This window comes from Strigops habroptila, chromosome 2, assembly GCF_004027225.2.
Source record: "Strigops habroptila isolate Jane chromosome 2, bStrHab1.2.pri, whole genome shotgun sequence".
Classification (NCBI taxonomy): Eukaryota; Metazoa; Chordata; class Aves; order Psittaciformes; family Psittacidae; genus Strigops; species Strigops habroptila.
In genome coordinates this window covers 60,349,405-60,493,583 of record NC_044278.2, presented here as the reverse complement: position 1 = coordinate 60,493,583, position 144,179 = coordinate 60,349,405, and the positions used below count along the sequence as shown (strand labels likewise).

General features: G+C 40.8%; 1 protein-coding gene and 1 long non-coding RNA gene across 4 annotated transcripts; one reads left to right on the top strand and one right to left on the bottom strand.

The window, feature by feature from the left end:
* Positions 1-37,023: 37,023 nt before the first annotated feature.
* NCK2 (NCK adaptor protein 2) lies at positions 37,024-127,561 on the bottom strand. Of its 2 annotated transcripts, XM_030475781.1 has the most exons (6): positions 127,202-127,561; positions 125,055-125,143; positions 94,688-94,759; positions 70,805-71,046; positions 48,123-48,844; positions 37,024-38,398 (listed from the first exon to the last, which is right to left on the bottom strand). In XM_030475781.1, the coding sequence occupies exons 4-6, from the start codon at positions 71,028-71,030 to the stop codon at positions 38,204-38,206; spliced, it is 1,143 nt and encodes a 380-aa protein (XP_030331641.1). In that variant the 5' UTR covers positions 71,031-71,046; positions 94,688-94,759; positions 125,055-125,143; positions 127,202-127,561; the 3' UTR covers positions 37,024-38,203. The 2 variants fall into 2 exon arrangements, with proteins under 2 accessions (XP_030331641.1, XP_030331640.1); XM_030475780.1 differs by lacking the exon at positions 125,055-125,143 and having other exon boundaries at positions 127,202-127,523.
* Positions 127,562-127,639: 78 nt separating this feature from the next.
* Positions 127,640-138,468, top strand: LOC115603677. Of its 2 annotated transcripts, XR_003989959.1 has the most exons (6): positions 127,640-127,752; positions 129,780-129,818; positions 133,593-133,650; positions 134,842-134,941; positions 136,656-136,745; positions 138,203-138,468. It is a non-coding gene; the product is annotated as an uncharacterized LOC115603677 (long non-coding RNA). The 2 variants fall into 2 exon arrangements; XR_003989958.1 differs by lacking the exon at positions 129,780-129,818.
* The last annotated feature ends 5,711 nt before the right edge of the window (positions 138,469-144,179 follow it).

The window sequence follows — 144,179 nt, the reverse complement described above, 5'->3', positions numbered from 1 at the left end:
AAACAAAAAATAAAAATCAGGGCACCTTTAAAAGTTTTTCAGCTCCTGCTGTTATTTTTGATGGATGATGTCATGTCCTTCTATTTTTCAGATGGTAAACAATTCCACAGCAACTATTTTGATTTCACAAACAGAAAATAATGATTCCGGGACAGAGAGAGAGAGGAATCAGGAGCAGATGACCTCTTTAAAATTAATCATAATAGTAATAATCTTCTTTTTCTGCAAACACCCTTGGTGACAAAATCTAGAAGAAGAGAAATACAAAAATGAAGTGATATACAAGTCCCAGAACTGTCACTGAAGTCTACAGATTGTTTTAAAACCTCCAAACAAGACAGAAGTGGATCTTTTACCCTCTAGCTATTGTCGCCCCCAGAAAAGGCAAAACAAAACAAAAATGCTTCTCTTTCTACTGTGGAATTCTGAGCAGAACATGGTCTTAAGGACCACATCAGTGCAGTTCCCACAGCAGAAAAGGTCAGAGTTTGACCCTTCACTTTATTTTTAAACACACTTTTTTGCATTTGAGCATGTAAGAAGTAGTAGTTTAAGAAAAAACAAAAAGGTCCAAATTCTTAATGAAATGTCAGCAAGGAATCAGTTGATTCTGTTTCCAGTTCATGCATTTAATGTCCTCACTGCAAGGGTAGACAACCACAGTTCACTTTCAGAGGGATGAGCATACCCCAGTAGATACATAATTTCATGAGGGTGGAATAAATGTCTTAGAAAATGTCGGAATTGAAAGAAAAGGGAAAAGAAAACCAACAGATCATAAATTAGGGCAAATTCATGATCTGCCTCTACTCAAGAGAATACATAGGCTAAATCAGGGGTGATAGAAGGATAGTACATGCAGTTCTGAAGGTGGGCAAGAGAAGACTTTCGTTGAAGTGCATCGAAAAAGAAAAGGAGACTTTGGAAAGAAAAGCTTCTTAAACATCAAAAGATAAAGGACACCAATCAAGCTTAGCGAGTTAGTCTTTGAAATGCGGTACCAACTTCTAAGTCAGCAAAACACGTATAGATTTAAGTATAACAGCACATTGTTCTCTTGTACTTCTGAAGTTACTTTTGCAAACGAGACTGCATGCCTCTATTAACAGAATTCCTTTCTTCTGCAGTCTGAGTGTCCAAAAATAAACCAGTAAAGCAGAAAATCCTCATGTTGAGAGAAATCGAGACTAAGCTGCCTATTGAAAATCTTTCCCAAAGTTGGATGCATCCCCTTGCTTACATATGCCAGTGCACATCTAATTGCTGCAGATAGCAACCCAATTGCAGTATGTAAGTCAGACACTTCTGCAGCCCAGATTGAGTACATCGGGTTGAACATGGAGCACCTTCCCACCATTGCTTTCAGCCTCCACTTGGGAGGATATTTTAGCACTAAAATGGCAGAGTGCAGTTCGAGGAGCAAGGGGAGAACAGCTGCAGTGCTGGTTTTCTTGCTCAGCTGCTGAGTCTATAATAACCAAACAGGTGACACATTTAAAACAACCACACCTATCCAGGTACACACACGTCTGTATTACTGGCTTCTAGGAGATAAAAGGAGAGATAAAAAGTATGGTTTCACTTCCAGCCTGCAGGAGATGATTGCAGACAACTCGGAGAACAGGACTGCTGAAGAGATTAAGCACATTTTCCAAAGGCGCTGCCATGCAGGCAGCAGAAAGAAAACCACACTGAACTTTGTAAGAGGAGCTGGAGGAGCATATATTGTACCATATCACTGTATAAATGCAGTCTCTGAAAGACTTCACTTTACTTTAGCAGGGAAAGTTGCCAACAGCCCTATGCTGCATACGAGGCGATGGAGAGCGGTGCTTCTTCAAGCTGCCCCATGGGATGGGACAAGCATGGCTGCCTTCCCCTTTTGGGAAAATTTCTCGAAGAAAAAACTCCACAAATCCAAGGGTGCAGGACACAGAGGCCTGTTCTCTATTTAAAAAAATAAATTAAAGAAAGCAAATTATCATTTTGTTCTGGGGTAGCTATGAAGCCTAAATAAGGGATAGACAGAAGGAAGATATTTACCTATTAAAAATAAATGATTCAGACATGAATTTTTGAGACTTGCACCATATGGCTGGAAAACTTCTCGGGGAAAAAGAAAAATCCTCCTGAGACTGAATTTCCTTTTGATAGGAACTGGAGCAAGGGTGTGCTTGCTGGGAGCCTTTGAACACTCCTTGTTTAAGCAGATGCCTGGCTGCTTACCTGTGGCAACGACACATGGCTCTTCCTTTCATCAGAGATTTGGTTTATGTTTATGTGGCCAAGTTTATAGCTCTTCAAGGACTTTAAAAGGCATGACTTGTTGATTCTCTTCCTATGCACTGCTCTTTCAAGCAAAGACTAGACAGCACGCAAACCACATGCTAAGTAATATTTAAACATGTGTTGTCTTTAGCACCCTGTTTTTGGGAGGCAGCTTGTTGCCAGGGTGACCTCCCCAGGGTGCTTTGGGAGGAAAGAGGGAAAGAAAGGCTGCAGGCACCACACTGCTGGCACCCCAGGATTCAGGATCAGATAGGGAGAGCATTGACTGTCTCTCTCACTGAGACTGTCATCTCTCCCCGAAACTGGGTATCAGGCACTACATTGACTGCAAAGGGCTCCTTTTACTCCATCCTTTGGCTTGCATTTTGGATGTGGAGGGCTGCAGCAGGGTGCACCAAGGGAGCTGGGAAGAACAAAATCTCAGACTTGCATGGGGTTTTGGCTCAGATGTCACATTGGTGTTTTATCAGCTCCATGACGAGATGGAGAGTGGAGAAGGGAGGCTCCTGGGAGACAAGAGATGATACTTGCTGAGGAGAGAGGGGTTCTGCCATCCCATCTTGCAAAGAATGAGTTAAAAGCATGTGACAAAGTCACATATGCTTTTTAATTATGTGTCATTTACTGCTTGAGTCCTGAATTGTCAGGGTCCTGCTCAGGCAAAGGGACTGCAGAATAACAGAGGGAGAAAGCTGTAGGACTTAGCTGGGGCGAGTGCTGGGGAAGAGGCTACAGCCCCTGTGTGTCAATGATACACGGGGTGTGGGGGGCGGGATGTAATGCAGCTGGTGCAGGTCTGGAAGTTGATGGAGAGACCAGCTACCGAGCAGTAGCTGCTTCGACCTCTGGAGGGGCTGTACACATCCCCTGAAGTGCTCTTTGGCCTTCTGGCTGTCAGTCCTACAGAGGCTCATGGAGCTGAGAGCAAGCTAATGGGTTTTCAAAGACAGCTAAGCCTGGGGTGGAGAAGGGCAGCATGAAGCTCTCTGGCCACACAATGTGGTTATACCCTGATTCTTTAAAAAGCAAAGATAGATGAGAGGTCTTAGCCCAGGTCAAACTATCCTAACACAGTCTCTTGGGGATGGCAATTAATCAGTGATTGGCACAAACACACACAAAAATAGAGGCGATAGGAGGTGGGGGATGGGAGATCATCCCTGTGGATTCAGATCTATCCCTGTTTCATGTTCCCCTCCCCGGATGCAGGACTTGCAGCCGTGCCAGATCCCCCACCACTGCACAAGCCCCGGACAAGCTATGGGCTGCACAGCCTTTGTTCACAGGAGCAGCCCCCCCTGCTCGCTGCAGGAGCCTGGGGGATTTCAGTGTGGTGTTACATCTCTTGGCTGCTTTCCCTGCCCCCAGCTTGCTGCTGCTGCTGCTTTTTAAGGCAGTTTCTGAAAGGAGGGTCTGTCCCCCGGGGATGGCCGGAGCATTCCCAGGAGTGGTATTACTGCTTGGATGGCAAGATGCCATGTCCTGGGGGTATGGGCACAGCGCCACAGCACAAGGACACGTGGAAAGCTGTGGGACCTGGGTTTTTTTCTTTTGTTTGGTGTTTTTCTATGTCTTACACAAAGCTGTATATACAGCATGGGTGGACATATCCCGTCGTGCGATGCTTAGCTCTCTCCTGCTGCCCCAAAAGCCCAATCTTGCTGCTATTTCCAGTAACAGGACAACAGGGCCTTTTGTCTGGGTTTGCTTTGGGCAGCTGGGCCTCTGAAATATGAATGCATGTATTTTCCCCTCTTCCTTCTCCCCTTCTCAGTAGGCTTAGCTGAATTGCTCTTGTAACAGATTGCACCTCTGGAAGTCAGGCATTTATGCCCCTTTCTCTGCTTTTCTCCCAAGACGACTTCATTCCTCCCCCCGTGCTGAGATGCCTCTGCTTTGCCATCACAGAGCTGCAGGCAGAACCGGGCTCTCTGAGACAGTGATTGTGGGTTACGAAGTAATATCTGCATCTCATCATCGTTTTATTTGACATGTGGTGATCGGGTAGCTGTCACCACCTCTCTTGCTCTCCCTGCAGCAGATGATAGATGTGTGTCCACAGTGCCAGCAGGCCCTGCCAGTGCCTGTATCTGCCACTGAGTCCCTCAGGTGACACTTTCCATTTTCTTCTGCTTCTGTCAGCAAAAACATTAACATTTCTTTTGCTGCTCCTTCCCTTCACTCGCTCTGCCTTTCTGCCAATGTGTATTTGCCACACGGGTCTCCCCTTGCTCCCCCAAATGACAAACTATGTTAGTAAAGATTCAGCTGCAAACAAACCCCAGTGCTGTGGAACCTGTAACGGGGCCTTTTGCACTTACCCAGATTATTACAGGCTATTAGTCAAGTACCTGAATGAATGTATTGGGCTATGCAGAAAGATCATGGCTTTGTTTTCTATTTGCCTTTTCTCTTGTGCAAGCTTTCTTGTCAGCAGTCAGATGCCAAACTCTTACCCATGCACTTAGTTTTCAATATAGATGCCTAGCAAGCAAGAAGCTAGATTGGAAACCCTTCTTCACTGCCTCATCTGGTAAACATTATCAGCTAGGGGTCTGCGAGCTTTGATTCAGGTCAGCTGGCATCAAAGGAGGCTCAGGAGTGTTTGCTTTCAATTCCAAGGGTGAACAAAATAATCTCTTCTAAAGCTCAGGCCTCCACCTGCCCTTCATCAGGGGTCACTTTGCACAGGGGGAACAGGAGAGAGGAGAAATGGTGTGCTGAGTAAAAGCCTTCACTTTGCTCTTTTGTGTGAAGGGAGGTCTCAGCAGACCTCTGAAGGAGGGAGGTAACCACGCTGCCTCTTGTGCAAATATTTTGAATAATAAAGGTGTTAGTTTAATAAATCTCCTAAAGCAGGAGGAGTTGCCCTAGTTCAGCATTCTTCCCTTTGAGCCTGGAGTAGCTGTGACCAGTGGTTAGTGATCTGAGAGTGGGGACAAAGGGGAGATGGGGATGAAGATTTAGCTCTTGTAAGAGGTTTCTTTCGGTTTTGCTTTTGGACATGACAGTCACTACTGCCATTTCTTCCCCATCTGCTGCCTCCTTAAATACTGAGCAGCAATGTGCAAAGCTGGAAAAAATTCACTTTCCCAGCTCAGACTCCACTTTGTCCCAGCCATTTACCTTCCTGATTAGGCAAATTCTGCATCTGCAAATGCTAATAATTTTCAGCACATTTGCATATTCTTTCCTTCTGGTCATTTCTCTACATTTTAAATTTATTTTGTGCAAAGGGCATTATTCACCCTGATTTCTGAGCATCAGCTTTTTTATCTCCCAGGAAGAGCTGAACAGGCTGTAACCCTTCATTCCTGGTTCTGACGGAGAGGAAGAAGAAGGTTCTTGCAGGGGTAGCAGTCTATGACTCTGGTTATCCAGGTTTCCTTCCTCAGTGTCCTTCTGCCTCACTTGTGGAGAGCAGGGCCAGCAGATCTCCTGCCCTCTGAGAGGTGCAAGAGGAAAAACTGATCAGAAAAGTCAGATCCCAATGTGATCCATGCAGCTATCAACAGTAAATGCTTCCTCTTCTTCTTCTTCCTTTTCTCCATCTTCTTCTTCTTCTTCTTATTATTATTATTACCTTATGTTTGCTCTTTTTTTTCTCTAAGCAAGTGACTACTGAAGCAAAGTGGAGCAGCTTCAACAGGAAGCTGTGAGAGACGCACCCAGGGAGCCCAAGGGAGAGAGGAGGAAGCTAACCCATATCTTCCATATTCTGCATTAATGCTGGTGCTTTCTGAAGGGACGAGGCCCTCTGCTTCTTCGTGCTGTACTTTTTGAGAAAGTAATGCTTAGTAAATGCATTTCATCCAATGCATCCCCCTTAGGCAAAGGGACTCCGAGCTGCAGAACAGGAAATGCAACAAGGCTCTACCTCGACACTGAATGCAAACCCTACTGGGAGAAATCAGGGGAAACAATGGCCACTTATTCCTGGAACGATAAAATCTACCTCCATGCAGCCAGCCATTTCCAGGCTCACGAGATTTCCTTGGGCTTTCTGAATGTCATCCAAGCGCTCTAACCAGAGAGGGCCACCATTTACAAGCAGGTTTTCAACTTGTTAACGCAAGTGGCATAGATGTCCTTCATGACTCCTGCTGAAAGTGCACTTCAGAAGCTTGCTAACAATTAAATGTAATGCAGCAGGACAAAAGGACCTCTAGACATACACCTGATTTCTGTACTGAGAATGGGCATGTTGCTTTTTGTGGATATATAGTCCAATAAACTCAGCCTCTTTTCTAGTCTAGAAAAAAATGTTCCTCAGCTTAATTCAGTCCTGTGAGCAGGTTGTGATCTTTTGTAAGCTTTTGCAAATGCTGTTAGACAAAATACATCACAATAACAATTGGCAAACTGTTACTTCTGCAGCTTCCTCATCTATTTCTCTCTGCTTTGCACAACTACAGGTTTGACAACATCGTGGTAAGGCCATCTGAAGCCCTCACCCCAACCTGCCCATTCACACCACCTCAAGACCCATTAAAAAAATACATTTTTAAATTTTTTATTTTTCCCCTTAGTTGCTTCTTTTAAGTTCTGATCTGGTGGCACAGCCCCATCCCCAGGGACAGGGGAACTCTGTCCTGTAGCACTGCTGCTCCATCAGATCACAGCCTACTTGTTAATTCATTTACATCACATGAAAAAGTGAAAGGATCAGGAACAAATAATATATCTTGCTCCAAAGTGTTATTTCTCTAAAACGCAGCACATTTCAGGATACAACAGTTTGATGAATAAGCCTTCTGTCTCCAACCTAGCAAGCAAATGAAATGGTCAGGGCTGAAGATTTACGGCTTTCCAATACGCTGCCAACTGCTTCACCCGTGCGTTCACTCCACCATTCATTCCTCCCCTCAGCACACTCCCCGTTGCCATCTCCTACAGCTGGAGAGCCCTTTGGCAACTCTGGCCTCATCAAACCCTTCCTTAGACCCTGCTGCTTTTGTGCTGCCTCTTAAACTGCATGACAACAGCTCCACAGTATGCACAGCTCGGCCTTGGTGTACTGTGCCAAGAGCAGCTCTTCCACCTTTAGCTCACACTGCCTTTCCCCTCTTCTGCTACCCAAGGATCCATGTATCCCTCTGTCTCTTGGCTTCAAGGAGCTGGAAAGATGAACATACAGTGAAACAAAGCTTGTCTTTTTAAAATTACGATGCATGGATGGATTTGGGGTTTTTAGTTATTTACTCTACCCTTAGGTAGAGAGTTGTGATTTACTGCCAGTGTCATCACAATGGTATCAACCTTTGTGTGGGTCATGGCGGTATCAGCTTGGAGCTGTTCTCATCCATGTAGCCTTCTCTGCTGATGTGTGGGAATCAGGTCCCATTTGTATAACTGTACCCATGCCAGAGGGCTGTCCTGATTTAATTGTTACAGATGGAGCTAAAGCGCTGCCAAAAACATTTAGGTAAGTCCTTCCTGAATGTACAGCAGGGCTCTTCCTGTTGAATGAGGATGTTCAATGTAATCTATTACTTTCCGCGCTGCAATAAACCATGAGTAAGGCTTGGGCAGTCACCATTCATCAGAACTTGACCTTGAATTCACCTATGAAAATCCTTAATAGAGCAATTTTCTTTCATATCAGTGACTCCATTTTCCCTCCAACTTTCACTCACCTTCCCATTGTGGTCTCACACCCTCAAGCTTTCTGAAAAAGCAATTGCGTGTGCTGCAGGTTTACCTTACTTTCCATTGCAATAGTCTAAATTTGATCCTAAACTTTGGATTGTGGTTCAGATTAGGGACTCACAGCCTTAGATGCAGCTGGGCTGACCTCAAGAAGCAGGTTTCCTTGCTTTGCTAAGGATCTGAGAAGGTACAGGAGATAACCCTCATAATCCTCAAGGTCAAGGGGCCATGTGAAATACACACCACAGGGTGAGGATCTGTTAACATTCACTGTTCCATTTTCTGAACACATGGCTCATTCCTTTTCCTGATGGAAAATGTTTCTCTTGCTGCTTACTTTCTCCTACTGGCTACCCAACACCATCTCCCTGTGTCTCTTTATTCAGGATGATAGGTATCGCCTCACAGCCCCAGAGTTTCAGCCTGGGAATATATGACACTGCTCGCAGAGGTGCACAAGATTTTGCAATTTGCTTGTACAGGAAAAGAGCTCTCTGCTTGTGGGGGACAGTGTGTAGGAAAGCAGCAGTCTCAGGACAAGGGGCAATGGTTTTAAACTAAAAGAGGGGATATTCAGGCTGGACGTGAACAAAGAATTCTTTACAACGAGCTTGGTACAATACTGGAACAGGTTGCCCAGACATTCAAAGCCAGGTTGGATGGGGCTCTGAGCAACTTGATGTAGGTGAAGATGTCCCTGCCTATTGCAGGGGGATTGGACTAGATGACCTTCGAATGTCCCTTCCAAACCAAACTGTTCTGTGATTCTATGATTCTGTGAAGTCATAAGCAGACCTGCTGGGGCTGACAGCTCCTGCCTACCAGTGTGCTCCACCTCAGAAAGGCCCAAACTCCTCCACTGCACGGATGTCTCTATGGGCACAGAGGTGATTTTGGTGTGTGTTTGAGAATGTCACGTGCTATAAGCTCTCCCATGTGGATGTGATGGCTATAGTTTTGGGGCAGATGGGTGCTAAGGTTTCTGTACATGCCCAGGGGGTGGATGCCCCAGCTTTCCTGGCTTTAAAGCACAACAGAGGAGACCTAGAGGCTGCCAGCTGGACTTCTGTGACGAGCATATTGGAACATGTACTAGGAGCTACAGAAAATAATCTCTCCTAATATGAGAAGCCTTTTATTTTATTATTATTATTATTAAGTTACTTTCCAACATGGGCATATAGAGGTGGAGAGGGAGAAAGGGAAATTGCTTGCAGGATTCAGATGGTGTGGATCCATGGCTTGCTCCAGCTGATGGGTGGGAGACACTACATGACAATAAGTACGCAGTCTTCCTCTCAGCTCCGTTGGCAGGAACAGCAAGAGCCGGATGCAAAAGAACAGGGAGCTGGTTCGATCCTTCTGTTCTGCCCAGCTGGATGCCAGGGAAGAGTCTTCGGGGGGGGGGGGGTGTGGTGTGTGGGAAAAGGCGCTTGGTCTGCACCAGAACAGGCAGGAAGATATTGATGTCTGGAGTCCATGTTATTGCCACTTCATCACACAGCCGTACCACTCCACATCGGTTAGTGGACAAATGCACCCATTTCACAAAGGTTCATCTGGTCTTCCATCCTCCCCGCGTTAATCACAGGCACAACAGTGCAATCTGGAAGAGGATTGTTATTTTAATTAGAGAGGAAAACCCTAAATAGTGCTTACAAATACACCAGCAACACGTGGCTTTGTTAATAATTGTGCTATGCCTAGCTGTGGCATGAAAAAAGAGTCAAAAGGAACACAGGCCTTAAAGAATAAAAGTCAGTCACTACAGCTAGAAGGAAGACTGGAGACTGCCAACATCTTTGCACTGGAATAACCCAGTTAACCCTTGAATAGTCCAGTTTAGGGATATGGTTAAAGTTTAAAACTCATGTTACAGTAACATTAATGGTTGAAGAAAAGCCTAAAGCTCCAGCTGGCGCTGGACTGCCAAAGCAATGTGTAGGCTGAAAAAAAATGTATCCCCTGACAACGTTTTTCTCTGGGCCACAGATGCAGACCTTTGGCTGTAGATGAGCTGAGGACAGAGCCTGGGGAAGGGTTGGGTTGGGACAGGAACAGGGAGAGAGCTGAAAGAGGAGCTCTGGTTGGCATAGGACTGCCAAGGGGCTTCCAAAGTAAGGAGGGAGCAGCAAAAACATTTCTTCTGAGTAACTTTTTCATTTAAATGATGGCCCAGGGCTCATTCCACACTTCATGTTAAGGTTAAGGAATGGGTTACCTGGAAGTTTGTTCCTCTGACATCTTCGCTGAGACCATGGCTGGTTGTCCCTAGCTATAGTTAGCTCAAGGTCAGGCTTTTGCTTTAGGCAGGTGAGAAGCCCCAAAGCTCCAGTCAATTTTGCATTTCCCACAGGCTGCCAAAAGAAGTAGCAGTCTCCTAAAAGATCATTCCCTTCATAACTCCTAGATTTGGGCTTTGGGTCCTTGGCAAAGGGTTCATCATATGCAGAGTGTTAGAGTTGGGTTTAGTGTTGGGAAGGGACAAAGCCTAAAACTCCAGTTAACACTGCACTGCTGAGGGGCTTCCGAAGGAAGGTGTGGGCCACAGAAAGATTTACCCTGTGACCGCTTTTTCATCTGGATTATTGCTCTGGGTTCCTGGCTAAGGATCAGTGCTCAGACCTCAGCGCTAGGGATGGAAGAGGGACAAAGCCTAGAGCTCCAGCTGGCATAAGCCTGCGAAAGGTTTGGAAAAGGCTGGAATGAAAAGCAACAAAATTATCCCCCTGCTAATTTTTTTATCTCAGCCATGGCTGAGTGTTCTTATCTATGGAGCAGCCCTAACCCTACAGCTTAGGGTTACAGTAAGGACACTTACAGGTCCTATAGCTGCAGCTGGCATTGGGCTGTTAATGCATTGCCAGAGGAAAAGAGAGGTTGCAAAGAATTTCCTCTCCTCACAACTACTTTATTTTGGCCATGGCTTGATCTCTTTTGCAAATACTCAGCTCATACACAGGGTTTAAGGTTAGGTTCAGGAGAACATGAAAGCCTAGAGCTATATGTGATGTGGCCCTGCCAAGTTGCTCCCTCAGAGGAAGGGACCGGCTTCATTAGGATTTTACCTCTGGAAACTTCATCATTGGTGTGTCTTGTGCTATGTGGTGATAGTCCAGCCAAGGCCAGTGCTCAGCGTTAGGGTTAGGAGAGGGAAAATTGGAAACTCCAGTTAGATTCTGGCTGAAAAGGAAGGGTGCAAAAATATTTCTTCCCTGATAGCTTTTTGATTTCTTCTACAGCTGGTAGTCTTTGAAAAAGGGCTTAGCCCATGCATACGACTAGGGTTTGGGTTGGGAGAGGAACAAAGTTTAGAGCTTCCATCATCAGCTTGGGGCTGCAAGAGGGAGGGACAGGCTGCAAAACGACCTCTCTGGGAACTTCTTCATCTGGGCCCATGGCTTAGTGTCCTTGGTTATGCCTCACTCCAGTCCATTTGTTAAGGAATGTCAGTAGATGCTTTTCTCTCTAAGTTAGTGGGAGTTGGATCATGCCCTTTTGTTGTATTTTCCTCCTCAGGGTTCGAAGCCTACCTTATTTAGATGTTACATAGAAGTCCTTTGAAATAAAATCACTCAAATCTCACAAACTTGGCTGTATCCAGCTATTGCTCACAGTGCTCCGAAGGAGGAAAGTATCATTGATGTGAAGTAGATACCATAAATCATGGACTGATGCTTCTTGGCTGTGCAAACCAGAGGATAAGACCTTCAGACAAATCCATCTTTTTCTTAAGGTGGACAGAAGTCTACCGGAACTTGCTCATGAGCAGATTCTGTTCATAACTTCACACTTGCAAGGCTGTTGACATTTCCACTTAAGCAGCACCAAGTAAGTCCCTCCTGGGACATGGCCAGTTCAATACTGTATTGCCACAATTGAGCTTTTCAGTGGCCAGTCGTGCACACAAGAGGTTCAGCCAAATGGGTTACAAATATGCATGCTTGGGCAGGACAAGAAAATTTCTAGCCTTCAATTTTTCTCATTCACTCGACAGAATCAGTGAGAGGGTTGGCTCACCCCCAAACCTGGACAATACCTACTAAGTGAGTTTCTTCAACAATTGAGTGGAAGGAAGTAAAGTAATGGTATACTTTTACAACCTGGCTCTGCTAAGAAGGTAATGGGGAGGGACAGGGCTCACTTTGAGGTGCTGTGATTTGAGTACAACGATAAATCAAAAAAACACTTCAAGATAAATACATTCTTAATGGCACAAAAATTTGCATTAAGGAGAATGGGGGAATAATAGGGAGGGTGAAATTATGTGGAAAGGTATCAGTGGGGAAAGAGAAGGCCAAGGGGTCCTGCTAAGGGGAAAGGGTAGTGATCAGAGCTTGTGTGAGATGCAGGAGACCCTTCAGAGTTACCTCTTGCCTACATCTGCAGCAGTAAAGGGGTCAAGGAGCAAGATTCTCAAGCTGATGGTCAATGAGTCAGGAGCATGAGTGGCCTAGTGGGATGACAAAGGACGCTCATATACTGGCACTTATCTGAGGCAGGATGGAGGCAGAAAATAGACTTGAAATCTCACATAGGTTTGAAGGTATCGAAGCCACCAGCTAATAGCCATGCCTATTTAGCAGGGAAAAATGGGATTCATAGGAAACTCTGTGGAAAACTTTTCACCCCCCTCCAGTGTGTCATGGATGGCAATCTCCAGGACACCAGCACCTGCCACTGACAACTTGCACAGTGCGGATCACTGACGGTGCAAGTGTTGCAGGTGGCCTTGTGTGACCAGCCAGTCTGTGCTCAGACAACTATGTTCATGGAGCGAAGAGACCCAGGAACAGCCTGCTGCGCTGCTCAGCTGCCACACCGAGCACCCAGCAAAACCACTCTCATGGATAAAGTGCCACAGGTAATTCCCAGCAGCTATACCCATCTTTGGAGGTCAGAGAGAGCGATGCAGGGACTTGCACCTTAATTTGGTATTTCCTGGTTTGCCATCATGAGCTTGGTGCTCTAGAAAGATGTTTGTACTCCGCACTAACGACTGGGCTGGCAGGGGCAGGTGAGCACAGAGGCTGTCTTGTACTTGATTTTCCATTGAAAATGCAGTTTAGCACACAGCAAGTAGGTTACATCAGGTGCTTGCACCTGCAGGCAGTTAAACGGCTTGCTGGATCAAGGCCACAAGGAAAACATTTGCTGGGATGGGAGAAGAACAAAAACTACAGGATCAAAGCAATGCACTTGACACTAGTATCAAGAACCTGTTTTGGTGCCACAAGGATCCCAGAGGCATACAGGGCTCAGGGCACAACCCATTTCAGATCACACTGCAATCTCAGCCACGTTACAGGTCTGCAAGCGCCAGAGCAAGCTTCAGTGTTTAGAAGCATGGATGCAAAGCTAACATGAACTGAAAGTAAGTTGTTTATGCCCTCGCTCGAAAACATGACATTCAAATCCTATTCAGAATTAGCCCTGCAAAAATGAAGCAAACTTAACAGCTTATATCAAAGTTGGCCTCACTTCAGGAAAATTTCTGTTGCCTTTGTAAACACAGCTGAGTCTCCATTTTTCCCCTTCCTATTGGCAACGTACTTCACTTGCTAAATAAAGTTATCTAAACAATCTCTCTTTGTACAATAATTTTCATGCTTTCCCCATCAGTCTATTTCAGTCAGCTGCCCCTACTCTGCACAGTACAGTGCAAAGCAGCACTCAAAGTATGCATGAAAATGTTTGGGGTTTTGGTCAAGATACTAACAGGAAAAACCAAAATTTTCTGGGTGTAAGTGCAGGGTGAAAGAAAGCCCATCTTTCAGCATGTCTCTCTATGAGAAAATGTCCTGCTACTCTTTCCATTACAAAAATCTCGTTTTTCTGGAGAGAACTAATGGTACAAATTTACTCCAGCAAAAAATCTAGTATTCAGAATCTACCAAAAATCTTTTCCATGCGTAAAATATTTCTATATTTTATATCCTAAAATCACTACTGCTCAAAACCCATCAGTTATTTCTGCAACACAAACACTCACTTGATAATGAAATCGCTTTAATTTTTGCCTTCGCTTGGAACTCCCTGTAATGAATTTCCATTCATCCCCACCCCAAGAGGGGAGTTATCCTGGGCAGAAACATCTGCTCAGGGAGAACTGGAAACTGACAGCTTTTTCTGTCCAGCTATTTCAGACTACGCCAATGAGCAGAAATCACTGTTCAGCAGACTGACTAAAAACTTTATCAGGTTTTTGGGCTGAGGGCAATCCCAGCAGCAGTTACTCAGTTATCTGATGCAATTCACCAGCTTCTCCAGCAACCCAACAGCCAATGATGGTGTATAACGATGGTATGTTGTTAGGAAAAAAAATGTTAGAAAATATTAGGGCTAATAGGCAGAAGTTCTTCCTTATGAGGGTGGTGAGGCGCTGGCACAGGTTGCCCAGAGAAGCTGTGGCTGCCCCATCCCTGGCAGTGTTCAAGACCAGGTTGGACAGGGCTTGGAGCAACATGGTCTAGTGGAAGGTATCCCTGCCCATGGCAGGGGTTTGGAACTAAATGATCTTTAATGTCCCTTCCAACCCAAACCATTCTGTGATTCTATGATACCTAACAAATTATGAAACCTCTCCCTGCACCTCCAGCTGCAAAGAGCAGCGTTGCTGCACCCAGCCTGGATTTCTGCCAGATACTATCCTAAAAAGCAAGAGCAGCATTAGCTCTGAATGCGAATGGGCTAGGTCAGATCCTCCATACAGTCCAACCTTAATCTAGTCATTTCCTATGGGTCAATCCAACCCCAGCTTTTCCCTAAAGATCATCCTTAGATGAGGAGAAACTCCCGTGAAACAAATTGTTATGCTGTTGGTGCAGCCTGGTCGCTATTAAAATGAAATGAGGGATGATGGTGAGAGGGCACACACATTGCTAGATCAAGAGGGAAGAAAACTGTGTGCTTATTAGTGATACCATCTGAACAGCAGCATGGGCTCTGTAATTGATACATGACATTTTCAGCATGTGTGAGTTCTTTTCACATGCTGCAGAGGAAAAGCAACTCCCCTGAGACTTGGGAAGAAGGGTTTACTCGCCTCCCTACGCCGTGGCTTACGAGTGAGTTCCATTAACTTGGTTTTAAATGACTGAAGACAGAGCACAGTTACCATCCAATCTACACAAATAAATGATTTGGTTAAAAACCCCCAAGCCATTGTCATTTCTATCTGAGAACGAGCATTACTCACTTCACCAGCTGCACAGGCAGACCTTTGTTCCATAAACCCTACGCTCATTTCCAGTGGCCAGCACAGAGGGACAGATTGTGCCTGGCAGAGAGAAGATGGATGTGGAGACCATCCCACTGGCTAACCTAACCACGGTCAGGATTTGAGGGCAGAGGAACTGTGCAGGTCTGTGTGATCTGCCAGATTTCCTTAAAGGAGGGGTTTTTTCCTACTCCCTAAGTCTAGACCAAGTTTTGGCCCCCTGTGAATGTGCTGTGTTGGCAGTCATTACCCAGCTGTTGCAGGGCTTGTAATTCAGCTCCATGCCGCAATCATTGTGAAAGAGGTGAGAGAGAAGAGCCACCTACAGAGGAACATTGATTTTTAAATGGAATTTTGTTTCACAGTAATACTCAATTAGAAAAGGTTTGAACATCTCCCATTAGGCTTTTGGAAAAGCAACCTCCCCTGGGTTTGATAGCATTGGGCACAGGCAAGGGCTGTTCACCCCGGCACTGCATGTCACCTCAATGTGAGGGGCAGCCCACACCAGCTCCCACCAGGGACTGGTATGAGATGGGGATATCCCCCCAGAAACTGCTCATTCCACAGGCTGGGGCTGGGATGAGCTCCTTCTCAGGGTCCTGCACAGAAGAGATGGCTGTGCTGTCTCCAGCCCTGCACACAGTAGTCTCTATCCATATGCTAGACACATGCCACTGTCCCCATGTTTCAACAGAGAAGATCATGAGCATCAGGATAGAGGAAGATGAAAGGTCTGCCTGAATTTTTGCATTATGCTCAGTTTCGAAAGGACATCAGAAAGACTATTTTCCCCCATGAGAAGACAGAAAGAGCCTAGAAATAAGCACCAGTTATTGGCTCCATCTGCACTCACATTGCTAGAAATAATTTTGAATTACAAATGTACTAAGGGCACCTTGTGCTTTTACAGAAGCAGCACCACCCATGGAGTCATTCAAAAGGAAAAGGTTTTGGTTTAGCCTTCAAGTTGCACTCACTGCTTAAATAGCCTCTGTTAGGATTCAAGCCTCCCCTTCCCTCCCCCTTTTTTTCTAATACAAATAGCAAGAAAAATACATAAAAATGTATTTTCTTGTCACAAGGTTTAAGATCACGGCACAAGGTTTAAGGTTAGACAACAGGAATTTTCCTCAGCAGACATTTCATTGAAGCCCAGCAGATCCAGAAAGTAGGAAACCCGCTATGAACAGGGGGGAAAAAGGCAGGGTTTTATAACCAGTGAGGACAGGGACAGAAGAACAGTGATACCACCAGTCAGTTCACTTCAGTCAGCTGCATAACTTCTGCATCATGGAAGTTCATGCTTGTACTGAAAACACAATTGCTAACTCCCTCCACTGGCATGAAGGTTTCTTTATGGTCAAGATCAGTGGAACTCAAGTAAAATTAAACTAGCAATTTAATAGTGCTACTGTACCGTGCCTGCTTTATCAGCAGAGAGCATCTACATCTGGAACTGTCAACCCCAAACTTCTAATTTACTCAGAACTGAAAGTTTAAAATTCTATAAAGAAGGGGAATAAAAAGGGGATGTAAAAAGGCACATGGCAATGCCTCACATTACAAACACGTATCTGCAAAATTATAATAAGAATGTCTCAATTACAATGCTGATTTTACACAAAAGTAGAATGGCTCCAGAAATGAAACAGAACAACCTCATTCTTATTTTTTTGGTCTTTTTCTGGCTCTTCTACTTGCATTAGACATGCAAATTGCACACATTTGCTTTTCCAAACAAACGCATGGGAGACAGTGAAGCAATCCTGTCCACAGCAGATGCTGGGTGCCTATTAACACGTTTTACTGAGTTTCCCCAGTCAGCCTTTCAGCCGAGCCAGAAGACATGGTACCAGGCCAGGGTGCGTGAACTATGGCTGATGCCACCATGCTAGATGCTCCATGACACCAGGACCTGGGTGCTTGCTGTTCACCTCTCTTCTCAGCAGAGCAGGGATGATACCAAGCGCTGACAACTGTCTGCTCATGTGGAAGCAGTGGGTGGCTGCCAGCAGAGGCAGTTCCTTCAGTTCTTGCCGTGCCTCCAGTACAGAAACTCGGGGCACGCAGAGCGAGATGTGCTTTTGCAGCACACCGTGAGAAGGGCTTTTAGCTGCAGCCTTGCTTAAAGGTTTAAAGACTACAGAGCAAGATAAAAGACAGAGATTGAAGCTGACTTTGCAGCCTGGGGAGGAGCTGGAGTCGAGGAAGAGAAGGAAGAAGATCTCAGACTTCCCAAAACATCTGAGACCCCGAACTACCGAAAGAAGAGACAACCATTGAAAGGAAATTGATATAAGCACATCAGCAATTTCTGCCTCAGATTGTTTTGGGTGCTCACCAAGTAACAAAAAAGAGCTGTTTTTAGAAACCCTTCCGAAGTGGCTGGTCAATAACTTGACTAACAACCCTACATTCATGAGGTCGCCCTGGCTGTGCACGGAGCAGCTCCACACACGGCTATGAGAAAGCCCTGAGCTTTCAGCAAATGCGCTCTCAAAGGAGATGCTCTCCCTTGCCTCCCTCTCCAAAAGCTTTTCCAAAGCTCTTCAGAGTCATAACATAGCACCCTGTTAAGAGACACCAAACGGATTATGCTTGGTTTTACTTCCAAAATGTCCTCACAGAATGACTCAATTCCTGTTATTAGTACTTGACGTGGTGGACTGGTTTTCTGAACACAACTGCAGCTCCACACAGGGCTCGGGCAACTCCCCAAAGAGAAATCCTGAGATGTTCCTGCAGCTCAGCCACACCTGGGCAGGCTGTGTCTCACCTCTGGATCTGGATCACTACCACATCTGTCTATCGATCTGGAAGGATCAATTCCAGTGACTGGAAGATGTATGGTGCTCTTAGTTGAACAGGTACCACTTAGCAACCCTGACACAACCAGCTCCCACAATTGTTGGCGCCTATCTGCTCACCCATCACGTGTATTAGCTTTCTCACTGCTGGCTGCTGGGATGATCCAGATCTAAAAGGCTCCACTGCTGCATTGTACATCTTAAATTATACATGCAATGCTCTGCCATAGGAGAAGAGCAATCAAAGTGATTAATTTCTGGGTGAGCAGAAAGCATCCCCTTTGTCTCAAAACAGTAATTACTGCAGGCCACATTCCAATGCTAGCCTTAATCAGGGCAGAAGTTACTAGAGCAGAGATTATTTGCGGAGTAAGGTATTCCTCAGCAGGTATCAGGATGTTGGTTTTCAGCCCCAAAGCATCTACATGAAATACCACATTTTTAATTATTTCAATTTATCTTTAATCAAACGATGCGTAGCTGCAGTGCTTCCCCTTCTCTTTGCTGATAGTTGCTCCCACAGATACACAGAGAAGCAATTAATTAGTGCAAATTTTAGAACAGAAATAGCTAGGCAGATATCTGTGAAGATGCTAAAAATGTCAGGAGAAAAGCAAGATAAATGTCAATGTTATTAAAAATAAATGTTTACATAATGCAACATTTACCTAAATGTTTGCCAGGAAAACAGTAAATACAGAATATAAAGCCTGATGTAGCACAATTACATACAGAGGCTCAGAGGGTAAACTCCACCCCTGCACTGAATGGCAGACCGAGATGAAAATCTCATTCCAAGCCTTGATATCATCTGGGCTAGCCCTCTGCACAAAAGTGGATTTTATCCAACATACAGTGACTTCGTAAACAACCCACTTCCTTTTACCAATACTGAGCTTAGTTTTCTGATGTTTCCTTCCACATCCACAACGGTGCCTTATCAAACCCCACACTCTGGCAGAGTGTCAGGATTCAGACTCCCTTTCGTATGCATTGGCGCCTTGCTGTTGCTGCTCCCCAGGCCCCTGCAAGACCTGAGCTCTAAACACAAGCCCCTGTACAGGGCAAATAATAAATGAACGTTTCTTATATTCTCCCAGTTTATCAAATAATGCAGGGGACTCTTCCAGTGAGCTGAGTTATCCATCACCACAGCAGTCTCCAGCCTGCGTGTGTATCTACTAACATTATCAGTAATGATTTTATGTTTCTAGCAAGCTACTGATACAAGTGTTAAACAGTGAAAGGCCAGCAAACGATCCCTGAGGAACCTTGCTATACACACACCAGCTCAGAGATTATTCCCTCCATCCATCTCCATTTGGAGAGCTGTCAGTGTCAAAACCATTTTGTGCTGGACGTTGTTCATTTTGTCTCTGGATCAAGACGTGAAGGAGACCCACTCAGAAGACTGCTTCATCTTTTATCAGGCACGCTTGTAATGTTGGTAAAGTAAAACATATCAAACTGATTTGACAAGATCCATTTTCCTTACACTCAGGTAGATGAATACTAACAAAGTGGTCCTCCCTTAATTTGTTATGAAAGGAGCCCTATTTCAGTTGTCCCATTGTTTTGCTTTGGATCGATGTCAAGCTGACAGACCTACCACTAGCACTCGATTTTCAAAACATGTTAGCAATATGCTTTTTTCCACTCACTGACTAAAAAGCAACATTCAAGGGTCAACAGAGCTCCTCTTTCCAGGTCTTTAAAAATTCTCAGGTACGAATTTCTTGGATTTAATGATTCTGAAATGCTCAGAGTCAGCAGCTGTCCTGCAAAACCTTCTCTAGCTGATGTCTCACTGGAAAATACTTCAATTTCATCTTCCATGATAGTGCCACATCTTCTATATGCCAGGCTGTGCAAAACTCTGTGCATCAGCGATGGCTTGAACACCAATCTCAGTAAAAAACAGCAAAATTGAGCCAGTGTCCAGGTTGAACGTTCAAAGCTTGCACCTGAAAAACTCCTGAAATCCAGTTTCAGCTCTGCATAAGCTCATCCTCTCAGCTCTGTGAGAAGTTATTTTTTAGTACATCTTTAAGCATTTCTGGTTGAACTATAATAATTTCTTTGACGCTTGTGTGATGGACTAGAAGGGAGCATAGAGGGCTTCATGCCAGAGTTAAACTTCTTCTAAACTAGAATAACATAAAAGCTTTGTTCTACCTAATTTGAGTTATGAACGAGACCTTGGATCACCTCCTAATTTAACCAGCCTGCTTTATTCCCCCCAGGAAGCCGTGCTGGAAGCAATCATCGTAACACCAGGGTAACGCTCAACTTCACATGCATTGGAAGAACAGTGACAGAAACCAGCAAATGTCCTCACATGCACTGGCAGCTCTTAAACCTGCAGGGGTTGGACTGCCTGACAGGGAGAGAGCTGGGACCCTGACACTGTTCAGACTAATAAGCACATGCTTGACTGCAGTTTGAACAGCAGCTGTAATTGCCACCTGCATTATTTTCCTCCACTGTGTAAAAACAGTGGCAGGCCCACATTTCAGGGAGGAGAATATTCAAGGAGGAAATTCAAGATGTTGATATTGCTCCCCTCGCAGGCTGGGGATCAGGGTACCCTGTTAACCCGTGTTACCCATTCTTTTTCACATGCCAAACCACCCTTGTTGCATCACTTCTGACAAAGTAATGCTCCAGCTTGATCTTCTGTGAAGTTTTCAGCAGTTGTGAAAACTTATCGTCCTTGTGGAAGGCAGGAGGAGGTATATGCAGACCATAAAGATTGCATTTGCATAGCCTAGATATTATCAGCTAATATAGAAACATAATACCTCTTCTTAGTATCCCAGTAGTATCTAACCCATTCTAATTTCCCGTTGTTTCTTTTAGGAGATGGCGCATCAGAACAGCTGTGGCAGCAAATTCAGCCTTCAACAAGCTGGAGATGTTGCATGGAGCGCTCCTGCACTCACATCACAGGATTTTTCAGGGAATGGCCCCCGTTAGATGCCTGTTAGCACTCCATCCCTTTCCATTGCTTCAGCTTACTCCAGCTGCTTGATGCAGAGCAACAGCAACGGTCTATAGCCAGACAGATTTAACTAAACAACATAGTTCTGCTTAAGGAGAAGTTTGCATTGTCAGAGATACAGCTCTTTATCCCTTTCACAGAAAAGCCACCAACATTTTAAAAATCCATTGCAGAATTTACAGGGAGCACTACCACTGACAGAAACCACGCTGTCAGTATGAAAGATGAAGCTGCAACGTAACAGAGAATGAATACCCACTTTTGTGCAAAAACACAGTCCTAGAAAGCTACAAAAACATTTGGAAACAACAGCTCTTTTATTTGGCTGTAATACTGCCCTCGTGTTCAATCCAGTTCACCAAATAAAGAAGACAACCCCGTATCATTAAAGATGATCTCATCGAAAAGCAGCTCCTAGGAAGTTTTCTTGCATAGGAGGCTTTAGCCGCCAGCCCCGATGCAGCCTGACTAGGAGCGGTGTTTGCTCAGCACATTCTGGTGGTTTCGGAGACAAAGCCAGCATTCCCAAGGCTCGAGGTAATCAAGCAGATGAAGTCATGCGCTTCGGATGCTCCAGAAAGAGAAATGGATTTGAGGGGGGAAGGGGACAGGATGGACACACGCACCACGTTTAGCATTACCGCATGGAAAAGGAGACAGGAAGAATGCTCCCCTTTTAATGATTCTCTATGTGCTACACTGGCATTACCAACAAAATAGTATTTGAAGGGATGAACCATTTAACCCCAGGAGAAGTCAGACTCAAAGGCAGCCCGTCTAAACACAGGCACTGTAATGGAGCACCTAGGCCTACATGCTCTTCCCAGGATCTTTGGCAGCTACTGAGGGAACCTAAAGCCAGTGACTTATTTTGGGGATCTCAAGTGTCACCTTGTTACCATCCCCATCTCTTTCTAGGAAAGGTGCTGCTAGTCAACGACACTTAGAAATAAAAGGTGAATCACATGCTTGCAACAAACCCTTCTATTTTGAAGCCTGTTTAAGGAGCCGACTAGGGCAGAGGAGGAGCACAGAGCAGCTCTCGGTAGCGATACTTCAAAGGCAGCCCAAGGTTGGGAAGCAGGCCAGGATTAGATATTGATAACCACAAGCATTTCTGAAAGCAACTGGGGTTTTAAGACCCCTTTGGGTTTCGGAGTTCAACTCCAACTGCTTAAGGGAAATAGACTTTCAATCCTTTCTAGAAAATCCTGTACTAGTTGCTTAAAAACTGAAATCATTGTATTGACCTATCCCTGAACTCCTGTGCCTTCTTTTTATATTCATCTCTGCCTGCAGGCCCTCCAGGGAGGGATCTGGCCTCATACTGCAGCATATTTCTGGGGCTTACATTGCAATTATTATAATGGACAGCTTTTCTTTTCAGATTGGGGCAGAGTTTGGTGAAAATCCTTTCCATTCGCATGTGTTTTCAATCATTTTTTCCTCCTCTTTACGCACACACACACACATATCTCTTTCCAATTGAAAAACACATCATTTCCCTGCAGATAGCTCAGCTGGATGGGTAAAAGCTCATTACTTTCTTAGAAGCTTCTTTTCTTCCAAATGCCTTCTTTTTATTTTAACTCTTGCTTTTTGCTTTCTTCTACCTGGGTATGGATTATGGGCATAGTCTCTGCTGCTGGATGGAAGTGTACCGTATTCCAGTGATCTGCTGCATATTAGATACAGCCACCTCTCGGTAAACTGGGAAACTCCCAAGGGATTGTTTATGGAAGGAAAACTCATGCCAGGTGCCATGCCAGAATTCCTCCTCCATATGAGACAGACAGCTGCAGTCAGGCTCAATTCACTCCTATTGCCACTGAAATGGCAGCATGAAACCTCAACAGTGAAAATAGTTCACGCTTCGGCATTCCAGCCGTGGATAAAACATAGCTGGCATCTCTGTTGTCAAACATCCCACCGTTTCTCACCACATTGATTTCACTTCATGCTGAGTCTAGTGGCAAAATCCCAGCGCTAATGAAGTTAATGTTTCACCATTGGATTCAAGAGGGTTGGGATTTCACACAGACTCTTCAGTCATAAAATTCTTTCTACTCACCCCTGAGCTTAAAGACTGTGCCCGTTACGCCCTGCACAGAGGATCTGGGGCTGATCCAATATCCTTTTAAGTTAATGGAAAGACTCCCACTAACTTTAATGAGGACTGAGATAGACGGTTAGTGGATGAGAACATTTTATTTGAGAGAGGAAGATGTCGTTCTACAGCCACTTACATTGGCTTTTTAACCCCTCACGCACTTCTTTTGTGCTTCTCTTATCTTCCACCATGTTAATGTCAGTTGTTGCCAATAATGAATTTGCAAGAGTCAGGGAAAGGATCCTCCCATCATAATCATTCAGGTTTTTATTCCTCCCTTCTCCTCCCATTTAATGTGAGAAGCAACAGTTGAGGAAGTCTGAGTATCAACAGAAGCATTCAGGAGTGAAAAACATAAAGATGTAAAAATGCGCTAGGAAAAATAAAATAGACTGGATAACCGTGGCTGAGAATATGGCATGGCCTTAGTCATGCCTGCAGCTTACAGCAACCCCTCTGCATTTAGGTAATGTAAAAGGGAGGAGACTTCAGTAACCAAACAGCTGTGACAGCAGAGTTGTACTTAAGGGAAATCTATTGCTTTTGTACCTGTGCCAATCAACAGATCTGAGTTAATGTTCTTCCCTTTCTGTGTGACTATCAGTGGAGACTCATTCCTCCTCCTGATCTTTCCTGTCACCCCCTCCTCTATCCTTCTTACTGCATCAAACCTCACACTTGGGTACCTTGGCTTTCTCTTGTTCTACCCCAAGCTCAGTTTTTCAAATATCATTCTACAGGGCACCTCCTTAACAACGGCTTACTCACATCTCTGACTACTGGCTGTTTGTTTTAAATGGCAGGCAGTTTCTTTTACTCTGGATGAAGAAAGGCATGAGAAAAAAAGTTGTGCTGATAATCCAGGTAAACTACTTCTGATCCAAGTCTCTGAGCCTGTGGGAGAATTCTGAGTGTCAGTGAGAGCTGGATGACACTGAAGCCCACGTGAACATTGTGCAAACCTTCACTGTGTTTTACCCCAAACGCTGGCATGAAATAGGGCTTTTATTAGTACTTCACACCTCTATTTTTACTGCTCTCTTTAAGTCCTATCCTTGCTAGTACGCCATGCTTGAATACTGAGCAGTAAGTCGCTGGGCCACGTGCAGGGCTGAAATGACAGTCACAGTTACCTGAAGCACCAGCCATGGGGTTTTAGTTCCAGGCCACTGGAGGAAAACATTCCAGTCCTGGCCTTCCCACCCTCAAGCTCCCACATTCCCATTTTTTAATGTTTTTTTGGATCCCAAGTGTATTCTCAGAGCAATGTATTCAAATGGAAATGAATAATCACCAGCTTAACAAAAGTCATTAATCCCCCGTAAGCACGCTTCTGCATGAATCTATTAATTCTCATTTCCAAGTTTTCAGAATTAAAGCAAGTGTTTGATATACGTGCTACCTCATCTCTTTAATTAAACAACCTCCCACTGGTGAAGTGGGTGAAGTATTTAATCAGTCAACAGCATGCACAGCCCTCATGGAAAAAGTTTCCGGGCTCGCCTGACATACAATAAAACACTGAACATCAGCTCAAGTTTCTCAGCTCACATTAAATCCTATTTGTGGCAGAAGCAGCAAGGGAATTAATTCCCTGGCATCGTTATAACATGTACCTTAAGAGAGAATTCCACAGTTCAGATTTATATTGAATAGACTCTGCACCCTTCTTCACAGGCTGAAGTGTGGCTCAGATCAACACCAAAAAAAGATGATGAATAACATCCCTAAGCACCTGAATGACAGCAAATCAGTGACCTGTAAGAAACAGGTTTGCAGCACCAATGCAGTTTCAAGTGAATGAATGTCCATTCACTTGTGTGATTCGCCACTTGGCAACTCTGGCAGGGAATTTGATCAACAGAGTGATATGCTGTCTAAGCAGTGCTGAAAAAGGAGGCAACTAGCTGTGTTTATACTTCTCGGTGCTGCAAAGCATGTGGAAGAAATGGGAGCTCTAACAAGCTGGAGCAGAAAATACACAGTACCATTTATTTTAATTCCTTTTATAATACCCTCTTTTTTTTTGGAGGGAGAAGTAGGGGTTGTCTACAAAGAGTGCATACAGCATACAGTAACCTTGGGATAGTTTGTGGTTTGTTATCATTCTCATAAACAGAAAATGAAAACAGACCTCTCTGTCAAGAGAGTTGACTTCTACACATCTGAGACAAGCAGAAGTCTCTAGAGGCTTTTCAACGGTGTCTCATAAGCAGGCCCCAAGGTTGTGCTTTTAGTTCTATGCGTGATCGAGAAATCTCACATCCTAAGCAAGGTACAAGAGAAAGGCACAACAATGAAAGCATCGGGGCAGTACAGACATTGGGGCTCCATGTGGGACTGTGACCCGCTTGCACAGGGGAGTTTAGGACTAGAGGAGAGGAGAGCAAGAGAGCTGAGCATGGAGCAAGCAAGACCCACCCAAAAGACCTTGGGCATGTCAGTAGCTCATGTCTTGGGGCCCAGAACTGAAAACTGGTGATTGCTTCTTCAAAGCGACTTTTAAGGTCGCTTTGAACAAGCTTCACTTAAGTGTGCGCAATGTAAGCCATTCCCAAAAGTCCCAGAGGCCTAACACCATCCCATACCCTTGATGGAATCAGATTACAAGGAAAACTTCGGTCATCCAAGAAACATCATCTCATAACAAAGTCATCTCTGGCAGTCCCAGTGGACCGCAGAGTAGGAGGCTGTGAATCACTGAAGACGTGGGAAAATGGCAGCAAAAGAAAGAAAAAGAGACCGGCTTTCAGCAGATAAACAGGTGTAACCTCGCTAAATGCTTCTGCAAGCAGTTGTCAGAACCTGATCCCTGCCTGGAAACTTGCTCCTCTCTTCTTTAAGTAGCCAAGCTCTGATACTCAACATCATATAATGAGTTCCAGAGTAATTGCTGCAATATTGAGCTTGTGAATTCAACCAGCTCCAGCCAGTAGAGCAGAAAGAAACATCACTAAGCAGCAAGGACTGAGAAGCTGAAACAAACAGAACTAGAGAGGAACAAACTGCCAAACTTTAGCTAAGGTTTGTGTGATACCACTATGCCATGGCACAGATAAACATCAAAAACCATGAGATGAACAAATTGAAACCAACCATTCATAATCTACCCTTTGAGCCCATTCACATATTGATAAAGTTTTTGCTACAATGATGCAATGTTTATCTCAAAAGCAAGTCCTAAAACCAGGAATATGAAGGGGGACTGCTATGTAATTCCAGAAGGCAAAGGGAAAGTATGTTTCCATAGCCAGAGTTTATTTTTTAATACTGACTTACTATAGACGAACAAAATGCACAAAATCCCTATGGGATGGAAACTAAGGTCCAAGAGCACAAGCACAGTAATACCACAGTGTGCCTTGGAGAGCTGGAACATTATTCAAAAGGTGTAATAAACCAAACAAGAAAGGAATAGCATCCTTTTCTTCTCCAGCCTGAGGTTTCTAAGTCCAGAAAAAGCATAATATTATTTAAATTTCTAACAGTCAGAAGGTTTTGTCCATTAAAAATATATCTAGCACTTTAACCACTTTCCTCTAGCTAGGGTAAAATAACATTAGGAAAGGGAGTTCTGGCACTGGAGCTGAATTTTAATAACCAGAAAATCCGGGGAAAGCCAGAGTGATTCTATACCAGAAAACCTAGGAAATCAAGTTCAGTTAAAGAACAGTGCAATAGTTGATACCAAAGTAAGCAGGAAATCCTCTTTCATATGACATTTTCTTTGCAGATTTGGCACCATGTCCACTTTTTATCTTTTTTGCAAGATTGGTAAAGTAAATAAGCTTTGCCTATGACAGTTTAGAAAACACAGATGTATAATTCATTCAGCTACTCTGGAACAGAAGTTACCATTTCTGATCCCCTCTATCCTCTAAAATTAGGTCTCTTAAAATCATAAGGGTAAGTGCCTTAATGCTTTCTGTTATCAAACAAAAGTCAATAAGAAATAAATTGTATTAGAGTTTGATCCAAAGCCAAGTCTAGTCACTTTGATCTTTCCATTAAATTTCAGCCTGCCTTGGTAATAGGCCTTAGAAAACACCCAAAGTAAATGTTGATGCTCTTTGTGGTTATTGTGTAATGTTGCAACGGTCTTTGCAAATTATCTTCTCTTTCCATGTCTCAGGTCATGGCCACTGGCCATTAAAAACCGAAGCATTATCAAAGTAACAATCAGGGTGCCAAATAAAGAATATGAATCTGCAAGCAGTATCTTGTTATGGAAAGCAGCCATGTACGCAAAGGACCAGCTAGAAGTCTACAAGAAGATGCAAAAAATTGAGTAAGCACTAGTACGTTCCAACACCTACAAGAAAAATGTTAAATGTGTATATATGTATATATATGTGTATGTATATACAGAGCTACATGTGCCTTTACTTGGCAGCATCACTGAGGGTCAGCAATTTTGTGTCTGTGCTTGCATAATTAGACAAGAATCTTGTTGAAGTATGTTGACAAGTCTGTATATTCCACAGAAGTGACGGGTGTAAGTTTTAAGCATTTACCAGAAGACAGTACCAAGACCGCCCAGTTTCCTGAGCTCAAGGGCAAGAAATTAGGAGGGAAGTACTGTCAAACTTCCCTATGCACTGGGAAGGCCAAGGCTTACAGAAGGGTGAATGACGTTAAGAAGCAGCATCTTCATTAACTCTTCCTACTTCTTCAGTATCTGGCTATTTGTCATCTTAGATGAGCATGAAAATCTCTAGCTGTCTAGGTTCACAATTTATCATAGCTTAATTTCAGAAGACTGTTCTTAATTTCTGCTGACACAGATCCAAGCTTTTGGGAAAATATCTCTGCTTTCTTTTTCAGGCCAGCAAATGATGGATGTGGTTTTCATCACTAGCAAGAACAGCAGTCCAAAGTGCAGGGAAGGCTTACTTCAGAGCCCAGCTAAAAGTTCCTAAATCACTTCTACCCATCTCACCTGGGAGGAGATGGGTCCCATCCAGAAGTCAGAAGGCTCCACAAGAACTGATGGGGATCTAGCAAAGAGCTTGGGTCAGTCAATAGTGTTAACAACAGTGCATTTTACTCCAGATCACTGCTTTTGCAACAATTACATTCTCCTGCTTCAGAAACAGAAGCACCCCTGTGGATTTCAGTGCTTTTCAGGCTTTGCATCACCCTAAAGTGTTTACTGGTAAGTCTGCTATTTCATCTGTACAGTTATAGGAGGGCCAGCACAGCCATTAAGACCTCTGCATTGAAAAAAGCCAGTTCGGAACTGACATGCACCATATTTTACCTCTTGACCTTAAGTTTTACACATCATCAGCTCCTGATCCAACTCATATCCATATGGAATGACATAGGCTCAACATAGAGCCTCATACTGCTCTTCTGCTGGTGACGGAGCATTTCTGCATTCCTGTTATTTTCTGGATGCTGCTGGTGGGCAACATGTTTATCTGGTTATGGCACTGGACAACCAGCTTCCTGACTGGCAGGTGTACAACTACACAAGTGTGGCCATTTTTCATATTCAGTGGGAAAGTCTGGTGTGAGGAGAAGCAGGCTTAAGAGGTTTTTTTTCCAGTTATCAGACTTAAAGTTGAGATAAAAATCTGAAGAAGTATCAGGACTGCAAAAAAGATTGCAGAAGCCAGAGGGATATGTGTACCCAAGCAGTCAGCACAGTGAGGAAGGTGGAAGAGTAAAGACTTTTAATGCAATCATGGGCACAACTAAAAGGTTCAAACATTGGCTTTCCCTTCAGAGACCACTGAGCTCATCAAGGATTAGTCACCCATGGGCAGTCCAGGGCAAGTCTGCACTTGTGTTCAAACGTCATTAAACCTTTCCCTAGCGATCACCCTGCTGCAGAAAGGTGTGCACTGATTCTGAAAGGATAAGGGAGTTAGTTCTGGAACAAATCAAATTTGAAGAAATCTTTTAAATGGAAAGTAAATATGTGCACACACACATCTATCGGGCACAAAAGGGATTCCTTAGATGTCTTCATTTCCTGCTGCAGAAGCAGAGGCTGACGGCTTATTCAAGCTCACTGCTATTTATACCCAGTCTCTGCATCTCGAGAGAAAAAGCAAGAACTGCTTCAGAACAAAACTGAAGTTCCTCCAGCCTGGGCTTGCCAATCCCAGTCCCTTAGCAAACGCCTTGTGCAATCATTCTGAACTTCCCTACTGCTCACTGGTGTCAACGTATGTATCATTGCATTTATGTGGGTGAGCACGCTCCTAATAGCATTATCTGTCACCAGTCCTTTTATGATGCCTCATTTCCATGGCTCCTCAGTGTATGCTCTTTGTCTGCTCTCCATCATCACTGTACAGCACACAGCAATTATTCTGGCTGTTCTCTTCAGTTTGAGCTGTTCCTTCCTTTTGTACGTGGGCTGGGGGTATTCTTTTTCTTTCTTTAATTAAAAAGACATTGTTTACAGTATCAGCTTTTTGAATGAAGATTTATAGCAAAGCCCATAATTATAATAGTCCCAATAAACAGTCTGAACTGTCACTTACAGCTACAACACAGAGTTATAGTTATATTCAGCAGCAACATCTCCACTACATCAGCCTAACTATGTATTAATACACTTCAAGCAAATCACATCTTACAAAACAGCTACTGCTGAATTGCAACTCTCTTAGAGGAATCCTTGGTATTCTCTCTCTTCAGTACTGGAAAATACCATCCAGGAGGTCAGGGAGAAGAAATTTCAGCAAGGAGAAAAGGAGGGGTGGGTAATCCACTCCAAATACCAAAATAAGAATATCACTGCCTCTGTTTTTATGAGCATGCTGTGCGACATTCGGGGTAGATACATGGAAATATTGACGATATATTTTTTCCCCTCCCCATTCAGAGCTGCAGCTGCTTAGTCTGAGCACCAAGCCTTCAACAGTAAGAATACGTGCACTGAAGCCCTAAAGTCAAGCTGCTGGCTGAGGCTGGGATTATATCATCCAACAAACCACCTCCGTGAACGATAAGAGCAGTTCCTTGCTGTGCTCATGGCACAAATACAGATCCACCTGAGGAAGTGGAATGCTTCTCTGCAAACTGGATGTATAAAGGATAAATAGGGAGCACAGCAATTTCTCCTGTTCATTAGATGGGCTTTGAATATTAAAGATTGAAAAAGGAGGGAGAGTAGAGACAACTGAAGAAAAGAAGAAGGAACTGAAAAACCTGAGAAGCTTTAGGGCACAAGAGAAAACAGGAGGGAAGGAGAAAAGGCAGAGTAGAAAACCCAGTGCAAATGGGGCAGGAAGGCACTGCAGAACAAAGCACAGGACAAGCAGGATTCCTGGAAACTCAACAAGCTCAAATGGAAGCAATGCCAGACCACATGCAATTGCACTAGAAAACACACAAGAAAAAATTGATTCATCAGTCATCAGAAAGCAAAATCATTGCCGTTAACAGAAAAATAATAAAAATTCAAGCTAGATGACTGCGCAGTGCCCTATCCTCAAAGGTCCATAATTGTATTTGTTATGCACAGCTTGGTTTTGGGTATGTTTCTGAAGGTGGTTTGGTTTGTTTTTCAAAAATTCAATGAGTATTGCAGATTTAACATTCTGCTAATGCTGAGGAAAGCAGTCTCCTCCTCCCATCGGTAACTAAAGTAGTTCCTGGCATTGCATTATATAACGAACTTCTGCCTTCTTACAGCTTTAAAATGATTCGCAAGCATTTACGGAATGATTTTATTTGAACCAGAACTGTAACCTGTTCTCTTTGTTTCTTTTTAAAGAACAGCCAGAGTTCATTCCATTAGCACAAAGTGCTTCCAAGAATCATCATAACATTGGAAAGCACCTTCAGTTCTTATGTCCCCCCGCACAGGATAATACAATTCATCAAGAATGGTATTATTTCCTACTAAGCCAACACTGGATGGAAAAACTGGTGTTCCAAATGGTCCACAAAGTTTCAGAATGGCAGCCAAAGAGACTTTCTGAGAAGTAACAGGACTGCCAAAGACAGATACATGCGCATTTCTGAGGAAAAGGTGGAGAGTGGAAAAAAATGACCAAAAAAAAAAAAAAAAAAAAGACTAAGAAAAAGAACAAAAGAAAAAAAAAGAAACAGTGAAGAAAAAAGAAAAGACAAATCTGACATTAATTTAGGGAGACAAGTTTCAAAGACCACCATTAAAAACTATGAGATATTGCCATCACAGGGCTCATGACTGGTAATCTAACACTCACCACATGAGATTGCTAACTTCTGAAACATGCTCAGACGTCTTATTTTTGCAGAACAGGTTACACCAAAGAGCTTCAGAAGGCTGACAACATAGATATGCTATATACTGTATCAGAAATGCCAGCTAAAAAGAAATGACATCGTTTCTCTTAAACTATCCTGAATTTCACAGCAGAATGATTTCAGAGAGACAAGCCAGAGAAGTGGCACATCTGATCAAAGTTACCTGTTAGTACAAGAAACATCTTTGTGCCTTATTAACACAGAACATCAAACACTGATAATGTCAGCACCCACTGCTGAATTAGTAAAGGCAAAGGACAAAAATAACTGCATTAAAAGAGTTCTTTGTAGCACTCATCCGTTACTGGTGCATACTCATTCAACAACTTGCTCTTCTCTTCACCTTGAACTCTTGTGCTTAGCCCAAGCCAGCTGCACAAGAGCCTTGACTATGTTATGGAAATGTCTTCTAACATAATCACAGTCACCCTGTCTTCAGTGGAGACAGGTTATGCCAGCACAAAGTCAGGCTGACGTCAGTGCAAAACCAAGTAATGCAGAGGAATAACCCACTTTTTACTGGCATAGAAACTTGGGATGATTTTCAACAGGAAAGCTACCAACAAACACCAGCACCCTTCATTTTTCTTAGCGACTCAACATCCATTTTCCCTCCTGCAGTGCTAATTCCTGGAATTTACTTTGCACTAAACAGACTGTACACAAAAAAAGGGCTAAGTTTCACTTTCACAAATCAGCTATGCATATTCAAATGAAAACAAACACCCTAATTGTCCAAAGAGAAACCATTGGATACTTGCTTCATGATCCCAGGAGCCTGTTCTCTCTGCCTGTCTGCTGGTGCCCTTACCCACGATTCTTTGTGGCTGTATTATCATCATCATCTATGGGCTTAGTATTCCAAACATACCAGCCTCCCACAACTGAAGGGCTTCTTTGCATTACCAGTTATAATTGCACTGAATGCGCTACTGGTTCTGCGACATAAAAAGGAGCAAAAAAATAAAATAAAAATAAAAATCATCAGGCTTATTTTAACTTGCTAGATTTGAACCCAGGTGAAAACCTTAATCAGTAACCCACGGAACCCACTAATTAATTACCATAGAGATGTATGTATCCAACTTAATGAAGATCAAAATTAATGAAAAAAAATGTAACCCATTATTCACCGCCACAGTTTCAATTACAGCTGGGAGAATAATTCCTGTTAATGTATTCTCTGTGGCCTGGCTCACACCCAAAGAGATGCTTCTCAGCAAGAAGCTCAGAAGTGAGATTTGGCTTGGAAACTGGAGAAAAACACCTCTTTTGAAGTCTCACAACAAAAAAAATCCCACTACCAAAAAGGTCCCCCAAATCACAGTTCTTCCCTTTGAAGAATACTATTTCCTAGAGCAGGACACTGGGATTAATGATTTTATCCATCCACTCCTTCATTAAGCTGGACCAAGTCAGCATGATTTGTTAACCTTTGTAATACTTCACGCACTAGTGCTGTATGATGCCAAGCTAAATTCCAAACTAAATCCACTTAAGGAAATAGAAAAGAACATTTCTTACCTGTTACTTTTTCCTTGCAACTGTGAACTCCCACTGCTGAAGATAATCTGTCAAGTTAAATTGTCTTCTTTTTTTTTAACCTCCCACTCCTAAAACATTTAATATTACCACATATGAAAGAAAATGCAAGGAAAAACTTGTCTAATCTGTCAATGGTTACATGCCACTTCTGTTAGTCAGCTTCCGTATGAGCTTGGGAGCTCAGGGGAGATAATCTATTTTGTAACAAGAAAAGAAACACAGAGAATATGCCAGAAAAACTTGATTTTAAAATACAAAAGTAGCATAGGGTTCCAGAGGCATGCAAAGGACCAGAAAATATAGCTTTAAGTATATTATATAGAGGTTATAGTTCACGTTAAGTCAATATAGGTCAAAAAATATTCTGTGTATTGGTTTTTTCAACAAACTATCACTATGCCCAACATCTATAGATAGAAATACCCCCCTAAAATAGAGAAGATACTAAGCTATTGCTTTTGCAAGACACCAGCACAAGAACATACACCTATTAGGTATTAAACTCATTTACTTGTTACTTCAAAGCCTATTCCACCTAGGATCAAGTAGCAAATGAACAGCAGCATTTACCTGCATCCCCCTTTTACTCTGAAACCTTTCACTAATGTGGTCCAGGTGATCTGTAACACTATTCAGGACTGCGCGCCCTGTACTCTTGCTGGTTTATACTTTTCCACTTCTTAAAACAAAAGGCACTGAATTTTGGATGTACTGAAGAGAAAGGAGTTGAAAGATCCACAGTTCCTGGTGCGTTTTAAGAGCTGAGAGTTAGTTTAGCAATACACCTTTCACAGCTTATCAGTATAAATACGTTAACAAGTTTCCATTTAAAAATGAGTCATCCCATCCCATCGGAGTAAGAAAACAGAACTTGTCAGATTCAGATTTTGGAGATTGCACAGGTTTCATTTACCTCTAAGTCACTGAATCAAACTAGCTTAAGACCAAGAAGGAACAAAAGCCCTTAGTTATTTAGTAGCTTTTGCCATGGGAATTGCCAGACCTAATCCAAAAGAAGTGTGATCCCTTTTCTAGTTTTTTATTTATAATTTAGGCAAAATATGACTTATAAGTAAAATTGTACACTGGTATTTTAAAAGTACTTCAACTTTGTGTTGTAACAAGAGTTATTGTTCTAAGTGTGGAAGATCTCTATTTCCCCTTAGTGAAACCATTAAACCAGGCAGCAAACTTTACAGTATAGAAAAGCTACAAGAAAGGCTTGGAAGAACAGCTGTAAACTCTAAGGATTTCATACAAATTCATGAGAAAAATACCTGAATAGAGAACACTAAACAGAATCATTCAACAGTGGGACTTTACAGTCCATTCATATAGTCACCTGCATTAATCACCCAACTGTCCATCTTTATTGCCTCTTCTCTCCTCTCCCCAAAGCAAAGACTAAGCAAACCCTTTGCTTTCATAACAGAGTAGATCCATGTGAGTTTACCTGGCATGCTCTCAGTTCACTCTTAAGATTAACCCTTTAATAATTTGTCCCCACCTAATACATGACTATCTTCAATACTAAATCAGGTCAGCTGTGGCTACCTGGTACCCAGCTGTGCAGTATTTTGCTGACAGATGCTCCAAGCCAGCTGAACACTGCACAGCTGCACTGAGTGTTTTTGCTGTACTTCTCTCCAAGACTCAGGCTGAGACTCAGCATTATGCCATGGGTTCATGGGTTCATGGCTAGCAGCTGCCTGGCTTGGGACCTGTGAAGAAGCTTGAGTGCATTTATCTGTGAATCAGTGTAAACCTTGAAACTCTCTGAATGTTTTTGGCCAAACACCACCATCAGTAACAGCAGTGTGGCAGTGCAGGCACTCGTGCAAAGAGCAGCACTTCCCAGTTGGTGTTGAGCTATACATCACTCTGGAGCGGCTGGTGTAACACTAACTCCCCACTCCTTGGAAAATGCCTCATACACATATGCTTCCATACGACTGAACAGCATAAAAGCTGGGAACAAGGACTACACTATAGATATTTATGAATAACAGCTACCACTGCACCCTTTAAATAAAACATCTTCAGAAGAGGAGTGCTACAGAACAGATGTGCTGTGATGTCTAAGTTCAGAATTGACAGGTTTTTGACAAGGTAGGGCTATTCAGTGATACTACAAATGGTTGAGATAACTGGAAGAGGGAGCTCGTCAATAAGCTCTCGGAACTAGAAGTGAAAACATGAATCTCAAATTCCTGCCACTGCATGGGAAGTACAGCAACTGCTATAGGTTCAGACGACTCTTTCACATTCCTATATAAACACCCGCAAGATAAGAAAACATTAACAACTGTGCAGGAATAATTCTTACAAGTACAACTTATGCACGTATACGAACCAGGTATGATGGGAAAACTGAGACTGAATACCATAAAGAAAAATCACCACTTCTACTACATCAGAAATTATTTGAGCCTTTAATTAAAACTGCAGGTGAAGAAACTCAGGTCACCACAATTCCTCTCATCTTAAAAAAAAACCCCACAGCCCCCCAACCCCAAACTTTGACAAAGAGGCTTTAACTAGTCAAAAAACAGGGGTGAGTTTTCAACAATAAAAACGTACATATAAAATAGGAAAATAAAAATAAAATCCATGTCTATTCTCCCTTTATTAAGCAGTTAGTACTGGATACTGTTAATGCTTAGGCCTAATCCAGCAAATAAGGTCAAAAAGGCAGCAAAACTTCCAGAATCTTATCTCAGTAAAGATGAGAACAACTGAAGAACTATTAATGAGCTTGTTGAATGGAGAGCATGTTGATTAAATATAGCATGCGCAAAACCAAGATGAGACTTGCTGGGTCATAAATTCATTAACTGCTTCCAAAACAAAATACATTTAGCAACCCACATCTCAATACTCTGAAGCTGTTTGCAGAGGATGAGGTAACAAAAGAATAAATAAATAAAAAGGCACACGGTAAAAACTTCACTTATCCGTCTATTTGATTTAGTTCTAAGCTACTAAAACTGGAAAGAGGTTAGGGACTTAGAGAGCTTGTAAAAAGGGACTATAAAGAAAAAAAGTGAAAAAAAGGATAGCAAGAGCATAGGAAGGTTCCTGGAACAGGAAACAGGGAACATTTCAGAAAAATGAACAAGGGGCATGAAAGAGTAATTGCAGTAATGAGTTTACTGAAAAGGAAAACCATTCCCATATATTTGTTCCAAATACTACAAAGAGCCAATGAGACTGAAAAGCAATTCACTCAAATCTGAAAACACTCAAACATATAGCTGATTTTCTTAATGTCATTGCCATTCTTGGTACATGCTTAGGTTCACCTAAAGAAAGAACTAAGGTATTAGAAGGCAAAAACCTACATTCTCTGCAGAATTCACTTATGAAGTTTAAGAAGCAGCCCCCTGTGGAGTCCTGTAGGTAGATTGTAAACAATTGGTACTTCTCACCAATTTCCTAGGGAAAGCTTCTATATTCTTAGAAGACAGTCATGGGTAGGTGCTCTTCAGGCTAATGCATGACCGTTCTGGATTGCTCTGTATCACTGCTTTTCTTCATTAAGCTGGACCGAGCAGAAGTGCCATTGCCCAATTTGTAGTTAATGCAAATACAGAAAAATACAGTTCTTCATTGAAATACAGCTGTCAATTCAGATAATCTTACAGAAATAAGATTTTGAGAGTGGTGAGAAAATAGCATGTGCGTAGAACTTCAAAAATTGTACTTGCATCTCAGGTCTGAGCAAGACTGCAATTCATTCACAGATGTAACAATGCAGTCTTCTGGCAGTGGTATAATTTACACCAGAGCAAGTCAGACAGCACTGGTGTCTGCTTAACCCATACTGGAATTACACACAGAGGTAGTTGTACTACCACTGGCTGAAATACAGAACAGGTAGGGAACATGTTTTAATAGCAAAAAGGTACCAGGAAACAGCTCCATCTTGCAGTTTTCATTAAAGCTATGAACGGACTTACTTATCACAGAAACAAGTAACATGGAGCTCATTAGTCACTGCCTCATATCAAACTGTCCTTTGCAGTCACAGAAGTTTTCTCTTTAGGCCACACAAATTCCAAGACAAACAAATTCATTATTTACTCTATTTTACCTTGCTACAGCAACACCAGGACTACCACCCAAGGATAAATCCAGTACTCCATCGTGACATAATACCTTTTTTATTACAATATCCAAAAAACTGAGTATGCAAGATTTTGAGATCTCATGATCCCTTCTTCAATCTCAGGAATGTGCCATCTAAAGACTGTATATTTAAACCATAAAGGAGTTTAAATGTAAAGAAAAGAGAAAAATGCATTTTCTTCATAAACATTCTGTGTGTCTCTTCCTACCAACCACACCATCCTCTGTAAAACCCGAAGATTTCTTTCTGTAAAGCAAATATATATATAGTGTTGGTAGCCCGCCCCACCCTGTCCCAAGATCAGTTTTTATTAATCTTCTGTATTAGTGTCAACAATCAGCTACAGATACATATTACTTTGAGAATTAAATACATAATTGTTTAATTCAAACAAGCAGAAGGGCAAGAGGAAAAAGCATTATGTGGATGGCACATTTGGTTGTAGATTACCAAAACATTCAGCCTTTACAATTCAATGATTCTTTCTCTAGTAATCAACTTTCACATAAAATTTCTCTTTGTTGCAATTACAGACCAAAATACACTAGATAGTTTTCTTTTACTACAATCTTACCATAGTAGTTTAAGAAGTACTATTACAAAATGCTTTTAATTAGTGTACTCTTTACAAAGAGTCAGAGAGGCAATGTAATAGCAGAGTACAGTGTAAAGAGTGCTTCTAGGAACTAGGAGGTTTTGTAATATACTACTCGGTAAGCGATATAGCTACAGAACTCACAGCCACAGCTGTTAGGTCTACTCTCTCTCACTTAAGTAGCTGCAGCTTCAGTGCATTCAAACTGTGCCCGATGTCTCTGAACGGAGAGTTCTGCCTGTGTGAGCAATCTGAACAGATTAACACTGGTTTGAATTGAAAACGCCCCTCCTTGATCTGAGCTAACTATGTAAACGTACAGTGGAGAGGGGAGTTTTGAACTCAGCCGGGAAGGTGAGTGCTCGCCACGGCCACCCAAGGGAAACTCTCAACCTGAAGAGAGGTGGTCGGAGATTAACAGAACTGGAACACAAAAAAGAGGCAAACAAAAAAAAGGACAAACAGCAACCAACAGAGCAAACACTTTAGAAAGAGCCTATTCCTTAAGCCTGCTTCAGATATTGCTCTGCTCTATAAAAGTGAATTTAGGACCTAAGGCTTGTAAGTTATAAGAGGCCCAGGTGGCCAAGTCCATCTTCAACGTCACTGAAGTGCTTTCACAAGATATAGCTTTTCCCCGTGTTCACTGGTGAAGATGGGAGCCTTTTTGTAGTGTTCCACCAACTCATCCATAGTATTAAAGCGACGCTGCCCAATACAATAGACATTGTCCACGAGCTGCACCTTGAAATGTTTGTTCTTCCCCGATGCCTTTAGAGAGACTGAGAAGTCACTGGGCTGTTGAGAAGAATTCAAAAAGAAAAAAAAAAAGAATTACATAAAAGTGAACAAAACGAAGGCGTAATTTTGTGGTTTCAGGAACAAACTGTGTCATACAGCTTATGGTAATTTATGCTAGGCTTTGTTCCACAGCTTGGTGCTTTAGCTACTTAAGAAACCCAATAGTCTATTATTCAATAAATAATTGCCACCATTATTAACGTGCACAGTTAAGTCAGTTAAGTGAAAGCTCCCCAGATGCACAGTCTGAAGCTGCCAATTACATGACTAAATTGCAAATATTATCTTAGCTACTCAATCTAGAAGCAGGAGAATATCAAGGAGAAGGGGAAAACTTCCACCACATATGATTTCCTTCCTAGAAAGTCCTGCAGAAAGCAATTATTGCAATATTACTAGAGTGAGATGAAGAAAATTCCACATACTGCTTTTTTCAGAGCCGTGACCACTAGAGGGCCGTTCTTGCTTTGCATTGCAAAAGACAAAACCACATTCACCTTTTATCTTCATTACAACATGTATGGGGAATAATTTCTCCTATTGAGTACACCTTTTTTGTAAAAAAAGGATAAAGCTGTAGAATAAAAACACAGTATGGCTCTCACCATCAAACCACCACCCACAAAAGACAAAATGTAAGCACTAATTAAGTTATTCAGGACAGAACAATTTCATGTGATAAATCTCTTCGTTTTGGCAATCAGTTGCTTTAATGAAGACAGCACTGTCATCCCAACAGCTGGGATGAGACCATTCTGCTTTCTGCACCACATGCTGCCAGGGGAGGGTAGAAAGGGCACACCATCCCTTGCTTTCAGCTGAACTTCTTCTCTAGCCATCGACGGCTGCTGGCTGGCCCTAGAGACAGGAGCATGGGCCCTGCCCTGCGCGACGTGGCTGGAGCTGGTGTCACCAGCCAGGGGAAGAAATGGAATAATGAAAAATAAAAAGTACACACTAGTTTGTAGCAAGCACTTAATGGAGGTAAGTAATGCCAGATGTGACTCTGGAGGTACTGCCGCAGGGTCTCTGCCCACTGAAGGCACAGCTTCACGCAGAAACTGTTGAATGCACGTGTCAGACTTCAGATGCAGCCTTCCTGCAGTCCCTGGTCAGGCAAGTACTGTGAACCTGAACTTTCCCAGGCTAAACAAACCCCACAAGGGGCGGTCTGGTTCACAGCATCACCTTATGAACCACCCCGATGCAGCTGCGGCACAGCAGAGGACCAAGTGGGGGGAAGTAGGAGCCCTCGGACGTTACTGCTGTCACCAGACTCCGGTTCATATAACCACAGCCTCTGGGGTCCTCTGTACTGTGTTTGGACAGTCTGATACGACACTGAGTATGTACCCAAGTAAGCTGAAAGACAGCATTTTCTCAGGCACACTTTTTTCCCCCGCAGTGGTGCTGGTATCTGTCCCACACATCCCCACATTCTGTCTATCCCAAAATCTTGCCCCTTGCATCTCCCCGTCACCTGTTTTTTCAGTACCAATGCCTTCCTCTGCCTTCACTTCCAACTCTGTTTGCCCTGCCCACAGCAAACAAAGCTCCTGCCATGCCTGTTGATCTGGCTCTGGCCCAACTCCCCAGGCTCACACCTTGACTTTGGGCAGCAGCTTCTTTCCTCTTGCACTGCTCAAGCCAGCAGCTGCCCACACCTCTGGACTAACCCACTTCTACCTCAAGCCACTACATTCCAGATCTACAAGCATGATTTCTTTAAAAACTATTTTACGTAACACTCATAAGAGAATTACTTCTTCCATCTATGGTCCAGTGTCACTGGGCCTTGGCCAGGTCAGTGCAGGCTCCATCAGGAAAGCTGCCTCAGGCACTGAGCAGCTCCAAAGACAAATACATGTAACACCCCCTGTGACTGCCAAGACAAGAGAACTGGGGAGGGTGGGGGAAGAGGATGGAAAGAAATGTGCATAAAAGCACATCTCTGGGGTTCCGAATGCTCCACCCAACATACGTTTTGTGGCCTGTCATCCACCCCTAACTCCAAGTTTGAAAACTGCTATTTTAAGCCATCTAGCTCTGATATTAAACCCCTGCCTCTGGAGCACCATAAACAAGGCTGCACAGAGCCCACACCAAGCCTGACTTATTTTCAACACTTACCCTACCGGGTTAAAGCTAACCCGGTTGGCACCAACACTGTGCTGTAGTTAACACCCCAAATGCAGTGTGGACAACCCCCCAGCAGCAATACCACACAGGCCTAGGACCTGTTTCAATGCACACCTCTATAGCCATAAGCAGCAGCCGCCATTTAAATAGCAACAAAGCACAGTCCTGCACAAACAAAACTCTGGGACTATGGGCTCATGAAGAACAAATTTAGGGCACGGGCTCTGGGCAGTGTGCTGATGGCTGTGTTTGAAACACAGAGTACCAGGCAGGTCTATAGGGTCTCTTCAAGAACAGACTTCAGCAGAGCACATATGAACTACCTGCTTATGATTCCAAAAAACAAGATCAAGTCTTGCTAACTTAAGTTATGCTGCTTCCATGGGTGATGCCTAAGCCAAACAAAAAACAGTAACCCAAAGGCCCTCATTTAAAATAGAAGAACTTACATGTGGGAAGTTCATAATCTGAACCAAACACATTTTTTTTGTTTTAGGAACAGGAAAAGTTGTTATGACAAAGGTTTAAAAATAAGTGAAATAATCACTTCACACTCCACAAAGTTTTAATGTCTTCTGACAAAGCACAGTTGTTTTCAGCACGTCAAAATTTTGCATTTTTAAAGCTCTTATCTGCTAAGAAACTCTGTCTTTAGAACAGAAAGGCTGTGCTAATGACACACAGAGAGTTGCTGGAATAGTTCTTAGACCTCTGATCTACTGACCTATGTCCCAGGCACTGGCCAGACTTAGATCTTTATGAGGTGATCTACACAATACATTAAATACTCTTCCTGCCATTTTAATTATAGCGTTAATGAATGAACATTCTCCTGAACTATCATCTATTCTTCCCAGCCTCAGAACTGCTAATTGGATTGATGCATAGATAGAAGACATTATTATCGCTTATTTTCTCCAGAATACGTTACAAAGTTTATTCTTTTCGTGATCTGATTTAATTAAGTACAAAAAAATAGCGGAAAGGCTGATCTAACTCTTTTGAGAGCCATCATCCGGTGCAAAGAGATGGAAGAGCTCAAGCAGCTGTTGCAAAAACCCTGAAACCCTTTATTGGCCTCAGCGTAGTAACTTCTACAGGATTCAAGACCAAACAGCAAAAGCAACTGGACTTGCATTTGGCTTTATTTTGGTTCCTTCCCACTCTAACAAACATGAAAAATGGTTAAAAAGACTTATTTAAAAAAAAAAACAAACCCAAAAACAAAACCAAAAAACCAAACCTCTAGATAAACTACTGCTTTTAATATCACCATTTCAAAGTATGCTGGTTCAATGCAGCTTGAATCAGTTCCCTGCTGTCCTCCTTGGGTTTGCTCCAAGTCTGTTTATTTTATTTACTGTTAAAGCTATTTTGTTTCAACTGCTGGCCAATTTTTCCCCCTTCTCCCTCTTAAATTAATTGCTACATTTGGATGTTTGCACACTAACTCTTCCAGGCTTAAAAGCCTTACATACACCAAATAAAGGCACATCAGAAGTAAGCTTTAATCCTTGAAATCTATAGAAGAGTTGTTGATTCTGTAACAGAATTCCAGAGCATAGCTTCGTGGCAGGGAGCCTGTGAATATTTCTGTACCATCATAATTGGGAAGACCTAAACCTGTAGTTAAATCAATTCCTAAAACAGAAAACTGAATACTAGCTGTCATGCATCTGTCCAGGTGTAGTAGTACTTTGAACAGTTTCAGGTTCCTTTATTTTAACTCCTGCTTATGACTAAGATGATCATAGGCTAACTGGTGCCTACAACATGTGGAAGACAACGGTAGGAAGATCTTTCTTTAACTTTACTTCTCTGGTAAGAAACTTCACTGTCTTTTCAAAAAAATATGGAAAACTTTATCATGAAGATAAGTTATAAAGTGATATAAGGGAAAACAAGTGAAATCAGGAAAGTTGTTTCCCTCTTTACAATCTCGATTTGAGAATGAAACAAGGTAATTTTATCATAAATGGCAATGTTGGGAAAAATATCTTTCTCTCAAAAGCCTTTTACTGATTCTGTAACTTAATTTTTTCCTTTTAATCCAGTTCCACTTGGCAATGTCCTTCCTCCATCGCAGATATTCTCACGCACCCACTCTTCAGACTCTTCTAGACCGTATAACTTGGAGTTCCCCAACTCCTTCTACTCTCATACCCAGGTTTTCCCTCACCCCTCCTCCTCCTCAGTCACCAAGCCAAAAAAACAAGTCACAGCTCAAAAATCTAAGGTCAGGCTGAAAAGAACCATCTGGGAGTGTTAATTCCGTTTTCTACCCCTTCTACCTTGTTTATACCTAGATATAAACAAATACCCTTCTTCTCTATGTAATGTTCACCATGTTCCAAAATCAATGTTACCCAGGTCAGAAACATGTATTGGCTCCATTGATCTTCAAATGCAGCTCTAATAAAGTTTCTATTCTTCCATTTAAAACAAGCCACTGGGCTATTTCCTTTGGCTATTTTTAAAGATAAACTTTCTTCTCCTCTCCGCTGTACTCATCAATCATAGCATGTCACAGAACATGACAAATTCTTCAGTTTTTGAACAGTTGCCACGTTTCATTGCTTCTATCCAATACTTGCAGGATTAAAAATATGGGACACCCTGAAAGCTACAGAATTGGCACCTCAAAAAGCATATGAAGTCTCAACCTGTGCCTCCTCCCTCTGCTGTCAGTATTGCTGGACAAAGACCACAGAAGCCAAATGCTATCTCAAAGGACTGACACAAATCCAGTCACACCTACAATCCTTAGTACCATCTTACTACATCTACAATTGTCAGAATCACCTTTAACACTATGCCCTGCAACCCCATTTAGGACTGTTACTATAACTTGATAACTGTGACACTATTGGCAGCCATTACTTCCTAATGAATAATTGCTTCTGCAATTGTCAAAAAAATTGTGTAGCTCATTCATGGTAACGAATAGAACTGGTCTGAGAAAAATAACGTCATCTCTGCTTCATGGGAAGACATCACAGGGCTACGAAGCAGTGGTGTTTGTCTCGTCACCAGTTTCGCACCCACTCGCAGCAGAATGTAAGGGGCCTGCAAGTCCCAATAGAAGCTCCCTTTGAAGTTTAAGGGTATCTGCAACAGACAATCTGCTCAGAAGCTAGAATTGTGGTGTGATTGCCCTCCCACATCACCAGCCACAACCTATTACTGCTTCCTGTTAACTACAGCACTCACAAGCACACTTGTTTCCCAGGGTGAACCTGAACAAAAAACTCTCTTCCTTCCAAATTTGCTTCTCTCCCCAGTGGAATCTTAGATCTTCAAAGCATGACGATCACCTACCCAACCAAGGCCAAGTGTCAGCCAAGACTTGTTTGTCTTGTGTTAGGTATTACACTCAGAGAACAAAAATCTGACCACTAAAGAGCCTGCAACTCAAAAAGGGTAAGAAGTGGCTGTACAGAGACTGCATAGATCAAATCTGCATTATTTATTCAGGAGTGCTGCTTAAATGAGACAACCAACTTCAGTTTTTAATCAACCGAGCAGCCTGCAACAGAAAGAACAAGTCAAGCATTACTTCTCACTAGGTATGTTCCACTTCAGTTTCCTCCTTTACATCTCCAAAACTAAGGTGACATGACCTAGGTATACCAGAGCTGGCAAAAATGTTATCAGTAGGGAACTTTGGCTGTTACATAAACTATGGGCTTAAACGGTTCTAACAAGTTTACGGTTCCAATAATAGTAATTCGTAATTAATGAAGATAATCAGGCTCCTAGCTATTTGGCAGTGTTCGTCTCAGAATACTCTCCACTATGGCAGCATATCTTAGATCTAAGTGTAACTGAGGAAAGTATTTTTGGCTAAGGAATCTAGCTGTGAGACAAACATCTGGTGAGTTAAAATCTAGAGAAACATTGTAAAATTTTGCAGCTACGAGAATTTGAAATGGAAAAACATGACAGTCTCATCAAGTGAATACAGAATAATACAAACCTTCATCTATCCAAGGAGAGCTTTTCAGCTCAGTAACAAGAGCAAAACTCAAAGAAATCTAAGAAAAACTTTTATACAGACAACCTTTTGTAACTATGGTGATGGAAGGCTATAGAAAACCTTAAAATAGGTCAAAAATAAGGAATGGGATTAGCAGGATGACTCACAGTTTTATTGATGGGCCTTTTTAGAAAGGAATAACACCTGCATCCACAGCTTTAATAGGTGGATTCATAACACAATGGAATGGGAAGTGCTGGTCTTGTGGAAAGATGAGCAAACTTTGCTCTGTTCTTTCTAATCAAGATCTTTTGCTCTGATCGTGCAGACACTCCTGGTGACTCTTAGCCACAGCATATACAGCCTCTCTAGTCACACATGTGAAGTATGGCAACCATTAAAAATTTAACAGTTATTTCTAAAATTTTTATTTGTTCCGTACATAATGAGCTTGCAATAGATCTTTTATGATCTTTTTCTCAAGTATGCCCATTCACTTATATCATTCTTGGCACTTCAGGAAAAACACACACCCCCCAACCCACAAAGTGGCTATCCCCAATACTTTTATAATTCACATACATAAACAAATTATATGATGGTATGATAGATAAAGATTCAGGCAGACAAAAGTATGAGATGTAAAATATTTCTTTAAACATAATAAAACCTAAAACTCTCTAGTAGTACTAAAACAAAGGAGGTCTTTACTTTATATGCGTGACTACAGTTTTCCTCATTACTCAAAAAAACCCTAAATACAAGATCTGTAAGACCAGATCAAGATTAGGAAAAGGGGAGGGGGGGCAAGACAGTTAAGTTCCTCAATTCAGCAATTTTTTTTATTGCATGTGTGCAAGGAACTTGCTGTAATAGGAATTGAGTAAATTTTCTGGGATTCCAGTAAGAGATGCTGGAAACAACTTGAAGATCACATTCTGCATGAATCTTTTCATGCTCCATGAGCAACAATTTCCCCAGCAACAATGCAGGTAGCAAATTTGAAACTGCTTTGAATACAAGTGTGTTTAATGCTACGATGTCATATTAGTTTGAAAGGTTACTATGTCCTTTCAAGGAAATTCATTTGCTCCAGAGGCATACTTTTAAGAGCTAAGAAACAAGCCGTAGCATGGTGGTCACCGTGACATGGCATCTGCTGAGAAATGGCTGTGCATTTTTGTATTTTAAGTAATGTATTAATTTCCAAATTTCAAAGTTCTGGCACTTTCTAAAAAGGCAGAAGGAAATTGATAGCTACTGTCTCCGGATAACTCCACATGCAGCATCCAGATTTAAAAGTGAGCTTCTGTCTGCTGGACGGACACACCAAGGGTACACTGCATCCAGTATACCTGCCTGCCCCTGTCAGACAGGATGCTACTTTGAAGAGACAGCTGAACTACTGTAATTTAATGATTACCATAATCCTCTAGTAGCTTCTACATTTTAGAAGACTGTATGCCCCACTTCAGTCTCTTCTTCTGTTGACTAAACAAACTTGATTCCTCTCAGGCTCTGTCAATCATGTTTTCTAAATTTTTAGTTTTCTTCCTGTTCTCCTTTGGTTCATTTGCATCTGGCTTCACTAAGTTAGTAATTACAGTTAACTAAGAGCAGAAACAGGAACTCGATGACACAGAGCTTCAAACAAATGGTAGTTTAACAGCTATCATGTCTTTTTCAGAGCAAATTCATCAAAGAAAGATGCCTGAGATTTAATCAGACAACAACAGTACTGGATGCAGATCACGAAAAAATATTCGGGACTGTTACAGAATTATATTTTGTCAACAATGTTCCATATGATGTAAAAATTTCAGTATAGCAAGAGTCCTAACTTCAGTAATAATAACAATAAACTACTAATGTTCTCCAAAAATTAGAGTGCAATGTTGTATTTGGATACAGAAAACCCTGCAAAATTAACAATTTCCTTGTCTTTCAGCTGTTGCTCTGCTGTCACTCTAAGGCTCTATTCATGTCCCTTGCCAAGAGCCAACACGCCAGCCAATACCAAGTTTTAGTACTGCATATAAGGAAGACATGAAAAGTCAAATTGAAGCCCAAAATACTTAGTTGCTTGTCCACCAAAGAGTATCCTTTAGTCTGCACTACCTAATGATTTGACTTCATTCTGGGACCTCTTCTGAGTACCTGAAATTGTAACTTAGGAAGAAGAGAATCAGCAAATGATTCTGTTCCAAAATACTTCCAAAAAAGTATCAGGAGCTAAAAGGATCTTTACTCCCCGATTTGTGATCAAGCTTAATTCTCCCCTTTACTGAAAGCAAGCTCTTTGTTTTCCAGCATGCGGTCATGCAAACACCTACTACTGACTAGTTATTGAAATAATTTACATAAGGAATAGCATATGAGAACAGTTTTCCCCTGATTCATAGGCAATTATGATAAAGAATACCTCAAGTTCCAACCAGAAGTGATAAATGCAATCAATATAGCCTTTTGAAGACATTAGAGTCAAGAAATCTTTTTAAAAACATATTATGGCTCCAACTATATGGAGTTGATACTGCTTTAGTTTTTATTCGCAATCTACATTGTAAACCAGGACAGCCCACAATACAGGCACAATGAAACCTGACACAAAGATGATAGATGTCTGTAGCTGCATATGTTATACCGATTTTAGTAGTATCATATGCTCAAATTAGAAGACTGTGCTAATATAACTATTAATTTTGAACTTTTATATGTGAAGCAGCAAAATATGGAGACATCTATGAAACAACAATTTGTCTTCAGGGAATGGTCCTACAACTGAAACAATAAATGCAGAAAAGCCCTAATTGCAAATTCAGATTTGATTCAAATTTTTTTCATAGCTTTTGGAAAACGTATTAGGGAATTATTAAAATCTGTTACCTTTTCCAAACCACAGTCAGGGGATAATAAAATTTTGAGCACTTTAACTATGAATTCTCTGGCCTCAGCACACATGAAAGGCCTTTCAGTGTAATTTTAAATCTGAACTTTCAGGATTATAATGATCCCTAATCAGTATTACTTATATCCCTCTGATGTCATCAAGGCTCAATTTACAAAGCATGTGAGCTGCTGACTTGACCCTCCTTGTTGTGTTTCATAATCTTAACTATTAGATACAATATTTTAGATTATTTAGGTCGTAATAAGGTAAGTAGAGCAGAAATACATTAAAATGGAAATTTAACCAATAAAGAACCTATGTTACTATTCAATTAAAAGCAGAAAACCGACCAATGCAAAGACCCCATTTGAAATTACCTTTAAAATCAAATTAATGACTAAATTTGCAATTCACAAGAATTATTTTATCTTGTAGTGCTGTAAATTTGAGGAGGATAGCACGTAAGGAACACATAAAAAGTCAAACTGAAGCCTGAAATATTTACTTGCTTGTTCATTAATTAAACCCCCCTGGATAATACAGACCCAGCCATTAAATTTCACTGTAAATGTCACTGCATTTCAGTAACAGACCAACTCTCAGAAGCAGCACGTGTATCGGTTGGTAATGCCTACATATAGGGAAGCTATTAGTGGTCATGCTTGCTAACCCAAGCATGGGGTATCACAAAGCCTGCCGGGCTGAGTACCACTTACCGAAGATTCACTATCTCTAACAAGGAAGTCTCCTTCCACTCCCCTTTCATTCAGGGCACATTCTGCTTGGTGTCTGGTAACATTCCCGTAATACCACTCTCTTCCAGCAAACCGTCCAGTAGAAGATGGTCCAGTGTAGCTTATCTGAGGTGGATGGGAAGTGTTAATGGTAGGACCATCGCTAATGATTACTACATAGTTTTTAGGAACAAGACCAATTTGCCCTCTGGAATTTTTACATTTCCACCATTCTGGGTCATTTTCTGGCTTTTCAATGACTTCCATTGTTTCCCCTTTTTCAAAGTTGAGCTCTTCTTCTGTGACGGAGCTGAATGGATACAGTGTCTGAACAACGTGGAGTACTTTGGTGCCCTGGCCGTTACTCATGGAAGCGCCTTTTCTTAAGTTGAGAAAGCTGGGTGAATCTGCAGTTGCCTCCTCAACCTCCTCTACCACATAGTTCGAAGGAAACCAGCCAATCTGTCCGTTGTAGCTACCTCTCCACCAGCCGTCGCTGCACTTCTCCATGACAATCACTCGGGATCCTTTAACGAGGGACAGTTCATCCTCCCTCTCTGCAACATAGGCAAATTTCACATAGGCTGGAATGTTGAGATCGTAAATCCGGTCGGCGCTGCTGCCGTTGGATGGGTATTCTGCGTCTGTGCTAGGGGTGGGTGAGGCGTCTCTTGCGCTTGTCTTTCTCTTGGTTTTTCCCAAACCTGTTCAAGAGAAAAATGTAAAGTGGTCACTTGGAATGCTCGTCCCCAGACTGCAAACACTGGATTTGCTGATGTGCTCCTCCGTCACAACACTGCTAAATGGAGATCTCTTCTGTACCATTACATAGAAACAGTAACATCTTTAAGAGATTAACATCCAGCTGATGCACCATTAGCTAAGGAGCAATTTGTGTTATAACTGCTCCGTTTCCTTCCCAGAAGTACCAGAGTTTTAACAGACTTAAAACCAATGGTTTCTTCACACTACAAGAACAGCTAATCACTGGAACATTGCACAGCTTGCTGTTATGTCTCTTAAACATCCAGCCAAAAGATCATGCCTTTAAATTTTAGTGATGACTTAAATTTGGCTTAAGCAAAACATGAAAGAAAATCTACAAAAATAAACTAGCACAGCAACAAAAGCTTAAGTTTCTCTGCAGATTACATTTTGCTCTCTTCATCCTTCAGTCAGTCCCCAGGCAGCTACAGCTGCAACTCCTCCGTTATGAAATGCACACCTCTTTCATCTACAGTTCATCATGTACAATAAAAGCATAAACCTGACGGTCAGGAAGACCATTTGCATATATTCCTCTAAAATCTGTAACTTCTGATGTCCTGTCATGGCTTTAATTATAGTGCGAAATACAACGTACAGAAGAAACAATAACATTAAATACATAACTTTTTTTTTCCCCTTAATTAGAGGAATTGCGTAAGTATGGAAGAAAAACTGCACAACACACTTCATGTACTTTTCAAACTTTTGCAGCAAAGATTGCTTAAGCATATATAAAAACCAGAAAGATAAATTGAACAAGTAGTCCTTCCTGGTGAAATTCACTTCAAAAAGTTCCAAAGAGAAAAACAATGAAGTCTCAGGACAGCACAAACCAAGCAACACACAATATGTCATGCAGGCGACAGAAAGCAGAAACCAACACAGAAATCGGAGCTTTTGTACTTTTCTCCACACTCCTAGAAGCCTTGCTGGCAGTTGAGGGATTCACTTGAGACACAATGAGTACATGCTGCTCATGGCAGATTGAATGAGAATAAATAAATAAATAAATAGGATTTTGCTTTTCTTGCTTCAAGTAATCTGATAGAAGAGGATGCATGCTATTTCATTTTTAACAATTCAGCACTATTCAATCTGGCTACTCCACTGCTGAAAAGTGCGTTTGCTTTTTAAATATATATACCTATATATGTACATGCATATACAATGGATAACTTCATCAAAGCTGCTTATTCAGTGCAAAACTAGCTGGTTTATTTCACAGGGCTAGCTGTACAGCACAGACAAACAGCACACACAGGACCACATAGGGATCGCTAACTAGAAGGGTTAAATACATTAATTAATACATTCTGAAGGCCTCTGAAGACAGCAGAAAATTCCAATGATCCTAAAGTGTTTCCTGACCTTCCCCAGCAGCCCCTTGCTTCCTGCAGGAGCCTGCTTACATCCTAATGTCATTCTAACTACATCATTTCAGCCAAGAGCACTGGTGGCTGCACTTTCACGCAAAATGAGAGAGAGTAGCTTATTGTACTAGGGGAGACAATCACAGGAAAAGCATGTCCAAGCAACCACTAATCGGAAGCTGGCCAGGCTCCCATCTCTGCCAAGACTGGAAATTTTCATCAGTTTAGAGATCATTTTCAACAAAAAGACAAGGATGTATCAGAGCTAAGGAGCATTAAATTTGGGTGATATAAATAAAATCAACTTCTGGATCGTTCTGTTAGGAAAGAGGGGAAATTACTTGTTTTAACTTCATGGAAAACAAGGAACTGTTATTTCAACAGATTCACCCTACATAAAGCCCTCCACTGAAATTGAACCTTCCAGATTAAAAGCTTAGGTACTGATGTGCTTTGTAATGGAGATATGCAGCACCACTTCCTGGAATTACAGCAGGAGAACTAATAAAATAACAGAAAAACTCAAGCAGATGATGAAGCAGCTGGCCAGGAGAAAACAAGCTGACAACCAGAGCAGAGAGGTAACTGCGAGGTACGGGGTTGCAGTGTGATAAAAGCATGCCATAAACTGAAGTATCTAGAGAAAAAAATGTTGACAAATAGGTGAAAAATTTCTCAAAAGAATGAGGTCTGACAAAGTTATTTAAACATTTAGCAAAAGGTTATCCTCCACCCACTTTCTTCCACTTGGAGTTTTCTAAGTTGCATCTTTTCCCACAAACCTTCCAATGCTGCATCTGGCGTTTAAAATGTTCCTTTCTGTCCTCCCAATTCAACAAACACGGGGGGAGGGAGGGAGATAATTATAAATCTCGCTTTTTTAATTTATCAATAAAGGCAGCTGGAGCTCTTCAGTTTAAGCTTAACTTTTAATCTAACCAAACTTTTAAAGGCTGATAGCATGATTAGCCTTTTGTAATAGCAGTGATGTGCACCAAATACTGTGTTTCCAGCTGGTTTGACCAAGGTAAGTATGCAGAGACCCATCTGCAGCCAAGCACAGCAAAGGCATGCACAACATTATCTAACACTCATTTTTTTCTGTGAGGTTACAACATTCATAGCCGCGTCTATGACAGAAGAGGAAACAAGTTCCATGCGCAGAATCAAGGAAATCTGTTCCCGTTTTACTCCTTACACCTCCCACCGTACTACTCCTCCTTTGCCTCCCCCGTCTCCTGCAGGATCCACAGTAAGTCCCTTTACCCTATGACTGCCTTCATATTCCCAGGTCCTCCTCATACCTCTGGCTCCCCGCTGCCATCTCCAAACTGCCCTCAAAGCACACTCCATCTCCCCTGGTGCTCACCTCCCTCCCTTTGTTGGGCTGGCCAGACAAGCTCGCCACCTGGCGCCCCGTTGCCTTTCAGCCCTGCCTGGACTGAGCAAAGCTGGGATTGCTCTGGCCTCTACTCCAGTGAGGGACACCAGCAATAACCCTCCCCGGCACAGAATTGGAGAAACCTAGCTAGTTTATCTCTGCTGGTCTGTCAAGTTTGCTTAAAATTGGCTGAGTTATCAAGGGCGGACAGATGGATGGACGATGACAGCTGACTGTAACAGCATGACTGGTGTAAGCTTCATTTCCTTAGGAAACAAGTCTAAAAATACAATTTAGTAGGATGGCTGGTCATAGCTAAGCACGAATAAAGTTAGGACAATTATAAACTTCATATGCATCTACAACAAAAATTACAACTCCGTTAAAGAAAAGAAAGTACAATCTACATGAGTCATCTTTGGAAAAGTAAACACTGCCATTACTTGTTACTAACAGAAACGTTCACTTACTACTATTCGTAAGGGTAACCCTATTATGCCTGAATGGAATGAAACCCACAGAAGGACTTTACCCTTTCTGTTTTCCAGAAGGAAAACAAAACATTCAAGCACTTCGGGAGTCATATCTGGAAGAGTCAAATATACTTGTGATTGCAGTCATAATTTTGTCATTTTCATTGTCTTTGTTTTAATGAAAAATTATCTACTAGTGAAACACAACTGTGTTTTCCCCATTCTGACTCACTGGTTACAGTTCACCTGAAACCATAATCCTTTGTAATACAACTAGTTGTTAAGGAAAAACCTAAAGCAATGGATTAGCTTTCAAGCGAGGGCAAAGGAGTGGGTGCAAAAGCATTGCAGAGCAGCAGAAAGATTGTTTTATGCTATGGCATTTCATAGGAAATAATGCTGTTCACAGTCTACAGCTGACCCACACTAAACTGGTTCATTTCTGTTCTTACAAACAAGTTGCCAAGTGATGTGAGAAGGTTTAATTTTTAGGTGGCTATATTGCAGAGATAAAACCCATAAAATGGTTAGCATCATTTCCAGAGAAGGGATCCATGACAAATCCTTCTTCTCCTTGCAGCGAAAGAAATCCTCTGGCCCTGAGGTCAGTCCTAGGGAGACTCAAGAAACGTGCCTCCCGCATTACTTCATGCCCTCTTCCTCTCCTCGCTCAGTTGCAGCTCTGAAGAATAGCCTGTTTTGCGAGCAGCAGGCCAAAGGAAGACCAGTTTCCTATGAATTTGCTTCCTGTCTAAGTCCCCATTGTGCAAACCCCAGCTTTGCACCCTTTCGTTACCAGTTTGTCCCCATGATGGCCTTCCCACTGTACTTGTAAGTCCTCCAGCTCACACTACAGTGCCTGTTCTCTGCAGCACTCCCAGCCTTCCAATTTCATGGAAAGCTCCTTAAGCTCCCCCAGGAAATGCCTTGAGCTCCCCTCTCAACCTGAAACCTCAAAGTGGTGGAATTTGCTTCTGGTCACTCCCCTTTCACCTGACACTGTGATAGTGCCAGTTCCCCTACCCCTGCCTATGTCTTCTGTCATGTTCCTGGCCCAAAGCTTGGCCACCTATCAGACAACACAGATGCCCCAACTGCCCAGCCTTTTCCTGCTAAAACCGAAAGGATTTCTCTGTCATCCTTTTGCCTTCACTAAAGGTACTGAAACAAGGATGCGTAGCTACCACCTTTGCGAGAATTGGTGCTTAGGGTAAAGAAGTTTACTTATGTTTAAAACTTTATCCTAATACATACTTTATCAAATACATATAAAACTTTTGTATAGAAAAGGATTTTTTTGCCACTAGTAAAAATTCATATTTAATTTCCTAATTATGGTTTATATTACATACTCCCTTTACTAGAAAAAAACCATTTACAAAACATTTTTAATGGTTTAATACCTAATTTTAGGAAGACTTATTTGATGATTCTTTCCATGCTCCCACGAGCTGGTGTCCTTGCCTGAAACAAATGAGTAACCACATTTTGTATTTTAACTGCTTTTGCTCATCCCCAGAAGTAAAAGAAAAGATTCACTGATGTGGCTGTATAATGCATTTCCACAGGCTTATCTGTACTCACATTTATTTCATTAAGTTCTATTTAAGAATAACACGCACTAAACTCTAAAGATATTTGCAGTCAAATTCTCTAGCATTTCCCCTTCCAAGACTGCTCCCTAATTTATTACACCTTCTATGTAGCTTAACTTAAAATAGACTAAATACAGTCGTGTTTCTTTTCCAAAAGCATTTTAAGTTTTTTCAATACCTCAGATTGACTCTTCCATTCTCCCATCTTCAGCATGTGAAAGAGGTCAGTAAATACCCAAAGCCAAATTCTGAAAAACAGTTGGCAACGAGACTAGTGTCATCTGAATTCTCCCAATCTGTCTTTCCTAAAACCTTCTCTGATGCACAAATCATGAGCAAAAATATTTTCTGTAGCTTACCCTACACATCAAATCAAATTCACAAGATAAAAAAAAAAAGGCCTTTCAGAAAAAAAGTGCAATACAAGAAAACTGTATTGCTTTGAGAAATGATAAATGCAACATTTAATTTCCAAAACAGAATTCCTCAATCCAGAACTCGGTGAAAGAGACCACATGCCACTAAATACACCAAATACAACGTTTTAAGAAGCCTCCAACAACTTCTTATTAAAAGATTGAGGGCCACTAATGAAGGACACCCTCCTCCCCAAAGTGGCCTTTAAACTATAAAAACCATTGCAAAACCAATAAAAGAGTTTTAACATAACCAAATTCTTGTAAACTACTTCCTCTTGAAGGGACTAGATTTCTAGTAAATGGTATCCTTCAAATATCCTGTATCAGTGTTGGAGTAACTATTTCTAGCCTAAATATACAGCTGGAATACAACAACAAATGCTGCTGTTAATGCTGGTAATACTGTTACCTTCCCTCTCCCCTTTTTTTCGTTTATTGCTATATTTACATCTTCATAGATTCTTTTTCATAACAAGTCAGAACTGATTTTTTACCATGTTCTCAACCTTTTGTGTTTGAAATGATTTTCCAGCAGTTATTAAGTATTATAACAAAGCTGTAAATCAACAAAAAAATTAAGTATTATAAGGATCATTAAATAGATATCTTGAATTAATAGTGCATCAAATACTGCCAGCTACTTTCTTTCACAGTCTATTTACAAATACAACAGCTTTTTCTCAATTAAAAACCTAAATTATGCTGTATCACCTAGTCGAAACACAGGAACTGGTACTAGAGCTGAATTAAAAGCACAACTTACATACACTCAAAACCAAAGGTGGGTAAAAAAATAGTATATTTCATTTGTATGTCTTTAAAACAGATTTTACAGATTTTTTTACTTTTTAAATCCTCGAGAAATATTATGCTCTGCCCACTTGAAAAGGCAGGCAGGGCTAGTGAGGATCTCTGCCCTCCCACTAGCCTCCAGGTTACCCAAACTGGCCATGCCATCCACAAAGCAACTTGCTCTGCCACAAGGTTAGTACCCAAAAATCAACCCATGATGCATGGTTCTGTCAAAAGCTGACTAACTGGCATGATTTTAACGAGATGCATTCAATGCTGGGCTGATTCTGACAGCTCATCAGGAGCCCTGTGGTGCTTTGCAGGGCTGAAGTGCCTCCCTCCTTGCATGGGATGACACCCTGGCCCAACTTCCCAGTCTGCACTCCATGGCAATGCCTTTCAGCACCATGCTCAGCTTCAGCACTGGAGTTCGCAGCTATTCAGTATCAAACTGACTAATTTATAAAACCAAAGGTATTGAAAAGAGGAGGAAAAAGAGAGAAAATTCTGGGAGATGTGTCCTTCAGCTTCTGCCTTAAATCTTATCCATGCTGTCACAACTTTCATGCAGGCTGTCAAGGCATGGGTTTTAAACATAACATGAATGAGTATTTGAAAATTTATTGATGGGAAAAAGCAGTTTAAAAATGACCCAATAACTGAAATTTCTTTGTGTTACTGGTCATTCTTCTCTGAATTAAAGCAAACAAACATAACACACCAAAGCAATTACTTTACAATTTGCACAGTTTGTGTACTTCTAGAGTAAAATGCTTTAAACAGTTACTATCTGCTTTATGCTTAAAAAAATGAAATCAAGCCACCACAAAGAGCATAAGTACAGTTTGTTTTTTATGAAAATATTTTCATTTTAATCAGATTTTTAAAAGAACATTTTCTTTTAAAAAAAAAACCACATTATAATTCTAACTGAAACAAGGCACTGCAGAGCTGAAAAATTTAACATTACTAAAATCTATTAAGACAGCTTCCATTAAACAGCTGAAACATTCAAGCAAAACAAGTTTAAGGAAGTCAAACAAATGAGCTAGGAGAACTCCCAGTGTAAATACTCAGAGCAAGAGCTTGTTCAGATACTGGATAACAACAGTCACCTCTAAAAGAGCAAGATAATATTTAAAAAAAAAAAAAAAAAATCTGTTAATCTTAGTGATTTAAAAGTTAAGAAACGAGATGGAAATATGTTTTAGTTCCCCCAAATGTAAAATCAAATTTTACAGAACAGCTCTCCTAGTTCTAAAAATCTTCAAGGAAGAGTTAACCAGAAATTCTTATTCAACGTAGTAATCAAGTGTTTTGCATTAGAAGCAGCAGAATCAAACAAGTTTATCAAAGCATGGGTTTTTGTTTTTGTTTTTATTTTTTAAAGGCAACATTTATTCAACATTTTAGACAATTTTTGAGATACTTAAAATCATTATTTTTCTGGTGCATTTCAATAGAATTGCAATTCCATCTGCTTCACACATATGCAGGTAAAAAAAATTATCCTTTTCTGTTTACCAACTTATTCATCCCAAATACTAAGGCTTTGAATTACATTGCATATTAACGCATATGGGTTAATAAGTATGCAAAGGGTCAGTGTCGTTTTTAAAACAAAAAAATGCTCTGTATTAAGTTGTAATTAACTTTTCAGGAAAATTCTTAGGAAAAAGCATAAAACTATGTAAATTAATTCACTCAATACAGAGATAAACACATAACTTCTTGACAGCTGGAATGTCCACATCAGACATTCATTTGGCTTTGTTATTTATTATTAATTTTTTTAAATAATTTTAACTTTTCTTTGCTTCTTTATTAAAAAGGAATTCAGCAGACTGAGGTTTCTTCTGTTACGGGGAAAGAAAACCCAAACATTTCTGCACGTTTTCAGTCTGCAGCCTCCCACCCCTTCTCCCCCTCCACGTCCAGTTTCCAAGTGAATGTTCAAAGGCCAAGATCCATATAGAATAGTCAGTATTTTAGAAGCAACATCTCCACCAATAGCACTCTTTAAAGGACACTGCTATAAATTCCAGACATCTTCAACTGCATTTGTGATACAGAAATGAAGTTTTACAGCTCTATTAATGACTTTGTGTCTCCTTTAAGAAGCTCAATATCAAAAGAAGAGCCGCACTAGGACAAATCAGAAAATGGAAACTCTTCTTTAAATGTCAAAGCAAAACTCCGTTATTTCGACAACCAGGCTGCTTTATCCTTATGTTTTTCAAATACAGGAAAATGCAGTTTCAAAGTTCCCCATACATCAAATACTATTTGGTATGGAGGCTTCCATAAAGCAATCAACTCAACAACTGTATTAAAAAACAAGTACTGCATTAATTCCCATAATTCAGACTGTGTTAAACATGTCTATCTTATCAGAAAAGGTACATTCAAATTCTAGTACAGATAATGAGTTTCCTGTACCCATTTTAGAACAAGAGGTTAAAATGAAAGATGTACTACAGGAACACATGCAGACAGAGTTCTTCTGAGGGCGTCAAACACATGATCCAAAGGCTTCCATCAACCGCCTCATGTATGTTCATGTATGTTCCCCCAAAGGAAAAGTGAAGTAGATAAAGCCTTACTAGGCAACTATAAAATGGCCTTGGGATTTTAAATCCTCTATGGAATAGGAAAACAGTCATCTCAGTCTCAAACAGAAGGCATATAAAATTAATGGGGTTTCCTCAGAATCTGTAGTTCCAATTTCTGTCTACAAATTTAAATTGAAGACAGCTTGCTTTAAATACACAGTCTTTGCTTTCAAATAGAGATCATTTAAAGATATTTCCATCTACTTTGTAACCTTATTAAACTGCTCTCTTGATTTTGTAGGATGCTCTGATGAGAAGAAATAACCAGGTACATTAAACATAGGGCAGCCCTATCCTTCCAAGAACAGACTTATAAGGTATGGGGAGAAGGCACAGTAGCCCTGTAGGACTTCCCAGTGCTTTCTGTTCCCTTGATGCAGAGTGTCGTGGTTTGAGCCCAGCCGGTAACTCAGAACCACACAGCCGCTCGCTCACTCCCCCCCCTCCCTTCTTCCTCCCCCCGCTCCCGGAGGGATGGGGAGGAGAATGGGAAGAATGTAACTCCCACGGGTTGAGATAAGAGCAGTCCCGCAACTAAGGTATAATACAAAACCACTACTGCTACCACCAATGATAATAACGATTAGTGAAATAACAAGGGGAGAGGACACAATTGCTCACCACCCGCCGACCGATACCCAGCCCGACCCGAGCAGTGATCTGGGCCTTCCGGGTAACTCCCCCCGGTTTATATACTGGGCATGACGTGCTGTGGTATGGAATACCCCTTTGGCTAGTTTGGGTCAGGTGTCCTGTCTCTGCTTCCTCCCGGCTTCCCCTCCTCCCTGGCAAAGCATGAGACTGAGAAAGTCCTTGGTTGGAATAAACATTACTTAGCAACAACTAAAAACATCGGTGTTATCAGCGTTGTTCCCAGGCTGAAAGTTAAAAAAAAAAAAAAAACAAAAAAAAAAAAACCAACACACAGCACTGCACCAGCTACTAAGAAGGAGAAAAATGACTGCTATAGCTGAACCCAGGACACAGAGAAGAAAAGCTCCACCATTTTGCCCTTCCTTCATAAACACTTAACATGTTGACAAAGAAATCCCATTCTGCATGAGGTGCTCCAAACTGTCTACCCCAATACAAACTCTTGTCCCTCGGAAAGTATACAACAGCTTATATTTGCACTCCTCCTCTAGCATTTGATGGAAAGATGATTTATATTTAGTTATCTTGCATTTATATGAAGTAAAACAGGTATGCAAGACAGCTCAGGATACAAATCCGGCTTGCTAACCCACTCTTTTTTCATTAAAAAAAATAAAGTGAAAGTTACAGCAAATAGAAAATAGACTACCACAAATGTAAGATTATGGCCCTCCAATTTAAAGACTCTTCCAGCTAAGATGGAAGCATTCTATTTTGGATATGGGCGATAATAGTACTAACTTGGTCTTTTCACTTCTTGTTTGCTCACATTTGCTCTCAATTCTGTACATGTAAATGAAAGGCCTAATAAGCGTTACAATTGCATATTGAGGTTCACATCATCAATCCCAAACCTGAACAGATAAATTACAAAGCAGTAACTATACAACCCCTTGACTCAAAGAAAAGCATTAGAAAACAGTGATGCAAATACCGACCAAAGGGCAATCTCCTAGCATCAAAGAGCTCAGGATAGTCCCTCCTGAACGTAACAGTCAGCTACTCTTTAAGGTTATAGCGTTTTATTCCAGTTGGCCCATGCCAACACCAAGCATGATGTAAAGCCTTAGTAATTCTACTGTAAAGGTCAGAATGACAATCCTATACTCTACTATGTTTTCAAATTTTAAACACCATGTTACCAGAAAATCCAAGGTATTGATTACTTTTATCTTTGGAAACCTCAGGACTCCTTAGAAGCCCATCACAGATACTGCAATTTTACTCAAAGTTTCCTTCAGGAAGAGAAACCAAAGTAAATACCACCTTTTCTTCACTAACTTCCTCTCTGAATTGCAATGTCCACAGCTTCGTTAATCAAGGGATCTCAGGTTATTTGCAACTACATAAGCAAAACCAGACCTCTCCACCACTGAAGGGGAAATAACAGGGGAAAACAGCTCGCTTCACAAAACAGCCCATCTCCTCTGAGGTTTGGCCCTTACAGCCAAAATATAAAACCTCACAACTCACACATGAACTAAAGCAATTTCTTCTGTAGATTAAAACTCAATAATGAACTAGTAATACAGCAATAAATTTTGCTCCTGATCTGGAGAACAACCTCCTGAATTAACAATTAGAAAAAATATCTTACAGGTTTGCAAATTGGTAGATCCCATGTACAAGAACAACAGCATTTTTACTACACCAAAAACCATTTTCCCCTTCTTTCTTCATCTTCTCTTTTCTTTCATTTACAAGTGTCAAAGACTGCTAAACAGGAGTGATGGCATTGACAGTGTAGAGTTTAGATGGTTTACAGCCAAAGCCCTAAATCAATTTTCTGGTGCAAAATACAGCTACAAACAGTCAGCTAGTAGAAACAGCAACCTGAACGTCCACCTGGGCAACCTGAAACCACAAAAACTACTTGTAAGTAAACAAACCATATTTACCATTGAAGTGATTCTCAAAGAAAGCCATTTCTGCCACTGGAACCCTCCTCTTTCAAAACAAGAGTGGTGGGTGTTTTCTCTCACCTATCAGGTTTATGCTGGGTGTCTGCATACATTACACGCCATCTGGATTCCTGCTTTACAGATGTGCTCCACAAAACATAACATTTTTGAGACTTGGAAGAAAATCTTCTCTTGTGCATTCTAAGACAAAGCTCAAGTTTTTTGGCATGAATGCTAATTTAGTAATTTTGTTTGCACAGTATGAAAACATGTCACAGAACGGTCATCTATTGTTCAAGTCTTCAAAAAACCTGAGAAACAGAAAAGCAAGGAAACCTGAGTGGGACCAGAGAAAAAGAAACAAATTTATACTCCAAAAGAACCTGGAAGATAAAATGTTAAGACAGCCCAAGGCCTTAAAAGAAAAAAAGAGAGATCCAGTAATATTGAAAGACTTATTTGGAGATGCATATTGAAGGAAATTTCCACATCTAAATGAGAATTCCCTGATGATGCTAAGAGCATAGAAAGAGCTGCCACTGTCAGTTCAATACAGAAAATCGCTTGCCCTTTAAGTCACTAGAATTCTTTGGAAAATGGTGTCCCCAAGAGTACATACACAGGTTATTGATTTTTGCCAGGCATCTTAGTTCAGCATTTAGAAGGGTGACCCAGCTATACACACCAAACAAGGTAGGCACAAGACCTCAAAAATCAGTTACTGCCAACTGCTTCTTCTATGTACCACCTTCATGCACTAGGCCATGAAGCTAAAGGAGAGGGCAGTATGCAGAACACACACAGACCCCATTTTCGGAAGAACTGTGGTCACTGCATCCCCCCACAAGCACGTGCTTATGGGAAGGGTCCAACCCGGGCAGCACAGTGCCGTACAGTGGCCCTCGCTGCAGCCCCAGTTCTGCTGCTTCAGCAGACTTCAATCCTCCCAGGAACCTGAGGGGAAAGGAGGACAGAAGAGAACACAATGCAAGAAATCTGGTTCATGACATGACTTGGAAAAAACGTACTGTATTTTCTCTGCCTCAGAAGAAAAGACATAATTAGGATATTGCTTGGAGGATTTTATTCTATGGAAAAAAAGAAACATGAAGAGTTGAGGAGACTCAGACATAAACTTTTAACACCAAGAAAGCAAAAGGCTCTGCCGCCGCAGATGGAACAGGGTGTAGGAAGAGCTACAGGCAATGGGGTGACTCTCTTTAACAGAGAACAATAAAACTACCTTGGGAGCAAATTTTTGGGCTTGCTCTAAGCCAAACGTGATAGCATGTTGAAGCATAACTGGCTCAGAGAAGGGCAAAACCATGGGTCCATGAAAGTGACAGCCGAGGGAAGTAATGCCACCAAAGCCACCAGTACATGCCACCACACTGAGTTAAGGTGATCCTTATATCTTTTCAAAACATAATTATGACTAAAAAACTAGTTCTGAGATCTGTAAATGTCGAGTTGTACCTCCAAGCACACACACACTGCATGGGGAGTGGGGGAGAGAAGTACTTATTAGAGCAAACTTCTAATACAATACAATGACCAGATTTACTCACTCAGCATGGACTAAACCAGCAAGATTTCTTTACGCCTTCAGTCTTGCAACATTTTACTGCAACCATCATTATTAGAAAAATCTGCTGAAAGGTAGGACACATCATGGTTTCTATTATATTATTCTTTGTTGGCGACATGGACAGTGGGATTGGGTGCACCCTCAGCAAATTTGCCGATGACACTAAGTTATGTGGTTCAGTTGATACGCTGGAGGGAGGGAATGCCATCCAGAGGGATCTTGACACGCTTGAGAGGTGGACCAATGCCAACCTCATAAAGTTCAACCAAGCCAAGTGCAAGGTCCTACACCTGAGTCAGGGCAATCCCAGGCACAGCTGCAGGCTGGGTGGAGAAGAGATTCAGAGCAGCCCTGCAGAGAAGGACTTGGGGGTGTTGGTTGATGAGAAACTTAACATGAGCCAGCTTCAGTGTGTGCTCGCAGCCCAGAAAGCCAACTGCATCCTGGGCTGCATCAAGAGGAGCATGATCAGCAAGTTGAAGGAGGTGATCCTGCCCCTCTACTCTGCTCTTGCGAGACCTCACTTGGAGTGTTGTGTGCAGTTCTGGTGTCCTCAACATAAAAAAGACATGGAGTTGTTAGAGCAAGTCCAGAGGAGGGCCACGAGGATGATAAGGGGACTGGAGCACCTCCTGTATGAAGACAGGCTGAGAAAGTTGGGGCTGTTCCGCCTGGAGAAGAGAACCTGCCTGGAGACCTCATAGCAGCCTCCCAGTATCTGAAGGGAGCCTACAAGGATGCTGGGGAGGGACTCTTCATCAGGGACTGTAGCAATAAGACAAGAGGGTAATGGGTTTAAACTTAAACAGGGAAAGTTCAGGTTATATATAACGAAGAAGTTCTTTACTGTGAGGGTGGTGAGGCACTGGCACAGGTTGCCCAAAAAAGTGGTAAATGCCCCACCCCTGGCAGTGTTCAAGGCCAGGCTGGACAGAGTCTTGGGCAACATGGTCTAGCATGAAGTGTCCCTGCCCATGGCAGGGGGGTTGGCACTAGATGACCTTAAGGTCCTTTCCAACCCCAACCACTCTATGATTCCATGATTCTATATATTTGTCTCAAGCTCTTGAAGCAGCAAATCCTTTAAATAATCCATCCAAATAAATAATTAACATAAGACAAACTTCAGCAGAATACAATGCATGCAATTGTCAATGCAAAACAGCACAAACTTCTGCTCCCACCACCAGCTAGTACTGGAGCTCAGGGCACTGCAACAAGCTGCAGGTTCTGCTTTCACTGCTGCTTTTGGCTTTTCACCTTAGATCAAATACAGGGCCTGATGCACACATCTGTCAGAAAAAGGTTTTTTATCAAGCAGTTACTCTGCTTGAATCATTAATCTGTACCTGGACTTCTTCAGAATATTTACCAGTTTTCTTTGCTTTCAAGTTCTGCAGGTAACAGAAAAAGCATGAAATTTGTGGGTTAGATTTTTTATTTGGTTGGTTGTTTTGGCTGTTTTTTTGGGGGGAGGGGGTTGCATTAGGCTTGTACTTAAAAAATGTGGAATTGCAGACATGTCCCTTTAGAAATTATAACACAGTATTTTTTAGAAAGTCTTGTTTTTAGTTCCACAAAGCAGAGACTTCAATTCCTTTAATGCTACTTTCACTGGATGTAGTTGATATGCATGATGTTATTTAAATTTTTACAGGCCTACAATAGGTCCATAACCATAAATTTGTGAGGCTTTTTTTGCATTCTGTGTAACTATTAACATGCATAATAGTAACACTAATTCAAAATGAATATATTCTTCTGCCATTATGTATATATCAAATTGATAGTGAGATAGCAGATCCTACCATGTCAGCATTATCTTCTTGTATCATTTTCCATACGCAGAGCTACTGCTACTGAGTATATCTCTAGATCTTCAAAGATCAACAATGAAATGAAAATAGCTGCTTAAACTAAGTCAAAGTTTTGATGATGATCACAAGACAGATATGTTTCCAGAAAGTAGCAAAGCATTGGAATTCTTTATTATACAAATCACCTGCTACCACACCACTGGTATCAGCAATGCTAGCTCCTAACTCCACATGCTCTAGATAGGAATGGAATAAATCTCTTCCCTGTGTTCTGAAAAAATTTCTCCTTTCTCTGCATCTAATGACAGTAATCCATGCAAGCAGACTGATTATTACTGTTAAGATGGAAGAAATGCAATTGCTCCAACTTTTTTCATCCCAAACCACCAAAGACACCACACCTAAACAGAGTTCCTATCAGCTTCTCTCACTACCGCAAAACCATGTTCCTCAATTTCATCACTGCTGAAGAGTCACCACTGTTGCCATCCTTCCCCACAACAAACATAGTTACTTTGAGCAATACAACTAAAAAGCAGGATGCAGTGCAGCAGAGAAAGTGCTTTTGCCAAACAATTTCAAACATGGAATAAGCTATTTTAACACAGAGATTCTACAAAACTGAGCAAGAATTTGTGCTGTATATAAAAAGTTCAACTACTTCCTCTCTGTAAAGATTAACTTAAATTCCTGTATATCAACTGCTTGAAAGTGCCAATACAGACGACATACCCTCATCCAGTCCTCCAAGAAACATGACAGACATACCATTACTGTCATGCCCACATTTTCTGACAAGCTAGAAAGCTTCAAAGCAATATAAAGTGCCACAGGAAAAATACTTTTACTTGTGCTGAATTCCTACAAGGGGATTTTACTGCTTATTTCATGTAGAGATGTTTGGATTTCATATTGCTCCTTCTTCGAAATCTTTATATATGATAATTAATTTGAAAAGTAGCTACATACTGTAGAAAGTTCTGAAGGCTGGTTGGTTACTCATTCTTTTAAATCAAATTTATTAAATTCCTGTTCTTGAGTGGAAAGATCAGCATTTCTTACAGGTCTGTAACAAGGAATTCCAACAACACTGGGAACTCAAAGTTCTAAAGAGATTAAAATAACTTCTGTTTGTCTTATAAGGCAGTTCTGGTTTTATTAACATGAGATCTACAAGGCTTAAGAGGCTGTGCTATACAACAGTGAACTTATACAGTGATTCCATATTTGTTCTCATTTCCACCGTTCTTTCCTTTTGTAGTAAATTTTACACCCACATGGTGTCCAGAAAACACTACAATTTAAAACAAGTAAATAAGAATAGAAATATTTTCAAACTAGCACTTGGTCATATTACCAATTTAGTGTTTTCTGTGATCTTACAGCAAACATGGCTAAGGCAGTTCACAGATAAACACAAATTCATCAAGCAAAGACTATGAAATACTGTGTATGCTTCTTTTAAAAACTAGTGCTGAAGATTGGGGAAAAGTTCGGTTAAAAATCATAACAATTAAGAGTTACATAAGTAGCTCTTCCCAGTGAAAGACTTCAGTAGTAATCAAATTTCAGATGTCAAGACAAGATTTAGAAGCAACCTGATCGATATCAAAATGCCACCTTGTACAGTTAAATCTACTAGCTCACCACATCAGAACTACCAAAATTGGGCCAGTAAGTTATTTTTAAAAAGAAAAAAAAAAATCCTCAAAACCTAACCAAAAAATAAAGACCACTAACCTCACACCAGGAGCTGAAGGTAGATAACTTACTTGGAGGGTAAGATTTCGTATTTCATGACCATGTTATGCAGAACTATGATGGTAACAGTCTAAATCTGAGTTGAAATACTTGTCTCTCAAAAGGGAGCCCACCACACTTCTTAACCAACAGTGGTTTCCAATGTTAAAGAAAACATTACATTGAAAAGATAACCTATTCCATATATCTGCTTGTAGTAAGCAGTGTTTGTCTAAAGAAAAAAGTGCTAACTCCCCTGGCAACATGCAAAAAGACATGGTGAAAGACTGCATTAGGTAGCTCTCAAACAGAAAAATGTAAAGTTATAAATGTGAAAAAACCCCAAACATTTTCATATAAATGAATAAACACAACCAGGGGAGGAGAGAGGTGTAAAACTGTTGATTCCTGGAAGAGACAGTACATACAGCACTTGGGAACTGCTACATATATCTACAGATCGACCCAGGTAGACACCGTGGAGGCTGATGAACACAGGAAATACTCTCGGATACTCACAAACTTCTGAAATAACATACTAGCAGTAGTGATGCAAGTATGGACTTGTTACTGTACTTTGCATCTCACTTGGCAATTCTCGATTTCCATGTGAAAATTTGGCACACTGAGTAAATTAAAACTAAAAAGTTACTGAAATGTTCTGCTGACTTACAGCAGCTTAATAAAGAAGTCATTTGAAGAATCTCTTGTGCAACTTGAACACCTCTGTGAAATGTTATCGAGATTACTGTTGTTTGCCATCATTGCCAACAAACATCTCCACAGTTTCTATTGTTCCTACGCATTCTGTAAACACCTTTCCTGTATTCTTGGTGTCCAATCTCTCTTTAAATACATTTCAATAAACAGTCTTTATTTTGCTGGGCATCTGTTCAAAAACCCACAGCAAGAACCAAGAGTGTAAATGTTTTCTAGGTTTCTTACGTGGCTGTTCACTAAAGGCAGAAGACCAGACATCTTTAAGAAATCCCTATAATGCAGTGCTGGTTGCGAAGCAAAAGCAGTAATATTCAGAAAATCATAGACTGCCACGAAAATGGCACCCTGCTGCTGGATCACACACATCAGTCACCCATGGACACACTGCTGCCTGGGGAGTTGTGCTGTTGCCAGGAAAATGACTTGCAAAGGGATGGAAAAAAATGCAGAAGTTTTATTTTACTTACACAAACAACCGACTTCTGAATTATTTTTCCTCCCTTCAGATAAGGTTTCTGTTCAGCGTGACAGAGATGAGCCAGCAAGTATAGATCATCTTTGCCGCAGAAGGGGAAACCCATGGAGCCCCACTCAGAGACAGCTCTGGGGGTGGTGCTGGCAAACACCCGCTGCATCCAAATGGGTATGGGAATTCCTCTCCACCCCCAGCGCATGGAAAGAATTATGTCACAGAAAATTACAGTTTGGAAGATGCATGCTGGGGGTCTCTTCCTTAGTAACGCTTGATAGAAATGTGTGAAAAATACCCTCCCCACAAAAGAAATACTGTAAAAGGAAACTATTTTAAACTTCATTATAATTAAGATGAAATTTTAATCACAGGACTAGAAGCTGTCTTTTGCCTTAAGAATAGTAATAATTACCAGATTTCATTCAATATGAGCAAACAGAAGACAGTAATTTCAAATGGCTAAATTGCTATTAACTTTTTACTTTCAGTATCACTCAGTTAAGACAAAAAAGAGAATGAGAAGATGAATCATTTAAAATACTTAATAGGTGGCCTATATGCTACATTTCCATAATTAAAACTGGGCCGCGGTAGCTAAGTATCCATTAGAGTTCGCTCAAGAAAGAGATTTTACATCACAGAAGCAACACATATAAAACAGAAAACTGATAAGGACAGCCATCAATAGAGAATTTACAAGTCTTGAAATGTCTTCATGTCATTTAAGGAAAGCTACAAGTTTTGGAAGAACTCCCTAATGACAGGACTAAAAGAAGATACAGTACAATGGTGTATGCCCTTAGAAGGGGAAAGAAAGTGGTGAAGAAAAGGTTACTGCTTTGCCAAAAGATGTAGGATGATCCAAAAGAAATTCTGAAATTACTGGGGGTCATTTGAGATTTGAGGTGAGCTGTTTTGCAGTCCAAAGTAACTGATTTAAATGAACGTATGCTAAACAAGTGTCAATCAGCATTTTAATGTGCACCTGACATCTAAAAAAGCTGGTTCTGAATACATTCTATTTGTTGAGGTTCTTTTCCAAAAATGCTCAAATACAATGGAAATTCCAGGAGCTTCAAGACATTCCTGAAAATGGACTGATGTTTTAAACCATCAAGCCACATGTTCTAAGTACCCACATGCCCATTAACCTTTCACCAACCCCAAGCCAAACAATAGTAAAGCTGATGTAATTCTATTTATAAAGTATTCAAGGGCTGAGATTTAATTAATGACAGCCAACAGAGTTCCACGAAAATTAGTTTTCAGCATCAAATAGGCATGACTTCATTCTCTGATGAGATTAAAAGTTTTCCCAGTAAAGGCAACTTCACAGAGGTGGTAAACTCTTGTGATGTATTTGGCTTTTTATGTATGAGACACCGATAGTATTAACTGGTGCTATAAACTTTCATTAGAACACAGACTACATGGATTAAGTACTATTTAGATGATGCATCTTCAACACCAACTATAGGGACTATTAATCAAATAGTGATAGCTCTTATGGGGTCTGCCACAATTTGAACTATGGCTGGCACTGTTCGTATTTATGGAATACCTGGAAGTATAAATCAAGCACTGGTAATTACTGTGGATAAGCGTAAAGAGTGGCAGATAGCTACAGGCAATCCCATAGACAACACACTACATCATTCGTGTGATAACAATGCTTTCAGATGAAATATGTTTAAAGACAAGGAAATGTAATTGATTAAGGAAGAGGTAGGAAAAGTGCATCTGTATGGGAGCAACCATTTGTAGGAGCACAGCAAGTACAAAAGGTGGGTCCAGGTATGTCAGAGGGTTCTTCTAGTTAAAGCCCACTAGCCTTGTCGCTGAAGACAGCTAAGAGCCTGCTGTTTCTCTCCTGAGATTTCACAAGACTTGTGATTAATAATTCACTGATTATTAAATCACCTTTTTTTTTTTTTTTTTGTAGTTCAATATCTGATATTTTGGTAATAGGTTCAAGATCAAAGTTGGAAACAGTGGATGTGGTTTAAGGACTAATACTCATGACCACCATTCCCACCTGTGCTGGGTTAGCGGGTATTTTAATGTGAATTTCCTTGTGATCTTAGGAGAGGCATGTTTGATTAGACATTAGACATATTTCTATAAAGAGAACTTAAGAACTTGTTTGACTGGGTGCAGCAATACTTTCAAAAGCTGTTTCACTAGATCAAGCATCAGCCTCACAATTTGCAAGCCTTTGTTTAAAAAGAAGTGCATTCTTGATGGCCGCTAAGAACAAAGGATCCTCTAAGGAAGGACACACGCTCTCCTTGGTCTGAATGGGAAATTACTGCAAGACAAGCAAGGGTTAACAACTATAGTTTAGTTGAGGACTTCGATTCAGGGAAGGTAAAAATAAATTTGTACAGATACGTGATGCGCAGCACAGATACAAGTTTCATTATGCTAAGCATAAACTGTAACAAAAAATACTCTTAAGCACCAACTGGGGGGTGGGAGGCATTAAGAATATCCTGAGCCAGTTTGTGGGTTAGATGTGGGTTAGGTATGGCTTAGGCAGTTGCTTACTGTCACAGGATGTACGAGCATAAAAGAACAGAAGAGATGCCTTGACCTCTGTGCTTAGCAGGTACATGTGGTCACTGCATAAGAAAAAGCTAGGTTCCACCACATGGTATTTTCCACCTCAGCTGAACAAACAAGATACAGAGAAAGGTACAGGGGAATCAGTAGTTTGTAATAACGGTCCTTCAGAACTTAAAAACCCTTGTACATGCATGCAAAGGCTTAAGGTTTGGAAGATGTGGCACTAGCAAAGGCTCAGACATGAAACCACCAAGCTTTGTTCTCACACTCTTTCATCAGTTGCCACCATAGTGAAGCACCCTGAAGCATGCAGTTTTATTAAGATCAAGCAGGTAAACATGCATATATGCTAGGACAGTCTTTGTTCCTTCACTTAAACTCATCTCTGTTTGATATAAATAAAAACGTGTTTATTTACATCAAGTAAATACTGTCCACATTCTATACAAACACTTGATATATTATCACAACAGAAACAATCATTTCATAAACTAGCTATTAGACAAAATATATGTATTTAGACAACATAAATCTATGTAAAAGGGGATTAAAGTCACAACCGAGACTTTGATTTTAATTAATTGACGTTGGAGCGTATTCTTTATGCAAAACTTTGAAAAGGCATAATCGCATTTGCTAGCGCTATGATGAGTATACTCCAAGAGTATCTGTAGAAAGGCTATGGTTTTAAACATTACCATTAAATCTCGTGATAACTTCGTTCGCCTGCCACCCATCCTACAGTCCTCAGTTTCCTACAGTACTTCATGGCAGCTCAGCAATAGAGGACACAGTAAAGAAGTGATCAAGAAAGCTAACCTGTTAGACATAACATTAGCAACAGGACACCTGCAATAAACCTACATAAGCTACTGCCATGCTATTTTTGAGTGACTTTTTTTTTTTTGCTTTCTAACAAGTCCAATCCCAAATACTAATTTTTCTGTTGAAGAGTCAGTATTTTCCATAGCAAACTGCAACAGAATAAGCTTTCCCTATGTAAGGCTATGCAAAACAGGCAAACCCCAAAACACGGATAAAAAATAGCTTCAAAACACCTCCGGGTGCATATATGTTCCTGTTTTATTCATTACATCCTAAAATACCACTAGTAGATACTTTTTTTAGCTGCTCGATGTAAAACAATCACATATTGCTATGTTTAACCTTTTCTAGCCATATGCAGATCCCTTCATTTTTTTAGTAATTAATCAGTGATTATAAATCTCTGCAAAAAAGAGAAAAAAAAAATCATTTCACTTGACTTCCAAACACATTTCTTCAAAATACCCTCAAAATTTTTTCAAACGTATATTATTTTACATGTATGATACACTGTTGTGAAGAATATATGAAGGACCTGGAAGCAGAACGAACATCTCAGACCACAGAATCTTAACCCTTGACATTGCACACAGCCACATCTTATAATCCTATTCATAAAATAATTTAGCTATGCTATAATCGCTATGCTGAACAATCCAGTTTACATTCTTCTGTTTCTGAGTGAAAGGACTTTGCATGAGGAGAGTACTCAGCAGTTGGTATCTCAATGAAAACACAGTTCTTCAGCCACTGAAAATACACCACCTCTGAAAAACTGGAACAAAAATAACATTCTCCTGGATGTGATGCAGGAACACCCACCCCCTACTCTCTCCCTCAGTCATTTAACATGTCACCTCAAAAAAGAAAACCCAAACAAGTATATTAAAAAAAATATTTATACACACATTACATTCCCATCTGAAACCCATCAAGTCTACTAAATTTCTTCCAAAATACAAAAGGACTTACCCAAAGTGTCTTTAAGATTTTTAACCAGAGAACCTTTCTTCAAGCTGTTTTTTCGCTCCACATAATTTGATGGCACATATCCCGTTTTGTTGGCCGCGTTTCTTACCCTCCACCATGTTTTGGAATCATCTAATAGCCAAAGACGCTCATTTTTCTTGATGTCAAGTTCTTGGTCCTGCTGTGCAGTGTAATCCCACTTTGCAATAACAATAACTTCTTCTGTCATCTTTCATGGAGTCCTTCTGCAACAAAATATTAAAACATTCTCATCAGTAAATTATACGACGCAATTCTTAGTCAAATTTTCCTTTGAGTTCTTCTGAAAAAAGCAAGCAAAGGGTAGGAGAAAATCAGAAAGTCATACAGGGCAAACAGTCATAGATTTTAACTCCTCTTTTAAAAATAATAAAAATTATTTTAAAAATAATTGACCTTTCTTGCCTTTTTTTTCCACTAAAATATTATAACACCTTAATAGTAAATTCTAGTCACAATGTATTATGTTTGCTTCCTCTGAATGTATACAAAATATTATTCAGATATACATTAGCAAAGGCTTACTTATAAAAATCATTTAGTTTTTACATATAGCATAATAAAACTATCCCACACCTGGCATTCAAAGTTCTGATCTGAGAAAAACAAACAAAAAAGGCAGCATTCCAAAAACATATTTTCCTTCTGCTCTAGCTCCTCATCCTTATACTAACATGTTATTTATAAGTTTTCTGCATCTAAACAAAATTATCCATCTTTATTTTGTAAATACTTTAAGAAGTAATGTAACTCAGCAGGCATATCTGCCATCAAAAAGAAGGCACTGTCTTTAGAACCCCTTTGTTCACAACGTTTTGTGCACGCAGCACAAGACTGCATTTTAGGAGAAGCCTTCAATCCCACTTTGCTCCTGGGAAGACCCCAGCTCACTGCAGTCCTGCACTGGGCATGAATCATCCGGGTGGAGAAGAGTACCCACTGTGCTTCCCTCGACTGTATTTCATTTCTTCCCTACCCGAAACTTACTCAGAGTTCTGTTAAGACTGAATAAGCTGGCTTGTTTTACTTACCTTTAGCAAGAAGAGCTTTTCCAACGCTCTTTGTCAGCTGCATAAAGACAGCTGCATGCCTCCACGTTTTCCTGCGCATCCCAGTAATTACCAGGAAAAACGTGAGGGAGCACAGTAGTGTGCAAGGAAAAGTCCCATGCCAGTACCATTGATGTTCTAACACATCATAGTGACAACCAAAACATATTGATTTGATCCTCTAACTTCTGAGCAGTTACCTACAATTTTCTAATTACTGCTGGGAGATTTTGGGGAAGAGGGGAGTGGAGGAGGACCTGGCAGAGTGGGGAAACGAGAGTGTAGTTGAAAATCAATGTAGCAGATTTATTTATTTATTAAGTAAAAGCTGTAGATTTTCCTTTAAATTACAGATTAGTAGAAACAGGTGCCAGAGTACTCCAACTATTCATGTCCAAGGATCTTTTTAACACGATTTGACTTTGTTGCCCAATTCTTAGCAGTCCACAACCCTACGAACTATGATCGCGAATAGTTTCGGTGACAGAAAGGTAATTTAAAAAAAAAAACAAACCCAAACCTCATTCATAAATTCTGTTCAGCATGTATCACCTGTATTCAGAAAAGGTTCCTTCTGCAGTCTGTAAACACACACACACACACACACACTTTCTCCTTTTGGCTACAGTACAAGCTGTGAAAACTACGTCAGACAGCCCAGCAGCCTACTCTTTCAAAGAAAAAGAAGTTAACCTATTTATTTAAACCTTATTTAAAATTAACCTATAATCAGAAGACACAATAGTGAACTCTATTAGAATTTAGTAGCCTCTGAGTATCACAATTTTTATTTCCAGGAGAGCATTATATTGAATTGATCTATGGTTGCTAAACTGTTTGACAGCAAAGCTCTGGAAAGCATCAGCAACCTCACCCCTCATGGCCAAGGCAGAACAATGTTTTTTAAAATCTGAAGTGGTAATCAACAAGCTTAAGTTCATTTTCTAATTAGAAAACACAAAGGAACATACAACAACAAAACCATTATTCAAATGTGCATTTGCATAACTGAGAGCCCCAAGATGAATTCAAAAAGAACTGACAATGTTTTGAACACTTGAGAAGAAACACAACTCCTACAGTTCAAACAGGCTGTGACTTATGCAGGTAGAATTGATGATTTCACAATAAATAAGTCACTATTCCCTTTAACCTTTTTTTTTTTCCCCCTAAAATAATAATCTGTCAATGACACAGGATAGCCTGAGCTTTGGACAGCAGTCTCCAATAAACTGCTCTGGTTTCTGAATCACATGAAATGGGCAGATAGCCTACGGGTCGATAAGCTGATGTAGCCACAAGGGAACTGCAATCAAGCATGTTCTGAAAGCCAGCGTTGTCAATATAATCTCTCTCTCCAATTTAAATCTGTTTATTTTATCTCAGCAATTGTAAATTGTCAATTCTTACTATTTCTGGGAACATGGATCACATAAAGAAATAGGACACCATCAATGCAATTGGCTGATGTTGCCACCACAAAGGCTCTCCTTCTAAAAAGGTTATTTTCACAACACAGGCAAGTTTAAATTATCTATCAATATTACAGTATATGAATAATTTAAAACAACCCATTAGGCATAACATCTAACTAGTGACTGATGGAAAACTATTAAATTCTTTCTATTCCTCTGAAGAAAAAATAATAATAATAAAAAAACCCAAACAAAACCGACAAAAAAGCCAACCAACAAACAACAACAATGAACAACATTGACTTGGCCCTGTTACAAGAGTCACCAAGTGCTTCCCCAAGGTGCTATACAAGGACAGAAGCACAGGGAGAGCCCAGACGTCAGGGCTGACATCAACCATACAGGTCTCCACTACCCAATTTCTTCAATTCCAGTTACTGCAGATGCGTAAAACTGCCACCCTGCCTGAGAAATGGTGTTATTTCACAAGCAGCTCCCTTGCATGATGCAATTTTGGCAGAAGTGTAGAGAAGCTACGTTTCTCAAGTGGCATGGTCCTGCAGAACCCACTTCAGTAAAGTACTCCAGGTTTTACTAAACGTTTAATGGCACAAGTGTTCCTACCCATGTGGAGACAGGATTTATGGTCAAAATGCATTATACAATTGCAGTTAAACATTTGCCCATTTAAAGCTGTATGCATGTGTGTGAAGTCTGGTTGTGCTAGTTTTTAGTTTTGGATTGGTTTTTTTTGGGGGGCAGGGGGATGTTTGGAGGTTTTTTGGGAGGGGTTAAGGGGTTTTTGGTGGGTTGTTTGCTTGGTTTTTTATATGTGGGGAACTAGTATTAAAGTTCTTAAAATTACTTTCTTACAATTACAGCATTAGACTGTCTCCATCAAGGACAATAAGGTTCTTCCTGTGACATTTGCACAGCTAAGATTTCCTTGTATGTGAATAAGGATACATTTGTTCCTCAGAAGGGGGGCTGTAGAATTAATAGTTTTGAATTGCTTCTGCAACACAGCTGTATGCCAAACAAAAGATTAGAAGCAAATGATATAACTAGATTTGGGGAAAAACAAAGCATCCGAGCGTCCCACAAAAACTTGACATGGACTCAAAACATGAAATTTCTTTAGTACATTGCTTATAGACTGCACAACAAAAATTCCACAGTCCCTACAGTTTCTGATGTTAGCGTGAGAAACCAGGAAAATGAAAATCCATTACTGCCAACAGTGTACAACCTTCTGGAATGTTCCTCCTCAAAAACTCAAAAGTTCTAGCACTGAAACAGAATCTTCTCATACCTGGCAGGATAACACTCCCCACTGTAAAAAGCACCAGTGAAAAGCTTTGAAATACCTATGCAAGGAACTGTAAATTTATGAAATGCAACAGTCATTTCTTAGGACAAGATTGGTTCATTTTAAAAAGTATATATATGGCTTTGGGTTTTAGCTTATCTTCTCAAGTGGTCATTTGCTTTACTTTTATGGCAATACAACTTCCAACTGCAGTTATTAAAAAAACAACAAACACACACACAAAAAGAAATAAAAAAAAATTAAAAAACCAAAAACAAAACAAAATAAAAAAAAACCCCAACAAACCACACAAACAAAAAACCCCCCAAAACCCAAAACCAACCCAAAACAAAGACACCACACTAAGCAAGCAAGCAAACAAAACTCCACAACGCAGACCTTCAAAAGGTAACTCTTGTATTAGCTATGTGACCAATCCATGTTTTCAACCCCTTTTAACCCAGCATTTCCTTCACCACTAGCAGCAGTAGTAAACTAATTGTTTTACCAACACTGCATTTGTTGAAATGTTACAACTAATTAGTTTAGATTGAACTCCGGTATTTTCAGCCACTTGGTTTCTTCCCTCCAGTTTAGGCTTTGTTTGGAAATGAGTCCTGTCTTCAGTGGCAGCTGCCCTACTGCAGAAGCACACGTGAAAATTTTCCTACACAGAAACACCCCTGGGAGAGAGGGAAAAACTGAAAAATCCACCAGCCTAGGAAGGTAGTGAACAAAACCCCAGCCAAGGCAAAGTCAGTTATAAAAAGACTGCACTGAAAGCCTGCTCAGACAGGTGAGCAACGTTTGCTATCCCTAAGGCAGAACAAAGGCAGACATTAATGGAATATCTAGTCATGTAACTCCCATATAGACTTTATCAGAAGAAAGTCCAGAAAGAAAAATGTTATGTTCAATAAACTATCAATGATTTGAGAATTTAGCAATATCAGAAAAAAAAAAAAAACCAAAGACAACCACCTATGCCATTTTGAACCAATGATTAAAACTGATCCACACAAGCAATATTTGAGATTATGGAAACTTAAATGTAGAGGAACTTAAAGACAATTTGTGCCCACAAACACGTAAATCTGCTGATGATTTTTCATGTTAGAGATTTGCTCAGTTGATGTTTTTTTAAATATCAAGCTATACATAATTGTTACACAGATCTCATTTTTCACCAGGCCTGGATTCACACACACCACACCACCCCCCATATAGGGATAATGTGTTTCTCCCACTATGATAAATGAGAAAGGATCCACTCCAGCATGCCTCCTGAACTGGAATCTTCTCCCTAGAGACTGACACAAGTTAACACTCGCACTAGTTCAATGCCCTGGCCCAATCGGCAGAAAAGCAGTATCTTTTCTTGTCCTCAGGAGGAAGGCTCAGAGTTACATTGGGAATACAGTTACTTTGGACAATGCAAAGAGAAGTTATGGCTGAACTTTAAAGATCCAGTGAGAACGGAGCAGGTGCTCTCCTCTTTCAAAATTTATTTTGCAAAAAGGAACATGGCTGAAAAATGACTGACGGTAATGTTTGAAATTTAATCCCTCACCAAGGGAACAAGCAAAAATTCTATTAATAGGAAGTGCCAATTGATATAACAGACTGTTCTGGAGTTGGAGCCTAAGGCACTAAATTGATATGGAAGCTTTTACATGACACTGATGTTCATAAAACACATAATTGCTATACAATATTACATAAGACATAATCACTATACAGTATTTAGTTAATTGCCTTGGGAGAATAGAAAGCTAACTAATGACATATGACAGTTTTCTCTAAGATTTGAAGGCTGAACAACCTCTCCTTCCCCCAAACTCTGAAAATCAAAATGGGTTTTGAACGCATGTGTTGCTGATGGGCCAGATCTTTGGTGTCTACTTGGTTTATCTTTCATAAGCTATAGCAAATAGGCAATATATGGTCCTCTGAGGTAACACGGTTGTGGAAAATAAGGAAAAAAGCCTCTTTCCTTCAAGGCCTTTTTCATAGTAGGTGAATGCGCTTACAGTATTCTGTAATTAATAAAATAACTTGTATTAGATCACTTAATCTGAAGTACACTCAAAGTCTGAAGCTTTCTTATTTATGAAGATGCACTCTCTGGTTAGCCTGTCTACTGTTTCAGAAGGTTTGAAACTTTGTTTTCACTTACAGTTGTTTTCTTTCTTGCTGTGTGTGGGTGTGCGGTTAGGTTTAGGGTTTTTTTAAATCAGTCTGGATGAATAGTTTTGACATACAGAAACAGTTCTAAAAAAGCACATCTCTCTAATTTTGAGATCATTTCATTCGATTCTTGGCGATCGGTAAAGCACCAAACTCAAAGATAGAGCTCAAAAGGCATTTAAAAGAACAGGAAGGTGAATTCAAACAAAAACTTGTGAAAAGAATTCACCTTTTGGGCATATTTTCAGGTATTTCCAGTAAAACACAGCATTTTTGACACTTAACATACATGTGCTTGAAAAAACAGGAAAATATTATCTCCTTCATGCAAAGTTAACCTAAACCAAGCTAAATACACTTCTAATGGTTGCTACAAGAAAATCTCGAAATGTAGAGGTTTAAAAAGAGTAAGCAAGCTGACCCAAATTGAAAATAGAAAATAGAATCACAGATCAAATCATGGCAAATTGCAACCCTTTGTTAAAACCAGTAAAACCCTTTCCATGCTTTATTACATGGCCTATTTGCTGGTACTTAAACCAATGGAGATGGATCACATAAAGGCCATCTTGCCTAACCACTTCTACAGTTTCACACTTTAATACTGCATTCAGTGTGTGGCAATCCACCTCAAGGGACACATTTCTTTGGAAAGACATTACTGCACCAAAAATTATTGTAAGAATACTCCCTCCCTCTTTTAAAGAAAGTTAACTAAATAGTTGTAATGACCAAACATCCATCATCCGGCTATGCAGTTCTTAGGTGTCAAACTGATACTTGAGCAGAAAAAAACCACATACCTGGGCTGCCTAAAAATTGCTGACTTTTTTAACACAAGCTTGGCAATTAATTTGGGGTATTTTGCTATTAGGTCCCATTAGGATGTATTGACTACAGAACTGAAAGTGATAGCTGAGTAAGTGCAAGTGATTATTATCTAATTTACTTTGATGTGCAAACTGAAGGCACAGTCACAATCAATAGAAGTTGCTGTTGGTACTTTAGGCAGGTCAGTTTTCCAAAGCTGAAAGCAAGGATAAATGGAAGCCGTAAAGAATAAATGTGAACAAAGATGTAAATAAATGGATCCACTGCAAAGAAGGAATTCCTTATTACATTTCCCAACCTACTCTCACAATTTAGCATTTATTAAGGAAGCCTTATATGGTTAAAATAATACCCTGTTTAAAAAAAGTGAGTATAAAGCTCTAGAGGTTTTCTGTATCCCCCCTCCCTGGTCCTTTCTTTAAAAAGGAAAAACTCATAGCAACAAGATCAAGTCAGAAAATACAAATGAAAAGTATCAAAAGAAGTATAGTTCAGCTCTCATTAAGAACTATAAGAAGTTATTAAACTGTGTCTGGAATAGATTAAATATTAGCAATAGAATAAATACAGAATTAGAACGCTAAGTTTCCTGCACATGATGTAGGAAAAAATGTTGAATACCTGTTTCCAAACTATGGGATTATTTTACAGTGACAACCATTTTCTTCTCTGTCATTAACTAGAGTACAAAAATAATAAGAAAAATTAAACACTTTTAATCTTCAAATGTATGCCAAGATAACAGAACCACCCACAAAGCTATTACAGTTTTAGAGTCAACTCTGAGGAAAATTTGGAGCAATGAAGATGTTCTGGAGAGTTGCAGTTGTGCCACTAATTTGAAAGCATAAATTGGACAATCCTTGAAAGCACCACCAAGTAGTCAGACAAACTCTAATCCTAAAGAAAAATAAGAGACAAAGGACGCCCCCCTTGAAAACCCGCACAGCATGCCAGCGTATTACGGATGTGCAATTAGTACTTACTAAAAGGGTTTTAAGGAAGATGGGCATGAACAAACTAAGACATTTGTTCTTAGGTGCAAAAGTACTAAAGTTTCCTTATGAGTCACTTAGGAGACAAGGAAAAAGAAACAAAACAAAAAACAAAAAACCATGAAAGAAAAAAAAAAAAAGTAATTGCAGACAAAACTGTGAGGGCAATACAGCCCTAACCATGGAACGGGTTAATCACATTGGAGTAGGAGCTGCCACATGGCAGGACTTCCCTGCCACAGCCTACTTCTATAGGCACTGCAAGTGAGGGTTTTTTAGATATACAGGCGGCACGTCTTCCAAAAAATGAAGGATAGGTCTTAATTAGCCAGTAATTTAGAACTGTACCAAGTAACTTCATCTTGATGCTACCCAACAGCCTGCCCCAGCACACCTCCAATTCTCTTCCCCTCTCTATCGCCCACCATTGTTTCAGGGCACAACACCGTGAGGTTTGGGGTTTTGTTTCTTCAACCGGATGTCTCTGACAGCTTCTAAGCAATGTTTACTTCTCTTGGCCCCACAACATATCTGATATCCCAATCTCTAACACAATTACAGTTACACTTTGCATCTTGCGTTACAGAACGACTGAGAACAGGAAACCTCAAGACTAGTTTAGTGATAACGAATTTCTGCATAGTTCAGTAGAGCACAAAAGTTAAGCTTGTTTTTTGTCTTGTAGGTGGCTTAGAAGTTTTTTTTAAAAGACACACAAAGAAATAAAGGAGAATACAGATTAGACACACCCAGAAATGCACCCTCCCTGCTAAGGAGTCAGTACAGCAATTTACCATTCAACAAAAAAGAAATCTCACTTTATGTATGTTTATATAATAACATCTAAAAGGATGTTTGTAAAAACCCCATGTTTTCATGAAGCCTATCACACGAATCAGTCTGCACAAATGAAATAAGCAGGGACTGCTTCAAACAATCTTTTAAACTGTAAACTTGCCATTTTAGGAAAAGGAATAGTTTTAATCACAAAGTCTGCATCTCCTTGGCAAGACCCACCTATGTTTTGCATGCAGCCCAGAGTCTTAGCGATGACCATCTCTGACGGCTGTAGGTGATGCCTATGCCCTTTGCAGCTGTCCAAGCCCCACTCCAGTAGGAACGTGTAGCACTAATGTCTACCAGGCAAGATCAGTGGGGATTCCCTCAAAGTCCAAAGCGCTGCTAAGAATGACTTTGGAATACCGGTGGATGAAAAGCTGGACGTGAGCCGGCAACACATGCTCACAGCCCAGAAAGCCAACCATATCCTGGGTTGCATCAAAAGTAGTGTGGCCAGCAGGTCAAGGGAGGTGATTCTCCTCCTCTACTCCAGTGAGACCTCACCTGTAGTACCGCATCCAGGTCTGGGGCCCTCAGTACAAGAAAGACATGGACCTGTTGGAGTATGTCCAAAGGAGGGCCACAAAAATGTTAAGAGGCATGGAACATCTCTCCTATGAAGAAAGGCAGATAGAGTTGGGACCAGGAGAAAGCTCCGGGAAGACCTTATGGCAGCCTTTTCTGTACTTAAAGGGGGCTTATAAGAAAGATGGGACAAACTTTTTAGCAGGGCCTGTTGTGATAAGACAAGGGGTAAGGTTTTAAACTAAAAGAAGGTAGATTCAGACTAGATATAAGGAAGAAATTTTTTTGCAATGAGGGTGGTGAAACACTTCAACAGGTTGCCCAGAAAGGTGGTAGATGCCCCACCCCTGGAAACATTCAAGGCTAGGCTGGACGGGGCTTTGAGCAACCTTATCTAGTTGAAGATGTCCCTGCTCATTGCAGGGTGGTTGGAACTAGATGACCTTTCCAAGCCAGACCATTCTGGGATTGTAAGAAAGCAGCAGATACTTTAGTCTGCTAACTCTCTAGTAGTAGAAAGAGAAAGCCATCTGGGCTATTACAAGGTAGGCTGCTGCAGCACTAAAAGAACACAAATCTCAGTTTTGGCATTTTATTAACTCATATTAATTCAATACCACCCTCATTTTATACAATGTTCGCTCTGTTTCATGTTGTGACCTTCACACAAGCTAACCTCCACAATTCTGTATTTTTAAAATTTCATTAGTCATACTGCTGTGCCACAAAATTTCCTGGTCTGAGGCAGTTCAAGATACAAATGCTTAATTGCTGTGACCATCTTTAAAACACATAATACTAAGTATTATCTTTCCTATTTATGTGATAAGCACTCTGCTGTTTCGGGAAAATAAGTTTTTAAAAATCTTTTGATGTCTTACTTGAAAAGAATATTTCTATACCCTTTTTGGAACAGCACGCCTATTATAAAGTAGGCAGTGTTCATTTTTAGCCTCTGACAGATGATTTAAATTTAAAATTCTATTTCAAAGGACAAAAAGATGGTGTTCTACCAGAACAAGCTGGTATTATAACAACATGTATTAAAGTTTTGCAATACTAGTTAGAGGCCTTATAACTTACTTATGCCTAAAAGATAGATAACAATAGTACAGAGAAAATACTCTTAGTAAGTCTTCAGCTAAGCTGAAACTGAGTATGGTCACCAACACACAAGGCAAAGGGCTTATAATAAAAACCTGGCTCAAGTATTTCCATGAACATGGGATGACTGTTAAGAAATTGGCTAAGGACAAGTTTCAGGGATTTAAAAAAAAAAAAACCACAACCAAACAACAAAAAACCCAAACAAACATATTTCAGTTTGGGGTTTTTTTGTTGTTATTGTTTTTTGTTTGGTTGGTTTTGTTTTGAGGGGGATGGGAGTGTTTTAAGGTATTTGTATTTTTATATCATTCAGAAATCAGAACAAAGATTAACAGACAGTACAAGAAACCTTCTACAGACCAAGGAAGAAAAAAAAAAAAAAGCTAAGACAATGAATTTCTGTAGTTAGATGAATTTGGGAAGAAGTTATTTCCCCATATCTTGAAGACTATACAAAATTGTATCTTTTCACACCCTTTTATTAGATATTTCTCAGAAAACATAAGAAGTGTGAATTAGTAAATTATCATCCTGGTTTCAGTCTGTTGAAAGAAGGGGGGGCGGAAGGGGGAATAACATCTGAATATAAAGCAACACCGACCGCAGATAGCCAGCTAACATCCCTTCTTACGACGCCCTTCCTCCAGCCCTTGGCCCCCACAATGTTCCTGCCATCTGTCCTCAGCCTTCCCTTCCTGCATCTGTTGCTGTAAACTCCACCAGCAGGCAGGGCTCAGGCAGGTGCTGGTTCTTGGTCTGCCTCCATCAGCAGCCTATGCAGATGCAGCTACTGCGGATGACCCTATCTGCAGTGACATTTTCCATTACTAAGGCAAAGAGCTGCTGCTTGCTTTATTTTGAAGGCATTGCCATCAAGAGCAATGGTTTCACACATTCTAGAGAGCAACGGTGAAACCCAGACTGTGCAGAGAGGACTTCTCCAGACCTTTTGGCAGCAAACAGCATGAAACAACTAAGGAGGAGGCAGCTGTTTTGGCCTGTATTTCTTGGCTGCAGAGTAAACACAATACAACCCCAAACGCTGCCTCACATTTAGGTAAATACAGGGAGAGGGTCAGAAAGGAGCAGCAGCTCACATTTTCCTGAATTCTTTTAAAAGCAGTTTCAGGAAAGCCATGCAGTTAATAAACTTCTCAACTGCACTAGAGGAAACTTTTGGGAAAAGAGACCTCATCTCGCCTCTAAAACAGCAGCAATGATTAATGGCCACATTTCCACATTGGTTTATGGGTGTTTCTACTAAGTCAGAGAGATAGAGAAGCTTAACATTTGTTAGTGTTGCTCTGGACTGTTCTCTCTCCGTTCCTCTCAGCAGACAACATTTAAGCTTACCTATGCATTTAGAAATAAATGAAAACAAACAAACAAAAGCAAGATAGAAGAGAGGGGAAAGTCCAGGAAGAATATAACATACATTACGTGTCTACACAAGATGAAATTACAAATCATTTTACACCTACCAACCTCTAGACAGTCCCTTACAAGAAGTGGGTAGGAGGGAGCCAAGCACATAAGATCACAGAAGAAAAACAGACCCTTTACTGAGAGAACATTTAGGTAGTATTAGCTATATGATAGATTGGTGAAATAAGAACAACAAGTGTACTGCACTTCATGCACTTTCATCCTCAACTACTGATAAACCTTCATTCTTGCCTTGAAATTAAAACAGCCGGCCACTCTGGATTTGGTGAACAACATGAAATTTTATAAAGGAGACATCCTTGAATTTCTTTCAAGATTCCAAAAAACCCCATGTTTGAATGATTAGCTTCCATTGCTGCTTCTTTTCCCGTATCTCAAACTTTCAATGGTCTACAGGAATTTTAGTTCACTGGAAGTGTTAGTACATTTATGTACTGTATAAACAAAGAACAGTCTTCAGACATAAGAAGTTTAACCTTGATCTTGCACAGAAGGACAAAGCTCAGAATCACTGTGGATTGCTACATTTTACTGCTAATCCCTTGAAACACTGCTACCTACTTTTCAAGGGATTTCACTTTAAACTGTCTGTAAAATGCTGAAAATAAAATTGAACTGCTGACCTTCTGTTCCCCAATAGAAAAATCATATATTCGCTTTTTAACTAGAAAGAGGAAAAGATGTTTGTTCAGTTCAAAAACGCATTTATTCCCAACCAACGCTCTTTAAGGAAAAAAAATAAGAGTACATTGTCCATTTCTAGACAATGTTCACTTTATAGTCTTAAGCAATTTATCAATTGCTTTACAAAAAAACCCATTCAATCTACCTCATGACAGTAGGAAAATGTGAAAAATACATATATTAAACCAATTTTCAACTTTCTAGCTCACAGAGCTCTAATTTAAGGGTTCTGCTCAGACTCCGTTCCCATGAACTTTCCAGTTTACTGTCATTCCAAGTACTGAATAAATTCTTCAGACTTCTGGATTTTTTTTTTACAGGTCACCTGGACCAAAATTTGTATCCAATACAAAAAGATGAATGCAGCAACAACAACAAAATATTAAGATACTTCTCAATTTAACTTTCAAAGTCCCAGATTTTTATCTGAATTTGGGGTTGCTGAATGCCTATTTATCGTATCTAGGAGCATTCTTCAGGCAAAGATCCACTTTCTGAAAGTAGAGTCTTTGAACAGCACAGGTAAAAATAATCATCAGATGCAAGATACCATTCTTGACTCTATGCTTATGTACATAACTGAAGAGGCAGCTTGAAAGATACAGTGTTAGATTTCATTAAGAAACAGCTAATACCATTAAATTTATTCCTGTATAAATCTGTACATCTTTCTGAAGAAAATTGGACCATGAGATAGTTACTCAGAAAGCTATCCTTTTAATTTCCTGTTAGGACAAGTACCAAGAGAAAACTCAATTTAAACGAAGAGACACTCTTGGATCTTTTATCAGATGTAGAGTGACTGCTGCAGCTTCAACTCAGATTCAAGTCAGTCTCTTGTCAGACTGACTACTGTGCTAATGCTATACAACTGTGAAAGTATCAGCCCAGGCAAGAAATGGCCATCCCAGTTTCCCCCTAAAATTAGCACTTCTCCTTCCATTTAACAGCTCTTCAGAGTCAAGTCAGGAATCTTCTCCTACCACTCCCAAAACACAAGTGCAGAGGAAACACTTTAACCCTCACACTTTTCCAAGAAAAACAGGTTTCAAAATTACCTGTCCTATAGATCTTATAAATGCTTTAAAGTCAAGACTATTTTTGGTCTGGAATGTTGGCAGCATTCACTTACTTAATTCAACTTATTTCTTACATATCTTCCTCCAGTTCAAAAGAGGTCCTCTTCCAAAAAGTAGTACTTGTGAGTGCTCTGCTACACAATTACAGCAGCAAGCCATTGTTAATTCCTCAGATGAAAGAGGACACAAACCCAAGAGAAAAATACCACTCACTGAAGGGGGAAAAGGGTGAAAGGGGATTTACTGAAACCCTTCTGCCAGACATGCTCTAGAGAACGCAGGCTGCTGTGGCATGTTAGGATACTCCTTACTCTGAACTCTTACTTTGCAGTTCAGGTGTTGGCTGCTCTAAGACTACTTACACAATCTGGAAAGCTGTTCCACTACTATTACCCCAGCATGATTCTCCAGTGCCTCAGAACTGCTGCTCAAAAAGAAAAGCTTCTGAAAGTAAACTTTTACCGAATAAAGACAAGAAATATCTGATTTTTTCCACAGAAACAGTTACCCAAACCCAAGAATAAGCAATTAGAAGAGCCTACATCTCTATGAGCAAAATACACATTCGATAGAAACCAATGTTGCCTGGCGATGCCAGACTCTCATCCTCCTTCATTCCTACTCTCAGCTCTGATGTTTGTAAAAAGCTGAATCCTTCCAAACTCCCCTAAATCTCCTACGGTTTTATCTTCTGCCAGAAATTCCTCCAAAATACACTTTTCTGAATAAAATCTCCCTCCAATAAACAAATCAGTTCAACATTTGGCTTTGGCTGTTACATCTCATTCCCTTTCATGCAGAAATGTTATGTGCTCTTACACCGATGAGATGTTCCATCCTCACATGCTCACGGACACATTTTCTTCCTTACTCCCACTAGACGACAATAAAATGCATCAACAAATGTGGAAGGGAAATAATAGTAGCCAAGTAATTTCCAAACATGGAGAGAGACTGTGGGTATTAATATCTGCAGTAGAACCAAGATTAAATAAAGAAAAAACAGGTTCAAACCTGCAGGTCTGAAATTTGGAAGTTCAACCACAGAGTTCTCGTTCCTTCCAGATTAATAAAAATTTTTTAATTTCTATTGCTACTGAGTTTCAATAAAAATGACTCTGCCATCACTGTTTCGTACATGAGATTAGCTGAGCACCACACAAAATATTTAGTACTTGACAGCTTCCTATAGTATCTTAGTATTATTTGTAGCCAAAATTCAAAAGTGACATGCCACGACTTAGTTATAAGTAATATTACAACAGAAGCAGACAACTTCTTCATTATCTAAATCAGACCTTACTAAGAGAAGCCAATAGTGTTACCTAAATCTGGGTAACAGTGAAAAAGGCTTTTTAAAAGAGAATTCATACACAAATACTGGGAGCTGAGGAGCAGTATATGAAAGGAGTGGCAAGTTACAATTCCTTGATTCATCAAAAGTAGGAGCAAGTATACAAAAATTCACAAATTACCTCAGTGTGGGGAACAGAATAGGAAGAAGAGAGAAGACACATGCATCCACTCTCTCCGCTGGATTTCAGGGAAAACCTACAGAAAAGACATGTCTCTTCCTTTCCTGCACCACAGAACCTCTAAATGCTTCAAGTGACTAATACCAAGCATTTTTATTTTATTTGTTATTGTTCTTACACTTCTTGTTGAAAATTAAGCTCTGAGGAACAGATCTTGACTGAAGTGTTGCTTGATGCCTTGTTTCTGCTCCTCTAGTGTATGATACATTCAGGTTCAAAAATTCAACCCTGAAACCATGCTTTAGTTCCATAGAGGTAAGCAGCATTGTGTCACTGCATCAAATGCTCAAATGCTGCCTTCAGTTTTCACTTCTCTTATTTTTAAGGATTCTGCAGAATTAGTCAGGGTGCTGACTCGCTATGCGGAGATGCCACCACTTGCAGGCCGGAATCCTTAGTCTGAACAGCGACCTGCTTTGCGCCATCGTTTTCCTCCGCTTCTCCTAAACCACAGCCAGAGAGCAGGTCACAACAACCTACTTATCTCTCTACCAACAACATTTTTCCTGAAGAATACACAGCAGCAGCCGCTCCTCACACAACTGGAGATAAGCCCAGCACATATATGGGGGACACCAATTTTGGCCACATGATGACATGCTACCAGTTACATGGGAAAAGGCTTTCAGCTCACAAGTCAAGATTCCTGAAGTTTCAGTAACTTACTGCAGTCAGAAAGTATGTTATAGCAGTCATGCATCTGAAGAGTGCCTGAAGCACAAGTCAGCAGCTGAGAATGCAAGTTTCCATTACCCCTCTGGCAGTAAATTCTATTTGTAAGGAGCACAACTGTCAGAGTCTTGCTTATGAGTGAGGTTCAAAACCAGTTTTATAAACATACATATATATACACACAGAGGAGGTTTGTAATTCTAGTCAAAACATTTAAGTTAACCCAAGGATTTCACACCCTTTTCTTCCGAGGTAAATGCTTTAGCTTACCAAGCACCCTGATCTCAATCATCATAAACCAGCACTCTCTCTAGGAATAATGGAACAGACCCTTTCAGATCCTATACAAATCCAGGACTGGCAGAAAATACCATTCAGTAATCTTCAGGGAGAAATAGGAAAGAAAAACTAATACTCTGACTGTTTAACCTTGAAAAACAAATTAAGAGATCAAATACAAAGAGAGGTCTAACCCTCAACTCAACAACATTTTTGGGGCTGGTATGTGATAACTTGAGAACTAATGGTATGAGACAACCCAGCTTATCAGGGAATGTGCTAAGCAACAGACAAAGAGCTGATTTTGGTGCAAGATGGAGAATTTGAAATCAGCCTTTTGGGAAAAATCTGGATCCCCCAACTACCTGCTGCTTCAGGGAACGGATCTCTCTAACATGGATCTGCAATAGCCTGTGTGCATGAGAGTGTTATTTAACTTGCCTCTCATGCCACAAGAACATATAGGATGTCTATGTTTCACATAAAAACCAAACAAAAACAAAAAGGAAAAAACCAAAAAACAAGCAAGCAAACAAAAACAAAACAAAAGCAAAACCCCCACCACCCCCACCCCCCCCCCAAAAAAAAAAAGAAAAGAAAAAAAACCCCACAAAAAAGCCCAGAAAACTCCCCAGGCTACAGGTAAATTTTAAAGGTTAGTAGGAAGAGGTGGAACTAGAGGTCACAAGGAAAAGACGTGCTAAAAAGAAATGCAAGGACTCAAACTAGTTAGCAAGAAAAACAGTGTGAGTAGCAATGACTGTAGCAGGAGACCTGCTGGAAGGATTATGCATACAGCTGGTGAATAAAAAAGCAGGAGTAGGATCATTCAAAAGAGGGGAGGAGTGGGGGATGGAGAGAGGGTGACGGAGCAGGTAGAAAATAAGCTGCACAGAGGCTCTATTATGGGGAACAACTCAGAGCAGCTGACACAGACAACAGCCTCCAAAATGAGGAGGGGTAAGATGAGAGCTGCAGGAGATCCCTGAAACAAAAGGGTGTGAAGAGACAGCACAAAGGAAAGCAGGCATTAAACCCAGGATTCTGTGATATCTTAAAATGAGACTCTCAAACTTAGAATCAGGGAAAGAAAAATAGACTATAAAAGGTTTGTATCTGTATTTGTATTCTATGCTTTGTGTTCCTACTAGCTTAAAAAATAAACAGGACAAGCTCATTTTCTCAGTCCTCTCTGCTTAGTACAATTCAAGCTTTGTTACTACAGCGCAAACAGTAATTGTAATCCAAGATTAATTAACCGAGTTATTAGAATGCCACAGCAAACATACCACACTAACCTTTAAATATTTTCTGTTCTGTGAAATCCACTAATTTCAGCAGTTATCCAGGGCGCCCCTGGGTAACACACACAAAATCATTTGCCAGACACAAAACAACATGAACCAAGTGTACAGTCTCTCCCTATTCATTAAAAGGCAGTATTTCAGCAAGCAGAATTGGGTTTTTTTAACATGATAATACACTCAAACTAATACATACCATTTGAACACGATGTTACATGGAATATATTAAGAGCACTACTGAAAACACACATTTACAGTTTTAGCTCTATTTCTACTACACACCAATTCTAACCTGAAAAATTAATCATTTAAAGTTCCCTCAAAGCCTCCACACCAGGAGAACTGCCTTCCAGCCATTATCAAAAGGAGGAACAAGCCTTCAACTGATTTTATAAGTGACCTATGCCAACACTGGCGGCATGCCTGCTTCTGCAAAGCAACAGCTCAAGCAGTCAGCCCTAAAGAGCTACAAAACAGAAACCTGAGGGGAGGAGACCCCCAGAAGACATTTGCAATCAGGAGATGACAACAGCTCCTTTATGGGGCAGTTACAATTTGGAGTAACTGGTGACCTCAGTGGCCTCAGTTGCTAATCTGCTTCCTCCTTCAGGAGCGTTTGGGATCACTGACTCCCACCCTGCGCCGATACAGCCCTATCACACTACACAGGGCTGGCACTATGACTACTCTCAGCCCCCACATCCCAAAAGCATCAAGCTGACTTTCCCCAATGTATGCTTCTATGTACAACACTCACCAAAGTCATGAACACTTTCAGCATCTCAGGATACCCTCCCTGCGATATAGCTTAACAGCGTAAGGTATCTTGAAGAGTTTCTCAAGATCGTATTCCAAGCCACATCAGTTGTCCCCCAAAAGTGCAGTGTACATTTAAATCTTCTAACTGAAACTGGTGTAATGCAGAGATGTATTTATTTAGAAACCACAGAAATAGGGGCTCAGTAACCAGTTTTGCCAGTGCTATTCCTTTGACTGCTCGTCAAGACACCAAGGTTGGCCGCTGTACTCAGTACTCACTGTACCAAGTACTGTACTCAGTTCACAAATATACTTGGGCACAAGCTTAACCTTAGCTTACTCATATATATATATATTTTACATATATAGCTTAACTCATAGCTATATTCATGAGCAATATGCTAGATTCTTTCCAGCAGGCAAAGCTTTTTTTGGCTCAGAAAAACTGACACGCTGGATAAGACAACAGCCAAAGTCCATACTGGCTATCAAACCACAAAACTACTTCCACCAGGAAAAAAAGCAGTCATCGTTTCATTTTTACTGAAGTGAATTTTCATGTATTGATGAAAGCTGTACACTGTTCTCTGATGAGGAATCCATATGGACTGCAGTTAAAGCAGACTGCAAAGGCCATTTGTGGGCCGTAAAAGGTACTGTTGAGATCTACAAACCTGAGTTGCACCTGAAGCTATTAAAGCTGGAAAAAAATTAGACAAGTGATTATTACGAATATAATTTGATATTATTAGTAAGTAAAAGCATGCCTGTATTTTCATGGAAAGAACTACAATTACTACAAAGAGAAACAGAAAAAATGTAAAAAAATCTAAAAGAAGAAAAGTACTAAAATTACATAATTCGTGCAAGATAAATTTATTTGGGAGGTGTATCTGGTTATGGGGATTTAAGAGTGGGATGAGAGTATTCTTCCCTACTGTCCACAATTACAGGTTAGAAAGTATTATACCACTAGCATAACATAACAGGTGGTAGCCTATAAATTCATTTATTATACTAGATGTCTGTAACTATGTTTAAGTAATGGTAAAGTTGCATTCGAAGACTTAAAATCAACACTTCAGGCACCTGGGATAACTGATGTAGTTACAGGAAACTTTGAAGGGAAAGGAATACAGACATCCACTCAGTACATACCTTTCATTCTCTTAGTTACTGCCAGAATCGAAATTTCCCATAACTAACTCCTACGAAACACTAAGAATAGGTATTGCTTTCCTTGGGTTTAAATTCTTCAAAAAATCAACAACTACAAACATGCTGATCCACAGAAAACCAAGAAATATTTCCGTACAGCATCACAGAGAGTTCCATCAAGTTGGAACGTTTGTGGTGCTTTCTCCTCATTAAACAAGGAAGATCAGTTTTTCAGAAGCTGTGAGCAGGTCCCCAGTCTCACAACATGAGGAGCGTATTTGTGGTGTTCTCAGTACCTTTACAGACTAGGCTTTCCAGCAAATGTTGTGGTACTGTAGCTACAGACACCTGATCACAATTTGGCAAATCTGCTTAGTACTAAGACACTGATAACTTTGCTTGTATTTGTTTGCTTCTGGTCTCATCAAACAATCTCACTCCTGCGAACAGAGGTATCCCTGAAGAACCAAACAGTAGCTTCCATAAAGATGTATGAAGTCTCAAAATTATCCTACTAAAGAACATTTCCCAGATTTTTATCTTAACCACTCAAGGTATATATTAATATTGTAATCACTTTTCAAAACATTCTATTGTGAAAATACAAGATGTGACTTAATTTTTGATTAAAAAACTGTAAGTAAATGAGGAACAAATTCAAAAGTACAGAACCCCACCATATACAATATGATTTTCTAAAATAAGTATTTTTCAGTTTCAGATTTGCAACAACTGAATGATTGCAATAAATTGCCAGAACATTAGCTTCATCTATAACTTCATATTAATTTAATTGCAGAAATGACAGATTTTTTTACATTTTTAAGTGTGCTTTCCATATAGTTCTCTTCCAGACAGAGAAACAAAAACAACTGAAAAAAGCCAGCTTGCCTAGCTAGATGAAGGACGAACTGAAAGATCCTGACACCCACATACTCAACAAAATCATGTAAGGGGACATTATTGTCCACAGTTCGGTTAAGCTTAAGAACATTTTTAGTGCGATTTGTGAATATCTACTCTGTTGCTAATCACATTTCCCTTTCAAAGGGCAAAAGGTTTACTATGTTATGTTTCAATGATGCATTTCATGCTTTACTGAACCTACACCTAGGCAGTTCCCTCCTTTTGGGAAAAGCATTAGAATGCTCCATGTTTTGAAAAATTACATCTTTACCAAGCTGAATATAGTCCATCAGAAACATGTACACGAAGAATGGAAAAAGACATAAAATATTAATACGGAAGTTAAATTTAATTTTGTTACTGAAATTAAGTGTTGTCTTATTGGATACAGCAAGTATTCTGGGTACCCATGCTTTAAAGAACAGGGAGGCAAAGAGACACCCCTACACCTCCTGCCAACAGAGACGTCCAAACAGTTCTTCCTCTGCTCCTTCCTTTCAGCGAGCTATTATCCATTTACTGCTTTTTGGGAAAGCACATGAAACCTTCACCTGCTGTCAACACACTTTGGGGCATGTTTGGTTTCCCTGCCTCCTTCTTGTTTTAAAAGGTAGAAGAAAAAATTACTCCCTAAGCCAAATATCACAGAAATAAGTTCAACAAATACAGATGACTCTAAACACAGAATCCAGCTTCCAAACAAAGCAGTGGATGTTTTTTATTGCTATTATTTTCACTGAATATTTAACTGAAAACTATTATAAAAAAGGACAAGAAAGAGATTCCAAAGATAAAACTCTAAAGAATTTTATAATACACATTTGAAATAAACACAGAATGTGGGTCATAGTAAGATACAAGCTTAATTTTGAGTAGAAATTTTAGTAGAAAAATTAGAATTTTACTATGATTAAGTCTACAGTTTGATGAATCATTTGTTTTAGGATTATGTGTTTATTTTCTTTTTACATTAACAGCCTTTGCAAGAATATTTTAATTTTGCTACCTACACACAAAAAACATACAGAAAACTTACTGGAGTTTCTACTCCAGAAAATTATTACAAAAGATTTCTCACTATTAATCATTAAGCATAGATACAAAATGTTCAAGGCTAGATGCTGATCTGTTGGAAAGGCCAGGGTTATAAATTTATTCATTATATTTAAAGACATATATCAGATAATTTGAAAATGTAGTGCAAAAGCCAGATGTAGCATCTCAGAATTTCTATCCTAGTACTTCAGAATTTCCTTTCCAGTTTGAAGGAAACGGAATCATTTGCAACAACATATGTAGATGCTACCTTTAAGACTGGATTGCATTTTTAATTCTAACTGGTTCACCTGCACTTTATTAAACAAATTAAGTCTAATTTTAACATCTGATAACACTTCATTGAACAAGTATTTAACAGAACTCACAACAGATAGAATCATAGAATCATAGAATCATAGAATCGTAAGGGTTGGAAAGGACCTTAAGATCATCTAGTTCCAACCCCCCTGCCATGGGCAGGGACACCTTGCCCTAAACCATGTGGCTCAAGGCTCTGTCCAACCTGGCCTTGAACACCACCAGGGATGGAGCATCCACAACCTCCCTGGGCAACCCATTCCAGTGCTTCACCACCCTCACTGTAAAGAACTTCTTCCTTATATCTAATCTAAACTTCCTCTGTTGAAGTTTGAACCCATTACCCCTTGTCCTACCACTACAGTCCCTAAGGAAGAGTCCCTCCCCAGCATCCTTGTAGACCCCCTTCAGATACTGGAAGGCTGCTATGAGGTCACCACGCAGCCTTCTCTTCTCCAGGCTGAACAGCCCCAACTTTCTCAGCCTGTCTTCATATGGGAGGTGCTCCAGCCCTCTTATCATCCTCGTGGCCCTCCTCTGGACTCGCTCCAACAGCTCCATGTCCTTTTTATGTTGAGGACACCAGAACTGTACGCAGTACTCCAAGTGAGGTCTCACAAGAGCAGAGTAGAGGGGCAGGATCACCTCCTTCGACCTGCTGGCCACGCTTCTTTTGATGCAGCCCAGGATGCGGTTGGCTTTCTGGGCTGCAAGCGCACACTACCGGCTCATGTTAAGCTTCTCGTCAACCAACACCCCCAAGTCCTTTTCTGCAGGGCTGCTCTGAATCTCTTCTCTGCCCAGCCTGTAGCAGTGCCTGGGATTGCCCCGACCCAGGTGTAGGACCTTGCACTTGGCTTGGTTAAACTTCATAAGGTTGGCATCGGCCCACCTCACAAGCGTGTCAAGGTCCCTCTGGATGGCATCCCTTCCCTTCAGCGTATCAACCGAACCACACAGCTTGGTGTCATCGGCAAACTTGCTGAGGGCGCACTCAATCCCACTGTCCATGTCACCGACAAAGATGTTGAACAGGACCGGTCCCAACACCGATCCCTGAGGGACACCGCTCGTTACAGGTTTCCAACTGGACATCGAGCCATTTACCACAACTCTTTGCGTGCGGCCATCGAGCCAGTTCTTTATCCACCGAGTGGTCCATCTATCAAATTGATGTCTCTCCAATTTAGAGACAAGGATGTCATGTGGGACAGTGTCGAATGCTTTGCACAAGTCCAGGTAGATGACATCAACTGCTCTGCCGCTGTCCATCAGTTCCGTGGCTCCATCATAGAAGGCCACCAAATTGGTCAGGCAGGATTTCCCCTTAGTGAAGCCATGTTGGCTGTCACCAACCACCTCGTTGTTTTTCATGTGCCTTAGCATGTTTTCCAGGAGAAACTGTTCCAAGATTTTGCCAGGCACAGATATCAAGGCACGTGAGGACTTCATACACTGCTTCCCATGTGAAGGCTCAAAAATGTCAATAATTAGCCCACATAACTTCCTTCTGAAAAAGGTAACATTATTTTTATTTTATAAACAGAGAATTTGAGTAAGAAATAATAAATCCACCTGGTAAAGTAATGAATGAAACTAAGATTCCCAATTTTCTGCTCCATGCTGCAGCCTCCAGAATGCTGAAAGTTCATTCTGTGTTCAGCCTTTTTGCTTTTATTTTTTGGTACATTTGTAATGAGCTTTCATTTTATTAAAAGTTTCTATCAATAAATCTCTTCTAAGCCACAGAGATCAACTACAGTTACTAGAAATAGACAACGGGGTACATGAATCAACAGAAAGACAGCCAGACTCTACCACAAAATGAAGCCTATGGAAAACATCAACTTCATTAGGTTACTTCAGGTCTTCAGAGAAGGTCCAGGAAGATACTCTTGGTGTACTGAATGCAATGCTGTTTTGCTCTCACAGAAAACCCACAAACCTTCTTTCCTCTCAATATTTTATAAGCTATTACTTAGTTCTTAGAATTCAATCACAGAATAATATTAAGCCTGCTCCACCACAGGCTATGGATGGCTGCTACTCCTCCATACTGCCCACACCACCACATCCTACCTATAGTGCCTTCAGGGGAAGACATCCCAAGTCAAAGCAGTAGGTAACAGGAGACAGGAGCCAAAAAGAAATGGTAGCAATATCCAGTGCCTCATTAACAGTCTGAGCCTATCCTTTTTTCTTGTCTTTTTTTGAAAGTAAGAGCTAATACTGGTTTGTCTCAGACCACTGAAGGAAAAAGACTTGCTATTTAATCATCCATCCAGCAGTTAAAGAAAAATAAAAAAATACATCACAAATACTATGCTACATAAAAGCAAAATGCAAGCAATACATCCAGTTCACTTGTTATCTTTCGTTACGAACATAACCACTGAACTTGAACCACTCACCTTTGGCACACTGTTAAAAGGATCCAGGCAGTGAAAGGCAGGACTCTCCAACAAAGCTGTGTACACCACTATCTGAAACAACAAACAACACGTATTTTAGATTCAGCACTAAACTTGGAAGACCTTTAGCTAGGTAACTTAGTTTTCATACTGTCAGAATCCCCCAAGAGCAGGCAGAATGGCTCTAACTTGATCCACCTGTTTAGCATAAATAGAATCCATCTTCAGTTTAACTTATCTTTTTTACAAGGTAAATTTAACCACAGACAATCCAAACAATCTAGGAAAAAAAGCAACCGCAAACCCAATCATCACAATACAGAGAAAAATCAGTCCAGAAATGGAATTAAGAATTCAGCACAGTTTTAGAAATATTATATTTTTTAAAGCACCATTATTTACTGTTTCCTTTAGTTCTACATTAGTCAGTTTAACTTGTCCATACTTCCTAAGAAAAGGGAAACACCGTTAACATGTAGAAAACTGAGGTATGCAAAAGCACAGCCAGCAATTTTGTGGGACATGACTCTTTCCACCCATGAGACACTCACACACATTCAGATGTGTAATCCAGCTGGATTACTACCATGTGTGGTTTAGGGTCATCTGGCACAAGAGATACTGACCCAACATGAGTGAGCTCTGACAGAAGTGGTGAAGCTTGTCATAGGGCCAGAGAACTCTGTTAAGGGAAATTCTGTTAAGTATTTTTAGCCACAAAACTAACCTTTCAGAAAAGACTTCAAAGTATTTATACATTTGTTTCTGTTTTTTAATGACACTTCTAACTCGATAGGATGTCTGACAAATTCAGGCAGTAAATCCATTAAGATGCAATTCAAAGAGCAGGAAAAAATTCTGAGCATCTTTCTGTGCTGCAGCCCCTAGCTCGTAAAAACAATATATTACAGTGCCTACTCAACCTGAAGCCGCTCATGCAGAAATGTTTCTGTTCAAAGTCTTCTCTGGACAGATTCCAACCAGTTGCCGCTCTACAAAACCATCCTATGACGAAATTCAATTAAAAAGGAGAAATTCACCTAGTGATCTCATGCATCATCTAAAGGGGGCCTACAAGGATTCCCGAGAAGGGCTTCATCAGGGACTATAGTGATAGGACAAGGGGTAATGGGTTCAAACGTAAACAGGGGAAGTTCAAATTAGATATAAAGAAGAAATTCTTTACTGTAGGAGTGGTAAGACACTGGCACAGGTTGCCCAGAGAAGCTGTGGCTGCCCCATCCCTGGCAGTGTTCAAGGCGATGTTGGACAGGGCTTGGAGCAACCTGGTCTAGTGGAAGGTGTCCCTGCCCATGGCAGGGGGGTTGGAACTAGATGATCTTAAGGCTCTTTCCAAACCAAACCATTCTATGATCATAATGACGGAGCGGGGGGGTGGGGGGGAAGTATTGATAAAGGTATTATAAATGCCTTGCACAGATGTTTGAAGGTGAGATTTAGACTTCCACCCATTAATAACTGGAGTAACAGAACTACTAAAACTATAGTTTGACAAACATATAAGCATAAATATATTGTTATGGGGTAAAGCACAAGAGAGTGTCCAACCCTCAGCTCCCCAGCTGCAAGGGAAGCTAGAGCACTGTTAGCCCTCCTGAAAAACACACAAAAAATACCCCAAACCAACCAGAAATGGAAGATAGCAAATTATGAGGCTCTTCTTCAAACAGAAAAGCCTCCTGATCCAGCTCAGCCCCTGAATGAAGATATGCCTGTGACAGCAGAGAGCAGACAGGGCTGGAGGGTCACCTACCCCCTTTCTCCTCTGCCTGGGTGCTGGCTGGAGCGCCTTCTGCTCCATCACCCAACCCTTTTGGCTTTCTGCAGACACAGACTGTGAGCAACCACTTTGCTACATCAATTTTGCTACCCCAGTTACACACCTTAACTGCACTCTTGCTGAAAATTGTATTTGAAATTATAGAACAAATATCAAGTAAATGGGAAAGATACTTCAATAAACGAAGCAACATTAAAACCCTGAGGCACAACAGATCTATTTTTCTACCAGCTGAATGTTCTGTAGTACATGCTTTTCTCCTGTCAATAATGCAAGAACATTTTTAATATTAAGGGGAAAAAGTGAGAAAATAAAAGTCACTTCATTTTTTGTTACGAGATCATCTGAGGTAGCTTCTTCCCCTTTCTATCTTACAAGTCATCTACTCCCCATTACCATCCACCACTGAAATAATGCACCAAGCTTCAATTTTGTTTAGGGTTTTTTTTTTTTGTTGTTGTTGCTTCAAGGAAAATCCAACACCTCTCTCAACTATTGTTTCCACCTTCACAAATGCATGTTTACATATAGAACTTGCATTTGAAAGTGAGCTGGAAAACAGTACTGTTAATCACCAATACCTGAAAAAGCTACCCTTGTATTTATTAGTCAACTGGAGAAGTAGTACAGTTGGGGAAAATAAGAGTCCAAATTCCATCTAAACACATAAGAAAAGAATGAGTCATGTGTTTATCTCAATATAACAATGCTAACTTCCTTCTGTACAGCAAGAATGGTTTTATTTTTGCAGCTCAATTAACGTACATTAAAAGTAGCTCAGGATGTTAATGGTGACAGGGCAAAGAGCCAAAGGAAGAAGATGTACAAGAAAACCTCATTCCTACCAATACTTGAAATAAAACACTGATAATCTAACAAACACATGAGCACAAGATTCAGACTGGTGTCCGTCCTCTCTGGGCCCAATTCCATTGTATTGTGACCTCCTGTTTTTCTCCTGCTAAAAATTTTCACTTTGCTATGGAAGAGCCAGAGGAAGTTTTCTGCTAAAAGTCACACAGAGAGTCCCTTCCCTAGAAGTGTAACCAATTTCCATCACACACCCCCACAGCCCAAAGCTCTGCCTGCAATGTGGTGAGTTGCAGAGTGAGTCAAACTCCGGATGGAAACCTGGACCACAAATAATTCACTTATACTTTAAATATGTTCCTTGAAACAACCTTACAGTTACAGAAGTTTGAGATCTTTCTTCTCAAAGGGCAGTCAATGGAAACAGTGGTTAGGGTTTGAGACTATCTGCCCCCAGACAGAAGGTTTGCACCATAGATGGCGTTTTCTGGTTCTGCTGCTGCATCCTACCAGCCAGGGCTCTAAAAGTTGTATTTGATAGCAAATCCAGACTGGGGAATGAATAGGTAAACTTAGAGTACAAAATAATCTCCATCAACCTTGAAATTAAGTCAACAACTTCTTTGAAATGCAGCAAGGCAAACAGGCACACAGCTGGGCAGTCATGTCTCATGGAATCATGAGTGTCCATTACTTCTGTACCATTTGGCATGACATCTATCTGTCATACCCCAATCCTAACACCAATACTACTGCAGTAGTGTCAGCCCTGCTGCATGTAAAATGCCACAGTTCCTCACCACACATGACTGCCTCTATATCCTATGCTTCCTTGTGAGGCCAACAGCAGAGGAACAGAAGACGACCACAAGGAACAGGAATGGTAGAATATAGGAACTGGATGAACATGTGATTACAAACACCCAAGGTAGAAAGACAAATCTATCTACATTTGAACAGCAACTCTGTCACTCTCCTTTGGTTTCTATACCAAGGTCTTCAGAACACAAGAACTATCTATACAAGTTCCACAGTAAAAAGCATGCCTGAATAGTCAGAAATAAAAGTTTGAACTTGATGCTTGAAAACGAGCACCAGAAGATGAGTATCAGTAACATCTAATAAGCACCTTGTATTTAATTGCGTAATCTTTAAAGATTACAACCTTAAGAATAAATTAGTGCTCTTGTAGGGATTACAAGTAACATCCAAATTTATTAACCACCCTTCCTTTTGCTAATAGCTCTGATGTGCCCCATTTTCTTTATCTCCATGGCTAAAATCCAGATTCAGTCTTACAATAATTATTTCAATGACAGTTCTCTCAGGCTCTCTCTCCAATACTTGACTACCTCCTATTTAAATTCTGACATGAAATAGCTAAAATAATCTCTTCGATACTTAATATGCTAATACACAAGAATGACCTGACCATAAACCTGTACTGCACAGACTGGGTATTTTACCTCTGATGGTTAAGGCATTCAAGTGACTCCAATAACTTTGATAAAATTCAACAACTGACATATTATTGGTGACCTTCTGGAGAACAAATGAAAAGCATCACATTAATACAAATTCTCCTGTGGAGAAGATCAAGTTGGCAATCTGCCAGTTCATTACACCATCTAGCTCCACTCCAACATTAAATATTGCCTTCCTTTGTAATTGACTGAAATATACTGGAGCAATTGCAGGTAACCACTTTGGGCTATTAAAGTATTCCATTAAGACTTCTCCATTAGGCAGATATTTCAACTGAAGTTATATTAAAATAGGCTATGTTCAAAATATTTTAACTATGCAGACGATTGGGCAAGCACAATCCAGTTCCACAGCATCCAAAAGCTCAATGCCTGAATTTGCTTAAAGGGAAAAGAAACTCACTAAGTTCATTCAAGACTCTAGTATAAGCTGAGTATTTTAACCTCCTAGTCATATATATCCTCACAAAAGTCACTTAACATTACCTTCTCTAAAGCTAAGAAAATGGTAATGTTAAAATATGCAACCATTCTTTAACTCAGATAAGGCAATCACTGAATACTACATTTTAAAATTAAGTATGAAACAGGCAGAAAACAGAAAGCAAGACTGGATTCACATAATGTTTAAGGTTTCAAAAAGGCAGCAAATTGCAACATTGCATTACAATGTGTATAACATTCTGAAAAAAAAAAATCAAAATCCTTTCACCCTATATACTCTACACAACTAAGCTTTTCTTCTCTAAAGATTGCAGTTCCTTAACGTCAAGGAGGCAAGTGAAATGGGCGCAAGAACAGGTTCACTGCCTTGCATGCAGAAAAGACTGCCAGATAACACTAGAAAACATTTAAGCACGTTTGTCAGACGTGAAAATGAGACTAGCTCTTGAAGCAAAGACAAACTTCATCGTTTTAATGGGCTTTTTTAAGCAGGCCGGGTTTGGAGCCATCACTAGAGGCCGTAAGGGTTACCCTAAGAAGTTTGTGTCTCTTCTGAACAGTGCACAGGCAGGAGGTTGTGTACCTTCTCTGTGCTCTTATCTGGCACACAAGAGCTGTAGTACCTCCCAACCATGCTGTCTGTATCAAAGAAGTTATTAGACATGTATCATTGGTCACTCAGATAACTTTTTTCGTTTTGTTTTAAATAGACATATACTTGGCAGGGGGTAGGGAGAGGAACACAGCTGGAGACAGTGCAATGGCTCACACTTCAACCACATGCAATCAAAAAGGCTATGCTGACCTATATTCTCATTTAACTCCTGCAGTCAAATGCATATCCTCTTCAGACTCTTGCTTATACAAGATATGTTTTCGAAAAACAAGAACATTTTTTACATCTACTTGCACAATCACTAACTCCTAACCTACCCAGAAAACACAAGCAGTTGATTGTCTAAATAATATCAACATTTGAAATAACTACTGTATTTCAGAAACCAACAACTTCCATTGCCAGCTTCCTCCGTAGTTGCAATCCAACTACATGCATGACTCTCATCTTTTTACATTGGAAAGAAACAAGGAGGGTGACATCTGCTAGTGACTGCATCTGCTAAGAATTCTACAATATATATCATACAGAATCACATTATTTTATTAAGAGTAATCACACACTTCTTACATTCTCTCAGCTAGAAGTTTTCCCCAAAAGTCTGAGCTATTAAAAATACCTAATACTGATACCAAATTACTACATAAACTCACCGTAATATACAAATTTCTAAATTCCTGGCTTAAGCAGGATTTCCTAACTTGATACTTATTGATATTGACCTAATTCAAATTTGTTTGATTTGAGCTGCAAACTTCTAAGGCAGTCCCTGCATGAGAGAAAGCCAAAAAAAAAACCCTGCAAAGCAGAGTGGAAAAATCATGAATGGGAGGCTAGGAAGCCTTTCCCCCAGCAAGGCTACAAACTCTTTGAAAGGACATGGAATACAGGCATCACAAAAAAAACAACAAATAAACCCCAAAACCAACAAAACGCCCATGCACTTGTCTTTCAGATGGATAATTGAGCGTCAAAATAAATGCAAGCCCTGCCCAGTCACTCTCTGCAAGCTGAAGGAAGCTCACAACAAAAGTACACCAAAATAGCCCCAGGTTTTTTAAGCACTCCTATTCAGGAGCCATCTGTGAAAAGTGAAGTACCGAAACTCCATTTTACCTCAATTCCTCTATTTTTTCTTTTCCATTTACAATAGAAATAGGAACACACAAACTTTATAATTTTCCTTATTTAAGGGTCTACAGCTGGCTATGTAAGCGTATGCATAAATATCCCTAAAGTGCACACAAGAGAAGCAACAAAGGTCTTGATTTATGCTTAGGACAGATCTAAGCCCCTCAAGTGCCCTTACAAATGTATGCTGAAAGACATGTATTACCACTTATAACTGCAGATAGATAAGCAGAAACTGAACTGTATGTACCAAGGCTGTTCTTAAACTTTGTCTCACAGTACCTTTAAGGAAAGGAAAGGATTAGACTTCAACCTTAGGTAGTGCTTAACTAAGCAAGCTTCTCAGCCCATGGTTTGAAGATAATTATTTTGGTATCTTTAATAGAATACCTTATTATTCAAATTAAAAATTTCATTTTTAGAAACATCTTCGCATTCATAGTTAGATAACTTTTTTGGTGCTTATCAATTAGTATTTTTTACATGTAGTTTAATAATTTGCTCCTGTGGAACTTCAGCCTTTTTCTGATTGATAATTTAAATTTCTCATTTGTAAAAAAATACACAATGACAGTATTTCCATTAAGCAAAAATAAGCTCAGAATCTTTGAGGACCTGAGTGGCTAACAACTCATCAGCCCAAGCACCTCCTTCACAGATCTAATTTTCCTACTGCATATTCGCCATTAAAATGTTTTACATACGACATATATGACCAGTTCTTCCAAACCTCTCTAGTAGAGTCAGAGCTTTTACGTCAATACTTGTGGATTTCAGGGCTATGCAAGATGACTACAAACAGCATATTAATACACGCTTCACAGCAATCTAGTAATCTGCACATGTAAATTACTGAAAATGCACACCTCTACTGGAAAAAGGCATTCACCAATGCTTTATGGAGAAGTGAAAACCACATATTCCTATGAATTAGCTACCACAGAAGAATGCAACGCTAACTCGCTATCAGAGGAACACTAGGCAGAGACACCTGGTTACCACTTGTAGCTAGGGAGACTCATGTTTAAAATAAGCAAATAAATCTTACATCTACACAGTTAGAGAAGATTTGCTTTGGGGTTGAGATGTAACAGAAAATTAACTGTAACAGGGCCTACAGGGAAACTACAGATCACTAATACAGTAGAGTCAAGTAAGGCAGACCTTGCCCACTGGCAAGTCAAAGTTAAAGGCTGACTGCAATCCTTATTAGAGCTCCTGTTCTGGTAAATTATTCATTCTTTCTTATTCCAAAGAAAAATCTTTCTTATGTGTACATTCAACACAGCATTGTCTGAATTTGAAATAACAGTGCTACTACCCTCTTGGTGCTAAATTATATGGATAAGGTGATGTTAAGAGGGATAGGTCAAGGTCAGTGATTGTCTTTGAAATGATCAGGCAGATACAAGGAACTGGTGGAAATACACAGAGCAGGTCCTGACTGATGTCTTCGAGGAAGACACTGTCAGAAGCTTCTTGATAACTCTCAAACATCAAAGCAATGACTTAATATGTTATGCAGATAGAACAAAGCCTGGTCTGGGCGCTCCTGACCTGCTGTAAAATCTGTCATCGCCATCAGCAACAGCAATCACTCCCTGCATCTGAACCTGTTTGCTGAGGGTGTTTGGGTTTTACACCCTTCCCCCAGAGCCACTAGGTACATAAGGATGCTGTAGACATTACTGTCCGAATATCTTACTCTGAAAATTATGCAAGCTCTGCCCTACAAACTGCACCTGAAGCACTGTCAGCACAACGGGAGCCATTTCACTTTGAAGGGATGGCAGAAAGAAGTCCAGGCATCTTGGCCCTTGAGTGACAAAATAAATAATGACTTTGGCTGAGGGAGCAAGTTGAAGAAATCTCTCTCAAGCACCACCAGAAAAAGTAGAAAGATATATTGTTTCCTCAAGCTGGGTATTTAATTTACAATGTTGAAAAGCACAGGGCTGCAGAATTCACAGAAACAGACATTAAACTGGAATCCATTAGTAAAATTGGGGGGGGGGGGGGGGAACCCACCAAAAAACAAAGACCACAACACCAAATCCCTTACTGAAACTGGAATATGTTCAAATAGTACCTGGTGTTAGAATTCAGTAATGCCGTGATGAAAATTATCTTCCTTTGAAGAAGCAAGATGGTTTTGTCCCAGTATATTTGTGTATCAAGGGCTGGGAAAAACTAGCATTCCAGATATAAAGTTTTCATGAGCCTCCTCTGATGACCCAACTGAAGAAAACCAACAAACTTCATGCAGTTCAAGTACAAAACTACTATAACAGGGTGTTCACAACTAAGAGCCAAAGGTAAGTGGAAAACACCTGGAACCTAGAGGTGGCTTTGGTTCCTATATGAATTGGCAGGCGGTACACACTAGTCAGGGACATGTGGTACTGTGCCCATCCTCTTTGGACATGCCGGAATGACAGTCTCCAAAGTCACCACCTTCAATGCGCAGGTCAAAACTAAACCCCTAAGTTACTCAGATCCACAAAAAGGAACCAATACCCAATTTGCTTGGACCGGTACTTCTCAAGAACACAGTACACCAAACACTGCTTTTTCTTTCAGGTAAATCATCAGAAATTGTTGAAGCAGTTTTTGCCTGAACTACCCCACAAACTTTGCTTTAGATTGACAACAAGAAGAGAAACATTACCAGCTTTGGTTCCACCACAGCTTACAGCAGCCCTAGCCGCAGGCACTGCTATTATTGCTGTTTGAAAGATAACTAGATATTCCAAAATCTCGTAATACCCAAATAGAATTTGGCAACATCCTACCTTCTGAGGTTTTCAGCACCAATTTTCTCCCTTTCATGTCTTGTACACATTTGATGGTGTCTCATTCTACTCATTTTAATCACGCCAATTCAGTGGCAGACTACAAATGAAAATGCAATAGAAACATTGCAGGCACTGTAACAATAGTCAAAACAAAGATTTCCTATGGCAGCTGTCAAATTAATGACATCTCCAAAGCTATCTAAATACAGTATCTGGGCAGAAATCCAATTATGTCAATTCCGTGTGAATACCCCAAAAGAGAGTCCTACTGGGGTTAGAAGTGGAAACAATTTTAAGCACAGATTAGCTACATAAGCAGCTCCACACTTGAAACCAGAACAAGGGAACAAAAACCTAAAGGCATGACATTTATCTGGACACATGGGAGAGGGGGAAAAAGAACTCTTAGACATCTGGCAAAAGGTCAAAGCCAATTACCTTGTCCAAATTTGCCCCCCAAGGTAATAGCTTCCAGGTTCACTTCTTCAAGAAAAGATGTATTGACTCCAGTAATTACAAAGATTTCTGCTTACCTCTACATCCTCCACTACTGCTTTGGTTTTTCCAAAACTTTTTTCCCAACAAAATATAAACAGCAGTAGTAGAACATGCCAACCTCTCAGAAGCACGAGCTAAATTTATCTAAAACCTAAATGAAAGAAAATAATATTCTGCCTCACTTAAATACTAAGCAGCGGTGACAAATGGTATTCAGGGCTTTTAATTCAAGAGTATGATTTCTTTCTGCTTTTGCTGCTTTCCTTAAACCACTGTAACTGCTGATTTCCGTTTTGCCTTGGAAGTGTCTGTGTTACTGCTTAATTATGTGGCAAATTCAGTTTGTTGAACCTTGCCAGAGGATTAAACCGCTGGGTTTAAAACAGACAAGGACCAAAGTGGGGGCGAAATAGCCTTTTAGTTCAACAAAGAAAACAATAAAAAAGGATTTTGTTCTTTCTTTGCAGGCAGATTAAAATAACTGCTTTTGAAACCACAGAAAAATAAAAGTTTATCTGTTTTTTAAATGAAACTGTTATAACTAGGAAACTCAAGGAAAAACTGCAAGTGCCCAGTAATTGAAGCAATATCTATTGGTTAGTAACTATGTCCTAATTAGAAACCTTTGTGTCTATTATGAATAGATAAACCTTTAAATAAATCTAAGTGAACGATGATGAAAAATAGCAGTCTGATTTAGACTGTTTCTAACCCTGATCTGCCTGTATACTGGAGAGAACACTTTCAAAGGTAAGGATATAATTCACTCTACATATATTGTGAGTGCTTCTGCTATCAGCATGATATCAAATTCAGGAGAGAGTAAAGGATTCATTATGAATGGGCCCATATTTAGGATTGTGCATTCCTCACTGAGCTTTTCACACCAGGACTCACACAGTTAGAGGTGAGGGGTTTTTTGTTGCTGTTGGGTTGCGCACAGACATCAGGGATCTTCAGAAAAGTCTGAAAGTCAGAAACTTTTCTGGTCAAAATCTGTTCTGTTAAGTTCTAGAGTGTACAGCTAATTCAAAAAGAAATTGAAAGAAATGGGTACTACACAAATGCAAAGTTGCACTCCAGAACTCGAAGTAGCCTTGATTCAAAGCAGTGTCAATGAAGAACAGCTACCATCTTCACCCACTCAAGGTGAATCTCAAAATCATTTTTAGATGCTTGCACAGAGATCCCTTTGCAAACCAGCAAATTTGGATATTACAGTTTGGACCAAATTCAGATCAGTAACCCACCACATTTTCTGCTGTTAAAGCATAACTTAAAATATCAGACACAATAATTTTAACCAAGCTTGTTAATAATATACTTTGTATTTTTTAATTGTAAGAAAATATAGTAAAGTTTATTTAAAATAGCTTCTGATTGAACCATGCAGTCAATGAGGCTGTCAAAAACATTTTGGCAAAGCCTAGAACAAAATTCTTCAGCAGCAATTATTTTAGTTTTTTAGAATATATACAAGGAATCTATTTGTTGCCAGTTCTTTATTACAAGAGATTTCATTTCTGTATTTGCTCTCTAGAACACACTGAGCACAGTATCATGAATCCTCCTTTGTGTCACACAGGCACTGAAATCCAATTACCACTCTATTAGGTCTCATTTAAATCCCATACGGTATGACAATAAACTGAACGAAATGAGCATCAGCACATTTTTCAACCATCTTTACAATATGACATAGATGGCAATCACAGCTTAATAAAATTTCATTTACAAGGAAGGTAGCTCAAAATGTTCTCTTTCTCCACCAAGCGTTTCAGGGAGACTGAGGAAACGCCACTTCTTCCCACCTTCCTTTGAAGAAGCCAGTTGACCATCACTAGGTCATACTTCTCAAACACCTGAGCTTTCTGCTTGTGACACAGAAGTTTGTCCTGGTGCTCAATGCTTACGACACATGCAAACCATACCGATCAATTAAATATTTACTCCAAAGGTATCACAGTTTCTATTTTTAAGATATCCTGTGTAAGGAACCCTTTGGCATAGGGTAACATCAGGTTGGGAAGAAGGGAGGGAAGAGCAAAACAAAATTCTGCCAATCTGAAGGGTAGGGAAAAGATGACAGCATTTTTAAGTAAGCTCTTATCCTATCTGGATGTATAAAACCATTCATTGCTACATATCGCAAGGTAAATTTGCACAACTTTCAGTAGCTTTGAATACTTCACCACTTCAGTGCAGGTAATTTATGGATGATTTACGTATGTATTATAATCAGATGCATTTCTACCTTCATTGCAGTATTTCCCAAGCTTGTCTCACTACCGAGCAAGCACTGTTTCTAAATGTCCAGGTCTGCCCTTTGTTTTCTTTGGGTATTTTTTATTCACAAAAGAAACAAAAAATCCCTCATTTGTAGTAAGCAGTTGCCACAGTCAAAGCTCTCTGAAGGATGCACAAGAGCTTTGTTGAATTGCTGTTTCTTAATAGCTGACCTGACTAAATCATCTTCCTCGTGCAGGCTAAAAATCAAAATGTCATGCTGACATTTAAACACATGATCTGTTGCTAAAAAACAAAAGCCAGGAAAACACATGCTGTCCACTTTCATAGTCCCCAGACACTGTTGCTTCGACAAAAAAGCTCAAAGTTTTAAGAACAGACTTTGAAATATTTCAGCCACTCCATTAAAAAATTTTGGTTATAATTTTATTAAATCTTGTCCTTTGCATGCCTACCACAAATAGTCAGTAAAACCATGAGAAACAGGTAAGTTCCAAGTTGAGGGAGAGATGATGCTGATGTGGGGAGGGAGGGTAATTAAATCACTTAAGGTTTGTGCTCTAATTCTGCAGTTAGAATGGGAAGATCTGGGCCAGAGCTTTCTCTGTGCAGAGGAGATTATAAAGACCGTAACATTATTGATTTTTTTTCTTTTTGCTAGAAAAGGAAGCAGAAGGAGGAGGCATTGCTACATGCATATCACTCAATCACATGGTCTTTTCTAGTGTATTTCCACAGGGTTTTTTCTGCATACTCTTTAAAATGCCTTCCCCACTGCATTGCCTGTCTTTCGCTTCAGTTGAAGTTCTTCCCATTCATCTTCACCTTACATCTAAAACTACAGGCAGGCCACATGAAGGAACAACAAAAGCCAAAGACCACAGACCCTCAATTCATTCTGCCTGCAACTTTGACAAATATAACAGACCTTAAGGAACATAAGCTTCACTTGCAAAAATTTGAAGATGTCAGCTTCATGATCCAAACATCTTTGCCTGAAAATGAAGCTACAAGTATCATCTCTTAGTTTTTAAAGGTAATAAAGAACTGAAAACACTAAATCGTACTTATAAGCTTAAATAATTTTGAAAATTATGGTTTACTTTCAAGAAGGCAGAACAATTTCCCCTCCTTTTTACAGGACTTTAGTTATATTTGCTTTCACTGTATTTCACCATTCCTTTCAGTAGGCTATGACGGCAAATACAGATCCTATAACAAGAACTTATCCTCTAGGGAAGTTATACCTCTCGAGCTACAGAAGGGCACAAACATCTCACATGCTTCAGAACACAAAGCCTATTGCCATGAAACCTCAGAGTAACAGTCTCAGAAACCCACTGTCAATTGCTAAAGCATGCACAGAATTTGTCTCTGAAAAATCAGTTATAGCAACCTTTCATTTAAATCGGCAATATCACAGATGCCACCAGTGCTTTCTTCTTGACAAACATAAAGTAACAGTTCCCAGTAAAAACCAAGAATTTTCAAAACTAGAGCCTAAATACAGACTATGAACATATCAAGTGCTTAAATTACAGCTACTGTATTTTTAGAAGCACTAGGTACCTTAAGAAAGCAGCGCAAGAAGCTTCACGTTCTTAACGCATTCAACATATGGTAGAAAAATATATGTATATTAAAAAAAAAATAAATTAGTCTGGGAACAGACATCCTGCGTGATCAGGATTCAAAATTCTGGTCATGGTCCAACAGACAAAAATAAACATACCACGATGAAGCAATATCAAAGACAAAACGCATCATGCATCACCTAGTACCCCCTTACAGGGCACACTACTAATTTATTCCTTTGCCAAAATATTATTCTCAATTTACATTTTACTAACTTACAGTAAATTTACATGTGCAAATTTGCTTGTTCAACTAGAACTACCTTACGCTTTCTGTGATGACGGGCATTAATGATCTCAAAAGAAGGGTCAATCAGCAATATTCAATATATGGAAATATTCAACAATCAATATTCAGCAACTCAAAATATGGAAAACATGGAATAAAGCAACTCAGGTCTACTTATTTTTATTGCAGACAGATTACTATCTCACTTTGAGAGATGTAAAGGAAAAGACAGGAAAAAAGCAACCCTCTAGAGTGCAAACCCACCGAAATTTCCTACCATGGGTTTCTATGCCTATTACTTATCAGTAACGAAGTCTTGAAGAATATAGTGCTGCACTTATCAACTGTAAAGGCAAATGTTACAAACGTTGCATAACTTCTGTTTCAGAAGTGAGTTTTAGCTTTGCCACCAGGGCTGGCTTCACCACAGAAACATGGCTCCTTTTCTGCAGAATCCAACCTGATGGGAGTTTCAAATGAGCACACTGGGTCCAAGAACCAAACTCAAAGCTGCCAGAGTGAAAACATCTGCTCGAAAAAAGCTTCCGATTCTTGAGGAAAGGATTGCCTGAAAGGAAGGAGGCATTGTTTCTTCTTCCAGCTTTGTAATATGTCCACAGGCAAAAAACTTCCCTTTCCTATCAGTGCTCTCCCTGAAGCAGAGGCAGGAGGACTGTCTGAACCTGTTACTGGAAGAAAAGTTACACCGGCAAGCAGAAGAGTAGATAATCCGACATAAACACCAGCTTAAAAACATTCTTGGCACATATTACTCAGTGAAATTTATGATGTCAAATTAAAGAATGAGCCATCAGAATAATACACAGACATCTGCAAACTCTGAAGGCATCTTGTGTACCTATGCAAAAACTTGACTGAAAAAAGGAATTAGACTGTTGGGGTCCTCAAAAATCAACCACAGGACTTCTGTAATTCTCAGCAGGGTAGGATTTCCCCCACAACCCGAAAGACTGACTCAGGCTAATTACCACCAAATGTTACGAAACAATTCTTCACTAAAAAAACCCAAACAACACAAAACAAAGCCAACCCCCACACATCTATGGTTTCAAAGAAAACTTGCAGAACTAAAAGTATGTGTAAATTGATGGCCTGAGGGCAGCATGAGTTCTGCTTCGGGTATACAGAGCTTCTCCAGACAGTACCAACATGTAAGTGAGAGTACAAATCTACCGGGGATATATCCTGGTTGCTACACCACGCTATCATATCTTCCTTACTGCCATTACCTGCGATACCTAGATTAAAGCTTGGATGGGCATGCAATCACAACTTAATTTTATTGCAGAGAGATCTGCCAAACTGCTCCTCACTAGCGTCTTCAAAACAAGAGCTTGGGTAGCAGATGTAGTCTGTTAGTAAGTGGCTGGTAAAGGCTCTACACCTTGCGTACAATACAGAGTGGGAGGCTTGTGTGATTAACTCACATGAGAAGGCCAAGCAGCGCAAAAGAGGAGGAAGGAACAGGACAAGAGCAGCCAAAATGTAAGAGGAGCAACACAAAGACATGCAGAAAGACTCTATGCAATTAGCAATTTCCTACACAGACGGGGGAGGAAAAATACACACAGAAGAGCTGTGCAGAGTTTAGTTTTCTTAATTAAGCTGGTGACAAGCAACCATTAATTAGAACAGATATTTTAAAGCATTCAGAACAATCTGACAAAAAAAAGGGTTGTCTCGTAATAGCCTAAGTGCAGACATGCTTTTTGATACACTGACATTTCCGAGATAATAAATTTAAGGAAAATTATAAACAATAAAAGTAATGCAGACCACCTACAGTAAGTATTTTGTACTTGACAGCTTAAACTCTAGTCCTTAAAATAAATACTAATGAATTCAAGCCAGTTTTTGAGAAGGGGAAGAACGGTGGAGACTTTTGTTGTTAATTCTGATCCAAGTCAAAGACACATGATGAAAAGGTTCAGCATACAGGGATTCTTCAAATGTCTGACTACATTTTGGGATTTGTCAAAGTTTCTTTCAAGATGTAAATACACACAGTATTTCTAGAAGTGGGAGAAGAGCTTTTAAATGAAGAGATGAAGAATGAGGCTGGACTAACAAATTCACAGTGTACTAATACTCCTCTTAAACTATTTCAAACTATTTCAAAACGAGTCCAATTTCTATACAGATGAAAATTTGAGAAGTGTATTACCATTCTGACACAGAACATTATGCTTAAAAATCGTGTTGTGAGTAAAAGAGGTAAAGCTAAAAACTCTACAGTGTTTTTTTATTTCCACCAAAAAACTCAGAAACTGCATTTCAGAAATGCAAAATTCTCGATCACAAATAAACAATACATTCAGTACATGCTTAATACTACATAGAGTGTTACAGAATTTCAAGAGTAAAGAACAATGTCTCATTATTGTTGGGGGATTTTATTTATATTCCAGAAGTCTGTAAGTGGAGCACAAATATGAACTGAGATTCTGTATTAAGGAAAAAAAAATCCTTGGTCTCAGAAAGAGTAAGATCATTTGAAGACAGATTTCACAATAATAAAAAAAGGCCGTTCAGAGAGAAAGAAGGATACAATTTTCCCCTCCTAGAACTCTCCCTGAATTTTCAGACAGTTACCCATTACCCCCCACAAAAGGACACACACTCAGCATCAGGAGCCCTACACCCTATGCTTGTTCATGCTCCTGACCATGACCTCTAACCGGGAAGAGCTGCCCTGTGGCCTGGTGCACGAACACACATGCCCATATCCCAAGTGCAGCTTCTGGCCCTCCTGCCTGCTGCCAGCAAGAACCACAGCTTCCTGTGCCTTGCCTCTCACCAGAAGATCCATCCTTGTCAAACTGATTTATTAATTAACACAGGCCTAATGAATCGGTATTTTCCAGGAGGCAGGAAAACATTTTTCCACCAGAAGGCTGTGTGACTAAGAACATCAGAATTGTCAGTAATTATAAACACATGTAAAATTGCTGCTTTACATCACCGAATACCATCCCTTCGCCGTCACATTTTATTGCAACCGGAGCACACAACGCACACTTTCACTCAAGGTCAGAAACAGCAATTAACTGGCACAGGGCAAGTTAAACTGAACCATGGAGATGATCTAACATGGAGGAAACTCACAACCTTATCAGAAGCCTTGGGGTTTCAAACAAATCAAAGAGCATAAGGGCTGTGGGTTGGAAGCAGTTATGAACAATTATTGTATCGAGGTACAACACTTTTTAAAAGAAAAATTTAGGGAAAGGATTTAGTAGATGAACATGATTTCCCCTGTGAACTCCCTCTTACTGCTACAGGAAGACAGAATTAGTTTTAACAAATTCTACCACCTAAGCAACAACTGTGGCAAAATATTAATTATTCATATTATCTCTCTCACAGGCAAGGGGTTTCCCCCCTTTCCCTTTCTGTATAAAGAAAATATAAAAATTCATTGTCTTTGATTCTGAAGAAAATTCACAGTCTGTGTAAACTTACATGAACACAACTAATCTTGATAAGGAACTACTTCATCAGTTTGCCCTTTGCAAGGAGATGGATTTTTCTAAACAAAACCTGACGCAAATTCCACAAACATCTTTTCTGCATTTAAAAAGTTTTCATAGAGTCTCCAGGATTAAAAATAACCCTGGTACAAACATCTCTAATAATGCTTCCTCAGGTTTTACTAACCAACAAAAGCTTAAGAAATCTACTCATGAAGAACAATCAATACAGAACCTTTTAAAGAGACACAGCATATATAAAAACAAGAGTTCAACAATATGTAAGATTTAAGTTCAGGCATTAAAGCCTGAAAGAGAGGTTTAAGCACAAAAATGGTTGGAAATGAAGGATAACAGCATTGCCAGTAGCAAAAGGATGCTCAGTATTTCTTAGCATCTCCCAGAATAACACAGTAGCACGTAAACTGCAGTCCTACTGAAATTAGTGCGTATTTTGAAACATAAATTATGTCTACACTTTGCTGCATTAGGACAGCAGCTCGGAAATAAGCATGCGATCCCTCCAGCAGAATTTACTTCAAAGCCTCCCCCCTCCTCTGCCTACAGAGCTTAGCAATAGATAATATTGAGAATGTGGTTTTCATTCATTTCTTCCAGGCACTCTAAAATTCACACATGCACCTCAGAGTGGCTTGAAATCTGGCATGCCATATGGCAGTGCATTTGTCATTTCCAGAAATATGTTGAATATGGGTTCCAGAGATATAAAGCCCCAATGAAAAAAAAAGAAAAAACAAAACTCCTGAAGCCAACAGATTCTGTTCAAATGCCACCAACTTTATACTACGCACAACTGGAGAGCCTGGGCTTTGATCAGGCTTCAAAGAACCTCTTCATTTGCCCCAGAAAATAAATCTGATGCCTTAGCTTGTGGAGGCTTACTTCCCTACTGTTTTGCAACTCTGTGAGGTTATTTACACTTGCCTTAAGTGAGCCTGAAGTAGAAATAATACATCAACATCAATACTAGAATTACACAAACACATTGCACTTGGAGCACAAAGTAAATGATTTACAAGCTGCAAAACAGTGGAGAATCAAGATCAAGAGTTTTATGGCTATTTCTGTGTGAACCAACTGAAGAAGAAATAACTTCTTCCCATTCCTGCATACAAAGTTTAATGATGCATATTATGAAGCAACATTCAAAAAAATAACAGAACAATTAGCAAATGGGGTTTTTTTTAAACATGAAAAAGAAATAAGGCTCTCCTGCTGGCTGAAATAATCACACAGTCTCCAAACGCAGAAATCCAAGCAGAATTTAAAAAAAAAAAAAAAAAAAACCCAAACAAAAAAAAAAAAAACCACCCTAACTAAATTGGCAGAGCTGAGCAAAACATCTTGCTGTTTCAAAACTGAGCAAGTCCCCTGCTGTAGGTAGAAAACACTACAATTCCTACGTTCCAGGGATGTGTACTCTCCACCATTTGCAATCTGTGATGAAATGATGCTTTTTCTTTTTCTAAGAAAGAAAACACAAATTAGCAAGCAGCAATCAAATGGTATTATATGACTAGAACAACTTTCCTCCTTGCTTTTTTTTTTTCAAGGCTGGAATCACAGATCATGGTATTTTCCAACACAAATACAGAGAAACAGAATCATTCACTTTTTTGCTGGCATGCTCAGCTTCACCTTCCTCTTTTTTCTCCTTTTATGTTGCCTCTTGAAACTTAAGTTATCTTAGCACACATCTTTTTACCCCAAGGATGAAAATTAAAAGCAAGTAGTAACTGTTGACAAGAACTGCTTTGGGGGTGGTACTTTGTTTTGAAATACACAGAAGTCAAAGAAAAAAATAAATAAAATCTTCCTCCAGAGAGGTGGATCCTAGAGCGAAGAACTTCCTGTGTGCGTATTCCATAGTAAAATTTGTTTTGGACACAGTGTATATATACTATTTATCCAACATGGAGAGGTGACTGGGAAGACGGTGAGGAAGTGCAGGTGATTCTATAATCAGAGTCTAATCCAGCCCTGCTGCAAGGTTTCTAAGCATAAGGAAGAAAATCAAGAGCATTTCCACCTTAACTGGGAGAGAATATTTGCAAGCAGCTAAAACAACTTATGGCAGCATCATCTGGGATATTTAACATAGCACAGACATTGTTCCTCTATACTAATCAATCATGTTCATCCAAGACCAGGATCCATCCAGCTGCCCAAGCCGATGAGTGTTTCAGCCACGAAGAGACAAGACTACCACAAGATCTGCCACTCAAATCTCCCAATGATGACAGTGTATCTGCTCAAGGCAGTGGGCTTTGAGAAAGCCAGGGCTTTTTTTCCCCCGGGCATAACAAGCACAGAGCTGCCAGCCGCTGGTGTTGCCATCTAGAGAAGCTACTCCTAGAAGAGCAAGAAGAATGTGTGGGCTGAGTTGGAAAGAAAACGTAGAAACTAAAGCAAGTTGGAGAGTCCCCTGTAACAAAAGAGGTGAAGAAAATCCCTGTGTCTGCTAAGATTTAAGTTGATGAGCAGAACTCTCCCACCCAGCCAATAACTGGGCTTTTTAGGTACACTGAGCTTGTGGGTGGGATGAAAAGCTGCTTTCACATGCTGCCGCAAAATTTTACTGTGCCCAGCAGACAAATAAAATATGCTAAATTTCCTGAACATTTTAATATTCATTGCAAGGCAGAATAAACCCAAACAAAAATCTTAGAAAATCTGCACTTTACAGAATTTTCTATGTGTTTTGCAGGGCGCATGGAAACCACCTGCTGATGCTGCCAGAACAATTCAGGAACCCAAGTCTGTGTTTGACAGGTCCAGTCCTACTGCAAAGAAAGGAAAATCCCACACGGGAAGCCTAAATGAGACAATGATGTCTGCACAATACATGAAGGTGATCCTGGATAATTAAAGAAAAACTTTCTTTATTCTTACAATAAAAACAGCTTGAAATTTAACTTTTACTATATTCTTCATTGTAGGTCTAGAAAAAAGAAAAGTCGTCAGCTACTGAAGTTGCACACACTCTGCCATTCTCCCATGGCTATAACTACACTGGCAATAAACTATCCTAGACAGACAAGAGTATCCGGAATAGCAGTTCTCACACTGTGACAACTAAAATGCTAAAGAGACAGAACTGTTTCTCAATCGTGAACACACTTCCTTTAATCGCAATTTTCTTCTTCACATATGTGCTTTTATTGCCAAAGTCCCAAATCCAAGCTTTGGAAAAGTTAACTAAATATATTCATAAGTGGCTTGAGTATCATAACTCAGGTGATTAAATATTTGGAAGACTTCACCTGGTGGCTTTGAAGTGGAGTGGAGGACCAAACCAAAGTTCTGCAGGTAGTAATATAATCCTTGGGGATCTATCAATGAAATCGTAACAAATTATTTAGCTGAAGCAAAGCCAAAAGATTCACGATGGGAAATGAAACTACACACAGTAAGAACGTAAATTTTACTCCCTACACCCAAGGTTAGCAAACTATTACAACATCAAGGTACATGCTAGTAAAGCTGTTTTTTCCTGTCTTCCAGATTTAGTCTTTAAGGTGTTCTATGCACTTTTTCAAACCCTTGCTACATATTTTAATTTTATACTTAAAGATCTTCCTGCATTCCGAGACAATTCTTATTATTGTCCTTTGATGCTGTTTTTTTTCTTGGGTGTTTTCCAGATGAAGCTCTAAATTGAAGTTCAGCAGAAAAACGATCAGAGCACTACATTTCAATAACAGAAGCACTGAAAACGTGGCCTTCAGTGTATTAAGCTCATTGCTAGAAGCTACATATGAAAATATATTACCCACCTCAGAAAACTCTCCGTCGTTATAATTTGGTCAGAAAACTCTCCGTTGTTATAATTTGGTCATTTCACACACCAGTGATCAATCTCAACCGAACACATTCTGTAAGTCCGCACATAATGATAAAAAATTAGACATACCAGAGAAAAATTAAAGCCATTCCTTTTTGAACAAGTTTATTCACCTAGTGATTTTATATAAAAATCACTTTTCTATTGCTTCTTGGTATGAAGCTAAACAAGCTGAAGATATATAAATTGCTGACTACAAGGGTCAAGGACTCAGCAACCTGCACTGTGTCCACTTTGCAGCAAAAGCTGGTAGGTTCAAAAAAATCAACTTTAAAAAACAATCTTAGAAGTATGGCCAAATGATTTTTTTTTTCTTTTTTTTAGAAAAAAGAGAAAGGAAAAGAGCAAAACTTAAGTAATACTGCTTCCACCATTCCCCCAATGCCCTATAACCCTGAGATTCAGCACTGGACCTCATCACACAATTCTCACTAGAGCAGCTTCCCCCATCCCATGACAAAGAGTGGACAAGCAAGAGAGTGATGCTGCATAGCAAAGGAGAGTACAGTGTTATTTTTATACAACTCATTTTAGTCCAAAGCAAGTTCACACTGGTGAATCCTACCCCAACTTGGACCACAGCAATATTCATAAATTCAGTTCAGATTTAACGAACCATTCCCAAATACCAGGTTGGAGGCATATATGTACGTAGTAGAAAACAAAAACACAATATTCAACAGAACAACCTGTAATGCACCCAGTACTTACTGCCAGCCTGAGCAGATCAAGGAAGTAGACAACCTCATTTCTGTGACTGGTGTGTGACTGCATGCTTAGCCAACAAAACAATAACAAAAATATCTTCATCCAAATCCCATTCATAGCTGTTAATTTAATGGAAAGACTCCTTCTGCATGAAGAATACATGAGTAATAGCCTCCACAGCAACTTTAACGGCAGACTGTTAGACAAGAGGCTTCATAACCCAGCAGCTGGATGCTGTTCAGCTACCTGACAGCCTCTAAGTAGCTTGGAAAAAGTAAATTAATCAGAAGTAGTATATTTCTAAGGCAATGACCAGTGTTCCCCTGGTAATGCAAAGGGAGCAGAAGGGAGATGGAGAGGAAGGAGGCGGATTCAGATGCTTTGAAATAGGGATTAGAGCAAGGGGTTGCATGATTCAAGGCAGCATATGATGATCACTCTGACACAGCAGCTGCAGGAACACACAGACTTCTCCACAGGATGGTTACATACATTCATGTTAGCATTCCATGAATTTACAATATTTTAAAACAACTGCACTGAAAACAATACCAAAAAAACCCCAAACAAACCACCCAAACCATAAAACATTCACTCATGACTTTTCTCCATGTGAAAATGCTCCTTCTCATCTACTGAAAGACATTTATTGACAGAAATATGTGGGAGTCAACCCCAATACCCTAAGGCAATGCCAGAAAATATTCATGGAAGAAGAAAGTTTAAAACAATTATATAGAAACATTATGTGCAAGGGTTCAAAAGTGTGCATAATTTCAGAAACCTCATTAACTGTATTTTTGATCACTTTTAAATGTAATGTTTCAGTCAAATCTTGCTCATTCTATTCCCAAATGACTGTAATCATGCTAGACAGGATACAGGGGTTTTTAGTTTTATTTCATGATTTTTTTATTTGCTGAAATATTTCTGCCATATGAATGGATTACAGGCAACTCTAAAACATATTCACAATCAAGGCTATTCCCAATCTTAAATATGCACAAAACACTGCAAAATGGAAAAGGAGGAGGGAAAAGGCTAACAGCCACAAAGCAGAGGTGATCACCTTCTGTTTAGATAACAGCAACTAAGGTATGCACCAACTAAAGTTTTTTCTAAAATGAGGGGTTGGGTTTGTTGGGGTTTTCTTACATCTAGTAGGCATCACAATTTTAGAAGAATAGTACCAGCAACATAAACAACCCACTGAAATCCGGCTGCTTAACACCAGGCATGGCATCTTGCACACTGGGCATACCCTCTACATTCAAAAACCTTGTCCCTGGAAAATAGGGCAGAAACAAGAGGCAAGGGCTGCTGCCAGTCAGGCGGGCAGCAAGCAGGCAGAGGGAGGTCATGGCTTTCAGCTGCCAGCACTACTTAGGCAGACACAGCACAGGCTCACCTGCAAACAGAATGGCTCTGCCTGAGATTTGAGGCTTGAAAGGCAACACCCAATTTCCCCACATACACACACCTGGGTGGGATGAGAGCTGACCAGTAGACAAGATTGAAGTTGTTTGATACTGCATTTTGTTTTCTTGGGCTCTGAGCAGCTTGCAGTTTATGAGCACTGCCCTTTTACCAACACCTCCCTTCGCGGCTGCAGAGCACAGGAGACCTGTGGGACACGCAGCCCTTCCCTCATTGCTCTTCCTTACCAGCTGCTTTGCCAAACACGTTCAGTTCATGCACTGAAAAACAATTTCTAAACTGCCAAATGCACCTGGAATTAGCAATACCAAGCTGTTATCTACACAACTAACAAGAAAAAGGGTTTACAATCACAAGTTAGTTGATGATTATCTTGCTGATCTGTGGTCTATATACATAGAGACAACTCCTAGGTTTTTCTGCAAATAAAGCCATTTGCTAATACAGCAACAGGTGCTCCACCTCAACCATCAGAAAAATTATCTTCTCTTTAGTAACTCTACCTTGATTCACTTGCATTCATGATTCACCAACATGAGACTCAGGACTGCTATCTCTGAAGAGCAAAACACTTAAAATTTCTCTACCTGCTTAGCAAGCACAGTGTAATCTACTGAATACCAAGCTGCTTCTAATGCTATGTACACTTCGTAATGGTATGTATGCCATCGCTGCAGAAGAATAAGGCAATGTCCATTAATTTAGATCACAGTTATGTATGGTATCTTTTAACCACAAGTATGTCACTTATATTATCTCAAAGGAATCCGAATGACCAACTACTTAACTGCTATAATTATCCATCTGGAAAGAAGCAAAAAAAATATCAAAGAACAGATAAATCACAAGGACAAGCTGAAAAGACTTTTACCATAGAAGATTGAAACTGAGTCTAGTTGCAGCATTAAACAATGTATTATAGCTAAAACATGGGGGGGGGGAGGGAGTGTTATGTTAAAAATCGTTTATTTCAGTGATCTGCAATAATACACTTATCTTCAAACCTCAATTCCTCCAAAAGAGACATTATCACCCTCTATGCATTTAAGGGCTTTTCTTGCATCCCATTTTAATTTTTAATTTTTTTGCTTTCATACACTCTGGTTTTCTGCTTTAAATTCTAGGTTTCCATATTTTCAAATTAAATATCAAACCAAATCATTCCTTGTTTTCCCCATGAGGGACTAACTTCCTCTTTCCATCAACTTCAGCAGGCATTATGTCAAGCACTGCCTGATCCACTCCTGGTCTTTAATATCTCGGTACTACCATTCACTAAACAATGCTAAATTACTAGCAGTCCCACTGATTTTATGGGACTGATGATAGAGTGATGTAATAAACAATGTATAGGTGTAAAGTCTGCCTGTAAAAATAAGCCGGCTATGTGACACTGCAGGCAGAAGTTCAACATGTAATTTAACATGCACGTCATGACAAGTTAAAGAATGTGTAACTAAAGAAGAGTTGACCTGCAATGTAATTGTGGTTCTTGTCTTGAAAAAGACGTACTTATGGCTCAGCTTTGTGTTTTGTAAACAAGAAGCATTCATTCCAATAGGACTACTAGCAGTACACAGGGCCACAGCAACAGCAGGAAAAGTTAGGATACAAAACAAAGAATGAACATTTTGACAAAGCCACGTCATTGCATCTTCTTTATGTTCCAGAGAAGCAAAAGGAGTATCTGAACTAAACATCCAAGGATCTCCGGTCAGCAAAACTGGAAAAGATCCTAAAGGAATACAACCACCACTATTACAAGATAGGACTAATGGCAAAAGACAAAGGTTGCTGCAATAAAAATATTACACAGACTTTAACAGTTTTCTGCCATAGGAGGTCTATAACATTTCAGTTTGTTACGGTTCCCCATGCATCCCTTAAGAGCCTCAAAGCTCATAAAAAATGATGTGTCATATTTTGATACTCGTGCTAAACACAAGCTTTATTATTACCAGTGTTTAAACCCAACACAATCCACTCAGTCCTTACTGAGCTAGCTGATTAAATATCCAATATTCATGAACTAGAATTTTAATACTGAATGCTGAAAATGATTTAAGTCTTTTGATGTAACAGAACATAAGTCATTCAGTGTCAAGTGGAAGGCAGATCCTGTATTACAGCATTAATTATTTGGGATACTAGCATTAATTTCTTTCTCGATTTGAATTAAATGGAATTCAAAACAGTGTGAATTTATGAACAGTCCACAATATAATTATTTCTATATTATCCCTGCAGCACTAGCAGAAAGATTGCCTACAGACCTGAAAATGTAAAGGAAGGAGATTGATCATCAGTTTTCCTTTTAATCTTTTTCTGAAAGACAGGAAAGGTGAAGCTCAATATGTTTATACTCTAAATGGCTTACACTCTTTTTTGATGTAAAAAATATATGTCTTTATACTTATAAAGACATCTACATATTTTTTTGTATTCAACATGCAATGATTAAAGGAAAACACATTTAAGCAAGATACACCGTAGCCAATTTCTTTTATGACTAGAACAAAAACAATTCTTAATTAAAACCACAAAGCTGCAAAAATAGCAGGGACTTTTACAAAATTTCAACACTCACTGGGAAAAAAATATTAAATTTTAACTTTGATTTCCTAAGTTGCTACATCCCCAGGAGTTCAAGCAGTTCTGGTAGGAAGGACTAATGAAAGATACAGACATGGTACCTTTTTTCCAGCACCTAAATGGTACCAATTTTTAATTCACTTACATTACAGGTACAGCCAGACAGTACTTGCTAACAAAAACAATTCACAATGCAAAACAAATAAATAAATACACCACCATTCATAAAACTGCTGTCTGCAGACCATCTGAGTCAATGAGTTACCAGAGCTTCAGATCCTGAAGAAGCCAGCATAACATTCCCATACAAAACATGCAAAAAATGGTATTTACAGGTTTTTATCCAACTTTACAAGACTTGTGCAGTCTGGTTAAACCAGAAACAGCTGTCCAACTGAAACTGCAACTTTACAAATAAACAACAGCCAAGGCTAAAAATAAGCCAAACAAACCAGCTGTGCCACTCACTGCCCCTGCTCACAGCCCATCTACACAGGTGCCAGGTCCCATCCCTGCACCCCACAGCATGATGTTTGCACCATCACTGACTGACACAAAACCAAAAATCAGTGAATAAAGTGCCCACTTCCAACCTAAAAAATACTCAATACTTGTCCTTCTGGTCTTGATGAAGTTCTTGCTAAAAAACACTGAAAGCATCTAAAACATACACATCGTTAAGGTGACTGGATGAAGTCCAACTACCTATTTTTTTTTCTTGTACTCATCCAGAAAACAAGCTTTCAATCTGAATCTACCAATTAAATTTTCAACAAACACTGAATTATTTAAAACAAAACAAACAAAAACCCAAATTGCACTTGTAAAAACAAAAAACTACACCAAGAAAAAGCTTACACTAAGTTTTGCTAAGCCAGGTGGCAGCATGCATTTGCAGCAGCCCAAGTCTCCTGTGGTGGAATCCAGAATCCTTGACATGTCATCATTCAAGATCTGTCAAATTTGATAACACTCTATGTGTGTCTGGAGGGACACCATCCATTCAGGGAAATGAACGCACGATTTGTTGTCATGACAGCTATCAAAATTCAGCCCAAGAACATATCATACAGCCACGTATCTTTCCTTCTGCATTAAGAGGTTGAAAAATACTTTCCTTGTCGTCATCTGAAACATCATTAGGATGTCAACTAAGAAGCTGACTTCCTTGGAAAAGCAGTAGCCCAGGATGGCTCTGGGAGCCAAGTCCGACACACAACGGATGTGGGAGAAAACAAGTGTGATGAATACAGTGCTATTCTAAGAACAGGAAGGAAAAACCTTCCAGCCATGCTATGCTGAAGGTGTTCCTAACGTATTGAAACCAAGAGATCAGTCCAATCGATGCTTGGGACTCCTCTCCTCTGGTATCAGTGCCAGCATTTGCTAAGCAGGAGGCTTAATTTATTGCTGTTCCTTGAAATGTTTTACTAGTCCAGAATGCCCTAAAGAAATTCAGAGTAATGCACCAATTTAACTCTCAATGTGTAGCATAAGTTTTAACAGGATTTAGTGTTTCTCTTCGCTCCTAAACGTGTGAAAGGACTACTCATTAGCTGCTTTATTTTACTATACAGTTAACCAAAACCTTAATCAGTATACAAAAATGATTATTTCAGCCAACTTAAATTTGACAAGGACGAGTTAGAAAATCCTGATATACTTAAATTTACAGTTTGTACACTTAATGAACACCACCATTCCTTTCTAAACTTTCCCACTCTGCAAGGATCTGTTCTCATTTTGAAGGAAACAGTGCTTAATGACTTTTTTAAAAATAACATAAAGAAGAACAATATAGTTAAATAGAAGATAAATTGACTATTTTAACAGCTGACTTTTATTCTTAATAAAAAGGGGGGTTTTGTCTGGGTTTTTTTTTTTTTTTCCTCTGCTGCACTGCTAGCAGAACGCAGAACCTCACCCCAGCATGACCAGAAAGCACCTGCTTTGCCAACCCTCCTCCCGTTCTCCTGCTGGGTCTGACAGCTCTTCCATATTTGCATGGAGCTGATCCAGTGTAACCTGTAGGGAAAGACAGCCGAGAGACAGCATTCACCTAAAAGCAGCTTTTCACACTGTAAGAGGACGTGACCCAGCATCAGGAAGAGCATCTGCAGCCTCTAGCCTCTCGCTTAACTTTGCCATTTGCTTTCACACTCCTGCCACTTCTCCTTATAAAGGCCCTCACGTACACTCTGATCATTTCTAGAAGTCAGAAACTTTCAATGGCCAAAAGGCTAAAATTTTTTTTTTTCCTAACAAATTAGTAATACTCTGAAGGCCTGCTCATTTATTTTTGGTTACTTATCCTTTTTGGCTAAATAGTCCAACCCTAGCACCACACAAACACTACCCACATCACTTCCAAGGACCACACATTAGATACCTGCTGAAGCGACAGAGGAAGAAAGCACCCTACCTATCAAAACAACACAACCTGCTGAAACACAGTGGTAATGAGTTATCATCTAACTATTTTTATTTTTTGTTTTTAATTAAAAATCTTCTTGAAAACAAAGTTTATATTTCATTTAAAAAGGAGGTTGCCTAAGAAGGTTACTCCCCGATTTTGTAAACATACTAAATATACCAGTTTTGTCTAATAAAGTTTCAGCTAACAACTGTTATATCTCTCTACCTGTTTTCACGTCTATTTCTACAGTTGTGTGCACTCTGCAGACAGTAACTTAGATGAGTTGAGGAAAACTGGATTGAGTTTCTTCAGCCCAGATTAAAACCACGCCTGTGTTGCATTCTATTTTGCATCTCTATTCTGTCACGATTGTTAAGAGAAAAGCAAAATTTTTGAGAATTCAGGTTATTTACCAGGAGTCACAGCATGCAGGCCCCACTGTCTGCTTCACAGAATAATCAATATTAGTTACACATCACCATATTAATACCTTGCTAATGAGATCAGGACCAAAACCAGCACGACAAACCTATAGAGGAAAAAAGCTTTTAAGCCGCAAAGTTTGTTTCTACGACTTTGAACAAACACTGGCTACACCAGCATACCCGAGCTTCCACTCTAACAGATGTTTTTCTTAGCACGAGTATTTCTAAAACTTTACTGACATCGGGTTATTGTGCATAGCTGCAGAAATTTACAATGCAACTGGTTGCTCTTCTCTAATCAAGATTTATTCCTCTGCACCTGAATTCTTAAAATTTACAATATTCTATTAAAGCTTAAAAACATACACTGCCAGACCACCTCACTGCACACAGTTATTTATGCTGGGTTTAAAATATGAACTCACTTCATTAATGGTGAGAAAGAAATTCATTTGTTGTGCCACATATATTTAATGGAATATAAAAATATATATTTCATATTTCAAGGCACTTCCAATTTACTCATTTCATTAGCATTTATGAAACAATTAAGAATCCTTATGATGGAGAAAAAAAGATTACTCCAAGAAATAAAAAAAACAACACTTGAAAGAATTACTTTACCCACCACTGAACAGAGCAATGGTTTAATTGGGCAGAACACCAACAACTATGTTATTATGAGGAAACTAATGGGCCTAATTGAATCTGCAAGAAAAATTTAAATGGAACTTATAACAGAAATGAGCTTAGGATTCCAGGGCCGACACTCATAAATTTGCAAAGCAAAACAAACAGAAAAGTTGTTTTTCAGAAGGTGTAAGTCACCAGGACCTCATGTCATAACTTCTTCAGAAGACTGGACAGCCGTGCATAAGTTAAACTAACAGTACAGGCCACACTTCCACGCTTTATAAGGAAGAAACAACACGATTTCCCACATTACAAATACTATCCAATTCTCTCTGAAGGTCTTCCACTCCAGGAACCAATAAGTGTTCTTGACTTTCACTCCATGGAAACTATTGTTCTGCAATGTTCCTGTATACCTAGCACATACAAGGATGAAGTGTATTGCCTTTAAGTTTATTATTTCAGAGAGAGAGGAAACAGAGAGGAAAGCAGCTTTCCTGCAGAGCGCCTTAACTCTCCACCTCTTCAGCACACCAGATGACCTACTTCAGGGGAGCAGGGTGTCCAGGGACAAGCGCCCAGCACCTTCAACCGGGTCTGACTAAACTAACCAAAACACAGTACCATCTGATCTCACAGGCAGTTTTCAGCTATCTAAAAACTCCTTCAAATATCTCTAATAAATCCCCATCAGCAATCCTGCTTCCTCAAAACGCAGAGGTGGGGGGAATACCCATGGCTTGGAAACCACCAGTGCCTCGATGCAAACAGGAAATATTTTCTAGAACATACACTTCAGATTCAAAGATGCCTTGGTTTTGATTTCAAACCTGCAGCGAGTAAATTGATACAGCACCTGTCTCCATGAGTCTGGAAGCAGCTTTTATGCTCAAGCAGCATGAAAAACACAGATACTCCAGGTATCTTGCTGCTGCTCAAGACCATGACCAGCAAGCAAAGCTATATGGGCATCACTTTTAGAGTTGCTAGCTTATATTTTCTACCAACGAAAGACATGAGCATCACAAAGGAGTAATGTATCAAGAGTAACACAAGGTATTAAAAAAAAAAAAAAAAACCAAAGGCTGGAAAAGAAGCAGATGCCACTGACCTTGTCCTTCTTTAGCTGACTGTAGATGCAAGGTGACACATTAGAGAGCAAACACCTCTCCTTACGCTCCTACACAACTAGCCAGGAAACTATAGAAGAGAGGAAGGGGAGAAAATAAGTTCCCTTTCCACTGCAGTAACAAGCCAAAGGCTGATGTTTTAAATTTAGCATACATTCGATAGCAAGGATGTAATAAAAAGGATCACCCAGACAATCAAGGACTAATTCTGCTGTTGGGTTGGGGGGGAAGCGGGGAGGAAGAAAAAAAAAATGCAAAAGAGATTATGTGTATCACTGTATCACAAAAGCAATCAGAAATGTCATCTGGTAGAAGCGAAAGTCCAGTACAACAGCTAATGTTGCAACAACAGAACGACGGCAATGAGAGCCGTCATCATAAGGAGTCTGTATCTGTTTCATGGCCTATATAAAAATATTTGCTAATTACAGTCTTGATCTTCATGGTACAGGTGCCTTCTATCTCTACACTTATTCACTGTTCCCAAAAGTGACATCTTCTGTCAATGTCTCAAGAAGCAAGTCAGTTACGAAAACAAAGCTATCTGCTAACTGCTTAAACTGACTTGGGTCAGACAGAGGATTTCAATTTCCAGAGTTGTGAAATCAGCATTTCTAAGAAGTGACAACATTATTTTACTTCAGAACTTACAATCCTAAAAATGAAAACACAGTACCATTAACATCACCTACGTGGTACTGACTGTTTCAGATTCCTAAAAAGCAGTGGCAAAACAAGTACTTTCAAACAGAAATTCTTCATGAGCTCCTACCCAGCGAGCCCTTTCAAGTTCCTCCATATTAAGTTACTAGTCCAAACTCCCGACGATAGAAACCACGCGTGGTTAGGCCATGAAAATTTGTTTTTACAAAGGCCACTACCACGTTTGGTGAAAGAGCAGTCCAATTCTCCCAGGCTGAGCTGCTGCAACAGTAGCAATACGTTCCTCAGAAACAAATACTGCTTCACAGGCAGGAGAAGAAACGCGGTGCAGCAAGAGAGCGCATTAAATTCTCACCCAGGTTCAGTAAGCATTCAAGTTTTAACGTAACAAAGTAACAAAGTAACCAAGAACAGCTCCGAGTTAAATGCTACATGGAATTCACCGAATAACCCTGATACGTGCAAAGGCCACATTAACTGCAAAAAAAACCCAAACCCAACCGTGGGAGCTGTTAACATCGGAACCAGAGTCGAGAGGCGCTCACGATTATCCAGTCGCAGGTCAGACCTGAATAACAAACCTGAATCCCGACCTGACAACTTTATCTGAGGTGGGCCACAGTGCCCTGCCTGCCTGCAAGGGATAGGTATCTCTTAGTTTGGGCACATTTTAAATTAAAAGCACGATGAAAAGTATTATAAGTGATTTTCCTCCCCAGACACCCCGGGATGCGCTTTACTGATCAGATATTACACATGAGGTATAATTCTACCTTATTTTCTTTCCTTTCTTTTTACCTTTACGTCTTTTACCTACATTAGCATCGACCGGGAGCATATTGCAACGTGCTCCTCGAGAAAGCCCCCGGTTTCAGCTCTAACCAAGTCGAAAGCCGGGAACGGAAAGAGAGAAGAAAAGGGGGCCGGGGAGGCCGGACCCTAGGCGCAGCCCGGTGCGGGCTCCCGCCCGTCCGGGAAACTTTCCCGTGGCGCCGCCGCTCTCCTCCGGCCGGGAGGCGCTGCCCGCCTTTCCCCGCCGCCGGGACCGACGGATACACCGTCTCCATTCGCCCGCCGGGCCGGGAGCGGAGCCCCGCGGGGGGATGTCCCGGCCCGCCGCTGCCCCGCGGCAGAACGGCGGGTGGCACAAAGCAGCGGCTGTCACACACACACAACTCGGGAGGATGAGGAGGAGCCGACCCCGGCCCCCCCGCAGCTGGACGTGGCACACAAACACCTCCCTCTCCCAGCCCCTTCGTGCTGCCCCGGGCAGGTACCGGCCCCTCCGCACCCCCCTCCCCGAGGCGGCGACGGGGCCTCCGCCGCCAGGTGACACCCGCCCCTCCCCCGCTCCCGGCGGCCCTTTACCCCCCGCCGCCCCCCGCGGCCGCCACAAGTTTACAGCGGGCCCGGGCCCCGGCCCCCGCCCGGGCCCCATCCCCGTCCCGCCCGCGGCCGCGCTTACCTCCGGCCGGCCGGCCGATGGGGAGCGGGGCGGGCGGCGGCGGGGAGGCTCCCAGCCCAGGCGGGCTCCGCTTCTTTGTCTCCTCGGCGGCGGCGGCGCCCGCTCGCTCCCCCCTCCGCTTCCCTCTGCCCTTCCCCGGGCGGATGCGGGCCGCGTCCTCCAAGAGGGACCGGCTGGCTCCCCCCCTTCCTCTTCCTCCTCCTCCTCCGCTCCGCGCCGGACGCGTCCAAGGCCCCAGCCCGCGGCGGCGGCGGCAGCGGCTCCGCTCCCTGCCTCCCCTCAGCCTGCTGCGCCCGGCGGCGGCGGCGGCGGCCCCTCCCCCGCCAACCGCCCGCCCCCCTCGGCACAGGCACAGCCCCCGCCCTGCCCTTCCTGCCGCTGCCGCTGCCGGGATCGCGCGGGAGGAGCTCCCCGGACTCCCCCTCGCCCGCCGGGAGGGCCGCCGATACCCCCGCCCCAGCGCGGCCGGGCCGGGCCGGGCCGGGGCTGCCTCTTTCTCCTCTGCGCCGCCGGGACCGGGGGAGGCGGAGCAAAGGGGGGTCCTGCCCGTGGTGAGCGCCCTGACACCCCCCCGCCACCCGCCCCCTTCACGCCTCGGGAGACCCGGCACTCCCGGTAAAGCTCCCCCGCTGGCAGCAGAAACGCCCGGGGAGAGTAGTGGCGAGCGTTTAAACAAGCGGGCTTGGCGGGGTGGGGGTGCGCACGTCGGGCCGGGGCCGGGGCCGGGGCGGGCCGGGGCGGGGGGAAAGCCGCGGTTCGCCCCGGCGGTGCCACGGGCCGGGCCGGGGTCACGGAGCCGCCGCCGGGGAACTTCCAGCCATGGCATCAGGGCGCCTCCGCCGCCCATTGGCCGCGGGGCGTGACGTCACGCCGGGGCGCGCGGAGCGGCCGCGGCCCCGGCCCCAGAGCGGCGGCTGGGTCGGGATGTGCTCGGTCCTGGCCGCGGTCCCGGCCCGCTTCCGTCTCCCCCTCAGCCGCGGGGCAAAGTTGCATCCTCCGCGCCCCGCCCCTGGCCGTGCTGGGCGGTAATTCTTGTTAACGGGAGCTCAGTACGTACGTGCCCAGGTGGTGCTCCCTCGGGAGAGGGCGCCGGGCACAGAAGCCACCCCTGTTATTCCCAAATAGAGCCCTGTCCCCGGGAGCGTGGTCGGACCGGCCGCCCTCTGCGCCCCCGCTCCTGCGGAAGGGGGCTTCCTCACGCGGAGGCCGGGGTCACTCGTGGGAAGGGCCACCACCGGCCTCAGGCAGGCACGTCCCCGCCGGCCCCGGTGCCTGCCGCGGGGCGCAGCCCCTCGGCCGGGGTGGGTGTCCCTGGGCTGTGGGAAGCGGAAAGATCGTCCCTCTGGACTAACGCTGGGAGTTCAGAGTCAAAATCAGTCAGTGCTGCAGGGGGAGGCTGCTCTAAACGTGATAAAACCATTAACCCTTCCCAACGTGGCGGCTTCCAAAGAGAGGGGCCTCACACACGTTACCAGTGCTGGTTCAGTCTCTCCTCGGGATGTGTTTCCTTGGGAGGCAGGGCTACACAACACCACCTCTTCCAAATCAGAAATAAAGTCAGCAGCCGCACTGTTCCCTATCAGGGAAAAGTTTGGACAAAGATTTTAAACTCTTCGAATGATTAAAAACTGCAAACTCTGAGGTCTTTCCATGCCCCCTCTTAAACTAGTTTAGAAATCCTCAAATAACCACCTCTTCCCCTTGTTAACTTTCACTAATTCTTGCAGCATTTAATTGATGGTTTGGGAAGCCCCGAGCACCTTTCACGTGCCTGTGAGATAAACCTGAGAGGAAAGTGCAGCCTCTTGCTTCTTCCAGGAAAGGCTCTGCACGCACCTCAGGGAGGAACAGAAAGCTTTCTTTCCCAGGCTTTCCATGCACGCATTTGACTTTGATTCAGAGAGGTGTTAATCTTCCTTTTGAAACAATAATCTGCCCATGCGTTTTTAGAGCTGGAAAATATCTGGGGTCTTTGCTGCATCCGCCTGCCTCGCTACACAGTCAGGCCTCGCTCCGGCTTGCAGAGGCTTAGGCTGAGTTTAAACAGGATCGGTCACCCAAGGACTTTCAGATATAAGTCTCTGTTCCTGGAACAACATGCACCATGAGAGTGATAAAGGAGAGGTGTATTATCTCTGCTCTCCTTTGCATTTATAATACACAGTTAGTTAGGTTTCAGTCTCAATTTTGTCCCTTCTTACCACACCCTTGCTAATGCCACCCTAAAGAAACCTGCCACTTTGTTGTTTCCCCTACAGCGCCGTTGAGTGGAGGATGTCCAGGGGAAGCTGACGTGGCCTCACAAGTTTTACAGGCTAAATTAGACCTCTGACAGTGTTCAGCATTGTAGGGAGCTGAGTGAGTGGTAGATCTGGAAAAAAAAATGATAAAGCACACCTAGCCTTAGCAGATTAATGCTAATAGGATTTACAGAATAAGAATGTTTAGGGAGGGATTTGGATTAATACATTGTCTTCAGGCAAAGGACTAATTTAAGGACTCTGAAGCAAACTGTCGTTATATATGTTTAATTACATTAAGAAATGATCTATTAAAGCTGGTTTTTTCCAAACTGTAGCTTATGACAAAGAGAAGACTGCGGAAAGGGCTTGCAAGGGTACGTTGAAGGGTGTTTTAACTGCCTGTCTGCTGAACACATCCTTATGTTTCACCAGCAAAAAAGACCAAGATGTTGCCCTGAGTAGTATTTCAAAACGTTGAGCCTACTGAAATATTAATGTGCACTTTTTGAAATGTCATAATTAGCTGTTATCTCTGGAATAACTTATTAAGAAGAGCTGGCTGCTTGTGATTTGAGTGAGAATTACTTTCTAAATATGAGGAGATGATAAATTTGGGGGAATCTGCACAGAAGTGAAAGCAGTACATGATGTGGCGGGCACGCTATTTTGTATAAAGTAAATGTGCAAAGCATGCATTTTTGCATATGCATAAAAGTGGTGCAGTCTTTAGAAAATACATACACGCAAGAGAAAAGCATGAATATTTCTCCCAGCCTAAGGCTGTAACTGTATAGTAAAAATGAAAGAAAAAATGGTTAAGCAATAGAAAGATGCCTTTTTGTCTTTGTCAAAGAAACAGCCCACCTTGTGCTGCTGCTTCAGACAGGGTTACATGCAAACAGCCAACCCAGAGGTTGTGTGATGGACTTATTTTGCAATTACTTAGTGGCAGGCAGTTTGTCTTGACATTCGTATCTTGCACAAGAGGCTAAAAGAATCATATCATGTCTTTTGGGTCATATTTTATTTTTCTTCACCCTTCTTTTTTTGACTACCTATTTTCTGCCTCCTGTGTGATGCTGCTTGTGGTTTACCATCCGCATGGCGCAACGGTGGCTTCCTCAGGATGGGTTCACATCCATAATCTCGGCCGCATTCCTAGCCATACAGATCCAAAACACACTACTGTATTTACACCCCATTCTGGCAAGGAGACAACTACCATCTCCCAGATGGGGCTCCTTCCACCTTCTCAGGAGTGCAAGTACCTGATCCTTCTTGCTGGTGCATCAGGTTTTCTCATAAGCTGCTCTATCTAGAGTAACGAGCTAATACCCGCTTCTGTTGGCCACTGGGAGATATTTTAGGGGGGATGTAAGAAGGACTAAAAAGTTGGTAGAGAATCTGGAAAACAGCATTGTCCAGTTCAGAGGTGGACAGCAAAGGTGATTGGTCATTCTGTGTTAGTCCACTGGGGAAAAAATATACCTAAATCTAAATAAACCTGTTCTTAAAATCGCTGGTCCTGCTTTTCAAAACTTCCTTTTAAAGGCATCAATATTGTAATAAACTCCATTTATGTGCATGGAGTTGTAATACTGAGTCACTAACAGATGGAGAGGTAAAGAAACATGGGGTACTCAGGGGGGAAAAAAAAACCACGTTATTTTGAATTTTTTCTTTACCTCTCCACCTGTTAGTGACACAGTATTTCGTGGGGGGGGGGGGGGGAATAATTTTAATAGAACTTTTCAGAAAACTTCCCAGCTTTTGATTCAGTTAATTTTAAAATGTGGAAGGCAGTGTCAGTGTCTCCTCTCCCTCAAAAAAGTCCTACTTAAAGGGTTTATGTCACTACACATCATCTAGTTTCTGCTTAAAGCATATGCTTGATTCCCATGTAAATGAAGGGGAATTACATGACCACTACCAGGGGAGAATAGATCCCAAATACTCAATTAGTTACTGCTGAGTCATTTAAGTGTATTTGCACAATGATTCTAATTCAGCCTGACGGTAACGCAGCTGCTTTTCTCACTTGCTGCATGGATGCTGTGTCTTCAATGACATTTATGAAAAACATTGAGGGGGAAGAACGTGTCCTTAGAGCTGAAAATATATCTAAATTCTTCTCTTCAACGGACCAGAGCTACCCTGAGGTGCTGTAAAACCACAAGCTAAATCTATCAGCAGATCACATTTTGTTATGACAAATTCTATCGTTATCTTTTGTAGACAGTTGCTAAGATTCAAAGTATTTATGTAAGGAAAACAAACCGGTGTTTTGGGCTTTGGAAATGTCAGGGCCTTTGATTCTCCTGTTTATTTAAAAGTGAAAGTGTGCTGAGGAACATCTTTTGAACTCTATTCAAAGGTTAAAATTGATCTTTCATACAGTTTTGAGATTCAAAGTATTGCTGCTAAATGTTTTGACTCAGCAGTGTAATCTCCGTTTTGCACTTGAATAGCAGATTCTGTCCAGGACTGGCTGTTCTGCGCACTGCAGGGACCCGGGTGCTGCATCTTCCAGCCATGAGATGCAGCTGTCTCAAGGGAGGAGCACAACCCCCTGACACGTGGCAGGGCTGTGCAAGAGTTCAGAGCCAGCAGTGCAGGCTATAGCGTCCCGCTGCCGAGGTAGCTTATGTCGCCAAAATGTAATTAGCCACGCTGGACTTTGCTTGGGACTGCAAGCTGATGCTCCCCACTCATGAGGAAAAACAGGCAGGGAGAGGCAACAGAAGAGAAGCAGAGGAGATTTTCTCATATTTGGAGATCCAGTAGCCTGCATGACCAATTTATGGATTGCATAAATTGCACTCAGAGATCAGTGCTTTCTTTGCTTGGAAGGAGCATTCTTCAAGTGCATGTAGTTGTTTACTGATGGGGGGAAGTTCAACCTGGTGGGCCACAACCTGGTCAAGTTCCAGGGCAGCTTCCTTGGGGAGCCACCAGCCAGAACCTGGCAGCATATGTGTGCATGGGCTTCTTCTCTGGCCCATCCCACCTTAGCATGGCAGCCACAGTCTGCAGAGGTGGGCACAGGGACTTGCTGCAGATCCATAGTTGCGGTGGTGGATCCTGTCAACCCAAGACCTTGGGCAAACAGAGCAGAGGGAAGGTGGCACTGATGTGGGCCGGGAGGTTGCAAAAGCAGCTGCAGGTTCTGAGTGAAGGCAACACAACAATCCTGTTACATGACGCCGACTTGGATTTAAGTTCCTACTCAGCTCTATACTATGTCTCTACAGCCTTAATTACCAACTTCATATGTGCGAGGTGACCTCACCATGAAGAGCAGTAGCTGTTGTCAGAGTTTCACAAGCTAACAATACTGTAGTTGACTGCAGAGAAGGAAACAAATGCTTATTAGCCTTCCCATTTCTTTTCTAATAACTGATGACTAATCACAGGCCTTGCCTTTGAAAACTCTATTGTCAATTACTATAGTATTGTCATTATTATACAAAATACTATCTCTCAGAGAACCAATACCAAGAAGCATAAGGCTATGCAAGTAACTCAACTTTCAAACAATGTTTTCATCCTTCCTGACTGCCAGGGGAAGTCTGGAAGCCTGATCCCTGTGAACTTAAAAACCTGTAGTTGAAAGAAAAATCAATGTGCTTTAAAATCAAGATTTTACATTAGTTTCATGGTTGGTGTCCTGATTGAATTTTTGAATGTTTGAGGTTGGCAATTCTGAATTAGCTCAGATACTGTAAGTAGTTTTCTGCTATTATATCCTGGCATGAAGTTTACCTTCATGAAACGTTTCCTTTTTGAATAGGTAATGCAGCCTGTTACCGATCAGTACACAAGGTTTTAGTCTACGGTCTACACAGATGTACAGTCCACACAGATCAAATACTGTTTACGATCTGTGTGGGTCATAGCCAAATCTGCTTTGTCTGGTTCAGAAAATATGAAAGCATACTCTGTATTTTACATTTCAATCTGGAATTAAAAGACAAAAAAAGACCATCCCAGTAGAGTGATCACTAGATGATTTTCTCTGCACCTACATGATCTACAATAACAGGGGGTCAAACACAATGGACGTACAATAACAAACCCAAGATTCCACCTGCTTCTGATGGAAAACTTAACTTCAAGATGTTTTATATGGTTCCTTCTTAATGTTACAGAGCTTAAGATCTCTACACTCAACAAGTGAAGTCATCCTTGGTTTTTAAGGGGAAAGAGGTAAGAAAACATGTAACTAGTTGTGACTTTTAAACGAGCATTAGGATATACAAGATGATGTTTCCAGTAGAACTGGTACATAATTATTGTAAAATAGGGTGTACTCTGATATTTTGCTGCCACTCAGCAAATAACCGCAGTCACCACTGTGGAATTAATTGAATAGTACATCAGTCCAATCAATTGCTGCTCTAACTAATTAAAATTAGAATTAGCTGAAAGAAAAATAGTATAGAGAACTAACATGATTGAAAGAGAAATTGTCCTGTGACTCCATCAGTTATAACTGAAATTGCTGTACGATTATCCATAATAGAAAAACTGAATACAAGACAGCAATATAAAAATCACTGGTCAGATACAAATATTATATAAAAGAATCTGGAAACACTGAATTGTTAAATTAGAGATGGAGAAAATTTTAACTGTATGAAATTATAAGTATGAGTTATTAACTGAAATCTAGATAAAGTAAAATATATTTTAGATATTGATTGCATTAAACAGAACTCCTGTTCTGTACCGTTAGTTATTTTAAGGAACAAGCTTACTTTTTCATTGTGACAAAGGGCTGGAAAAAAAAAATATAAACAGGTTGCAAAATAGCTGTGGGTTTCCTGGGTTTAGGTGGGGTTTTGTCACCTTTAAAGCAACCCCTTTTTAAGCAGCTATTGCAAAGACAGCAACCTTGCTATAGCAAATAGCTGAACACACGTAACCTCAGGTCTGCCCCACTACCATTCTTTTAGCTGATCTCTATTACATACAACTATGGTCTAGAGACAAGAAAAATAATTCAGAAATCAGTGTTCCCAGCCTTTGTTTTCTCTCTGTCACTGTCACCCAAGTGCTATATAGCTTTAGCTTACTCAGTAAAGCTTTGGCAGTTCAGCTTTCATATCTTTTATGTGATTATAGTAATAGTTCGCTGGGATGATGGAGGGCTAATTTATAGATGTAAAGCACAGAGAGCATCATGTATAGGTGGTGTATTTTAGCATTATGACTCACAGCAGCCAAGTCAGTTCTGATGTAGCTGAAAAATCCAGCACTCAGCTAAAACATATTGGGTGCTATTTTTCATTCTTTCTTCAACAGATTTTGGAAGTATCCATTGTATTTATAGTTTTAACACTCATTAGCCAAATACCTTTGTCATACTAACGTAAGTCAAGACATGTTTATCTGCAGTCTGCAAACATAGATGGGCATATGATGCGGAGGACTCCGGACAAGCATCTGAGTCAGTGCCATCTGCCAAAAGTAGGAGCAACTCCTGGCAAGAAATCAGGTATTCTAGACCAAGGGTCTGAATAGTTCCCCGAATTCCCAATCTAAATATCGCAGCTTTTTCAGTGCCAAACCGCTCTTAAGTGGAGATGCTCACCATAGCTGTGAATGCATGCTCTGCCACCAGGCAGGAGGCACAGGGAGCAGGCGGCTACGTGCTGCTCAGCTGCCATATGAAAATGCAGTGGTCCAATTCAATGGATTAGTTGACCTAATGCTAACAACCAGATCTATTCTACCTTTGAAATTACCTACATATTGACTTTTAAATTATGTGGAACAAGTTAATTCTTACAAACTTTTACATGGTGTTTTCGTCCTTGTCTCCTGGAGGGTTTTCTGCAGAGCTCACCACCGCACTATCTTGCTACTTTCTTGGGGATTTAAATTTGGTGGGGTGAGGTCCCTAGCTGACAGGGCAAATTGTGTAAGCAACCTTAACTGCAGTTCATTTACTTTGTGTTGATACTGGTAGGTCCTGACAGAGATCAGTCAGGAAAAAGACCATTTCCTCTGCCTGCACCCCACAAAACAAGTTCATTTACCATAGAAGCTTCCCAGCAGACCATAGAGAACCATGCAGAGGGTCAATACTTAAGGTCCTTTGCCTCTACAGCCCACCTGAATGCCCACACCAGCACAGCTGTAACTTGCTCGCCTCCCCTTCCCAGTTGCTGGCTCCAGAGCTCCCGCAAAAGCATTGGGGTGGGAGAAAAGCTCCGCACCGTGGGAGGGAAAAATGATAACAGGGTGTGGTTGCATTCTCCCCATTCCTGTCCCAAACCTCCTAGTCACTGGGCCCTCTCCACTAAAATACCCCTGGGAGGGGAATTCCTGGGAAGTATCCAAGCTAGAGGGAATGAATTGCGCCTTAAGGTCGATATGTTATTGTTCATGTAGGTCTAAAGATGTTGCAAGCTGGGCTTTGTGCTGGTACCACACTGTCATTTGCCTGGTGCAATGACACATCACAGTGTGGTGTGTTTTAATGGTATGCTCCCCCAACGGGTGCCTTGTGCTTCAGTGTCTGTAACTTTGAAATTGTTTACGGAAGAGCTCATGTTTCTCACTGATTTCATCTGCACTTGCAATTTCACTGTGAGTCATCCAATATGGTGTGTACTTTGTTTTACTTACAGACCAAACTGACCGAATTGAATCTTTAGTTAGGTCATCTACTCTCAGCTTTCTTTTGGAAAAAAAAAAAAAACCAAAGCACATAAAAAGTTTCTTGCTCTCAAAGCTGTGGAGGCACACTTGAAAATATGTACTCCTAAGCTCTTTTGTACTAGGAGGTAAATAAAAATAAGCCTGCCATTGCGCTTTTGATAGTGCATATTTGGAGTCTCAAGTTAGGCATACCAGTGGCTGGCAGTTCCAGGTGTTTGGTAGCTTTGAAGCTTCCATGTATCTCCATGCAGGCACTGTAAAATCACATTACCCATCCTTGGGAAAGTAGCAATGTTACAACACCTTACAGGGTGGTGGTGAGGCTCAATGAATGTTTGTGAGGTGTTTTGAGATCCACAAAGAGAAAGCATTGAAAGAATAGTAGTCCTGTGGTTTTAAGTGCTTCTAAATAGTCTACTTATAACTGCATTCAAGAGTGGTTTTTTCTTAACTGGGCTTATACTACCCTGCTTTGCCTGTGAATCTTAATAAGGGGGATAGCATGATCGCTACAGCAGTGCAGTATCTACCCATTTATATTTCAGGCTTAGGTCTGACTTGATCTCTCAAAGGTGGCTGGTGCAGCATCACACATCGGAGCCCAAAAGGACTGCAAAGAGAATCTGCTGAGATGGGTACAACCGCCTGGTCCCCTTCTAGCCCAAAGCTTTGCTTGCTGCCCTTAACCTGTGGGATAGAAATAAAGTCAATCTCACACTTTTCTTCCAAAGCTGAGCCTATTGAGAGCACCAGTTACACTGAAAATCCTAAAACTTCACTTTCAGAGAAAACCCTTTTATGATTTGCTGAAACCAGGATGTCATTGAATGCAGCCCTCTCAAAGCAGAGATGCTGCTAACAAGCGACATCAGTGTTGGTTTTAAGAGTAACACATTTAGGTGCACAAGCCAGGCTCACAGAATGGAAAGTTATTTTTCCCACAGTTTGGCTAAAAGTGGCATAATTATGTCCATTACTTTATGAGAGTTGATACCTTTGCAGTTGTAAACAAGAAAGCCTCACCAATTTTCCACTCAATGGAAAAAATCTGTATGCTTTGATAGCAATACACCAGAGACAGCACATAATGGAAATGTTGTCATGGAGTGCCAGCTAGAAAAAGAGAGGAAAATGGCTGAAGAATTAACTCACCAAAGACTTTTTCCTTTTTTTTTTATTTTTATTTTCTTTTTCTTTTCTTTTCTCTTTTTCTCCTCTTCCTCTGTCTTTCTTTCTCCTCCTTCTCTCCTTCTCCTTTCCTTCTCCTTCTCTTTCACTTCCTCTTTCTCTAATATAGACACCTATAGAATAAATTATTTTTGTCTCAAATAGGCATGTATATCTTTTTTGCTATAATTTAAGATTTAGAGCTATAGCAAATCCACTTGAGTTTTCAGTTGTAATTTCCCAGGCGCTTCCTGCTTATGCCTTTTATCATTTCTGGTTTAATATTGGAAAAATAGACTTGCGGGCATGCAGATACTGTGGAATTAGAGGTAACATTCTGCATAAGCAGAATAAAGCAGTTTGGGGAATATATCTGCCAGTTAATTTTTCTCAGTTAGATGAATGCTGTACTGTTTTTATTTATCTCTGGGTCAAATTATGTGCCCTCACCTGGCAGTTCCTTGCCTGCTGAAGGACAGGATGGGCAGAAGGTCTTGGTAAACTTGGTCTCTGATGCCTACATACATCAGCTGAGCTAATGCCAAGGAGGAAGCAACCTGTCCCATTCAGAGCTATATTTTGGTCTCAATTCTTTTGAGCAGCAGCAGCAATGTCTGTGTTTGACCTGTGTTGCCTGAGTCCTCTTTAATTCGATTAATTATTTGCTGACCAACAACAATTGATTATCTGAAACAAATGTAAATATTACTCTGGACATTTGTGGTTTCTCTAAGGCTAATTCCTAGATGAAATCATAAATGTTTATACTCTGGCAGAAAAAATTTATTCAAAGCTGGGAGAGCATATACCTAGTTCGAACATATCCCCAGCAGCCACCATTTAGGCTGTGACTATTTGGGCAGCAGCCTATGTTCATATTGATTAATACTTTTCTAATGAAGTTATACTGATCTTTATTCCTCAGATCTTTGCTAATACTTTCGCCAGTAGAGATGTTCATTCTGTGCAAGCATGATCCAAGCCTGGAGCTGGGCACTGTGCTCCTTGAAGTACACACACACGAAGCCATGGATGCAGACACCTAAACGCTCAGTTCAGGATGAATAAGAGAGGCCACGTGTCTCTCTCCTTCTTTCCCAATTCTGCATCCTGCTTACAGCAGCTCTGGCCCTCACTGGACCCTCCCCTTTGACTCACTAGTGTGGCATAAAGCTATGTAGGTTTTGCTCATTTGTTTGTTTTCTTCTGGGTTGTTGAACTGAGGTGATTCGAGTACAAAGCCAGCCCATGACTGCCGGTGTCACTGTGAGATACAGAGTAGGACTGTGCGGTGGTGGCAAGGGCGTGAGAAATGGGTGGGACCTCCAGCTTGGGGTCACAAAGTGGTGATTTGGCTCCCCAGGACTTGTGAAACCAAACCCTTTGGGGCAGAGAGGTCAGAATAACAAGACCCTCAGCCAGCACCTTCTGCAAGGAGTACCTGCAGCCCAGCACTAAGAGACATGGTGAACGAGAATCTCTGAGAGATCCTAGCCATGCTCCTCTGGCTGGGACAAAGGGATCCTGAACTTGCTTTGCTGACCAGGCAATGGCGATCTCTGAATTTTACTGGCTCCCTCCTTCCCACCTGAGTGCCTGACATAGCAAGCAATGACAATACACAACCTTTCTTCAGACCCCAAAATCTTGCCTTTACTTTCAACAGTGATGGTGAAGGTATTCATAGTCAAAACTGCTCTGTAACCACTGCTGCCTCCTGTGGTGGATCCATCCTGCAGTTGCGTGCCAAGCCCACTGTGGCAGGCCCTTCAGGCAAATGAGCACTGTATTTTTGGGTTGCAATCAAGCCGAGATGTGACAAGAGCACCAGGAATGGTCCCAGGCACGTGCAGGTGCAGAGCTGACTATTTTTAGAGACTTGTGAAGTCAAACAGGAAGATGTGGATTTGCAATGTCGAGCATAGGCATCTTAATAATACATAAGTCTTTTGTTAGTCATTGGGTCAAGCTCTAAGCAGTTTATTAAGTTGCAGTCATACAATCAGGAAGCTGAAGCGATGTCACGCAGGGCCACTGCACCCATATTGTCCCCGCTGAACAACTGCCAGAGTGTGGTTAGCCACCCTTAGCCACCTAAAAATAATTCCTGCAAACTATTTCATGGCTGCTCAAAAGTAGCCATACATTCATGATTTATGAGTGATCAGAGAATCAGCTAATTCTCCCTAACTTTCTTGGACGTTTCGCTTACTGTTTTGAGCAAGTGTCCAATTTCTTCAGATTAAATTGATGGATGTATTTAGACAAGAAAAGTTCTACTACAAGTGGCTTATTTTATGGATTGTCATGTGTTGGGAACAAATCCTTTGTGTACTTTATGTGGAATTGGATTTGATGAAGAAACAAAAGGCTCCGAGCGTCAGCCTTAGGCAATAGCATTTTGTTATTAAAAATAACAAATAACAAACAGCTGCAGAGAGGGAGGTAGAATCTATATTGGGAAATTATTGAAAGACTGCAGCTAGGGAAGGGGGAGGCTGTGTGTAGGATTACCAAATGAATTCCCCTAACTCGTCTCCCGCAAATAAATCAGTGGAACGTGGACAACCCTCATTCTTGTAGGGAGAGCCAGCACATGGTAACCCTACCCCCTACGCCCTGCACCCAGCTCGCTTTGCTACCAGTAACACCCCTGGACCCAGAGAGCAGAAGCCACGGCTCGTCCTGCCCTGTGGCTCTGCCAGCCCAGGCAGTGCCAGATGCAGGAACGTTGTCTCCACCTTTGGCTCATAGACTGAGCTGCTCCTCCTAAGTGTGTATGTTTGCTGTTATTCCTGCACGCTCTTCCCAGCCTTCGTTTTTCAAGGAAGTGGATGTATTCTGGTCCAAATGCTTTTTGTGTATTTTAATAACACTTCCATTAATTTACTGCCTGCTAAACGAACAGCGTAATCGGTACGTCCAATACAGGAAGGAGTTCAAGAGGGATGTTCACACTAGGGCAAATTTAAATAGCGTGTATGTAAGAAGCAATTTACTTCAGCATGGTTTTAGGTATTTTGCCTCCTCTTACAAATGATGCAGTGATGCCATTTAGACTAATCAAGTATGATTACTGATTTCTTCATTTTCATTAAGTCTGAGTCATAATAAAATATGCCTTCTATAAAGCAGAACCATGAACGACAGATACATCTCATACTGCCCAGGCAGGCATAGAGAGAAGGCATCTCTACATTGAGGCTATATACTGGAAGCCTGCATCTCTTATTCATACACAAGGAAAGTTTGCTTCAGGTTTAAGTGCTCACTAGTTCAGATATTAGGATGATGAACCAGGTCTAAAATGTTAAACCTATTGATCAGAATAAACCTGTGTGTGTCGCAAACCTCAGCTGGACTAGACTGGCACTTTACCACTGCAGTGCTATACAGGTGAGGATACGAGCATGGTCATGTTGTCTGGATAACTTTAAATTACAGCCCCACACAAAGCAATATCCTTTTCCTCATGATTTCCTGTAAAATATCATCTATATCCATAGCAGCATGAATAGCAATAATAATATAATTACTACTGCAGCAGGAACACAAGGCCAGGATGCTTGGGCTGCCTGTGCAGCTGGGGAGCTGTAATCCAAATCCTCTCGGCACGTGACTGGAGCGAGCTCGGGGCTGCTTTGACAGGCTCTCAAGTGTAGTCTTTCCCAGAGAATGAGCAAGCAATAGGCTGCCATACTCACTGCAGCCGCACTGCAAACAGGTCTCTTTGGGTGCCGAGCCCTCGTGCCTGGCCTGCTCCCAGCTATCCAGGGGTGAGCAGGCATCGTGGCATCGGAGCCACGGAAGACAGGGTGCCAGGATGCACATCCTGGAGCTGCTGGGGAAGCTGTGAGATCTCAGAGGTCTTGACTGTCTTTCTGAAAAAACATTCTGTCAAGGTGACTGGATGTGGTGAAAGTTGTCCCCTTCTTCAGCAGAACAACAGCCAGGCAACACTGCTGAAATAGCGTGGGGTCCTTGGGGGGCACGCAGTGGGTGAGGAGAGGGTGACTACAAGGGCAGCCCCAGATGACCTTGCCTACGGTCTGTCCTCTGGCTCAGTCTGAATGGTGCAATTAATGCAAATCACAGTGTGGTCAACCCTGTGATTTGCCTACAGCTAAATTGCACAGCGCTTGCGAGGGACATGGTGGTAAGTCCTTGCCGGCGAAATCTGCCTTTCCCCTATACACCAAGCCCTCAGCACAGGGGTCCCTTGCCTTGCTCCACCTTCAAATTTCCCTCTAAAACAGAGCGCAGCAGTTGGGGAAAGCATTTCTGTGTGCATGCGCAGAGGAATGGGCAATGAGGGCTCCTGTGCATCCTTCCACCACAGTGCTGCTCCCACACACAGCCTGATGCTTATGGTACAGATGGAGCTTGAAAACACATAGGTAAGAAGACCAAAATAAACCTTTCTCTCCAGTACGGATATAACTCTTCAGTTTAGTCTAAACCACTCAGCCAAACCACAATATTTTGAGAAAGAGAGTAAATGTAAGTACTCATGTTCTTACAGCCAGTAAAACAAAATAATATAAATGCAGCAGACAGCCAGTTATAATGGACAAACAGTCCTTTGGGGAAGACTTTCCCAAGCCAACCATTAAATTCAATACGTTTCCCCCTTCTCACTCTGGGTTGAGCTCAGGGAATGACAGATGCGGAAATCTGTCTGCGGAAATCAGATGAAAAAGCTACCAAAATTGAATTTCCTCACACAGTAATTCTTCCATAAGCTGCATAAACTTTCCTTACCCAAATAAATACTCTGGGGCTCACAAGTTTTTACATTTCCAGTGTGGGAACCATTTAACCATTTTACCATTTCCTTTGATGGCAACCTTTGCCTATGTCGTGACTGCCCAAGAGTCTCAGAGAATAACTGGTACATTTATATCTTACATACCGTCTTCAGCAAGGCAGCAGTTGGGAACCACAAAACTCCTCAAAACCTTTGAAAATACCAGAGTCTCAAATAAAAAAAAAAAAAAAAAGGGAAATGAAAACCAAACCAATGAAAGAGACAAACCCCCCCCAAAAAACCAAAACCAACCAACAAACCAAAAAAAACCACCAAACCCCAAACTTCCCCCACCAGCTCCAGCTGCAAATGATTTTAAATATGTAAAGAAAAAGATCTCTGGACTTTGGTGACAACCATAAACACCTCTGCCCCTTTCCTTGTCACTGCTTAATTGATTCTGCCTGGACAGGCCACATACAGGCAGAAAAGAAAATAATGAGGTAATGAGAAAAGTGTTTCAGACACTTAGGCTGTAAAACATCAACCTAAATATCAGCTATAGTTGCACTATGTAGTAATTTCTGTTCATTGCTGAAGTATCCCATGAGGCAGGTATACTTTCTATACGGCTACATTTAGAACAAAGAAATTACAGCGTGCAGCAGTTAGGAGACTTGCCTTTGATCAAAAAGTAATTCATTATCAGAGATGAAATTCAACACAAAGGTTCTGATTCCACAGCTCCCACCCACTGTCTCCACAAGAAAATAAATTCTTTTACATTCATAAAATAAGAATCAAAATTCTTTTGCTTCAAGTGCTTTTGATGTCGCAAAATTATTAAAAACAAAACAAACCACAAAACCCCAGCCCTTAATTTCTTACCTTACCTATAATCTAAATGAATTAAAAAATCCATCCCTTAACCACTAACCCTACATATACGTTATATAGCAGCATAGGGACTAACAGCATCAGCTCTTGACAGGTGGAGATGGGTAAAGTCTTACCTTCTTGCTCTACCAGAGCCGGTCTTCGGAGAGTTTGTTTTTAATCTCACTTTTCTCTCTGTTAAATGAACAGCTCAAATCAGATGGATTCCCTTGAAAGAATTAATTTATTCTTTCTCCATGAGACTCTCATAAAGATCTACTTTCCATCCTTGAAAGAAAAAAAAAACCTCATCTAAATAGAAGCAAAAAACAAATAGCAGAGCATGAGCAGTAATTTATTCAGCACAGCATTGGAGAATCAGTTCTTCACTCAGAGCTAGAGATGGAGAATTTAGAACCAAATTTACTCCTTTCATTCAAAGGCAAGACAGTGAATCAGTTCTTGTTTACATACAGTCTGTCTTACTGTACTTTGTGTAGAGGAAGTGCTTTCACCCACGCATTGCTCTGTCTGACTTGTTCAGATTTCATGTAGAAATGTCCTTGACATCAACAATAACAGGAACCAGATATAGTTTTGTAGTATTTGGTTTCATCAAGAGTGTAAATTTAAAAAAGATACTTTACAGTTAACCTGCTGGGAAGAAAGGATAAAATCTATCACCCATACAGATTTTATTTTTTTCTTCCACTGTCAGAGCAGGATTCAGTCCTGTATTCCTGGACTTCATTACCTTTAACAGAATTTTACTATTCCCTCTTTTTTATTGTTAAAGTCTTTCATCATAAATTAAGACCACCATGAACTGAACCACAGACCTCAGCTTATGATTATTGCTACCACCAATAACGAAAAAGTTCTCTGCCATGAAGAAATCCCACAGCCTTGTAAGTTGCCTGCATGGACAATTTGTGATGTTCCCTGTTTTAAATCTTTACTAACACTGGTTCCAAGTTTTGAGAGCCTTGAGAATTTGACAGGGATTTTCAATTTATTGCAGCGAAAAGATCTTTGCTAGACCACGAATACGAAGAGAACTTGTCTAAACAGCAGGGAAGAAAGAGCTGCAGGCCAGTTACCTGCTGTGTTTGCAAACCCTGCAGCAGCTGATACAAGGGCTAAAGACCCTTCCACGATGCTTTTCTCCCTCTCCTCCCCTCATGCATTATCTCTGCTGGGTGACTAAAGACAATATCCTCAAGAAAATGTTGTCATTGAAGATACAGGAAATACAGCGGAACAAAAGGTCAAAGTACAT

What these genes read in the sequence shown, in the direction of transcription:
- NCK2 (XM_030475781.1), bottom strand. Translation starts at nt 71,030, where the DNA reads ATGACAGAAGAAGTTATTGTTATTGCAAAGTGGGATTACACTGCACAG. An exon ending in AAATCTTAAAGACACTTTGG is followed by an intron (nt 48,845 to 70,804) that starts GTAAGTCCTTTT and finishes TCTCTTGAACAG; the next exon opens with GTTTGGGAAAAACCAAGAGA. An exon ending in TTAGAGATAGTGAATCTTCG is followed by an intron (nt 38,399 to 48,122) that starts GTAAGTGGTACT and finishes TCTTCTCAACAG; the next exon opens with CCCAGTGACTTCTCAGTCTC.